At 46.5% G+C, this 144179-nt stretch overlaps 2 protein-coding genes across 2 annotated transcripts; both read left to right on the top strand.

Annotated features, from left to right (window-relative positions):
• Positions 1 to 66317: 66317 nt before the first annotated feature.
• Positions 66318 to 129060, top strand: Clic (chloride intracellular channel protein 5). The gene is made up of 5 exons (XM_077685594.1): positions 66318 to 66568; positions 98375 to 98476; positions 102015 to 102218; positions 108105 to 108279; positions 125032 to 129060. Exons 1-5 carry the CDS (start codon positions 66494 to 66496, stop codon positions 125253 to 125255), a joined length of 780 nt encoding a protein of 259 aa, XP_077541720.1. The 5' UTR covers positions 66318 to 66493; the 3' UTR covers positions 125256 to 129060.
• Positions 129061 to 137266: 8206 nt separating this feature from the next.
• LOC144153861 (zinc finger SWIM domain-containing protein 3-like) lies at positions 137267 to 143756 on the top strand. Its single transcript, XM_077685593.1, has 5 exons — positions 137267 to 138053; positions 138192 to 138300; positions 139847 to 140078; positions 140454 to 142364; positions 143127 to 143756. Exons 1-5 carry the CDS (start codon positions 137821 to 137823, stop codon positions 143432 to 143434), a joined length of 2793 nt encoding a protein of 930 aa, XP_077541719.1. The 5' UTR covers positions 137267 to 137820; the 3' UTR covers positions 143435 to 143756.
• Positions 143757 to 144179: the final 423 nt, after the last annotated feature.

Below are 144179 nucleotides of genomic sequence, written 5' to 3'. Positions count from 1 at the left end.
CACCTTCACCAAGTGCTTTCACTTAAAATTGTGTCCATGTGTCGATCGCTATTAGAAAAATTAGCAGCCATTCACGTGTAGCAGGTGACGCAAATAAGAAGACTGTAAAGTCGATACATGTCAAGGTAAATCTTTCCAGAGAAAAAACTTGCATGGACTCTTCAGGCACGCCTGCAGATTTGTTTACTTATCTTGCGAGAGAGATACGAGATAAAGGGCCCTATCAGGTGCAGCGCTGCAGCCAATTAGGGCAGAACAGCGAGAAAAGACCAGTACTGGGGTCCCCATATCCACCGCTACTAAAACTATGGGGTCTCCCTGAATGAATGGATGCCTATGCCGCGCGGGTGTTGCCCGTGCACGGTTCGATATGCGGGGCAGCTCCATAACAGATGGTCCGTGTCGGCTTCTGACGCAGGGAATTTACAGAAGGGTATGCTTCAATGAATAATGCAGTCTCTCTTTCTCGTGCGAGCGCGCTCGCGGAGCTTCAGATACATTTCTTTTCCGTTACGTTATGTCGCAATTCACGCAAAAAGACAAGCAGCTGCTGCTATACCGCGACTACGCAACGCTGTCATAAGGCTTCTCGGGTTGTCGAGGTCATTCTGGCTTCTTTGGAAAAACTATACTCGAGTACAGCTCACGAACGACAACGGAAGTTGCCCGGGCGCCTCAACACTGCAGCCCGCTGTTTCACCGCGCTGTGTGAAGAGTGCGTCACAGTGAGCGCTTCGAACAGCACACGAGTCGTTTCAGAAAATTTTCGAAATTATTGGGGTTAATCTGCTTATAAACTGCTGCAGCGACGACCGCCCAAATGAGAAAAAGCAGACGTGGTCACGCATTATGCGATATTTCAACTCCGCCGCTTCAGCGGAGTCGTACGATTCACTAGTTTGTGCCTTTCTGAACTTGTACGCGAGCATAGAACAGGTTAGTTGCACTCTGCATAACGCGCACGCTGGCATAAATTGATGGTAAGCGTTCTTAGCAGTACACATTTTGTTTATTACACTATTTCATATGCTTGACTTTACGTAAAACTACTCACGCGCATGCGTACGTACGAAACGACGCATTGCCATATTTAATGTAATGACCTACTCGGTCTTTTCTTTTTCTTTACGTCGCCCATCTAGTTATCGCCAAGCTAGCGCCTATCAATGCTGCCTTGCAAAACACTTCCTTGCGGGCCTTCCTTTTATTCTTTCTCTTCTTTGCTACTCTTCAATTTTTCGGGCCTTCAATAACTACCATTACTTTTTTCCGATGTGTACCGTTTTAATGCGTTATGCATCTATTTTTTCAGGCCTTCAATAATTAGCATTACTGTTTTTCCTATGTGTAACATGCATCTCACTGTGTGTAATACCCTGATTGGTGTAACCATTTTTCTTGAAGGGCTTATTCCTGTTCTGTTGTATGCAGTAGCTCATATGTATACTTTTTTATTATCACTTTTTGTTTACCGATGCATTTTTGTAGACTGGCACTATTTGCATTTTGTATGTTTCAGTATGTGCCTCGTCGTTTGTCTTTTTTGTTAGTCTTTTTTTTTCTCAGCAAAAATATGATTTTCATGTAGCGTTATCATGTTTTTTCGAATACAATATCGTTTCTTTGTTTAGTTGTTAGCGTGCATATATTTTTTTACTTTGCATATTGTTGTTATCGCAATAGAATTGCGCTACTTTGGTGTGTTTTGTGTTTATCACTGTAGAAGCTGTACAGCATGCATATTTGCCGTCTGCTGCTTGACGTTTGAATTGGGCTGACGGGCTTGTGTAGCTGCTTCTATGCAGCTTTTATCGTCAGCCTTGCGATGCAATAACGATAAATTTAAATAAACGATATTTCACCTCAAAAAACCTTCCCTCTTCTAATCAGAGGATGATCTGCTCATCAGCGTTAAGGGTAGGAATAATGAAGAGGGCAATGATCCCACACATAAAGCCAATGGCGGTCATCCCGTTCTTTCAGGTGCAGAGCACTTTCTGGGCTCGCCTTGTCGTCGTAGCTCGCTAACGGTCGATGTCAAGCGACTGCCGCAGTCGGGCGGCGCAGCGAGATAGCAGACCCAAGTAGTCCCTGGGGTACTGTCGTCAGGGGGTCACGCTGAGGCTTCGAAAACCACATGGTTTAAATAGTCATAACCATTCCAACCTCGTGAAGCGCTGGTACATTTCAGGCAAGATCTGTGTATATAACCGGCAGCCCCCGCGTTAATTTAGTTAGGAACGCTCGTTGGGTTGGTTTTTTTACGATAGTAAGCGAAAAAAGCGGCTCCGAAAGAAAAAAAAAATGGCGTGTTCGAAATGCCGCAGAAAGACCCCAGCCGCACAAGAAGAAAATTACGCGTTCGAAACGACGCAAAACAGCTCCATCATACGAAATTAAAGCAAGCGCAAAAAGAACAGAACTTCCGCAGGCGCAGTTTCAGGCAGGGGGCGCGCGAGCACTGCGAAGGCGGGAAATTTGAATTGCATGTTTATCAAGAGAGGAGTGAGACACGGCGGCGAAGAGCGTAATGGGTGGCAGCAGTGACCGGATACCGGTGCCACTCCCCATCATGGCGAATCACTGCTGTTCACTTCCGACAGCTTTCACTTTGAATGGAAAGGCTTTAATTTTTCAACATTATAAGGTGCGAGGGCCAGAAGGGCGATCTCACTCTCCATGAGAGACAGCGATTGCAGGTGAGTATGAATTAGGCAGTAGGGCAAGATCGCCCGGGGACCATCTTGATGTGTGGGACGGTCACTTTTCGCACCCATGTCACTGTATGAGTGCATCGGAGGGGTGGGTTTGTGCGTCTCTCGGGGTTCATAAATATGTCTGTCATCGCATTCCGTGTTTTTTGCCTATTCCTTTGAAAGAAGAATTGACGCAGAAATTCTAAAGAGGGGGGATCGGCTGACGAATGTTGGCTTGAATGGTGCAAGATCAATGTCAAACGAAAGCTTCGTCAGGGTTTCCAGTAATACGCATACGTTTGCAGCAGCAACCATACACGCTGAAGAGAGTTTATTTTGCTCATTTCTTGGGACAGTGACATTACTTTGATTTTTGATCAGTTGTACCATTATCTGGTGAAGAATGTAGGACCATCCTGTAAGTTTCTTAATTTTTTTTAATTAGTCTATGCCGATTACAATGTTTATTGGCTTCTTCACTATGTGTATACGTGCACCTGCTGAGATTTTGTGCCATAAATTAGAAAAATTTTCCAGGCATTTCAATATTCTTTCGCTTGTGCTGCGTACTCTGCCAACTATGTCTGTCTTCCCGGTTTGTTTGTTTTTTCTATAATTGGCACAAAGGGGTCTTCCCTCAACCACACACAGCTTGGGCATCCTTCTGCAGTACTCTTGGAACCGAGGGCGGAGCTGAGGGCGCTCAGACACCTACCTTTGTTGGCTTCCTGATTGAAGCGGTGGTCAGACCAGCGAAGCACCAAAGACTGCCAAGAACACCTGGCCCTCGGCAGGATGTCAAAAAAACTAACAATGACACAAGGTAGGAGTGGTTGCGTACCTACAGGACGGTCCTTCGCTCTGTTGTAAATGTCGAGGATCTGGGCGCTAACGGTGACTGGGAAGATGACAGTGAGGTTTCGAAGGTTTCAATTTGGGATAGTTGGCTCTGCGTTATACGGGGGAAATAACGCTTAAACACAGTGGCCTCGCGTTACTAGGGGCTCGGGGTGGCGGCGTCTCCTGTCGTCGACGTCGTTCGTAGTCGCTGTAGCCACGGTACTAAAGCACCGGGACACTCGTCTACACTTCGCGGTAGAGCGTATGGCGTACTAACAGAAAACACCGGGGCACTCGTTTTCCGACGCCTAGCGTTAGAACGCTTCGTGGTTCAAGCAAGGCTGTATACCTCTACCCCCCCTCCCCCCCCCAATGGTTTCATCTCCGTCGGCAAGAATACTAAGGCGCCAAGAATACACTTATACAGTTCATGCTTCGCCCCTCCCTAGGTTTCACGTTAGTGGAGATGGCCCGGCATTTTCTACTTTATAGTGCCCGTTATATTGCCTTGTGAAATAAGAACGACTTAGTTGTCAGTGAGCGCTCGTGACTTCTCTGTCCTCGCTGAAGCAGTTTTCGCAGCAAAGGTTCTGGACATCCTCGTAATCAGTCATTTAAAATGCGGATAACGTATTTTAGGTGGGCGAGGATCAGGTGTGATCTAAAGCTTGGTCCGTACGTACCTATTTCCCCTGTAATCAGTTTTGACATTTCTCACATTTCTCGACACACATTTGCGCATCATATCGCACTCCAGTTATGATTACAAACGTATACTCATACAAAGAAAATGGGTTTTTAAATGCGTGCACTTTAATTCACAGGTCACCGTTTAATTTTTTCGAGGCTGGCATGCTTCAATGTATTATACTCTTTCCTTTATTGCAAGCTGTGCCAGTGCTTGACCATTTCATTTTATCTTCGAATACTTTCGAAGCCTGCCATTTTTTGGAGCCATGCATATTCCCTAACGTCAGGTGGTATCATAGCCATGGTGTTTACCCCAATATGAATGCTGTGGTGTGGCTGACTTCTGCAGTGTTTCTGATGCTGGTTTATGCAGAAAATGTTTCAATAATAACAATTCCGTGTGGCTGTTAATCGCAACGCCACTCGTCCGTCAAACGCACAAAGAAAGCTACGTGAAGCAGCGCTTCCAGCAGGCAGTAAAGTGTCAGTTAACGGTTTTTCTGTGTAAGCGTAATGTTTTGGGCTTCTGCTCCGAAGCCGTAGGCGAGCAGTCAAATATAAGCGCTGTGCAGAGCCTTCCTGGAGCCGAGTAGGTGTCTACTAGACTTCCTTGCATAAAATATCTGGCCCAGAGCAGAGCTTGTCACTTTGCTCACAATGTCAACTGACAGTCTAGCAGAAGTTGTTTGGTATACCGTCAGCATGGCCTCACCTTCCTACCGCCACACCTGCATCAGAGCACAGTAATACGGGCAACACCGGAGTCCCCCGCAGGCGATGACAGCATAGAGTTTCATACAAATATATACTAGAGGGAAATGTGGCGCTGCAGGCGCGGGCCGTCGTGGGCGCCGCCATTGCAGCTAGCCACGTTCCTCGCGTACTTGGTTTGGCTAGCCACATGGCTTCTTTTTGTCCCGAAGGCAACATCAACAAAAAGGGGTAACATCGTTTTCTTCTTCATCTTCCATGAAGCTTCTAAATAATCCCTGACAAATAAATTGTTCAGTGGTTTCAATTTTATAACAAATTCGATTAATCTTCTGCAGTAATATTTTTGCTTTTTTTAGAAGCCAGAGGCAACTTTCCAGACTGTTCGGGAGCCATGCCAAGTACAAGTGGAACGTGCCTGCCCGGTATATCACGGAACGCTCGCTGATGCGCGGCTCCCCTAGACAGCGGCGCCAGATTTCCCTCTAGTATGTATTAGTATTAAACGCTATGTGTGAGGGGCATCTTCCCGCAATGAGGGCATGAAAAGTAATGAACACAACTTAACTAATACTGTAACAGCAGCAGTTGCGTAACTTTCATAATACTTGCAAGACTGGCTGGGACTCCGGAAAATTACCTGGCGTGCTCTGCATCCGCCACTATGGAACTCAGGTTGGCAGCAAGCGCCGAAAGGACCTCGACCTTAAACCATCGCAGAAGGATCTGCTGCTGACGCCGCTTTGAAGATGAGCGGCCCTTTGACCTGTCAACGCGCTGGCGGACGCCCAACAAGGAATGACTAAAAGGTGGAAATCGAAAGTGTCCCGTCATCCGAGCGCTATGCAGAATCTCCGAGCGCCGCCGGGCGACCCGTTCCCCGCAGAACCCGGTCTGTACGACTTCCTGTGCAATGGCTTCATCGGGGCCGCCGCTTCGGGTATCAATTACTTATGTGTCTGTGTGAAAATTATGATTTAGATTACAAAAGTTGCGTAAGTCGTCTTCGATTCTACTTTTCAATAAAGCGGAGTTTTCTCTGTCCCTTTAATATACCGTAACCCGTGTATACGGAAGGGGAAACTTTTGAAGATAGCCCAGATTATTCCTAAAAAAGCGAAAGGAGCATACATTCCCAAATGTGCGCGCCACAGAAAATGGGTGGATATATTTGAACTGTTCTAGCTATTGTAAAGGCAACTGTGCTTCAACAGTACATGTCGGTACTAGGACTGCAGGTACAGAAGATGTTTTGCTCATTGTGGATCGATTCATGTTGGACTGTTAGCCAGATAAAATAAATAATAACCCAGCAATCCCATCTCACGATGAAACCGCAGCCTTAAAAGCTGGGGGGAATATATGGGTACGGAATTATAGTAAATTTACAAACCGGTAAAAAACCGAGAGCGGTGTCAAGGTTTCGAGTCCTTACAGGACAAAGCCGTTCAGCACACAGCCTAAACAGTGCGACTATGGCCTTTCAGTTCCGAAAAAAAAACGCGTAAGGTGTCCCCATTTTTGGAACGACCTCGTTACACTTGAATCCGAAGCATTCTCGACACTTGTAAAATGAATGGGTGTCAAGTAGTTTAAAAACCTTGCATTCTGGACGGTGGCTTTCTCTTGGCGGAGCATGAATTGAACACCACGTGTGCAACGACAGTGCATTAAGGCAGAGGCCCCAGCTTCCCTAATTCAGCACCATGTCAACCGCTTCTTGTCACACTACTAAACCACGACTGGCAAATATGACAGGCTCCATGGCTACTTATGTGGTCATTTAGCGTCTATTTCATAAAGTACTTCGAATCGTGTGACTCTCCTTCCGTTCAAGACACAGTCAAAGCATCGCGAACTACACTTTCGGATTCATTTCCCAGTAAGTACATTTACGCTGGACGCAAGACACGAATCTGACGTGTCTTGACGTGTCCCGATGGCGTGGGTCATATTACCACGTGCTGTGCGGGTCATGGTTCACAGTGGGTAGTGCAGCTTCTGAAATCAAGTTACGAGCCATCGGCTAGCGGCTGGCTATTGTTCACGCGATGTAGATCTTCAAGCGGGACATCAATGGCGATGGGGAACAAAATTCCGCCCAATTTCAGTGGCAGAGTCCACATGGTAGACACGCGGTCCTCCCAGGCGCCATCTTGCAGGCAAAGCGCAATGCCACCATCGTCTGGTTATTTTTAAATGTAGCATAGCAGACGACACAGCCACCAGCGAAAAGTCAGAGTGATGGCGACTTGCGGTCAGTACGATTATGGGAATATGTAAGCGAGAAAAAAATACCGCCCCTATTTCTGAACGCTGAAGAACACCATACGTTTCGGTATACTCGCGTGAACTGTTGCTATTGGCAGTGACATATTGCGTTTTGTTTGATAAGAGTCTTCCCTTTGCGGCGAAATAATCCAAGTGTGTGAAGGAAAAATACAAAAGGAGAACATGTCTCTCTTGAAAAGTGGCTCATTCCCTCTATTCTTTCAATGTCATGGTATCTGTGCGGCAAGAAATTATGTGCCCAGATTTATTGCATTAGCCGAAAGCTCTGTTGCGAGTGCCGAAACTCGACGGCGCCGCATTCCGCCGCACCCCGCCGCGCCCTTCATATGGGAGTTACTTCGGCGGCTTTGGTCGTTATGTCTGAGGTTAAAAATAGCCCGTCGGCCGTGTCAACTACCACAAGTTCAGACGACAGAGACTGGAGGGCCCGTTAAAAGCAGGTTCTGGTTCCCAGCGGCGACAGGAATTAAAGGCATTGCACATATAGATATCTTCGTCATTGACTTCTGGATGATGGTGATGACGTAACTACGCACTTCACTAAGCACGTGCTTTTGTCGTACGCAGGCATGGTGGCGGCGTCGATGGCATTCCTCTGCGTGCACGTTGGAACGTGGAAGATGGATGGTGGCCTCGTATGTCGACAACAACTCTTTCCTATGGCAGCTGTGGAGCTTGCCGTTGTGTGCGAGCGACGCTGGAATATCCCGAGGAACTCTTGACGCGAGTAAAAATATATGTTCTCCGAATTCACCTGCTTCCCTGCTGAAAAACAATCAATTTCAATGGAGCTTTAACGCAGGGTAGGACACCAGACTTATGCTGCACGTCGTAGTAAATGTTACGGAAAAAGTCAGGATTGCGTACAACCCGCACCGACTTCAAAATAAAGCACGAACATGCCCCAGTATTTACTCTGTCAACAATTATTGTGTACAACTGACGCGAAAGGTCGTGTGCTTTAAGCCTTGAGTTCGGTCCAGCTAGTTGGCGCATATTGTACACCTTTTACCACCCGTTTCGACGGCTACACATCTTCAGTCCATCCTGATTTATGAAAATTGATGTGTGCCTAACCCTCCAAGTAAAGGCACACCTATCTTCTTTTTAGGTTTTATGCCTACTGCGCAGCCGTTTCGGGGCCCCATAGTCTACGAACTGAATTCGTTTATTCACGATGTTCGAAATATGCTCCAGAAGTTCAGATCAGCGTCTCAGGGTACCTAAGTATTATCAAGAAACAGACGTAAAATGGGTGGGACAGCGAAAAGAAGAGACAGGACGAGCGCAGTACCTTCTTTTTTGCTGTCCCGTCCCTGTGCGCAGAATTACGTCAAAGTATGGAGAATCAATTAGCCCAACAACAAGCTTTACTGATCGCCAGGAAGGCTGCTCAAAAGTGTTTCACGGGCTGGAAAAGTGTTCGAAACGTGTTTTGCGGGTTTGAATGAATGAATAAATTTATTGTTAACCAGGAAAGGAAAGACCATCAGCAGGCGTAGCTCGTCTCACCTAAGGGTGGAAACCGGAACGCCTGCTGTTGGTGGGGGTGTGGGGAATGGGGAACACAGGTGTACAAGAAAGGGAGGATATTGAGATGGAGAGGATACGTATATACATATATACAGGTCTAAAAGGACATATATGTACAATATATACTAGTTAAACTCTAAAACACGAAAAAAAGAAAGAAAAGAAGCACACACGCACGCATACATACACACAAAAAAACGGCCGCAGTTCAGTTTAGCTGGAGAGAAAGCGGAGAGCCGGGAGAAGTCCTGAGACGTCCAGGTAGGACCCCAGGGCCTCATGTACTCCATTCTGCTCTCTGGCACTGCCTGGCAGCCATACTAACTCTTAGAGGGGTCGAGTACCTCCCCCGAAGGCGGCCAATAGTTCGGTCCTCCCTACCACAAACTATAACAATGTTTCAGCCCACCTAAATCCTGTAAGGGAGTTATTTTACTAAGCACATAATGGACGCCGTATGCAGAATGCAACCTAATGGACATAAATTTGGTGTTTTGCACAACTCCCGACTTTAGATAAACTTCATATACAGCCACAGGAACTGTTTTGAATAGGACGTATTGTTATCACCCATGGTTATCCAGTCGCAGGATTTCCAAAGTTTTACGCTCTTCCTAAAGGCTTGCCCCACCGGTCGTATTGTTCTCTACTTCTCGACCCACGGCGCTGACAACACCTACGATCACAAATGCACGTGAGTTGTTTACAATGTGCATTGTCCACAGGTGCAATGGCGTGGGCTGCTCGGCTCGCATTCAATCCGAGTGTTGCGCCATCCTGGCGCCGTCTTCCGGGGACACGAAGTACACAAAAGACGGCGGCAGCTAGAGATACGGTACCTGGGTATCTGAATGAATTGTATTAGCATTTCTGCGTCTCTTTGCCTATTTTTTGTCAGTTCTACGGGGTTGGCGTGTCTGGGAGTCTTGCGGGCAATCCCGTTCAACACCGTTCGGCCGCAAAGACAGAAAATGAAACGAATCGTTTGCGCTCGGAGTTCGTCGTGCCGTAATACTTGCTGACAACGTTTGATATGTAGTCGGTTGTAGGGAACAGCATTTTAAAGAGGACATGACACACACGTTTTCACTTTTTTAGGCCTTAACTACTTGTCAATAAATTTTGTACTCTACTTGAATGTGCCAAGAACCAGAAGCAAGGTAGTCAAGGAACCCGGAGCAGGAGGCTTTCACCTTGTGGTGTCTGGTTAGCAGTTTGCAGGGCGAAATAATCTGCCTGTGGATTACCACTATAATGATTCCAAATGCGGAGGTAGTGTCCACAGATATTGCCCCAACATATTGTACACCATAATGGTTTGTGGTGAGCATCAAACGTTGACCCGCATCCCCAACCCAACTTCGTCATCCTGGGAGGCCAGTCTGGCTGACCCCAGTGCAGCGCTGCACCTGAAATCCAGGGGCAAAGGAAGCCTTGGCCGCAGCATCCAAAGAAGGCGTCTTGCACTAACGGCGCGTGGAAAAAATTGCCCGCGTATCTGCTCCTTTCGTTGCAGCTGTGTAACACAATAATACCTGCGCGAAAAACATGTTGAGACGGAGTGAAAAAATTATTATCTTGAACGTGTTTTATAAGGCAAGAATAAATTATGTGTTCCAGTGTCTTGCAATAAAGGGGGGTTAGCAATGCCGGTCTATTGTTATATACTTTATCACGGTCGCGGATTTGTGCAAAGGCGTTATAATGGCTATCTTCCACTCTCGCGCAATTTTCTACACCTTACCGATACATCAAACAACGCAGCTGGAAATAGAGCTATGTTATCAGCACAACTTTTTAGGATGTGGTTTGAAATACCGTCGGGGGACATGCGCACACTGCGTATTCAGCTTATTCAAAATGTTTCTTATACGTTATTCAGTTATTATGATATCATTCAATGCTGGTAGCGACCTGAGTGTCTTAACCGGAGATATTGGGTTTGGTGGAGAAAAAGCGGATTGAAAATACGCAATGAAGCATACTACTCTACTCATATCATCTTTAAGAAGTTCGTCATTGTGCATGATAAAGGGAATTCCACTGGTGTCTTTTTTGTTACTTTTAACGTAACGCCATGCTTCCATTGGATTTGTTTTGATTTTGCTATTAAGGGACGATAAATAATCACGCTTCGCCAGCTTTATCTGCGTCTTCAGGCTAGAGCCTAATGATTTAACCTTTCTAAATAAATCAGCACTTCGCGTGCGACAATAATCTTTGTACACCCTAGCCCTCCGTTTAATTGACGCACGTATATCTTTAGTAATCCAATGTTTATTACCACGACGATTGGCAGTTAAAATTTTCAATGGGACATAAATGTTTACCAAAGACAATAGTTTTTCTTTAAACAACCCCCACAAACCTTCAATTTCATTGGACTGACAGCATTGGATAAACGACGGAAGGTATGTGTCAAACTCAAAATAAATGGCATCAAACCTGCCTCTATCGTATGTGAAAACTTTTCGTGAACGAGGCCTACTGATTTCTATCTTTTTCCACTCTATGGTAGCCGCAATGACATCGTGATCACTTATGCCTGGAGTTAAAACAACCGACTTCATTAAATTATTACGATTCATGAAAAGCAGGTGCAGTGCACTATTACTTGCCCAACTCAGTCGTGTTGGAAAGTTAGCAAACTAAAAAAGGTCATAAACTCTGGTAAGCTCGAAAAAAGCAGAATGAAGTTCTGACCGACTGTTTTCAACTGGACGAAAATTGCATCATTCACCTGCCAGCATAATTAGTCCGGAGGAAAGATGCGAAGGAGTTTTGGACAAACTAAGCAAAGGTAACACGCTAGAGTTACCAGGAGGCCGATAAAAAGACCCCAAAACTAAACTGTTCCCTTGAGAAAATTTTATTCTACAACAAACCGATTCAGAGTTGTCATCTACGCCCTGCATTGGTACGGTTGGTATGCCCTACTCCACGAGTGTTCCAAGTAAAACGTGGAACCTATCTAGTGGAACCCTTCATTAGTGTCTCCGCTTGAATTATTAAAATTCCGCCAGAAGCTATAGCATCGCGGGCAATAGCAGGCGACGGAGTGAATTTTTTTTTCTGTAGTGGATGTAGTATTTCATTTGATATAACAAAAACCAAGCACCCATGAATTTTTTAATCAAAGAGCACTGCAAAAATTACTTATGTATTGATTTTCTCCCTCGTATTTGCGTAATGTTTTATTCTTGTTCAACAATGTTGACAAGTATGAACATTGCCACCTGACTGAGACGTTTAGATTTTGCTGTGGGTATATAAAACTATGGCGCAGTTTCTGTTTCACTTTGGCCGGGTGGTTGAATCGAGTTACAGACAGACAGACAGACATACAGACATGCGGACAAACAGAAATTTCTGCGTTTAAGTAGCCCAAAAAGACTATCGTCTTAAATAGAGTTTATTTCCTTCCTTTTTTTCAGTAGTGCACGTTTTCACACCTCCCTACATCGGTGTGTACGTGAGGCGCGGAATGCAGAAGTGAGCTCTATGTCGCGGCTCGTGTATACCGTTTCTTCCCGGATGACGTGTCGAGAATGTTATTGTGCTATAGTTTAAGCGTTGTGTTCTCGGGCATCGAGGTCGAAGAAAGGCGATTCCTGAGACCAAGATAGTGAGTCGGCCTAGAAATGTGCCGTAGATAATTTTGCTTAAGGTGATTTGTTCTTTTTTCTAGATTTTAAGCGCGCAACGCGCTTGCCAATTTTGATATGATTATTCCTTTCTGAATAAATATCGCCCTTAATGGGCATTTCATCGCTTCGATTCACTTAATCGCAGCAATTTTTTCGGCGCGATTCGCGCCACTTTCTCTGTCAGCCAGCCGAATGGCATAGCTATCGCGCTACTGCGCAGGTGGTAATAAGTGAGTGAGTGAGTGAGTGAGTGAGTGAGTGAGTGAGTGAGTGAGTGAGTGAGTGAGTGAGTGAGTGAGTGAGTGAGTGAGTGAGTGAGTGAGTGAGTGAGTGAGTGAGTGAGTGAGTGAGTGAGTGAGTGAGTGAGTGAGTGAGTGAGTGAGTGAGTGAGTGAGTGAGTGAGTGAGTGAGTGAGTGAGTGAGTGAGTGAGTGAGTGAGTGAGTGAGTGAGTGAGTGAGTGAGTGAGTGAGTGAGTGAGTGAGTGAGTGAGTGAGTGAGTGAGTGAGTGAGTGAGTGAGTGAGTGAGTGAGTGAGTGAGTGAGTGAGTGAGTGAGTGAGTGAGTGAGTGAGTGAGTGAGTGAGTGAGTGAGTGAGTGAGTGAGTGAGTGAGTGAGTGAGTGAGTGAGTGAGTGAGTGAGTGAGTGAGTGAGTGAGTGAGTGAGTGAGTGAGTGAGTGAGTGAGTGAGTGAGTGAGTGAGTGAGTGAGTGAGTGAGTGAGTGAGTGAGTGAGTGAGTGAGTGAGTGAGTGAGTGAGTGAGTGAGTGAGTGAGTGAGTGAGTGAGTGAGTGAGTGAGTGAGTGAGTGAGTGAGTGAGTGAGTGAGTGAGTGAGTGAGTGAGTGAGTGAGTGAGTGAGTGAGTGAGTGAGTGAGTGAGTGAGTGAGTGAGTGAGTGAGTGAGTGAGTGAGTGAGTGAGTGAGTGAGTGAGTGAGTGAGTGAGTGAGTGAGTGAGTGAGTGAGTGAGTGAGTGAGTGAGTGAGTGAGTGAGTGAGTGAGTGAGTGAGTGAGTGAGTGAGTGAGTGAGTGAGTGAGTGAGTGAGTGAGTGAGTGAGTGAGTGAGTGAGTGAGTGAGTGAGTGAGTGAGTGAGTGAGTGAGTGAGTGAGTGAGTGAGTGAGTGAGTGAGTGAGTGAGTGAGTGAGTGAGTGAGTGAGTGAGTGAGTGAGTGAGTGAGTGAGTGAGTGAGTGAGTGAGTGAGTGAGTGAGTGAGTGAGTGAGTGAGTGAGTGAGTGAGTGAGTGAGTGAGTGAGTGAGTGAGTGAGTGAGTGAGTGAGTGAGTGAGTGAGTGAGTGAGTGAGTGAGTGAGTGAGTGAGTGAGTGAGTGAGTGAGTGAGTGAGTGAGTGAGTGAGTGAGTGAGTGAGTGAGTGAGTGAGTGAGTGAGTGAGTGAGTGAGTGAGTGAGTGAGTGAGTGAGTGAGTGAGTGAGTGAGTGAGTGAGTGAGTGAGTGAGTGAGTGAGTGAGTGAGTGAGTGAGTGAGTGAGTGAGTGAGTGAGTGAGTGAGTGAGTGAGTGAGTGAGTGAGTGAGTGAGTGAGTGAGTGAGTGAGTGAGTGAGTGAGTGAGTGAGTGAGTGAGTGAGTGAGTGAGTGAGTGAGTGAGTGAGTGAGTGAGTGAGTGAGTGAGTGAGTGAGTGAGTGAGTGAGTGAGTGAGTGAGTGAGTGAGTGAGTGAGTGAGTGAGTGAGTGAGTGAGTGAGTGAGTGAGTGAGTGAGTGAGTGAGTGAGTGAGTGAGTGAGTGAGTGAGTGAGTGAGTGAGTGAGTGAGTGAGTGAGTGAGTGAGTGAGTGAGTGAGTGAGTGAGTGAGTGAGTGAGTGAGTGAGTGAGTGAGTGAGTGAGTGAGTGAGTGAGTGAGTGAGTGAGTGAGTGAGTGAGTGAGTGAGTGAGTGAGTGACGAAAAACATGTCTCTTCAGTCCAGATAATACGGAGTGCTCACCACGCGGACAGAAGAAATTTTTGCTGCCTCATTTGGGAGAGACTCAATCGTTACTAAAAAAGTCTCGGCGGCCTAAGTTCATGCAACCCTGCACTCCGGCGCGCCTCTTAACCCAGGTGAAGTTTCAGCTCGTGCGAAATCCTATAATTTTTCAAAAGTTTTGCTAATAAAGAGCTTGCGAAAATTGATTTTCGGAGCTGTAATGTTTCGATGCTCAGAAAGATTTTCAGTATGAGCGCGCGCTTTTTATTTATGGCGCATAGTGAACCCGGATTAGATTAGGCTGATTGACAGTTCACCAGTGCAGCATGCGATGTGAATAACTCACGGTCTCCAAAGGACGTAAGTGATGAGCGTGGGGCAGTTACCGTTCTACTCTCTCATTGTGCTGTGGAAACTCCAAGCGAGGTGCTTTTACTCGCAGCGGCGGACTCAATCTGCCGTGTCTGGGATAATCTACATCCAGTTCCTGCCAGTATATCGCCCAAAAATGCTTACGTAAAGCATGACGGCAAACTTGCGTTAAGTGAAGCAGGCTTTCGAGCCGCCAGCGCGTTCTCTCCACAACCGCATATAAACGAGAAGGTTGCACGCTTCAGCGCGTCTACAAATTACACGTCATGCAATGCAGCGTTGTTCCTGAAATAGATGCGCCTCCGCGTGTGGGCGAACTAAGGTCACCACAAGAATGGTCCCCGCTTATATTCCAGGGTTTACGGCAGCATGCTAATGCCGAGATCTAGTGTACCGTGTACTGCAACCAATTAGCCTTATCTGCACCTGCCAGGTGCCCGTGTCGCGTGTGCATCACCCAGAACGCACAACATGTGATTCGTAAACACGGATCAGCGAAGAGACACAGCGTGATACGAGGCAGACCGTAGTAATAAAGATATACTATGTATATTGCAGCACTTAACTATAAATTGTAATAGTTGTCTGCCGGAAATGCAAATGTGTAACAACTTGCCTTTGTCCTATGGTTGTTACGTCAAGTTATTTTATCACTTGTTTATCTGTTGTGCGTTGTTACTTAAGGAATTTTTTCTGACGCAAGCGTACCCCACCTGGTTGCGTTCGCTCGTATAGGGAAATAATCCTAACGTGGGTGGATAAATGGAGGCTTCGAATTCTCCGCAAGTTCCAGATTATTCCACACAACCCGCAGGAGCATTTCTCGGTACTCCTGGCGTCGTAGATAAGGCAGGCAGCGTTGAGGCCGAGAAGGCAGTAAGGAAAATATGCAAATGCTGGAAATTAACAAAGCCGCCCTTCATTTCCCCCCCCCCAACATCAGGTGCGCTTGTCCCCCCTTTCGTTTAATAATGTTTTCACTTACACTACTACTTCGATTCACTTCAATGGCCACGCTCATTTTTATTGCTACCTGTTGTTTGCGAGCTCATCTTTGCAATAGTATATTCCCTTTGTATTGCTCATAAGTTGTGTTTACATATGTTTTATGTATTTATGTTTACATATTGCCCGCCAGCAATATGTAAACATAAATAACTCGACTTCTTTAACAAAGCGGACATACCTTGGCGTACCACAAGGAAGCATATTGGGTCCCTATTTATTCAACATTTTCATAAACGACATTGTGTTAATCAGCTCTTCCGTAAAATTTATAATCTACGGGGATGACACGAGCTTGTTTTTAGCCAATGAAAGCTGCACAGATCTCATTAGCCGAGGCAATGAGATTCTAGCTAAACTGTGTGAATGGGCTTCGTCAAATGGCCTAATAATAAACCGTGAAAAAACCAAAGCTATTATTTTCCGAGCTAAAGGCAAACAAATAAATCCAATAAATAACTTGCATCTCGATGGCCGCCCCATAGAAGTTGTGAAAAGTTTCAAAACTCTTGGCGTGATATTCACAGAGCATATGCTCTGGGATTTGCAAACAGACCGGGTAGCAATGAAGCTTTCTAGAGTAATAGGACTTCTTTATCGAAATCGTGAGTTACTTCCCATTAAAACAAGGTTTATTATATACCATGCACTATTTCAATCATGTATTAGCTATTGTTTTTTAGTATGGGGTGCCACTACAATGTCAAACATCTCTAAACTTTCCCGACTGCAGAATAAAGTAATCAAAATAATAACCAATACTCCAATGGATCACTCGGTTGGTACTTTATTGAAACAATTCGAATTAATTGAGGTACAAAAACTGTTCGACTATCGCCTCTGTAAATCATTAACAAACGAGCGAATCCATAACACAAATACATTACTTAACTTGGCCAACTTGACTCGAAATAATTCTGTGTACAGCGTGAGAAACCCTGAACGCTGGTTTGTACCTACCAGCCGGACTAACTATGGGAATAATATGCTCAGCTCCATAACACCAAGATTACTCAACACTCTATATAAAAATGGTGTCGAAATAGAAAATGTAACCCCAAAGAACTTGTTAGCAGTGTTTCTTTAGTGATGTTCACCTTACTGCATTTTTGTTACTTGCATTGCCCTGCACTGTATTTTATAGAGTACTGTTTTTTCTCTTGTTATATATGCATACCGCCGTGCCATCTTCTTTGTATTGCGATTGTTTCTTTGTGTATTTCACTGCAATATTACGTTTTCTATATCTAGAATATACTACTTACACAAGTTGCAATCAAATAATGAACATGAAAATATTTGCTGCTGTATTTGCGTTGTACAAACTGTTGTCCAGGTCCAGGGGGTTGGAGCTTTGTCAAGCTGCAGTACTGCAGCTTTTCTCCACCCCCTGATGTACTTGTACATGAAATAAACTGAATCTGAATCTGAAAAAAAAAAAAAAAAGTTTGTAGCCGGTATACATCACCACTGAAAGATGCAAGTCCGGCGAAGTCTCTCAGTCACACACTGTAGCTGTCCTAAAAGTACCAGTAACCACGCAACTACGTTCTTCAGCTCCACCTGCTTTTCATAGACAGAGCCGCAACCGCACGTCAGCTTAGTGACACTGTTTAGCGAATCCTTTTTGGAGTCGGTGCATAATATACGGCTAAAGCAACACTAGACATCCTGAAATCAGGAAGGCCTCTCCATGTCCACATGCAGTTAATTTCCTCTATCGGAAAAAAAACAATGCATGACGTCTAAAACGCATAACAATGAAAGACTACATCGGCTGCAGTCTAGTTTAGCTAAATATTGTTCCCATAGTACTATATGAACAACTAAACCAATAAATGACTACGATTAGTGATGTAAGAAGTCGACATACTTCTTAGGGCGAAAGCCTTAGATGTCTTATCAAAAGCGAAAAGTGGACGTAGTTGCCGGCGACTACACGAATGAAATGAAATTTGGGCTGCTGTAAAAATAAGTGCATAAAATATAAAACAAACCTCCTCCAGTTCAAATGGGATTTGAACCCGGGTCGCCACAGCCGCACCCAAGTGTAGTAACTACAGTACTCCTGTACCGTGCCCGGATGGCACAACAATTATCCGGATGCATCTGCGTGACAGGTGAACGTGATGGCACCTCAAACCCGATGCAGCAGTGAGGAAGTATTTGATAATCGCTGCATTTCGCCTTCAAATCCCCTGAGAGACTGAAGTTCCTGATAATTTTTTTCGTTAAAATTGAGAACAGTAAAACTGTTATATGCTGCTTCACATAAGTCCCAGCAGAGCTTCCGGTCTCAAAATCTCCGCAATTATTTCACGTGAAATCATTGATTTCAGAAAGCGTTCCTCTCACTGCAGATTGGTCATATTGTCGCGAAGAGGAGATCCCTTGATGTTTTCTGGTTGTTTTTTAGTTCTGTGCGGCCGCCGGGGCTCTTCCTCCCAAGTGTTTGTGTGAAGGCGCTTCGGACGCGGTTGGGCCCTGGCCCTTTTTTCTAAGAAACGGCTCCGGCACGTGTGTCTTCCCGTCGGCCGACCCGGGAGACGCGGCTCTCGAGAGGGACCATCAACGCATCTTGTATTACCGCGCGCACTGGCGTCTCCGACCCCCGTTGCGCGCCTACGCGGGCCGCTATGTTCTCCGACCCCCGGTCTCGTCCAAACGGCCGCCTGTCTTTTCTCCTTTTCGAGTTTGTATACCTTTACTTTATTCTCCCCAGTAATTCTTCTGCCAGAAACGGACGCCCTCGAGTTTGAACTTTGTGTCTTCTGTGTGTGATCTTTTCCTTTTCACTTTGGCGGGGACATGTCTGATTGGAGCTAAGAAGCGTCTTCCTGATTGGCTGCGGGTGTGCCTTAGCCTTGTTCCCTAGCGTCCGCACACGCTAGGATGCGCTTTTTCCCCCAATGCGTCCCCCCAAAGCAAATATAACGCGGCGCCCCCGGCTATTGAGGGCGAGCAACACCAGGAGAGCCGCTCTCTGCCGCTCGTCGTCGTGCCCTCCCGCCGGGAGCCCTTCGCCCGCCAGCTATGTCCTGCTAAGTACTCTTAATCTTTTCACTGTCTTTTTTATTATGTAATAAGTGTAATTGTTTCAAGTTTGTATGTGCTAAATGTCACCAATGTCATCAGTAAAGTAAACAAGTTAACCTTTAAAACTTCTTCGACACCTCGACTTTTTTCCTCCGAACGGCGTGCTTCCGTAGCGGCAGTATGTAACCAAAATACTACGTTACAATATCCCAACGAATTCCCCCGGAGAAGTTCTGTCCTTTTTTTTTTTTCAATGTTATCCTGGTTGGAAAAAAACAAAAAAAACTGTATTTTTCTGAATGCCTTTGTAGTTTTTGTTCCTCAACCGCTCACATGATTCGAGCAAATTTTTTTGACAAATTTATTCTAAAAAATGATTGATGTCACCAGATACGGCGCACAATATGCCGTACTTGGCGACATCAATTTTTAGAATAAATTTGTAAAAAAAAATCCCGAATCCTAGTGAACAATTTCTACTTTTCCAGATAATTTGAAATTGTTACGCTTCGGAATAGCATGAAACATGCCCGACTTCATCTTGTGCTGATCACCTGTGCAACACCGTCAACGCTCGAGCACCTGCGAAATTAATCTGGAGGTTCTTTTTCGCGCAGCTCTACTCCTTTGGCGAGGCAGCACTGGGCAGACAGGACTTTGCTTCATCGCTTTAGCAACCAGCGCTCGCACGTGGTTTCCCGTTTCGTTTGCGTTTTTTAATGATCACTCTCCCGGTTGCAGTACAGGCCGATGGGAAGCTAACAGGCAGGAGATCGCACCTGTTTGTTTTGTAAGTGAGCTAGGGCTGAAAGGCGACACCGCTCACGTCTGCGCTGTGGCGGCGGCGCACAAGAGATCGTCGAGTACACTTCAGGTGCGGGGAGTCTAGTTTCAAAGTATCGTGCTTCGTGGCGGCGCGATTTCGGCGCTGTTTCATACAGCGGTACGCGTCGGAGTCCGTGTTTTGACGACACATCGAGAGTGCGCAAACACGCCAGCGGTGTTTCACCACTCGATGAAACGTTCTTGCCTTGGTCTCTTGGATTGGCACGTGAAAGGCTTGAGGGCGATGAGATGAAATCAAACTAGAAGTACTTCAGCTGCGTTCAACAACTGTTTTGTTTACGAATGTCGTGCTTTTTTCACCCAGATTGTGTTTCCAATATGGCAGACGTTATTCTTAATCTTGCGGGCAGCTGGACAGTGCTACATTATTATCTTTTAAATAGTTGGCGTTGAGCGACCCTTGGAGATTGTTTATATTGGGCAGAATTCAGATGGCATTTTTCGATTGTTGTGAAGCCAAGTTCGTAACAAGTATACACGCCATTTGTTTGTTTCAACTCAATGAAAAATGAAACGACGTGTTTCCGTTCCATCAAGTGTTCCTGGAGTGAGTGAGTGAATAAACTTTATTTATACGAGCTTCAGGCGCTGATGGTGCCCCCCTCCCCCCCTTGGTGGGGGGCCTCCTCCAGTCCGGGAAGCCCTGGTCCGCGCTGGCTGCCCTAGCCCTCTCCACCAGGCTACGCTGGACTGCGAGGTCGCAGCTGGCCAGCTGGCCCGCGCACTGCTCGTGCGTTGGGTGAGGATTTAGGGTAAGGGATGCGGTTTTCTGACGCTCCCATACCATGTGGTACAGGGTGCCGGGTTGGGGACATAAACTACACGTAGAGTAGTAGAGGGTGGGGTACATTGCATGGAGGATAGTGGGGTGGGGATAGGAGTTTGTTTGAAGTCGGCGAAAGGCAGTTGCCTCTGCTCTGGATAAATTGGGATGTGGTGGCGGGAAGCGTCGTCGTTGGTGGCGGTAATGGGAGAGGATGTCCGTGTATGAATTAAGAGTAGCGGGCTTGAGAGAGCGAAGGGGCTGCGTGACTTCGCCTTCTTGAGAAACAGCCAGGTGTGTATGAAGGCGGGCAGCGGCGTGTGCCGCCTCGTTCTTCTAGAAGGACTCGTGTCCTGGGGTCCAGATGGTGTGCATTTCAAGTGTTCCTGGAGACGAAAATATTCAGTTCACTTAAGCAATTCCCTTTAGGCTTTTGACATGCTCGCCAAAAAACACCATGGAGCAACCGAGAGGTACGCGGATGAAACTGACCAGTTCTGCAACTGTATACGTGTGTTTAATAAGTGCAAAAAATTACTACAGATCGGTGCATCCCAAGGCATTATGCGGGTTCTTTCAACCTTGGCAAGACGAATTCCTCCAATTTTGAAGCCGAACCTGCTCTTATAGCTTTTACATGTGTCGATGATTTTTCAACGCCTCGTGACTGCAGTTACCAGCTACTTGAAATGGAAGCAGCTAACGTACTCACCGCAGTAAAGAAGTGCCTCGAGCAGGGCTGGATTAACAGTGCTGAGGGCCCCGTTGAAAAAAACAAGCCGCCTCCTTTCCCGTCTTACGCTCTCGTCATTCTTGGGACGACGATTTTTATAATTAGCTACAAATAACACATGCCGTATTTACTCAAAGAATCTCCGAATTGTTTATGAATATCGCTTGGGCGTCTATTTTGTCGCGCAGCACGTGGAGAGATTGTGGTCGGAATTGAACTATACCAGGAGACGAAAAGACATAGAACGCATTAAGATCTGTCGGGCTAGTAGGTTTATACCGAAACAAGGGTAAACTTTGTGAGAAGTTAAGACGAGAGGAAGAAATACATACGACACGAAATACATAAGTGCAGTCCATAGGTGTTGCATGTGTTTCTTGCCTTCATCTCAACCTTTAGTGGAGTTTACCCGTGTTTCAATAGAAAACATCCTCCCTCGAAAATCAGGAACCGCATTCGTGAAAAATGGCTTCCTGTATCCGCTTCACTAATTGGGCAGCGCGTGCTTTGGTTGCCTGCGAGTGAGCACTGCCTAAGTATAGGTAGGCCTTTTTTAGAAACTGTTCGCACATACCTGTAATGAATACACAACCAATCGTCTGGCTAACAGAAATTTAAGCTCTCGTAAGGCAGCGTTTCAATATAAACAGGGATATAATATATATTATATATGCCGACTGAACACAGCAAATCATTTAAATAGTTTATCATTCAAACGTTTTCATCGTTCGGAAAGCTAAATCTTCTAGAAGAGGCGGTGCCTAAAGAAAACGAGATAAATCGATACCGAACTGCCACAAAAACTGTTTCAATAACACTCTCGAATAAACAATCATACATATTTTGATTTAGGCACAGTTCGTTGACTTTTGAACAGGTAATACATTTACGTTTCTGCAGGCAATATCCACTTTTATAGCACGGAACACATTCATATCGCACATGCCTTTTCTACTATGAAATTGCGGAATAAATTTACATTTGTACCGAAATTTTCTTCTTCAACACAGTGTAAAAATTAGGTTATGCGTTTCGCAGAAATTCAACATTGCAATGCGGCATGTATACGTATTACGATGTCCTCTCTTTTAGGTGCGGAGCACCTTAGGACCGCACAATGTCCGTCCGCGTCCATGCGCATAGCATTTACAATCGCAAAAAAAGAAAACACGGGCCCCGTCAGGATTCGAGCCTGTGGCTGGTAGACCATACAGAGCTAGTGTCAGCCATCTTACCCGACGTGCTACGACCGTGAGTTAGCAAACCGAGAGTCAAACGGTTTACTCTATCGCCTGTAACGGTGCGTAGTACCTTAGGACCTCGCAAGGTCCGTCCGCGTCCATCCGTGCGCACACCACCATCCAGCGAAGATCAAGCGAAATTCGATTTGAGCCGTCAGTTGCAGTTTCAATAAGGGAATAATCAAGGTGCAACTTACGGCTCAAATCGAATGACGGTCGGGGCCGATGTCGGATGTCCCTCGGGATGCAACTTGGAGGTCATTTCGAGTCCCCGTACTCCGCCACCTCGCCATCATCCACGGAAGGAAGATGCTGCCATTTTCTTATTCATCTTTTAAGAAAAGAAGGAAGGCTATGTACGTTTCTACAAGCGTTTTTATGTCTGTTGCTGGGGCAGTTTCTCGATGAGATCTTCAACATCGACCCTTCAACAATACTATTCCGGCTGCTCCCTGTGTCCATCAGCTGGATCAGCTACGTGATGCATGGTTTGCGCGAGTGAAACGTTTTTACCTCAGACTCAGATTGAAGAACTATTAGCAGACTTCAGGATTATGCACATTATGCAACGAACCGCCTTTTAGAATAATTCATTAGTAAAGTAGATAATCTCGGTTTCAAACAGGAGAAAGCAGCAGGAGGCTTACACTTTTTCGAACCAAACTACCAGGCTTGCCAGTCAAGCCCGGGCGGGCCCGGTTCCTTTGGACCATTTGAGCCATAGATAATGCGCCCCTGCCTCGTACCGCTTGAGTTAACCGATGAACTCCCTGCAAATGGTTCCATTCGTTTTGTAGACGTTTTCTAGACCTCGTTTTCTGCACATATGTTTTGCACCCAAAGAAAAACATTGTCGCGTATCGGCTTGCTCCACTGCAAATGTCGTCGAAGGACGATAGTATTTTTCTGCCCGTGCTACGCAACTGCTTCTCCACTTTCCGTTCCCACCCCGCACGCTCTTCTCTCCCTCGCTTCACTCGTAACGAATTGAATGAAGGTTTGTTCAATGGAATTCGATTTTCCCTCCTTCGCACTGCTCGCGAACCGTTTGTTTGGGCAACCGTTATCTTTTTCTGCATTTTTTGTTTCTTTTTTCGCCTGTAACAACACGGGCGCGCGAGCTATGTGCTCCTTTTTTTTAGTTTCATCTCGAACGAGCTGGAGCATATCTGCACCATTTTTATCGCGTTATTTCTTCGATGCTATTGTAAAAATTAACCCAGCGAGCATTGCTAACTAAAATGCTTCAACTCAGCGTTATGTGCTTATATTTTGTCTCAAGCATGCCTGAGGTTTCGTCTGCTCTAAAAAATAGGTCCATGTGTGACTTAGTCCAGCAATTTGAGTGGTTTGGAACCGTTCTGCCAATATCTACTTCTTTTTGAGGAATTGTTTAAACTTTTGGTTTTCGTCGGAAGGCTGAATCGATGGACGGACGGACGGACGGACACAGACAGACAGACAGACAGACAGACAGACAGACAGACAGACAGACAGACAGACAGACAGACAGACAGAAGTGCCAAAAGTATCGCATCTAATTATCTCAAGGAAGAATATCGTCTCCACAGCTTTTTTGGTGATACTAAGAGCCACGGGCAACGTTCGGCATGTCCGAAGTCGGTGAAGAGGGCTATTCGGAACTCTACTTCAAAAATGCCGTAAATAATACGTTCCATCATTCAACTGAGCCAAGCTTTAAGAAGCAAAGTATCTGCATAACTGAGACGGGCTACACGAGGCACTTGTTAGTGTGGGGCACTGGAATGGTCCTTAGCAGTGAAAAATCTAATAGAAAAGTTGCAATAATGTAACACACGTGAAAATTCAAAAAAGTGGTAATCGCGGCATATCTGCACTCGCCGTCCCGGAATTTGAAGCAGTGGTTGAACGTAAGTGTTGCATTGTCAGCCCGCGACAAACTGAGGAAGTTTTGCTGATAGAACAAACTAAGTTTGGGGGCCAATCGTAGTCGTAACGAAAAAAAAGTTAAGAAATGGGTTTGGAGGATGTGCAGAATACGTTTGCCTTTTAGTATTTCGTGAGACAATATACATATGGCCGAGCAGGCGGTGTCTAATTGCCTAGGTCAAAGAGCATAACAACAATCTAGGAAAGAATCAGGTGAATGGCTGGGGATGCACTCTAGACAGCAGAACACGTAGCTGCAGTCGTCCCTCCAATAAATTCACAGCTTTTGCGAAACGCACAGATTGGGTAACTCACACGCGAGGTAATAAAGGCCCAAATGCTTCGCAAATGCGGAGCGTAGTACTGCCAAGAGCATACCTTGATTTACTGTGCCTGGAATCACTTGATTAAGCTTGCATTTGCACTTGCGTCTATCTATCACGTATGCATCTCGAAGCTCTTGGAATAAATTTCTTGGGAGTTACCGCGTTGTCTGTGTCTTAGTCTCTTCGTCCCGGATGTGCTGTCGCTGCTTCATTTTTACAATCTTATGGCTGGCGGGGAAGAGCTCGCCAGCCTCCGGCCCATTTGCAGCGCAGTCGACAAGTGCATAGGGTGGGAATTGCGCAAGGTGATATTTATTAATTTCAAATCCATTCGGTGGTGTGGATTTTGCAGCAGAGACAGCTGTCACTAGTTTTGGTGGGTACTTCCCTGTGGGTCAAGCGCGTGCAGCATGCCCCAATCACTGGTAGGGGGCCCCACTGAAGTCAGCGGGCTGAACTGGGCGAAGCGCAACGGCCATCGAGTAGCAGCGCAACAGAATCCGGGCAGGGCTTCCGCAGCAACCGACACAGGTGTGAGCCCTTTTTCGGAAGAGAAAACTGAGGTGCGCCTCATACCAGCGTGGTCATTTCACGTCCTTCGTGTGATGAGTTGACTAAACCATGTCCACTAGGTCTCTGCCTGAAGTGAAGGTGGCAATATGGCGCCTTCTAAGAAGGGCATCCCCGGCGAAATTCAAAGGGTGCGCAAGCGCGATCAAGACGTGCAAAGACAACCCCATATAGCACCTAGTAGCTTTCAAGGAACGGACAGACAGCTGTCGCGGTAGGTATTAACTGCAACAGGCTGTCATAATTCTGCAACATCTTTTTTAACGCAGTGTATGTATTTTCTCTGCCATGCCAACATTAAATCGGCACTTCTAAAAAAAGTGTGCTAATATATTTTCGGGGCACTAATTGTCTTAGCATAGGCCATACCTGAGTGGCCTAGCAATGGAGGACGATTTGCTTTCTGAAATACTTGAGGGCCCAAAGACAGCTGGCGTTCTTTCTACGAACAGAAGTGTGCGTCAGAACCTCTTTCTGTCTACTCTAAAGTTTTTTGTCTTCTACCTGACTTGTGTTGGATTTAAAATGGTGGGAAAGAAGGAAGGAGACGCACATGCACAGGCGACACATATTCGTGCGTGTGTGCCTCCCTTTGTGCTCTAAAACAAGTCCAGTGTGCAATACCAGCAAGCACAAACTATCCCCCGTTAACGTAGCCAGAGTTTCCTTTTAGTTTAAATAAATGTCGAATTTTTCCAGCAAGAGAAACGCTGCATGGTCTTATTAGGTTTAAATACCGATGCATATCTATACGGCTCACCATTTACTTTTGCTTTTTCGTGGCCTTGACAGCCTTGGAAATCACCGCAAGGTCGTAAGAAATCTAGAGTACCAGGAAACACTTCAGGCCAAACCGCTCTTGACGCTAGGTGATACGGTAGAGATAAAAATTTCCTTAAGAGGTCTTTTCTAAGCATTTCTAAGTGATTCCACGCTTGTGACGGCTCACTGGCATACAAAGTTTCCGTAGCGAGGAACAGTTTGTTAATCCCTTTTAGAATTATCAGCCTGCGCGTTCAGGTAATCAGCAAGTTCACGCCAGCCGCTTACGCATCACTGCTACTGGTTGTAGGAAGAAAGTAGCAATAATACGAACAAGGAAAGAAGTAGCAGCAGCTCAACAAAATGACCGGCTTCCTCCCGTCTCTGCTCTTCTCTTTTCCCGACCTTTTTGCAGGAGGTTAACAGGCATTTTCACGAGTCCTGGTGCGTGTCAGCTCAAAACTGCACTCACGGATCGTAAATGCAGAAGATGCGCACTTTAAGGGGCCACGAAGACTAAATACAACTTTGTTTAATTTGAAAAAAAAAGAAACTAGGCTTCCGCAAACTTCACTCAACTTCTTCTGGCTCCACAAAATAGGGTTTTTCAACCGAACAAAAGCGAGAAATGTGAGAGATCTTGAAATTTCGCGCTACAGCCACGCGTTATGGGCAGGAGTGACATCATATGGGCAATCACTAAGAACATAATTTTCAGTGTGTTCACTCAACGTTAGCATTTAAGTAATGCGATCAAACGAAACAAGAGGCCTCACTACAATCGCTGAGTCATGTACCTCAGCGATGGGTTAGTTCTCCGGCCGCCAATTGCGCAGACAAGATTCTGTGACATCACAGAAAAGTCGCCGGAACGCAGCGGGGGAGTCGCCACTGCTTAACCAGAGCTTGGAATGGGGCTAGTTGGTTTTTGACTCGGAACATTGCTGGCGATAGGCTGAACGAGGACGAAGAATTACGCACACAAGTGAAGCGCACCACAAACTTATTTTTTAATCACAACAAACACACCTTATAAGGGAAAACTCAGACGGCGTGGCAGGAAGGGTTAATCATTCTTGATGAATATATATACAATATTTGTCATTGCGCATGCGTTGGCCTACGAACTGTAGAGTAGTGCCCTCTCCGTTGTCAATGCAATCGATGGCGTTGGCGTTGATACCATCGCCTCCTGTATTTTACAATGTCAAACGCATCGCCCGCTTCCCAATGGGAGTGAGTGGTACGCCTGCAGTGCCCATATGTCGCAAGGTGGGGCCCCGAATTGAACCGGGATCACCCGACCATAACTGAACTCGAGAGCGGCTTGTGCCTGGTTGCCATGGCAACCTATGTTTGAGATTGCCGAAGCAAGGGCGCTCCTGCCAGCGTTAGAAAACTGCCAACGTTGCCGCTTTCCACCACGCGTCGCCCAAGATGAACCAGTCACGTGACTAAAGCGCTGGGAAGGCTACAGATTGGGGGTGAGTGGCCGAAGTAGAAGGAGAGGACTTGGTTGGCCGGTCCGGGCTGATGCGTTTGGCATTGTGAAAATACAGGAGGCGATGGTTGATGCTGATAGTCTTTTTCCTTTCGACTTTCAAAGGCCTCCCATATCTCGCGGGTGAGCGTGTCAGTAGATCTAAAGAGCACCGTAGTGCGTTCACATTGCGCAGAGCACCCATGTCTGCCGCAGTGGGCAGCCAAGTGTCCTGGTGCTGAAACTTGCTTGCACCGGTTTTTGTGTTCTTTGAGTCTTTCGTTAACGCAGGGTTCCGATTGGCCTATGTAAGCTTTCCCGCACGACATAGGTATCCTGTAAACAATCCCGGAGCAGCAGGCGACAAACCTGCTCGTGTGCTTAACGCCACATTCTGTCTGTTTAGCATGTATGGCTTTCTTGTCATCTTGCACAGCATTTTAGTTGTTTTTTTCGCTTCCCTTGTGTGTGTAATCCTTCGTCCTTTTTCCCGCCTAGCGCCACCAATGTTCCGCGCCGCTTCATCCCATGTTTTTTTTTTTTAATATCTCCATCAATCGTTTGAAGTTCACGATGAAATTGGTATCATTGTTAATGGGACAAAGCAGATTTTTTTAATGAACCGAGCTTGTATTTTTCATTTATGAACCTTATAAGTTTCAATTATAAACAGCGCTATTATGTTTATGCTAACAAAGCACTGCGGTGCAGACCGGTCTCGAAACTTTAAACCATTGCGTTGTAGTAATAATTGTTTTGACCTGAGAGCACTGAGCAAAACAGGAAACGTAAAAAGAAGAAGCTTAGGGACACGAATCAGCACTATTTTCGATTGCTGGATTGATGAATATTTATGGTGCAAATATGTATTCGTCTATGCGCATGCACACTGCGAAGATGCACACACTTCTTTTTCTAGCCCACGTAAGCGGACGTAAGCCAGCAAAACACACATTTATTGAAAAACGCACCTCGCGACGTTAAGCAACACAACAAACACGTCGCCCAGGCAGTCAGTATGCATTTTATTTTGGCGTGTTAGTGAAACAGCTGCTTTGGTTAAATGCGGGCCCGAAAAACATAAGGATCTGAATGGAGTCATTGAGGTTATAGTGCCCCTAAGTGCACTGTCTAATAGAATGAGCAAAAAACTGGACAGAAGTTACGGTGCTGTTAAGTTTGTTTTTATGAAGAGTGTCCACGAGAACAGAATACGCAACTTTAATGATGCATATGCTCTCTTCCCACTGCTTTTGTTCCCTCTTCCCCACCTTTTTACCGCTAGGGCGTCTTGTCTCTGGGACATAACAGCCAATCAAGTAGTCGCTACATGCAAAACAACAGCATCGGTACTCTCGAGTGACACCTCTGTGTTCTTGGTTTAACGACACGAGAGAGAGAGCGAGAAAAGGTAAAGGAAAGGCAGGAATGTTAACCAGGCTACGGCCTGGTGTGCTATCCTGCACGGGGGAAAGGGGAGCAATAAGGAAAAAAAGGAAAATAGAAAAAGAAGGGGAGAGGGACACACATAGCGCAGTGTGGTGAGCCTAGCGGTAGTAGGACACTATAGACAAAAAAGTTCACACAGTTCGTGGAGAGTGGTCTTTTGCGCTACAGTCTTCTGTAGCACACTTATTAGCTAAGCTGGTGGAATGAAAGCTTGCTGACAAGCGTACCGTATTTTCACGGTTCTAACGCGCACATTTAATTCAAGGCTCAAAGTAGCCTTGAAATTCGCTTGCACGTTACAATCGGGATCAGAACCGAAATTTGCTTTCAGTGTTCCCCGCTTTACTTTTACCGCTGGATAAGCAAGTTTATGAAACACAAGGAATTTATGCTACCCCAATTACGTTCGTCAAATCTAATGTAGCTGTCAGGTCCTCCGGGTCATGTCTTTTTCTTCTGCGTGGTAGAATCGGCGTCAAACTATTTCTCCGAATTTTCATAAGTAATCTCATCTGTGCGTCACAATGCCGGGCGCGTTAGAATTGCGTAAGCACGGTACTTCCGTACACAGTCCGCCTGTTTCCTAAATGAACACATCTGATATCCCGTCAACCTTCAATGAAGTGCTTGCAAATAGCGCCCGTCCATGTACCTTTTCTTGTGTTCGTTAGAGGTATTTCCATTCTTGTCACGGCTTCTCACTTGGAGAAGCAATATTGTCGCCGAAGGCCCCAGCCGTAAGAGAGCAACAATAGAGTCCGCTTAAATGGTATACATGGAGGTTCCGCTCGCAAACGATCCCCATTCTTACGTCCGTCATGCCAGGAGGTAACAAACGAGCGTGTCTGCAATAGTCAGTGCTTTGTATTCACGTTGGGGTCGACGCTCTCATCTGACCCGACTTTACCGTGCTTTATCGGCTCCTTTTAAGAATCACCTGTTTTGTGATTCTTGGCCATTTTTGCACGACATATTTATATACTCGTTGTTTATTTCATAGTTTTGGCGCTGCATTGCTTCATTGTTCATATAGGATATCGTTTTGTCGTTTTCTGTCGCACGTGTCTGCACGCGCTCCGCAGATTTAAAACAATCTGGCATTTGAAGCCATTCCGCGCGTGCACGTCTGACCTTTACGTCGTCTTGGTGGATTCGCACTGCTGACCGAAGTGATCAATTGCAAATTACCATCCGAAACGTGCTTTGGAAGTTAAAAAGGCATTGATGTTCTTCGCCACCGCCTGTATACTAGAACCTGCACTCTAAGCAGTCTGACAGATGAGGAACCTGCGCCACAAGGCGAAATGATCTAAAATAAGCAAATGCCCGATGACTGACGTCATTCATATCAGGCTCCCACCTTCGCGGCCGGCGCTTCGACGGCATCGCCGCGATATTAGCAGCCTTGGCTTCTGCAGAGCGCCGTTGCATACTGCGAGCGCGTGCGCATTTAAGACAATGGAGTGTTCGTCACTTCCTCCGTCGTGATAAAATAGACGGCGGAACACGCGCGTCCACGTCTCTCTCCAGCGTGGTCAGCGGCGTCGAGCGCGTGCGAGCCTCGCTCCACGGGTACATACTTGTAAACGAGTCACGACGACCACCTCGACGACAACCATGGCAGAAGTGCGGCCTCCGCCTCTCCCTCTGCTGTGCCTCTTCCATCGCTGTAACTTCTCCCTTCCCACTTCCTCTCTCCATATCTCTTGCTATCTGTCTATCTATTGATCTCTTGAGTAGCGGTAGGACACACCTCCTACTTCAAAGGTCTGCAGCAGCTCCTATATGTCAAGACCCGAGACCCACGTCATCGTGGTAGCCACGACCAACCAAGCCGCACCTCCTTTAGACAGGCAAAACATGTTCAAGATGACACCAACCAGGGTGAAGAGCGAGAGATTAACATAGGGAGAGGGAAAAACACGATCGAGGCGCCGTTTGGCCGACGGTGCTGTACGTGGCAGGCCTGTGGGTGGGGGTCATCTCAGATGCCGACCTCGCCGAGCCAGTGGACAGATAGGCGGCGGCGTCGAGGACGTTTTCTCTGCTGCCTGAGCAGCGCTGCTGCTCTTCTGCCGTAGCCTTCGCTTCCGGCAGCCTTGGCCGACGGCCGCGAACCCTCCCGCTTCCCTTCTCCTTGGTGAAGAAGGCGTCGAGACGCTGGCTGCTGGCTTCGCGTGCTAGGACGGCTGGCGGGCTTGCACTTTGGCCTTTTTCGCTGGCCCGCAAACCTGTGCCGTGTTCTTTGTCGTTCTCCTTGAGACTCGTTCAGGTTTAGAGCACGGATCTTTTTACGTTCTTACTGGGAGCAGCCGTTTTATGAGGGGGCTGCACTGGACGTGGCTGCGCGTGTGCAACGCAACCCAAAACATTTCCTGATCTTATTAATGGATGGAAGGTTCTGTAAGTCAGTTACCAGCGAAGTTGTGCACCCCGAGTTCACTTTCCATAGCGGTGTATATTATAGGACGAAATAGGCTGTAATAAATTCGCAAGTAAAGCATAAAACACGCAGCTTGAATATTAAGCCGATGGTTTACTTTTTAAACGCCTTCTACTCGAGAGGAGAAAGAACGTTCTGAACTCCGACGCAATGTGATCTGCGGCAAAGCACTCACACGGAATTGCCGAGAGTGTAGCCCTGTTCAAAGTAAAGCGACGCAATATGTGCAGCGTCTCAATTGCTCGTGCAAAATTACTTAGGACATGGCAATTAAGAGAACGAGGACACCAACACATCATCAGCACGCCGAGATAATTTATTACCGCAGTATTAAGTAATTTTGTATTCTACAGTTAATGCGACAAAAAAAAATGCATGAAATTTTGGAGGCATTTTATACGAAGAAAAATTTGGGCCGGTTAAGTCGAAGACACGTCCGGGATGTCCGTGACACGTGAGGCAATGGATTGGACGTCGTTATACGAAAAAAAGAACAGAAGAAAGAAAAATACGGCTTCTAACGGGTACTCGCGGAAAGGCCCCAAAAGGACCGGAAAGCCGCGCGCGGCCTTCTCCTCATATTGCCCTGTCAGCGGCCCGCTCCGGAGGCCTTTCGGCGCGCTCGCTTCGGAGGCGTAGACCCCGCCATCCGTCTATTTCGGGTCGGCCCGAAGCTCGGCGAACGCGCGCCGCTCCTGTTTATTCTACCAACAAGCTCGGCTTTGCTTGACCCACTTGGTGTTTGAATTTGCCGCGCATACACGCCGCTCCTCCTCCAGGTCTTTTGACGGGCTCCACCGGTACCGATGGGAGAAACGTCCGTGTATCACTTCCGCCTGAAGCAGCTCGCCCTCTAGGACCTCGTGCAATCAGCCTTTCCTTTTTCTTCATTCCAACCGACGGCACGACCAGAATCCCACCATTTTCTTTTTCGCTTACTCCATGATACGAGCATTTGAACCCCATACCTTATAACATTGGTGGTGATCATTGAGGGGACCTGCTTTGAGCTTCTACTCTGCCTTTTTTTCTTTTTTGTCTTTTTTCTCCCTGGCCTTCTTTTCACGGCGGGCTTCGAATTTTCATTCACCGAGTCCGACCGCTTCTACGCAAACAAACCTGGGCAGTTTCGGCCGCGTTCCGGCATAGTCGTCTGACGGTGGACCGCTCGAGGGCTGTGCGTGCGCTTGCGTGTTCGGCGGCGAGCGATGGTGTTTCCACCTCACACCTGCCGCAGGAGTCTAATTATAGCTTGGGGAGTTCTGCGCGCTGTTTCTATGGGCCGTGTCCACGGGGAGCCAGGGTTCACCAAAGCGGCGCGCGGCCGCTGTGCCAGAAGCCTTACTGTTGTCACGGGACCATGAAACAAGCAAGCAGTCAGGTCCCAGCCCACTTGTGTAAGCTTGCAAAATCAGAAACCGAACTTTGCATGAAGCCAGCACTGCGGCTGGCGTCTTCTGATAAAGAAAGCGTCCGTGCGGTACCCGTAGCATGGCGACGCACCACTTCAAACCGAAATTTGGTGCCTTGGTGCCGAAAGCAGTTCAACGTGAAATTAAAACACAAGGCAAGGCTGTGCATTCAATGCCAAGATCTACAAGAATGCTTTGATAGCCTTGTATTTTCCTGCATGAGCCGTTTGTTTACGGCAGCATTATAGGTCCGCGTATTGAAATATCGCATAATGAGGAGCTGGTTAACTTATCTTCGCGAGTTAAACGGAGTGACCTTTTTTTCGTACAAAGCAAAGGCTCACTTCAAATTCGCATTAGCGTTCCAAAGTTGCACCTGGGGATATTAGCTAATACCTCTTAAACGATACCTAATATAAGACACTTTGTACATTGTTATAATGCACGGTAAAGTTCCGAACGTAGCAGATTTTTCGTGAGGTAGCCGCGCATTTCGAAAGTTCAAGAACATTCCTTAGCTTTCTGCATACATTTCTTCTTAGCATAGGAAATAGCAAACAACTGCGCTGCGCGGACATATGACCTAGTTTGCACCTCGTATTCCGATTGTGTACACTTGGCTCTGAGCACAATTTTTCAAAATTATCATCCATCATCCAGCATGATCCGCACGCAGGTAAGAAGACTGCGTTGCTGGATGGAGACACATGGCGGCGGCTGCTGTCGACTGTAGCCAGGCCAGCGTGCTCAGAAATATTTTCTCAATGTAATCAAAAGAAGGAATCCAATTGTGTTCAGTTGTGACATTTCGCCGCCTAACAATTGCAGCCATTGCCCTTCTCTTTGCTTAACACTTTAACATATATGTGCACCACCGTACGCCTGAAACATAATAGCGAACGGCGCCTGCCGGCTGCTTGGGTGATCTTGAAGGACCGGGAAGCCCATCATCATTGATTTAAGTTGACTTGTGTTCTATCGATACTCGGCACACACTTTACACTACGCTGCTCAATAGAAACCTCAAAAGGAATTCAATAGAAACTTGTATAGAAACTGAATAGAAATCTCCTGGGTGATGATTAGCTCCCTGCGTATGCACAGCAGGTTCGCGCCCGGGTTTGGCACAGTTTTTGTTGTCGAATCAGAGGCTGCACTTTCCCAGTAGCGGCGCAGTGTATTTTTTTTTTTCACTTTTTATTTCTTCAAACATGGGTTTACAGAAGACTGGAGAGATCATCTGGGTACTTAGCAATAACGCTAGTACCGGACCCATGCAGTTAATACATTTATAACATTGCAAGCACTCAGTTACACTACATGTAGAAACGAAAGAATACAAAGAAAACAAGCAGAATATAGCATATGCAAAATGTACGGTTTACAGCAGGACGCATGAAGAAAATATCTCGTCAACAAAATGAAACAATACGCGCATCCTGAGTTCGTCAGATATTAAACACAGGAATTATACCAGAAAACATATAATTGAAAACACGTTATGAAAAATAATATGAAGTAAAGTAATCTTATTTTATGGTGGCGTTTATTTTTCAGGAATACACATGAGTGATTAATGAAACTGCCGCGTTCATTTCTTACCCATTTTCGAGAGTTTCCTCGCTGGCCATAACGTCTTTGCTCAGGCAGCGTAACCCCTGCTGCGAAAAACACAATTCTAAAAGCATTGCCAAGTGGAAACCTGGAAGACGGAATCTGCCAATAGTATGCGCGTGCAGAACGTCAACCTTAATTTTCTGAAACACAGCTTTCTATAACCATTGCAGAATGATAACCTGGAAGACGAAGTATATTAACAGTATGTGGTACACTGCTATAACTAGGGACCGGAACTTCAGGCAGAAAAATAAAGGTTTTAGGTGCCTATAATATACGCTGAAAAGTGCCGTTTAGGCATTTATAGGGACCGAATACTGTCGTTTAGGCACATAAAATCTCAATTATTCTTTACTTCAGCAGCATATTTATAACAAATTTTTGCCTTGCAGTTAAAGCAGCCGACGAGTCTTGTGGTGTGAGAAAATAATGGTATTTCCTTCGTGAAAATTAGTGACACAAGAGTTACTATTTTAACAGATGTACTTGAAATGCAGGGTGATTCGACAACAAAATAAAAGCTTAAAAGCCGTGACAAGGCAAACCTATCTCAATGATTTCTGGCCTGAAGTTGTACCTCATTTCAGTCGATAAGTCTGTGCGGAAAAACAACACTCAACGTTCCCCGAAGTTGGGGGAGCGCACTTGTATTTCGGGACACTCCGTGGCCTGATTCCATCTGGAATAGTATCAGAATACTTGGTGCTCAGAACTTTCGGCAGTTCTTTTACCACAGGAAACTCGGGAGTTTTGTGTCAGACGGAATGACAGATTGTCACACAGGAATGGCTCTATCAGCAACCGGTCCTTCGGGGATGGTGACGGATCTGTCCAGGACCTTCGAAATGAGCTGACCATTCTCACTAAGAGTGGCGCCCCAGACGGCTGCTGCGGAAATGTTTTCTGCTTAAGTGTGAAATAAGCACATGAATGTGCCAAGTCACGTTCAAGTGTAGCGCGGTGTAAATAATTTAGGCTGCGACGCTTTTGTCGTCTGCAATGCAGTTAGTACCGCCGGCGAGTGTTTTTGTGGTAGCTTTCCGCCCTTAGCCGAGTTTTTGAAGGAGTAACAACTTGTTTTGGTAGAAGAGGCACAATTTGGTAGGTCACAACTGGAAACTGAAGAAAGATCTTAACTGCAGGTATTTATTCGAGAACAGATCAGAACGACCTCCGCAGCTCTTCACAGCACCGATGAGTCCCATATATAGTACAGTTGAAGCTCGATTTTACGAAACTCGGTTTTACGAATTTCCTGATTTAACGAAAAAATTCGGATTTCCCCAGCAGTTGTCCATAGGGTTAATGCTTTTACGAACTCGACAAAACAAAACAAATTTCGCTGCCCAACCCGATTTAACGAAGCATTCTGGGAAAAAAAAGATGCGTAGAAAAAGAGGTTTTTGGAAATATATGGCATCTGGAATATCTCGGTAGCACACTGCCCCCACACTTCTAAAGTACCTTCAACACTTCTACGCCGAAGGCTACGTCGGACTCCACAAACCCGCAACACGAGCAGGAAGAGGCATCGCTCAGATGTTGGGAAGAGCTTCGTCGGCGTGAGGATGTGACCGCAGACCAGAACTTCGACGACTTCGTGAACACCGACGCAGACGCGGACACTGACATAGTCTCGACGACGAGGAAATAGTGCAGCTTGTTTCCGGCGCACAAAATGAGTCTAAAGTTGCGAACGATCCGGATACTGTCGAAGCTCCCGTGACCACACTAAGTCAGGTAATGGACGCCGTCGACCTTCTGGGGCGGTCTGCTGGGGCACACGAGGGTGCTGTGGACGCTTTGAATTCACTGGCCAGCTACGAGATGTGTGGGCTCCAGCTCTTCACGAAGCGCGCGCAGACGAAAACCACGAGCTTTTTCAAATCTAGGCGACAAAGTTGTCATTCTCTAGAACGAAATTTGTCTTTCTCTCAATTTTACGAAGATCCCGATTTACCGAAATAATTAGCGGGTCCCAGTGACTTCGTTAAATCGAGGTTCAACTGTATAGGGAAGTGTAATAATTCCGTACAAACTACTGAGCTACTCTGGTTCATGGTGAGAAACAGCGCAAGGAACACGGAGACAAAAAGAAGAGTGGACGACCCACGGCGCTGACTTGCAACTGAAAGTTTATTAGAAAGAAAACACGTATTTATACACAAAAACCATACTATCGTGTGAACCGATAATGAAACTTAATCTGCACCAACTAGCCCAGCTTGCCATCTTACTTGAGCTACTCTGTTCTGCAGAAGCATATGTCTAGAGAAGCTGCGGGACTAACACCATTCAGCAACTATATATGCACTAAATGCTCATTATCAATATTATACGACACGCAACATTCTTTGCCACTAATTACCTCATTGCTAGGTTTACAATGCCCTTGAAGGTATCCCAGCATGGTAAATGACTGCTGTCACAGCTAGAGCACTTGAAAAGTGTCGAGATGATCATTCCTACAAGCTCCGTTTCTCGTTCCTTCTTCGTCCTACACGTGCTGCATCTTGCCGTCCGGCAGTGTTCCCGTGGTCAGCGGATGACTCTGCACGCATGCGTGGCGTCACCTTAAAACTTTGGCGTGTCAGATTTTCACGAGGTTTTCCTTTGGAAGGCTCCTTTGACCTTGAGTGGCATGTTCGTGGCTGCATCCCGTTCATTTTTATTTTTTTGTGTATTTTTCATTGCGTTGTCAATGGATAGGGCATATGGGCAAAAGGTTTCGACGTTGGTCCACGGAGAGAGAGAGAGAGAGAGAGAACTTTATTTGCCCAGAAGTAGAGCTTGGGCTTTCTTTACCGCGTTAGTCAGCAAGGAGATCTTGGTCCTTGGCGGCTTTTTCGGCCATCTGGACAGGCATACATATAGCTGCGTTAGGGGATCGGAGCTGCGCAGCAGGGTTTCCCAGTGCTCTAGGTGTTTGATATCTATGGGAAGCAAGGGGGTCTTGTTTCGTGGTTTTCTTAGGCATTTCCATATAATGTGCGTGAGGTCTGCGGGGTGGCCGCACTGTTTGCACTTACCCGGGAAGATTTCTGGATGGAAGTGACTATAGGTCGATAGGTTCGGGTAGGTATTTGTCTGAAGTTGCCTCCATGCCTTGGCTTGTGCAGCGTTCAGTGTGTGGTGGGCGGCTGGGATTAAGGAGGACATAGGAGAAAACAGCTCGTGTGGACAAAAGGGACGTCGGTGAGTTTGCCTGCGGTGTCACTGCTTACGGGCCCCATGCGCCTTGGTCGACGGGGCGATATCGAGGTGGTGGTGGCTCGTGCACGGTTTGCGTTTCCCGGCTTGTTTCGCACGGCTAGCGGAATTTTTCTTGCAAACGGAGTGCGACAAACACCCCCTTATGGGCCGCTCAAACGAGGATAGTCGAGTGGCTCTGGTCTGTGCTAGTTGTTACATCTTCGGTGGGAATCAGCTTGAATAAAACGAACACAAAAGGAAGAGGGCGATACACTACACACTGCTGATACATGACAGCAGTGTGTCGTGTATCGCCCTCTTCCTTTTGTGTTCGTTTTATTCAAGCTGATTCCCACCGAACGAGGATAGTCCTTGCAGACCATCGACTAGAAAAACCAAAAAGACATATATCCCACAAAGGCGCTAGAAAGCCCACGTAGGCCCATATAGTCAAAATAGACACTTAAAGGCACAATAAACTATTGCTTAAAATGTTCACCTTCCCTTATTTTATGCTTATATGGTAAATAGGCTTGATACGGGTACAAGAGAAGAGAGGCATTTTGCCTTGAGTTCCGGTTTCTAGTTAAAATGTACCAAACACTATGTGCCGAGTTTATCCTATGTGGTTTGCGATAATGCATATCACTGTAACTTTCCCGGCATCTTTACTCAACGCGATATGCATTGTACGTTGTGAGCTGTACTTGTTAGGACTATAGAAGCACACAAAAAATTAACGGAAGCTTGCGCTCACGCACAAGACTTGAATGGCGAAGCTATTGTGGGTGAGCATTGCTGAACGCGTAGCTAAGTTTCAGTTTTATTGTTTGTATGCATAGTTGTGGTGCTAGAAATCGCCGTCATATGCATCGAAGAGGTCATCATCTTCTTCGCAGCGAGTGGAGAATGCGAAGTCATACTCAGCATTGTAGACTTCCACCAGCTCAACTGCCGAAGCTTGCACTAAGTCGCGCAAAATTTGAACCATATAGCGAAGCTGCAGGATTTCTCTATATATGAACACTGAAGGACACATCACCAAACATTTGCACAAGTTAGAAATTGTTTACTTACATGTTCCGTCGTTGCTGTGCTCTGTGCTAGTAGTAGTCATCGTCATATGCATCGATATCGTCGTGTTCCTCAGTTCATCACGCCAAGTATTACATGCGCGGTAGCGCTTAAGGACAGCGCAGGGAACTTTTTTTTTTTTTTGCTAAAGCCGGCACGCACTCACGAGCGCTCTGCATCTATGTGGCACTTTTTCCTTCAACACCGAGCCTACGGCTTTTACAACAGATTCGCTGTTAATTCAGATGGTCAAGGCTCGTGTATATATAACCCAGGGTCTTACCGGGATTTAGTTATGAATATTGTCACGTTGCCAAAGACGACGCAGTTGTCTTCAAGGAAAACACGTTTATTTGAGCGAACTTGTGCTCCCCTAACAACTCAAAGAATACACAGGCGGCGAAGCAGCAATCAGCAAAGTGACGTACGCAAGCGAGCGTCAGTGATCGGAATGCCGCGGCGTCTGCTCTGCAGGTTTTATCTTTCGGCGCGAGTGTTTCTTGAACCGTCGATTTAGATCTAGAACATTGTCGATCAAAGAAAATTATTGGAGGCTAGTGACGTTAGGGCGAAACGCTCTCCGTATCAGAACGAGATAACCCGTGCGGCATGAAGAAATTTTATGCCGTGCGGCATAAAATAAAGAAAGGAACACGTGCTTCGCTTGAGACACAGATAACACAGCCGGGCGCGGCCGGGCACTAAAAACAAAACATAAACAAACAAACCCATTACCTAGTTCGCGGCAATATAATGAATGATGTGAATGATGAATGATAAATTGGTAGGAGCTAGCACATGACCGGGGTAAATGGAGAATAATGGGATAGGCATTTGCCCTGCAGTGGGCGTAGATAGGCTGGTGATGATGATAAGGCCCTAGCCTTCCGTCCTCTTCATGCATGCCCTGCCTCCCCTACACAGGAAGGGCAGTCCTGCATGGCGCTTTCCGTTTGCCGGTATATCCCACCGCCAACAATATTCCGATAAAAGAGAACCGCTGCTTACATCATCCACACTCGAATTCGATACAAACAGGTCCTCAGATACCGTTTATTTTGGTATTCATTTACTTATTTATTTCTAGATACTGCGATCGCGATACAAGATCTTAGCAGGGTGGACGCATCTTTGTAACGAGTGCATAACACGACACGCAATAATATCGATACATAGTTGACGGCAAGTAAAAAAACACACAACAACGGCAATCAAAGCAAGTTCGAGTCGAACAAACATAATGAGCTCCGTTAAACAACATAATTCGCCAGGACATTCTAGTGTACAATGGTACGAGCAAAAAAAGAATATTTAAAGCAGTTATTTCGCGGGAAAAGTGGTGTAATCATCAGGGAGCGCCGTTTTCTGGTAGCGTAACCTGAAAAATAGCATAAAATGGGCGAAGTACCACAGGGTAGTGATCTCTGACTAACTGAAAAACGAAATTTTAAGCGACAGGTGCGATTTCTCTCCGAAACTGATTGGAACCCACTTCTTCTTAGAAGTGGGTTCCCATAAAATGATAAAACAATTTTGTATAAATCATGATTATAAAATCATTTGGTGAACCTTTTGAATTATAATTGATAAAAGCCATCTGCTACAAGCGCCAGTCGTTCATTTATTTATTCATTTATTTGTGATTAAAAGGAGTGAACCAAGGATTATTGTCGAATCCATGCGTGTCCTTTGGACCTACAAGTGACACATCAATGCGTCTCCGTCTCTATGGAACTAGTCAGAAGACCCCCGGCCTGATCGCTTTCGGGCAGAATGTTCCAACCCTCCTCTAGCCTCCAATGAGGTATAATTAATTACAATTGAAATCTTTTTATTTATTTATTTATTTATTTATTTATTTATTTATTTATTTATTTATTTATTTATTTATTTATTTATTTATTTATTGAGCAATCCCTTGGAGGAACTTCTGCCGGTGGGTACAAATGAAAGCTCAACATAGGACACAAGGCAAACAGGTAGAAACTGGCGTTTAACAAAGTAATGAGCAAAATAAACACACACAAAAAACATCTTTTAACCTTAATTTAGGCAACAGAAAACGATGCAAATATTTTTGATTGACTTGATTGTCAATCCTTTACAAAAAAAAAGATATTTGACGCAGTTATTGTGTAGATACGGAAAGGGGCTAGTGTACGATCCTGGCCTCGCTAGGAGCGTAATCTGAACAAAATAAGATTATTTTTCAGTATCAGTTTTGTATTGTCTAGTGAGTTTTCGGTATAAATAATTAAACGTGGCTCGTGCTTTCATTTGGGGGGGGGGGGGGGGGAGGACGGAAGGTAAGTTTACTCTAGCGAAGGTAAGTTTACTCTAGTAATGGTACTGAGGCTCGTCCGTAGCTGTTATAAAACTAATCAGATCTTTTTTGTGTGCTTTCTAGCTTACAAATATCAGCTTTAGTGAATGGATTCCCAATAAGAGCAGGCTATTCAAAGCACAATAAATTTGTATGCCGTAAAGCGAGAAATTTGTGGTAAAATTTTCAAGCTATTCGCAAAAAGACGAGTTTCCGATTGGCCTTAGAGGTTACAATGCTTCGTACAGTCAGGGCTGTTTGTTATCCACAACCCGAGGAATATATAGGAATCTACCTCGGAGAGATAACGTAGATAGCGGAGCATTGAAAACCTGTTTTCCCTCCCTGATGAATATTGAACACGTATGGCCGGTAAAACGCTTGTCTATAACAGCGATTTCAACTTCAACCAGCTACATCCGAAAACTGCCGAAACATACTTGTTCCAAACATGTCGGAGGCAAAAGCGAAGGGCTAAGACTTCAGAATTCCGCAGTAGTTTTATTCAAATCCCGCTCCGGCGGGGCAGGATAGGGCTGAGAGTACGAACGCTGTGTTATAGACAAGCCTTTTACCGGCTGTACACTGTTCTCTTTTTCTAGATGTTGATTAACATGTCTAGAAATTTAGAAGTGTACCTGTTGCAGTCGCGTCATGCAGAGTTGTCGGGGTATTCATCGCAGCGTAGCAACTGCCCGCGCAGCTGTCATTATTATCTGCCATTTCCAGGTGCGCGTAGCCCTGACCACAAGGAAATTCCTCTCGATTTCTTACTTCTATCGGTGGCTGTTCTCTGCTGCTATGGTTCCGGCTCCATAGAACAAGCTCATGCGCGATCCGCTTGCGGTATTCCGCACACACCGTGCTATTCGTGTTTACGGAGTTGCTAGATACATTTTGCGGTGTTTTGGTCACGCTGAACTCAATAATCCCGTCATCTTGCGAGCTCGAACACAGACGTGTTCGAACTCACTCTACTACGTTTCCCTCCAGTGCCTGCGAGACATTATTGCGGTCATGAATTTCGCACGTGGCACGTGCAAACCTTCTTGCTTCCAAAACAATTTAAGGAATGTTACTTCTACTGTGCGAACACCCTGCTATCAGCGATTGAGCGATTTGCGGCACGAGCAACTGCAATCACAAATGAGTACTGCAGACTGCCGAAAGTCTTCATTAGAGTAAGCATGTTTCCGAACAGAGCAATCTCTCAGCGACGTCGCTGCCTGTTCGGATGTGTTCCAACTCACTCTACTACGTTTCCCTCCAGTGCCTGCGAGACATTCTTGCGGTCATGAATTTCGCACGTGGCATGTGCAAACCTTCTTGCTTCCAAAACGATTTAAGGAATAAATCTTCTACTGTGCGAACGCCCTGCTATCGGCATTTGAGAGATTTGCGGCACGAGCAATTGCAATCACAAATGAGTATTGCAGACTACAGAAAGTCTTCATTAGAGTAAGCATGTTTCCGAACAGAGCAATCTCTCAGCGACGTCGCTGCCTGTTGCACTTTTGTTGAAATTTTATGTGTACGGTGTTTTCGCGAGACACAATTGGCGCAAACGTGCCCAGTATTTCCATCTTCGCGGCGTTATCTCGTGTCAACGCGAGAAGCGGCAGACACAATGACCCTTCAGGCACAGCGTATCTGGGGACCGAAGGCGCGCTAGCCGAACAAAAGGAGGAAATGAATAGATTAGCCAATTGGCGATAATGGGCGCAGCTTTGCACCTTTTCGCCCGTCTATAACTGTCACGCGGACCTTTTCTCCGTGCACGCGGTCTGAGGGTTCCGCGGCGGCGCCACGGGAGCACAAGGTCACCAGAAGTCGTTTGGCGCTCAGGCAGGCCGTTAGCTAGAGTTCGTTGTGTACGGTTGATTGGAACTGGAAAAAGGGGCACGAGCGACCCTTATGCCCCTCTTTTTTTATTATTGCTGTGCGCCTGGGCTCGCTTGAGACGTCGTTTTGCCACCATTAGTCGACTGCGTGCTTCCTTATTTATCGCCGGCATGGGCGGTCCCGGGGACTGTAATGAACTCGTCGACTCCGAGGTCTATAGATAAGGATGCTTCGACCGCTCACAAAGGTTTCCGGCTGGGGCACTTCGTGCCTGTTTCCTTTATCCAAATCGTCCCAGGGAATCCGCTATTGTCCTCGCCACGGTTATTTTAAATGCGGTCCGGTCGTCTGCCCGTCAGGAGAACCGCTTCCAGGCCTAATTTCTGTAAAAGCTCAGCAGACGTCTTCGTTCAGTGGCCTCTCCTTAGACGTAATGTTAGCAATAAAGTCATTGCGGAGGGCGTACGTTCTTACCTGTTTTCATGGTACAAATTTTACTGGCACCTCGGCAAGCCTGCACCCCATCGATCGAAAACCTTTAACGGACCTTTAGTAATGGCCAAACGACAAAAATAAATTACTGGAAGATACATTGGTGCATGTTTAATTAAGAATGTGCGAATCCCTATTCCCTCTCTTTCGCGAACATGGTGCTCGGCCCGATGCGCACGTTTTGATACGCCCGGAACACAGCGTTTTTAAAGCGAAAGCTTTCTTGGGGAATTCAATGGAGACCGGTCAAAAAAAAAAAACTAATGTATTTCCCATAGACCGGTTGGTCGACCGAAAAGCTATGTCAAGTTCTCTGGACACACACACACGGCGCGTGTATGAAAGCGGGCTTCCATAGTGCCAAAACGGTTACTCAAAAATTGCGCAAAAAGGAACGTTTATAGCTAAGACAGTACACGAATCGATCATAAAGAAGGAGTGCAATAGTATGCCTATACATCATAAATCATGTATCAGTATACATTTAAATCGCTCGTAGATGCGTTTACGTAGTGCGCGAAAAATTGTCACATGGGTTCGTCCTTCGTTCGCGATTTGGGTCTTTGAATATTTGGCGGTCGATTAAACGCGCTTGCTGCGAAGGTTGGCCGCACTTTTTGCGAAGGATTTTGACGCACTTTTCACACGGCTTGGTGTCACACAGCTTTCACGCTTCTTTCAGTGTTCTTTAGGAATGGATGGTAAAGTTTTTTTGCTCCCGCATTAATAAAAGCCCGAAAGCACCCTGTAAAAGGCCAAGTTCGAGAGGAAGAAATATTATACTGCGAGTCTATGGAACTAACGCCGTCTTATGATTCATATATGTTCCTTACAAACTAGTGAAGTTAAGTTACCCAGAAGCGCAGCCCATTTCCTCGACAAAACATGAGATTCATTACACGGAAGCTGTCCAAAATAGGGTTTGATGGCACTCTCGCTCCGAAGTTTATCACCACAATTGTGCATCCTTAATCCAATTGCGTCGCCGACATAGCACAGCTCTCAACATTCACAATTCCTTAATTCACTCGCATCCTTAATTCACTCACATTCACACACGGTCAAATGCGCCTCAATGCTGCAACATATAATTGGAGTATGTGCTCCTAAAACGGCTCCCACGCTTATTTATTTATTTATTTATTTATTTATATTTTTATTTATTTATTTATTTATTTATTTTTATTTATTTATTTATTTATTTATTTATTTATTTATTTATTTATTTATTTATTTATTTATTTATTTATTTATTTATTTATTTGAAAATACTGCCAATCTCGTGAGAGATCATAGCAGGTGGGCAAAAGAAAAAGTACAGTGAAGTGTAAAAACGTAAAAGTGTAAAAGTACTGACTGTCACATAATGTGATAGTACGAAAAGCATAGCAATACAGCGCACAATAATAACGTATAATAACAGAATGCTTTCAGAAATCATGGTGTGCATATTACACTCTGACGTGACATTTTACTGGCATTAATACACTTTGGCATCACTAAAACAAAGTCACAGCGTTTCATGGCTGAAAAGGTTTGCAATTGGTTGATCCTTAGGGCAATGCATACAAGCATAAAAGTAATCGTACTGTAGAAGACTGATAACTCAAAATAACGCATAGAAACAGGCTTACCTTAAAGGTTCGACACAATACGAAGACAAAGTGGCTACTGTTTTACCCTTCTTGTCTGTGCGCGTACATTTCTAGGAAGGTTTCACGTTGCTTCTTATCTGTTTTTACATTGGCGATTGCAAGAGTGCTTTGTTGCTGATAAACCCGAGTTCCTTGTCTTTGAAAAATAGGGGGAGTATTTTTTTAACGGGGAGCATTTTTTCGGCTAGCCCAATTGCGGAACGTCGTCTGGCATATCTGGCCTCTTAACGAGAAAAAGAACTGAAAACGAGCAAGGCGTGCACGGAGTAGCGGCAGTCCGCAGTTCAGCGATAGTATAAGGTATTTGTAAGCGCAGAGAATTTTAAGGGCTCGCCTTGTCGTCGTAGCTCGCTCGCTGGACCCAAGTCGAGCCCCACGGCGTTCCGTCGTAGCGGCTGTCGTCGTGGCGTAACCCAGAGGCGTCGAAAGCCAAGCGGTTTATATAGTCATCAGTGTTCGAAACTCGTGAACCGCTGGCGGTTGTCATACATATCCCTGTTGTTTAGCGCAAAAAAAAAACTGCAGGTACATTTGAGGCAAAATATACGTAACTAACCGGCAGCGCCCGCATTCATTTAGTTAGGAACACTCTTTGGGGTGGTGTTTACGGCAGCAAACGAAAAAAAGTGGCAGTGCAAAGCCGGCACGTGCGGGAGGAAAAGCAAGCACAAAAAGAACCGAGCTCCTGCCGGCGCAGCTTAAGGCGGGGGGTGCGCGAGCACTGCGAAGGCGGGAAATTTCAATTGCATTGAATGGTAGCAGCGAGCGGATAACTGCGCTACAGCCCATTATGGCGAATCACTTTCTCTGCACTTCCGACAGCTTTCCCATTGAGTGGAACGGCTTTAATTTGTTATTAGATAAGCTATTTATTTATCTCTGTAGAGTACAAAATGCAATACGAGAAGGAACGAAAGCAAAAGAGCTGCTTTTCGCAGCTTGAGCACCCCTTACGCCTCACATAAGACAACAGCAGTGATGTAGTACGCATAGATGGAACGACTACAATAATTGCACATTTTTGCGCAAGAGTAACGGTAATATCAACACAGTACATTAATATAATAAGGAAGCAGCTATACAAAAAGAAAAACCTATACAAAGCAAAATTGGCAAACCGACAAAGCGGTAAGCAAACGTACATGTAAATCCTCAGTAATGAATAGATCCGATAGAACAAAGGCTTTAAAATGTACATCAGCTTCATTATCATTATCTTTGAGATTTTCGTTATAGAAATCTATTTTCTTCCAGTATGTTTACGTCTCGGTAAGGTCAAGGGTTTGACGGACGCCCGTCTGGTCGGGAGGGTACATTTGAGAGAGAAAGAGGGCACCGACCAAGTAATGAAAAAGGAAAACTTAAAACACGTTTTAAGAGATTGTGAACAAGGCTCCCATGCGGGAGCCGAAACGTCTTTTAAGTTTTTTTATTACTTGATCCGTGCTTTCTCCCTCAAGTCTCAGTAAGGTGTACAAAACAGATTGGTAACAATTATTGGTGCGACAGAAAGGCAATTACCGCAAGGCACGATGACGTACACAGAAGCTGGTTTATGACGAACTACCTGAAACCTAGAAAACATTGCAATATCATTGGCGACCACAGCAGTTCTGTACATTGAAAGTAGTCTTAACGCGTAGAGTGAAGTCACTTTAAGAATATTCAACTCGGCAAAGTATTGTTCGGTATGCGCATTCCACTCTACAGTCGCAATAAGCCTTATTGCTCGTTTTTGCGCGACTAGAAGTTTCACTTTATTCTGCTTAGTTGTTTTTTCCCAAATGGTATGGCAGTAGCTAATAACTGGCAGCATAAAGGTATTGTAAATGAATAATTTAACCCGTCTGGGAAGGGTGTATCGGTGCCGACATATCACGCCATTTATCCTGTGCATTTTTTGAATACGTGCGCTGTCAATTTGCGTGCGCCAATTTAGTGTTTCTGAGAATATAAAGCATTTTACTCTACGCGCGATCCAAATCCTGTCCTTAGAGAGCACAAGTTTAACATTGTCACCCGAAATTTTGTTTTTTGTTCGAGATATCACAGCCTTCGTCTTGCTGTTGTTAATCTTAACACAGTGTTTATTGCAGAATTAAGAAAGATATTCTAAAAATTTATTGCTGTATATCGATATTTCGGCCACTGTAGCTCCTGTTACTTGATTGTAATCTCATCAGGATAAGCAATAAGATGAATTGAAAGATGGTTGTAAAATATATCATTTATATATAATAAGAACAAGAGAGGACCCGAAATGCTACCTTGTGGTACTCCAGACAAAATTGACTTTGCATTTGACAATGAGTCATTGTATTCTACAAGCTGCATTCTGTATTTTAAATAATACTCTATGAGGGAGAGGGAGCTTCCTCTAATAACATAGTGACTAAGTTTACAAAGCAACAACTTATGGTTAATGAGGTCGAAGGCTTTTGAGAAATCGATATAAATTCAGAGAGCAAGTAATTTCTTCTTAAAGTAGTTTATAATGATTTCTTTCTGTCGAGGTATTGAAGTATTTTACCTGTAAAATTCAAGTATATTACCTTAAGATTTGCACAACCAGCTGAAAACTTCGACCACGACCTCACAACGTGAAAAATTACAAAAAAGGACCGCGATGAATTCAGCAAATTATTTAAAACAAACTTACCCTAATCCAAACAGGAAATTATCAAACGCAAAGCATCTATTGACATATTAGAAAAGATGGTGAAGGCTATTAACGATAACATTGCGTAACAATTAAGTCACCAAACAAAAATGGCGTCAAGTCTAAACAGGCTCTAGCATAAACGGGTTGCACGACCAAAAATACAGACTTAAAAGAAGTCCATTGCCATTATTCGAATTACAACAAAAAACAAAATTGAAGAAAAAATTCAGATGCGAAAATAATGATCATTCAAGGAACGCTAAACATTTCCGGTATTATATACACATACCTGTTTTCAAACATCAGTCTATGTGCAATGACCTTTTCGCATTACCCGTCGCGGTGGCTCAGTGGCTAAGGCGTTGCGCTGCTGAGCACGAGGTCGCGGGTTCGATTCCCGGCAGCGGCGGCAGCTTTTCTGATGTAGGCGAAGAGCAAAAATGCCCGTGTTTAAGAGATTTCGGCGCACGTTAAAGATGCCCAGGTGGTCAAAATTAATCCGCTGCCCTCCACTACGGCGCGCCTCGTGGCCTGGGTTAAGTCGGCGCGTTAAACCCTACAATCAATCAATCAAACCTTTTCACATTTACCCGTTGATGATGATTGGGTTTTTAAGGAGCAAGGCCGACTAAGGGCAAAGAGCACACACACTTACCCGTTTTACGGTAGCAGGCATTGTTGAGGCTTTTTTTTTTCATTTCGCTGTTGTTTTTTTCTGGCCTCGAAATAAATGACGCCCTCAACATTCGCAGCCCTCTTCGAAAAGGGCAGAGAACACCTCAGCCAAGATTTCTTTACGGGAACTTTTTGGCACCTGGCCAACTTCAGGAACGGCACTTTGCGCAAAAAATACGGTGTTAACTAGTCTTCTTGGCAGCGGACGCGACAGAACGCTGTAAATTCCTGTTCACGTATACTTTGTTTTTGTCTGACTGCGTGTGTGCGTTTCGAGTGCGTTTCTAAGTGCACAGATGTGTGCGTTCTTAGGTTAGCTTTCTATGTCATCTTCGCCCACATATGGCGTAGCAATTCGGGTGGCCGGTCTCACTGCCCTCGCCGGTTCATTAGAGCTCTCTCTCTCTCTCTCTCTCTCTCTCTCTCTCTCTCTCTCTCTCTCTCTCTCTCTCTCTCTCTCTCTCTCTCTCTCTCTCTCTCTCTCTCTCTCTCTCTCTCTCTCTCTCTCTCTATCTATCTATCTATCTATCTATCTATCCATTTCTCTCTCTATATCTGTCTGTCTCTATCTCTATCTCTTTCCCTATCTCTCTCTCTATCTCTATCTCTCTCTATCTATCTATCTCTCTCTCTCCCTCCCTCTCTCAGCAGCGCAACCCGCGACCTCGTGACCTCGTGCTCAACAGCGCAGCACCTTATCCACTGAGCCACCGTGGCGGGTGACGAGCCTAAAATACAAATAATCCCAGATGGGAAAAACGACTCCTCATCGGAGTGCATGTATTCTCGTAAAAATTGAAGTATCTTAGTAACGTCAGCATTATTAGGCATTACGACGAACTGGAATGGCCTCTGAGAAACACTGAAACGATATTGCTTTTACAAACTCTGCGTTTTTTCATAGATAACACAGTCAGTTAAGCGTATTAAGCGTAGTCAACAGGATAATTGCCCTCGCTTCGACGGTGAAGACGAGATATGAGACCAACCCGCCGCGGTGGCTCAGTGGCTAAGGCGTTGTGCTGCTGAGCACGAGGACACGGGTTCGATTCCCGGCCATGGCGGCCACTTTTATAATGGAGGCGAAAAGCAAAAACGCCCGTGTGTACGAGATTTCGGCACACGTTAAAAATCCCCAGGTAGTCAAAATTAATCAGCAGCCCTCCACTGCGGCGTGCCTCATCACCTGCGTTGCGTCGGCGCGTTCAACCTGCAATCAATAAATCAGCTACGAGAACAAGAGTGAGAAATACCTCTTCGATCGATTTAAGGAGCAGCACTGTTGAAATCGAGAGCACCCACTCCCGCACACGCAGGCAGAGTCGGGTTTTTCCTCCCAAATGCTGCCACAAAAAGTTGCGCCCATGAAGACGATTCTTTGAGCCATGCTCCGACTTTCAACTTGCCACCGCACCAAATGAAGGGATGTGTATGGAAGGAGGCACGGACACGTAAGAGTAACTTCAGCGCAAAAAAGAAAGAAAAAAAAAGAAGAAATGATTCAGCCCCTCCATTTGTGAAGATAAAAGACCAGCGAAGTTGTACTAATGGGCAACTATGTATGGTGAAGCCACTATATATAGTTGCCACCATATTGATCTAATGAAGACGCATACACATAACTTCTTTAGAATTAATTCTAAATTAATTGTGAGAGTTACAGCCGTTTTCTGTAACCGTATATTTCCTCCGTATACACGGCCATGTACTCAGAGCAGACGGGAATTCTGTAACCATTTTAACTTCACTGTGAACTAACCAATTAAGAGCAGTGAATGAAACTCGGCGTAACTATGAATTCGTCTTAGCATCCAATTTCAACGTGATTTTCCCCGAGCTACTTATATTAGATTGATTGATTGTGGGGTTTAACGCGCCGACGTAACGCAGGCGATGAGGCGCGCTGTAGTGGAGGGCTCCGGATTAATTTTGACCACCTGGGGATCTTTATCGTGCGCCGAAATCTCGTACACACGGGCGTTTTTGCTTTTCGCCTCCATCAGAAAAGGGGCCGCCGCGGCCGGGAATCGAACAGTTATATTAGATTGAAGGCAACAGAGCATTTTACAATGGTATGGGTAGATCACGTGCGATTCTTTGTCGACGCGACCCGATAAACGCACGCAACTTCGGTCACAACCTAGCGCAAGGCAGTTTCGTTGTCAAAGAAAACGAGAAGTACGTCTTATCTATCAACGACAAAGCACTCTTGAAACTGCTACTGTTGTAGGAAGATAAGGAGCTGCGTAGCACTTTCCAAGAAATGTACGCGCGTAGACAAAGGGCTGCAACTTTGGCCGGTTGGTACTTCGTATGGAAGCGAACCGCGAATCTCGGACCGTAAGGACATGACGCTTTAGAGGTGCAGGTTGCAGACGTTCATTTTCCTTTGGAGGCCTTTTTAACCACGTGGGATATTCCATGACTCCAGATAATTGTGGAGATGTGGACTGTGGAGAGTCGTCCACCTTTACAGAGTGTAATCGCTCATGTTTTCGTATTATATCGTACCCACAACTTCCGAAACAACTTCTTGTAGTTAGTAAGTAGAGTAGACTATGGCGCCATTTTTTCTCCAAATGAAAATTTTGAAGGGATTTAGCTGCAAAACGACGCAGAACAGCGAAAAGGGATAACTAAAAAACTCAATATATATTTTTGCAGCTGCGAGAATACGCACAAAACGCACGAAAACATTGTCCTAAACGCGTGGTTCACAATCATTAGCTTGGTTCAAAACCTCGACGACTTTGAGTTGCCGGGTTACAGGGGACTCTTGTCATCTTGTGTGTAATCTCACAGCTTCAATAACAAAACTTCATTTGTCAGTAAATAGAAAGTCTTGTGAGTATATCGTCTTCGCCATGATGTTGGCGCTTTCTACTGAAAACAATGAACCCTCCCACAAATAACCACTTTCACTAAGGTTTCGAGTGCACAGCCTGAAATTCTCAGCAAATTCTTCCGCGAAGCCATTCGTACGCACACGAAGGTTTTGCTGCGCTCAATCACTGAGACATCTGCGCTCATGCTTCCTGCACGAATAATTGAGGACCAATGGTACTTAATCATTCACTTCTATAAGACAGTCGAAAAATTGAACTCAGTGGGTGATATAGCAGAAGTTTCAATTTTCTTCTTTTTTTGCGTGCTCATTAAAAACTTTCAAGCATTCTTCCCGTTTTAAGGACGTCGAGAATACTGCCCGACCCCAAATGTACCCGCTAATCACCAAACTTTGCGTAAAGCATTGTCAACCCAGTCGAAAATGACGATTAAAAAATTCTGTAGTTTGTCGTATTTTCGCGTGTCGTATTGTCGTCTTGTCGTATTCTTGTCTCGTCGTGATTATGATGCTCTCTCGTGTGTCGTATTTCTTTCCTGATTTTGATGTTCCGTGGTGCCGAATTCCTGTGTTGTCGTGGTCCTGATGTTCCATCAGTAGTTGCACATGGTCTGAATGTTATTGCCCATTGTGAAGAGTAGCGTAAATGGCAGTTCTGTTGTGCCTACAGGAATGTTTGTCGTTGAGAAAATTGACTTTGTCATTACGACAGAAATGTATGTCGTCACAACAGATGGATTTGTCGTAACAACAGGACTTCTGTTGCGACAACGAAGTTTTTTGTCGTGCGGCAGGAATTATTGATGGGTTTTTTGCGGGATTCGTGTTGTGATTTCAGATTGGGTTAGGCCGAATAAATAACGTTTGTCTAAATATTGCTGCTACCCAAGCTCCGCAACAGATGGCTACTCAAATTGTGTACACTGTTATATGGCGGTGAGACATTGAGGTGACCCTTGCTGAAAGTGCAAGAGGAATAAACGCTTGTTGAGGCCAAGGCCAATTTATGGGCGCATGACGATTTGCAGTGTGCAAAATGTCGCTTTCATAAAATACCGTTAAAAACCGAGTTGGCGCTAAATATTGGCGCAAAATGGCGTAAAATAGTTCCAGTCTCTTGCCGTAATGCATGAGAGGTCGTTAAGTATTTTGTACTAGACTGTATTTTTTACTTTTATTGTGGACTGGCTTTGTTTTTGCATTAATGTGGAATTTGTATTAACGTAAAATTTACGCTTGAAGCAAAGTTTTTTATCATACGAGAGGAATTCTTGTTAGGTTTTTGCAGTATTACTGTTGTGATTTTAGACTGGGAATGTTGTTACGTGGCGGCAGGGTACAGGAAATGAACCATGGGAAGATGCGAGCGATGTATTTACACAATTTACACTATGCCCGCCATGAGAGAGCCCGCGCAACTGGCTCTTCTCTTATTCTTCTCTGGAGGTTGGGCCTACAGCTCTTCTTCTTCCGATTCCCGTGACAATATTGTACTTCGCTAAAGCAACAAGGCAAACCTTATCTGCATCATTTAAACCTCCCTTTCCTTTTGGGTTTTCCTTTCAATTTGACAGACTCCTCCGCCACCAAGGCAATTATTCGCACAGGATAACCATGGCACTGATGCATGACACTTAATCATAATCAATCAATCAATCAATCAATCAATCAATCAATCAATCAATCAATCATGTTTATTTACGTGCCCAGGAACAGCCAGAGGCCTGAGTGCTGGCGCACGGGTAGTTTTATGAAATCAAAATACAAGAAACATATAGCAAGAAACAAACAAGCGACAAGACACACAAATTGAAGTAGTGAAAATGACAAATACAGCACAGGCGGAGCCTGGGTACAGGTAAAAAATAAAAAAAAGAAGATGCCTATGTTGCTCTGCCTGTCGTAAAGGCCACACGACAGGCAGAGCAACAAAGTTTGACAGTAATACAACAAAAACAACGGAGTGTAGAGACAAATGATAATATGAACAAATGACAATAAAGTTTCAAAAATAGGCAACTATCAGTTGGATAGACACAACCGCAGAGAAACCAAATTCCAGAAAAAAAATAGCGACAGACATATCATAGGTGTTTAACATACTGTATTCAACAGCGCTGTACGGTAAATTGTAAAGGATTTCTGAAAGATGTCAAGGCGTTCAAAGAAGCGGTTGTAACAATTCTGTATTCTGCGCACAGGAGAATGATTGGAGTTGCGCGCAGCGGTCAAGAACGGGCGATGCGACCTGGTGGGCTTTTGTGGTACACTAAACTCTAAACAGTTAAGCAGGTCTGCGCAAGAAAGGTCACCATGAATAATTTTGTGAAGAAATGTAAGGTCTGCACGCATACGTCTGCAGTTCAAGGAGGGGATGGAAGGGACTATGGGTAATAATAATAATAATAATAATAATAATAATGTTTCATTGTCTGGGTACAAACAGCAAAATATCCAACTCTCATAAGCCCACAGGCTTATGTGCGGAGCTGGGCAGCCTCAGCACTGAACATAGGCGAAACAGATGCCCCAGCGCCGTACAAAAAGCAAACAAACAGACAAAGCATCAACATGGACACTGGAATTAACCGAAACATGATCAATTGTATCTTCTCGACATATAGCATCTCACACACACAAGATGTTATGGGCGCAGAGGCAGTATTCTGTAAAATTCATTGTGATGGAATTAGCATAATAACAGGGTGCGTTTACAGTAGCCCCTGATCAGGAAACGAAGGTATTATAGCGATCCAAGAATATCTTCAAAGTCATGCCCATAATTCTCGACTAATCATCATGGGTGACTTTAACCTTCCCGACATAAATTGAAACAACATGCAGTACACGTCACAGTCATCGGAAACACTTATTGATTTAATTTTAAATTTCAATCTACAACAAATCGTGCTAGACCCAACACGTATAAAAGATCAAACAAAAAGCATACTCGACCTTATATTGATTAGTGGCCAGTTCCCGTTAAATTTAACAGTCGTCCATATCATTCCGGGGATTTCAGATCACTGCATACCAATCTGTCAGCTCCAACTAGGACATGACATAACACCACGTTCATCAGTAACTACTGTACGAAATTTCCCTAAAGGTGATGATGCTAGCATTGTAACCTACTTAGCTCACGAATTTGAAAACTTTTCAAACTTTGCTATCCATCCAACGGCTGATGTAAATCATCTATGGTCGTGCTTCAAGACTATTGTTGTGTTCTGTGTTACCCACTTTGTCCCACTTAAAACAAAAAGGAAAAAAAACATAATCCTTGGATAACCCGCGAAGTTTTACACGCAAAGCGAAAAGTTAAGAGGCTACGTCAAGCAATCAAAAAGAAAGGCAAGAACCCAGCAAGCGCATCTAACCTAGCACGTGCTATTACAGACTTCAAACAAAAAACAAACATCGCCAAAAAGCAATATTTTACTTCAACGCTTCCGGGTTGCATAAAAAACAACCCTCACTTCTGGAAACCCTTTCGCCCTGCCACTAAAACAAAGTCTTGTTTAAGCAATAGCGATAAAACATCCCAGGCCAATATCTTCAACGATTATTTTCAATCTGTCTTTACTGATGACAATGGCACCACTCCTACGGCTATGCCTACAGCCCGAATGCCCATTGAACCATTAGTTATAAGCGACACCGGGATTCTTAACCTTCTTTTGAACCTAGACCCGAAGAAAGCCAGTGGCCACGATGATATTGCAAATGAATTTCTTTTCCGATACGCAGAACTGTGCAGTAAATAACTCGGCATAATTTATCGCACATCTATAGAAACAGGTAAATTGCCATCGGAATTGAAAGTAGCAAAGGTGATACCCATACACAAAACCGGAGATACCGCAGTTCCTTCTAATTTTAGACCTATATCCCTCACCAGTACATCATGCAAGATACTCGAGCATATAATCTTAAAGCATTTAACTATTTTTCTAGAAAACAACGATCTTCTGTCCCCCCATCAACATGGCTTCCGGAAAGGATTATCAACAATAACTCAGCTTACCGAGGTTGTCCACGACCTTGCACTTAGTATAAACAACCGTGGCCAAACTGACATAATTCTGCTTGATCTATCAAAAGCGTTCGATCGAGTGTGTCAGACCAAACTGATTTCGAAATTGCAGAACATTATTGGGGATGGGGAAATTAGAATTGGGTAAAGGACTTTCTCATAAACCGGTCACAGTTCGTAGTTTTCGAAGGGGCATCGTCGTGGACGGCTGCAGTTAAGTCAGGTGTTCCCCAAGGCTCCGTCCCAGGGCCATTATTATTCCTAATTTACATAAATGATATAAAATGACATCACTGATAACATAGACTGCAAAATTAAACTTTTCGCAGATGACTGCATTATTTACAGAGTGATTAACAGTTCGGATGACCATTTAGCTTTAAATCTTTAATTGAGTAAGATTGCTCACTGGTGTGAGCAGTGGCAAATGTCAATTAACCTAACAAAAACAGTTTGCATGACGGTAACACGAAAAAAAGAACCCTCCGAATTTACCTATACAATTAACGGCGCACCTTTACAAATAGTTACGCAGTAGAAATACCTCGGTGTTACCTTGACTTCCGAATTGAGATGGGATGCGCACATTAACAATGTTACAGCATCGGCTTTGCGTAAACTGTTCTTTCTACGAAGGCGTTTACCCTTTGCGCCGACAGATACTAGGCTCCTAACTTACACCACATTCGTGCGACCAATCTTGGAATACGCTAACACTGTGTGGTTCCCGCAATCTGTTACTAATATAGCAAAAGTTGAACGGGTTCAAAGGAAGGGCGTTAGGTTTATACATAACAAGTATAAACGCACCGACTCGCCCACAAACCTTTTAGAAACCTCCGGTCTACCCACGCTTGCAACAAGAGCAAAAATCACGCGTCTCAAATTTCTCCACCACATTCTGCATAACCACAGCCGGATCGGTGCGTCCAGGTACATATCTTTGGTAGAATCACGAACACTACGAAATAAACATGCATACACTATCAAAGAATACGCTTTTAACAACGACTGTTTAAGCATTCTTTTTCCCCCTGTCAATCAGCGAATGGAATAGGTTAGATCCTTCCATTACTAACGCACAATCACTGGCAGAATTCACTTCGAAAATCGAGACTATGCTTAGTATATAACAACGGCTTACTTTAACCATGAACTTCATTATTGTTTTCCAGTTGTATTTATTTGGATGTATAAGTGTACACGACGCCTTCTCTGTATAAAACTGTATTGATTCGTTTTATGCAGCAAAGATTCAGTTCGCTCCTTCCGAAGTGTGTGTATTTGCAGTGTGTATATTTGGGGCGCATAAATACCTATGTCTATTGTTTTTATGTAACTAGCATTGTTATTATCAATTTTAAAATAGCTACAGTCTTGTATGCCGCCTGTCAGAATGTACTTAGTATTCATTGTATTCTGAAACTCATGCCCTCCTGCTTTGGTCTCGTAAAAGACTGGCAGTATTGTAAATAAATAAATAGTCTGATCACAGAACAGCGAGAATTTGCCGGCAAATACATATTGCAATAAAATTCACAGAATGCACGGCTCTTCAGTGAGAGTAGTAATACAAACATCACGCAAGGCATCAATGTCACTCGTGAAGCACATATTCAACACATTTCAAATGGCAGAAAGCGATCTCCAGAAAATGGCGCGTAATTGCTTAATCTACATTTTTCACCCATGACCGAATAAATTCTGAAGCCTGTTTGTACGATATGAAAGAGGAACTGAGCGGAAGCTTATTAAAACAAAATGGCACTTAAAAATGTCGTGCTTTTTTGCCGTAATTTGTGTACACCCTCGGTCCAATCATCTTTTCTGTGGAACGGAGAGGCCGCGGTTTTTTTTTTTTTTTTGTTGATAGGTTTGAATTCAGAGGAAAAGTAATTTTTTGTGGAGAATATCAAAAATGAACTGTTTTTCACGGGTAACATATCAACCAAGTCTATGCTAGCCTGTACTGTAGCACCTGTAGTACTGGCTTTCGCTTAAGCACGCAGCTTCCTTGAGTGGCCGTTCGAAACTAGATATGCAGCTTCCACTCTTAAGGCGGTTTTCGAATTGCCCCCAACGCGATCCCAACAGGCTTCTTTTGATCCTCGTACTATGTATACAGACCTCCAAACTGCTAACACAAACACGGGAACGCAAGCCGGCCCACATGCACAGCTTCACGTAGCAATCGTCCCCGCTGTGATCAACGAGCTAGGCTACTTTTATTTATCTCCACACGTCGCTCCAGTGAAGCACTGGAAGTGAGCTACGTTCAAGGTCCTCTTGACGAAGACAGCGTCATTCACCCGAATCGCGATAGCCGTCAATGCCACCGCTGGGCCAACAAAAGTTAATCACGGTAGACGGAACAGGAAGGACTTTATAGTTGTCAATAGACACGTTGCACAAATGTTTGCCGCCCAAGCAGCGGCGTCGTTTTAGAGATCATAGCGATGGATGGAGTTGCGCGTCATTTGTTACACCGAAGCTGGCAGTGGCTAATATCCAGCAGATAGTTTACGGTGATGGACAGAGCGTAGACCAAGAATTTTCAGCGCATGGAAAAAAAACGATGAAAAAAAAAAGAGTTTCTAGAGACTTGATATTTTGATGTAAGAGGGCTTACTTTGCCCTTGAAAACAAAAATTAGCCCCATCTTCCCGAAGGAAACGCTGAGTAGATGCGGAGCATCTCTGGGGGTTCCGTTGTGTTTCCGTTGTTTTCGTAGTCGAATTTGGGGGACCCGCTAACTGACGGGATTGTTGCTTCCATCACACTTTATCGGAAGAACGGAGTGAAGTGGAGTCAACCGCAGCAAGCGCTGAACTGAACGCGCGCAGCGCGCTACCCGATTTACATTCAAGGTTGAAGGAGAGGAGACGATAGGTGGAGAGACGGGGAAGCGCCGAGCATGCGCCGCGAAAGCAGAAGCGAGAACGCGGGAGAAGCGAAAGCGAAGTGCACGCAGCTGGTACGAGAGAAAAAGTGGCGGGAGTATCGCGCAGCTGTGGAAGAGAGTAAAGTAGGAGAGTTGCGCATGCGCAGTGTGAGTGCGGACGCCGACGCTGGACATGCCCAGACTATAAGATGCTCCGCATCTAAAAAAAATCGGCGCAGCTTTCGGAGTGGGGCAAGACTGATAAAGTAGCATAACTGGCGGCCACCTTCCCTTCGTCGGAGAACCAGCTCTTGCACCTCACACGAATTTCCGAGCTCGCCGCTGAAGGTTCTCCATGACTGGCTGCCCCGGATCGCTTCGTCTGCAGGCTTCCACATCTCTCCCAAAGTGGGCCGCGTTATCACGCGCTAGAACCCGCGGCCAATTCCAAAGCCAACGCCAGCGCTATACGAACCCAAAGGAAATGCAGTGCGCCCGGAATGCGATAGCTCAGTCGATAGACGCCGGTTTCATAGCGCGGTGGACCCAGGGCCGATTCCGACTACTAGAAGCGTTTTTTTCTCTCTTTCCCATTGGATGAACATCACATGTTATTGTTACCCGCCACTTATTGTTACTGCTAACCCGCACATTTCGGGCCTTTGGGTCGGCCCAGTGGTTGGGTCGCCGGCTTGACGGCGTAAAGGTCCCGCGTTCGATTCCAGGGACCTCCCAAACCACATTTGTTTCTTGAGGTTTCGAGGTTTTTTTGGTGCGACGGATGGAAAAAGCGCGGTCTGAATAGCTCTGCTGTTCAGATGCATTCCCAGCCATGCATTTGTTTTTAGAGGTGAAGCCAGCTTTACGGAATCGGTGTAAGGTTGGTCTTTGTTAGGTCGCTTTCCCCAATTATGTGTTGCACAGTGAAACACGGTCATCGGTGGAAGGAGCATGATTACAGCGCCACTTTACACTCATCTTCACCGCCACCGCTTCATTACCAAAAGATGTCTGCTCTTCGCAACGCGCAGCATCTCTCTCCCTAAATCAAGTCTCTCTCCCGTGTGGACTTTTACGTCACCACTCAAAGCTTCATGTTCACTTTTTCTTTCAACCTCTCCTTCACCCCCCCCCTCTCTTCTGCCCTACTTCTTTCTTTTAGGGTCTTTACTCCCTTCTCTCTAACCCGGCAGAGTAGCATGTACGCGGGAACATGCCGCCAAACCCTTCTGCTTTCATATAATCAAGAGCTCTCTCTCTCTCTCTCTCTCTCTCTCTCTCTGACATTGCGCGATGCCGCGCGCTGTTCGGTGGCCACCTGTGCAGCGCACTAGAGCCTGCACTGTGATTGGCGTAGCCGCGCTATAATAAAACTTAATTTTCGCTACCCACCACAAATGTGTGTTTTAAGTCTGTGGCGTAGAGATCGCGCCACTGCCCCTATAATTCAATGTTGCAAATCCCTAATACAGCTAGTCCCCAACACAGAAAATCCTACCTGGGCGGCAGCTTCGCTGGATGAACTTTCCTTTGCTCGGGGAAGGAGGGCTCTCATTTTTTGTTGGAAAGATTCATCGCTGGCCGCTGCCGCTGTTTATGAAATTATAAGTAAGCGCCGCCGCCCTGCTTGACTTACCAGCAGCCACGTTCATTAAATTAGCACGCATCATCCTCCGTCGCCCGCAAAAAAAAAAAAAAGAGGCTTCTCGGGTAACGTGGTGATAACGAAAGCTGGGAGAAGATAATGGTTTGCTGAAAGGGTCCCTGCAACACTTTTGTCAACTTTTTCGGAAATCCTGAATGCTTACAGAATGTAGTCAAGCAACACATTCAGTACTTAGATTAGGGGATCGCAAAGTACTTCATCCAAAGATTACTGCTTTATGCCCATCAGGTAACTTGCTCAAAATATTTTTCTCTCTTTCTTCGTCTTGGCATTCTTTGACCGCTCGAATTACGTCATTACAGCAGTGTAGCGCCTATTGTCCGGCTTCCTTTCAGTTGCAGCAATAAACGCAATCAATAGCCCCTGAAGAAATCGCCCCAAAAGCGAAGCACAAACGGTAGGCGTACTGGCGGCGACGGGCAGATCACGCAGTGCCGCTTTGTGCAGGCGATAACGATAGCTTTCGCAGTGCTTCCAGGCATGAAAGAAAGAGTGAAAGCGGTTATCGGAAATGTTCCACAGCCCCTTTAGAAAGGTACAGGAAGCATGGACGCCCCCTCTGAAACAATTTTCCTCCTCGGCTTGTCTTGGAAAACGAGACTGTATGCGGGCGTCGCGAAACGTTAGCGTGGCGTGTCGAGTACTGGGTGATAAGGGGTCAAGAGATTGTCCCTTGGTTATTGAAGCCCCAGAGCATACTGCAGCATTTCTGGAATGAAAACTGATGCGCGCCCAGCAGCGTGTGAACAGTGTATACCAACTGTATAGAGGGAATACCAGTGCGTTCTTTATTCCAGCAGTAGGCCGTATGCAAGGATGTTTCTTAAAGAGAAGCTTTATATGGCGAGGCGAAAGAAAAATACGGCGGTCCCGCGTACGCAGAAAACTCCTGCGGCGCAATCCCGTGCGCATGCGTGCAAGAAACAAATTGGAGAGGAGTTAGAACTAAGGGAAGAGAGATTGTCTGGGTTTGTAGATGACGGACAGTTGCAAGTTGGGCGAGTTCGTAGGTGTTCATAACTAATCACAGCGCGAAAGACGCGACAGACAGAAGAATAACCACAGGACAGGCGCTGACTCTCAACTGAATTTATTGAAAACCCACCACAAACATTTGTGCCGAAAGCAAACAACACAACACGTGTCAAAGTAGCATTCAAAGTAGCATCTGCTTTTCTTTGTTTTCAATCAATTCAATTGAGAGTAAGCGTCTGTCCTGTGGTTGTTCTTCTGTCTGTCCCGTCTTTCGCGCTGTGATTAGTTATTTATAGATGACGTAGTACGCCGCTGCCACACCAACTAATACTGGAGAGTGGGAACGCTGCATAAGGTGGAGCGAAAAATCCCGGGCTATCTCCACTAACGTGAAACCTGTTGAGGGGCGAAGCATGCAGTGTATAAGTGTATTCTTGGCTCCTTGGAGTTTTTGCCAACGGCGATGAAACCGTTTGGGGGTACAGGTATACAGTTTTGGTGTAAAAGTCTCTTGTCTTCGACGCACGAACATCTCTAGCGCGGGGCGTTAAACGAGTGTCCCGGTATTTTTTGAGCACGCGTTACGAAGCGCTTTAGCGCGAGGCGTAAACGAGTGTCCCGGTGTTTCAGTACCATGACTACATGAGACGAACAACGATTACGACTGTGACGACGACAACGACAGGAGACGCCAACAGCCCCAGCCCCTAAGGGGCTTCACCCCTAAAAAAAAGTCTTCAGAGCAGAGCGCGCGCGCGTGCGCAGCGAACCACTGCGTATAAAGAACAGCGCAAGCGAAAACAGTGCATGGGCTGTACGGGCGAAGGCTGTGCGATCGGAGCTGCGTCAGCGCGGCAATGGCAAACACCGGGTGCAAGTCACAACTTCGCTGGTTCATCATACGTACGGAGCTAATGTTTTAGCTTTTCTTATAGATTGCATTGTGCAGGCAGTGCAGCAAGGTAGCTAGGCGACTCGCGTCTTCACTATTATTATAGGCCACGTTCGGTGCTTCACTTAACAAAAAAAAAAAGAGCCATAAGCAGTTCCTACATTTTGTGGTTTCTTTTTTTTTTTTTTTTTGTTTTAGTGCACGCCGTATCGCGGTTTCTCTATGACTAAAACGTTTCGCTACTGAGAACGAGATTGTTCGTTCGATTTCCAGCCGCAGCGGCTACGTTTGCTGAAAGGGGCGAAAGAACAGATATGGTCGAGTACAAAATTATGGCAAGATTACGAGGGGATAAAAATTCGTTAGTGACGCCCATGTCAAGGTGAGTCGCAAAGCTTGGAGGGAGTTTCGAAGCTTCCCGTACTCAGTCAATGCTGAGATTGGTTGAGGGGAAACAGCGATATTTACGTCACAAAAAAGGGAAATAAAAGAACAAGAAGCAGACACCGGCAGTGGGGCGATCGGCTTGGGTGATCTCACGTCATCGGAAGCGACAGCGAACACAGTACCTGCTGTGAAGAAAGCCCAAAAGCGCCTATCCGTGCTGGCTTGATGCCAGGCCGCAGTCACTGATAGGCTCGCCGCATTCCCGTTCTCTTATCGCGGCAAGCTTCGCCGCAGAATGAAAGCGACAGCGACCGGAAGGTGCCCGGCTTCGTATACCAAAGTGGCATCGACTGCGATTTCATTTGGAACGAACATCGCGCATGTCCCTGAAAAGATGGAAGTACACCCAAGAGCAGAAGTTTACGGACCACGACAGCAGCAATTTTGAGTTATTTCTCTGCAGCACGGCAGCCCGGAGTACTATGTGCGGTAGTTTTCATTAGTTCAATACTTAAACTACTGCTCGCATGCATTCGACACTTTGTCGGGCTGCTATAGAAAGAGAAATAACCTAACATTGCCATTTCCCTGGTCCGTAAACTTTTGATCGTGGCTGTACATGCGTATCTTCAGCTGTTCGTTCGAATGGCTCACGCGCATCGTCACGCCCTTAACGGCTCTAACGACACGGCGCTGGGTGTCCCATAAGAATAATAATATAATTATGATAGTCATCATCATCAACAGTCTATCTACGCCCACTGTAGGGCGAAGAGCTTTCCCATGGATCTCCAATTATCCCTGTCCTGTGCTAACTCAGACAATTTATCCCCGCAAACTTCTTGATCTCATCTACCCATCTAACCTTCTGCCGCCCCCTGCCGCACTTGCCTTCTCTAGGGATCCACCCTGTTACCCTCAATGGCCAACGGTTAGGTTGCCTTCGCGTTACATTCCCTGCCCACGTCCATTTCTTCTTCTTAATTTCTACTAATATGTCATTAACACGCGTTTGTTCCCCGACCCACTCCGCTCTCTTCTTGTCCCTTGATGTTACACCTATCATCTTCCGTTCTATTTCTTTCCAAGTCATCCTGAATTTCAGTTGAACCCTTTTAGTGGGCCTCCAAGTTTCTGCCCCTAGGTGAGTACAATGATAGTATGATGATAAGGAGTTATGATAGTAATAATGCTTCATTTCCCGTCAAATGATGGGCAAGACTGTATTTAAAGGCTGCCGAAAGAAGCAGCTTGACACAAGCCCACAGCGTACATGGAAATCGACGCCGAAGCAACACGCGCAAGAATCAAGACATTACAAAACGCAATAGACTAAAATCAAGTACTATATCACACAGATCATACAGGGCAGAATATGAATATTAACGGAAGGTCAGAGAAAAAAAAACACATATTTCAATAGTGCGTGGCATACTCTTCGACGTTGCCAAATAACGCGCAGCTCTTGCGATGTGAAAACAAAATCAGTAAAACCTCAACAATCGCGAAAACAATATTGTAAATAGAAATGACCCAGGGCAGACAAAGATTTCGTTACCTGTTTAGCGGTTCCATCAGCGCGCGCAAATTGCCCTCGCGTGAACGTGTGGTGTTGGAAATTAAGAGGTCGGTGTGTACAGCGGATGAGATCAGCTTGGGCGGCTATTTCGACATCTGAAACATTTGGAACCACTAACGCGTATACGGGATGTTTTACAGCAATGCAGCTGGGCATATAATTCCAGTATTGCCCTGAGACCGTTATGCGACCACTAAGACAGTCTCGTAGGATGCAGTATCGACGCTTGTGCTCGCACCTGATGTGTTCGAGCAGTTTGGATGCGATGCTGGTTAAGGAACTAGGGCGGTAGTTGACTGGCGAAGCGTGATTGCCTGATTTGAAAATTGGTATTATCTGAGCCTTCTTCCAGTCGTCAGGGGCGTCTCCTGTTTGTAGTGATTGGGTAAAGATCAAGTGCAATATTAGGCTTGAGACTGATGCGGTGTTCTTGAGCAATTTACTATTTATTTTGTCGCAGCCGGCCGAAGATGAAAATTTGAGGTCATTGATCATTTTATAATCATCACAATAATCGCATGCGGCTTCGTAAGTATAAAATACTAACTTGGGCGTCCCGCCGATCTGTTTGTAGCTCTTAATGTGATATTGGTGGGATTCAGTACATGAATATACAAACTACAAAATCATCCCTAAAGGCGGTGTCTTTCAGGAATGCGTGAAGGATTCAGCCAGCGCCGTCATTTAACTTCAGAAATAAAAACACTTGACATTCCATGCCAGTTTCAAAAGGATAATTGCTAGTAGGAATGTGCAAAAAAAGAAAAACCCCAGGCTGAATATCCTCCGGTTCGATTCGGCGAACAAACGCGTATGTAGACGGTAAACACTATTGGAAATTTAGAAATTAAGCACATGGTTTTGAAGACTTCACGAACAATGCCCGAACAGCTTTTGGGGTGCTGACCATGACGCAGCGCGAAGATATTACTGCTCAATTATCTAAAAAAAGAATGGCCCCCTGTCTAACGCCGTGCGACTTACCGCCTCGGTCACTGTGCATAATAAAAAAGGTTGAACGCACCCCAATGCGTTTCATTCTGATAGAGATGGTCCAAGGCTGCAGTCCATACACCCACCTCGACAGCCATGACGTTGCGTTGTCGGTTAATATCGTCTGCCGCCATGGGCCGCTACTGCCTAACGTTCTCCACTTTTACTGCGTGTGATCCCGAACTTGCAGTTTATTGAAAAACTCGCCGCTAATTACTGGACAAACTTTAGCTAACTGTTTGATTCTCTTAGATATTGTAGAATAATTAAAGCCGCCATTATCTCTTTCTTTGTTTTTGTTTCTCTATTTTTATGCTGCGGTCTTTAAGCAAACGTTTCTCCATTTTTCTTTAACGGAACGGTTCGAGAAAGGCCTTGGAGAAAATAAAACCAGCCGTTAATAAAAGAGGGACGAAATGAAAAAGATGCACTGCAGAGCATTTATCTATTGCCTTTATTTATCTACAGGCTTTATCTGTTTCCTCTTAAGCACTGTTGTCATTTCTTCACAACACATTACCAAATGAGCCCAGTCCAGAACATAACGGTCCGAGAAACGACAATGTGCTGACTTGGTCGCCCGCTTTATTTTGAAGTTTGAGATACTAAGACAGTAGCACGGGTGTGTTCAAAAGACAAAGTGGATGGTCACAGCCGAAACGGGTACAATTCAAAGTGTCGTCTGCCTTCTTGTGTGTCCATTATTTGCGCTGGGCCCATGACCAAGTTCCAAGTTGCGGAATGCCCTGGAAAAGTGTTTATGAGACGTAATTTCCAATGCAAGTCTTTTTTTACACATAGCTGTTTTTTTAAGCAGTTCACGCGTGATTACAGTCTTCCCTGAACCCGTGAAATAATGGTTTCAAATATTCCTTCTCTCCTCGCACTGTTGTTGAGTGGAACGATGTTACTAACGATGCAGTTACAGAGCAGTCATTATCTTCTTTCGTAAAGCGCTAGTAGTAGGCGATGTTTTTTTGTTTTTTTTACTGTTATGCATTTTGTATGTTCTATTGTGTGCTTTGCCTTCGTTCGTATGCGATGTATTTAGCTGTGCCCTCCTACAAAGTCCTGTGAGATACTGCAGTATCTACATATAAATAATTATTAATTGATTATTAATTGGGATATTTTATATTTGTCCTCGTTCTTTTTGTATACATAGCTTGGACTGAGTTTACGACAGCTACAATGTTGGTGAACCTTGTAAACTGCGAAAGGCAGTGAACTTATCTGGTGCTCTTATCTCAAGCAGCGCTAGGGAAGCTGCGAGCAGTGCACAAGAGAGGACGGTGGTGACGTCATGTGAAACCTATGTATTCGATTCGGAAGCATTTGTATTCCACCTTGAAAGAGCAATATTTGCACACCTCTAGGCTTGAAAAGACGCATAAATAGGCCATGCATTCGCCAAGTAAATGTCACACATACTACTTAATATTCTGTAAGACGTAGACTTATGCAACACCTCGGTATTTGTGCCGCACCATGCTGTTTCTTTCGATTGTCTTTCATTGTATATTCGTACTTCCCGCCTCTCTCGAGCACGGGTCATGCGATAGGGTGCGCTGGCTGCGCGGCGTCGCCTCAAAGCACAATTGCCCATTTCTCAGCGCCTTGAACCATCCGTATCAATAAAATATGAAGTGGGAATTTTTGTCATGACATCAGATGAGGCGTCGGCAGGTCTGAAGTCGAGAGAAGAAAACAAAACCGTAAGAGAACGCGTGTGCCCCTTATAACATGGCCGCAGTACGGCGAGGTCACGCTTGTGACGCCGCTGTTGTTAAAGCGGCAGGTAAGCGAAGCTAAACGGGGCGCATGCGCAGCTTGCCGTCTGGCGGCGGCAGGCGTCTTTTCCTCTCGCAAGGCGTGTGCGTGCGTGTGTGCGTTTGTCTGCCGTGCCGGACGGACCGACGAAGTGCGTGCGGCTGCGGCGGCGGCGGATTTTGCGGCTCAGCAGCGGTGCTCATTTGTGGTGCCTTTTTTTTTCTTCTCCGTTCCACCCCTCGGATAATACCGATCGTCGAACGTCAAGATGTCGGACGAACACAACAACCACGACGACTCGAACGAAATCCAGGACATACCAGAGATCGAGCTCATCATCAAGGTAACACGCCCGCATCCGCCGTCCCGAAGCGGGCGGCAGCCAGCGAACCGCCGGTTAGGCCTAGCGCCAGCGATAGCTCTTTTTCAAAGCGCTGTGCCGTTAGATCGGGCATACGGCCGCCCTTTACCGTAATTTTTGACCAAAGTACCGTGTTTCTCGTTATAAACACCCGGGGGGTGCTCCCGCACTGACGTTTTCGGCTGACAGGGCCGCCTGCCAGCATTCGGGCGTAATCGAAAGTGCCTCCTGGCGTGAGCGGGCTGTTCTGCTAGCGGCCTACGAGTTCACTTTCCATCGACGTCGCGCAGTTTTTCTGGCCTCTACTAGCGGCACTCGGACCCATATTTCTCGTCCGTGCGTTCGCTTTGCGTTGCACTATCTCTTCCCTTGCAGTTTTTGCTAATTTTTTTCTTTAGAGCTCCATCCGCTGCTATTTCCTGCCAACGCTGGCCGAGCCCCGGTGAAAACACCTGTTCTAGCGCGAACATTGCATGCTGGCCGGAGTTTCGACATTGATGAAGAAAGCACGTGAACAGAGGTCTTCTGCCCGACTGGCGCAATGCGAAAAAAGAAGTTAGAAGTGAGCCAACGGCCTGAAAAACGGCGGTCGCAGATACTGGGTTGAGCAAAGCCAGGGGTGTGCGTGTGTGTGTGTGTGTGTGGGTCTGTGTAATCTCGGCTCGAAGCTGTCGCTAGCCGGCCTGCTACGGCTCGCCTCCGAAACTGGGCAGACGGGCCAGGCGGGCAGTTTAATTCGTGTCGGGAACGGTTTTGCGTTTGTATGTCATGGCACACTTTCTATTTCAGTCTGCCGGAAAATGCCGGAACTTGGGGCGCAGCAGACTGGTTGCTTTCCCTCTCTGAGCAGGTTGTGTCCTTGAGCAATATCGCCGATATTTTTTTTTCTTTCTTTTTCATTCGCTTGCCCGCGCCGTTCGTTCTCTCATCCCTTGGTTAGTAGTAGCTCTTCGCTGCTGTTTTTTTCCGTGCCCTGCTGGTTGTAGAGAGCGCGACGAAGTGTTCGAACGCGGTTTTTTTCGCGCGCGCTTTGTCGTCGTCTCGCGATACTTCAGGTCCGTTCTCACTTGCGACGAAGCGACGCGATTTCTGTCGTTTGGTCTCGACCAATTTTTGTCGCCAAGCGACAGAAATCGCGTCGCCTCGTCGCAAGTGTGAACGGGCCTCTCGCGTACGGTTTTGTTTGATACGAGAGAAACGCGTGGGCGGTAGGGTAGTAGTCCGGCTTCGGTCACGAGACAGCGCTGGACGCGGGCCTTCTCACAATCGCTGCCGGCCGTCTTGTGAAACTCGTCGCCGCCTTGTTTTTGCCGAGGCCTAGCCAGTTTCCAGTCGCTTCTTTCTCCCGGTACGGCGGGAACTTTTTCCTCGAGGCCAGCCTTTTCGCTTTCCCTGTCTTTCTTCCGTGCTTCGTCGTCGTCGTAGCCCGTCCTCTGTGACCCGCGCCGACGACTGTCTCGCTCGCGACGTCTCCCAAGATCTTTTTCTTGCCTCCGAGTGAAGTCGACTTTCCCATGGCCCCCTTTCAGCTTTCGGTTTTTTTTTTTCTTTTTTTTTTCTAACTGCCGCGCTTCGGAGGTCTCTCTTCGTCGGCGTGCCGACTTTGGCGGTTTTCGCAGCGCTCGAAATTGGATTACTACGGTAGGCGTTTTCAGGCATGTTTCTTCTTTGTGGGCGCTTTTTAGGCAGGTAGGGGGTCACACGTCGATGGGCCACTCTTTACCCGACCCGACGCGTCTTTGTGGCAGGGAATTAGGTAGGTTTTGTGTAGACGAAAGCACTGTCGAAATATTCTGCGGCGCCTAACCGTAGCTTTCGACCACGAACGTTTCTCGATTGCTCTCTCAATATTTCGTCGAGAAACTGTCACGCTCGAACGCACTTTCGATTTGTCGGGCATTTTAGACGGCGAACAGGCTGGTGACCCAGATGGCTGAACTGTCCCGAACTTTTTTTTTATTAATAACCTTCGTCGGAGGGCATTGCTTTGTTCGACGTTAATCGAATCCCAACAACGATGACGAGGTCCTGTCGTAATTCCGGCGTGCTAGTCGAGTTAGCGGGGTTGCTACGGCAAATTCGATTATAGACGGCAGAAAAGCGCCCCACATTGGAAGGGCGCACGTTATCACCGTCGCTGCGGCGAAAAGATTGCGAAGTTTAGCGACTTCTCGCGTCCGCGCAACGTCGTCCCACTTCGGTTTATGAGCGACGTCTGAGGCTGTTGGCTTCGAGGAATTCTTTCCGTGCCTTCAAAAAGCGGTCGTTTAGTTTTCTTTTCTTGTTTTTTTCTTTTTTTGAGGGGCGGAGTTCCTTTGGGGCCTGGCTTCTCCTGTCGTCGTAATCGTCGTTTCATGTAGTCACGGTACTAAAACACCGGGACACTCGTTTACGCCTCGCATTAGAGATTCGTGCTTCAAAGACAAGAGACTACAGCAAAGCTGTATACCTCTACCCCAATGGTTTCATCTCCGTTGGCCAAGACGCCACGGCGCCAAGAGTACACTTATCACATCAACGTTGCTTTCATTGGTTTTATACCTCCACTCCTGAAGGCGTCGACGACCGAGCGACCCGTCGCGGTGGCTCGGTGGCTACGCCGTCGCGCTGCTGAGCCCGCGGACGTGGTTTCGATCCCAGCCGCGGTGCCAAAGTGAAAACGCCCGTGTGTCTAATTTCGGCACACGGTAAAGATCCCCAGGTGGTCGAAATTAATGCGGATCTTTCCACTACGGCGCGCCTCATGGCCCAGGCGTAGCTCCGACGCGTAGAACACCCACAATCAAATCAATCAATCAATAGACGACCGAGCGAAAGGTGCCGAACAGATTTGATGAACGGTCTCGTCGTGCGGCCATTTAGGTAGCGGGGGGATCCGTGTTAATGCAAGGGGGTCATAATTTCTTTCTGGCGGTATGCGCCTAAATAGCGCTATTACCCCGAGCGTGGAAGGGTCGTCCGGCGGTCGTAAAAATGCGCCGACCGTGCTCAACCCTCGGAACCACGCCTGCCCACTTTATCTCGTTGCCCGGTAAAAGCGCTGGGCGGGTGCTACGCGTCTCTGGCGGGGCGCTGGGATGGCGTGATGAGAATTTTCGCCTAGTGCGATGACGCTTGTTGGGAGGGGGTCACTCGCGCGGGATGTTGGAACATTGAATGCCTGTTTAAAACCAATGGTGTTCTGTCAAAAAACTAATGCATTTCCCCATAGGCCAGTTGGGCGACCGAAAAGCTCTAATATCTCTGTACATACGGCGTGTGTTTGAAACCTGGCTTCCATTGTGTTGAAAGGGTCACTTGAAAATCGCGAAAAGGGAACGGTTCTAGATGAGACAATACATGCATTGCCCATGAAGGAGTGCATCAGTATATCTTCATCTCATAAACACATTTAGATTGTTCGTAGATGTTTACTTAATGAGGGAAAAATTGGCGCATATGTTCGTTTGTCTTTGAAGTTGTGACGATCTTTTGGATGCACTTTCAAGGTTGGATGCACTTTAAGCTTTCATGTTCTTGTTAACTTTTTAAAGGAGCCGTGAAGAGAAAATATAACTTCGTTTAATTTGAAAGAACTAGGATTCAGTATCTCACTCAGCTCCATTACAGCCACAAAAGATGTTTTTTAATGAAAAAAAAGCAAGAAGTATTCAAAAACTTTCAAATTTTGCGCCACAGTGACGTGTTATGAGCAAAAATGATGCCATACGGGCCAACAATGAAACATAATTTTCAGTGTGTTAACTGCACGTTAGCATTCAAGTGATGCGGTCAAATGGAACTAGAGGCCCCATTACAGATGTACATTCATGTGTCGTTGCGACAGGTCAGTCAGGCGGCCGCCAATCGCACAAACAAGGTTCCGTGACGCCATGGAGAAGTTGCGGGAAATTGGCTGGGGGGTCGCGACTGCTTCACACGTTTTCTTTAATATCTCCGTTATTTGTTCGATGATTGCGATGATATTGGTATCATTGTTATTGGGACTAAGCAGTCTTTCTAATAAACCCAAGTTGTATTTTGTCTTCATGGCTTCTTTAAGCAGGCATGGCAAATTTTTGCTATTTCTTTGTTGCCTCAACATCATTTGATCAACATATGCAGGTGGATATTAAGTGCTCACACCTGCATGATCTTTCTGGGGGTGATGGAGTATGCTGAATGGATTTCTTGCGTCCAGTTCTGGAGCTGAGCCCTGGTTCCTCCTTTTTGCTCGAGTTAACTGGGGAAAACTGGCACAGTTTTATTCATGGCTCAATTCGTGCCTTTGGCATTGTGTGTCCATCTAATGTGAGCAAGTTGGATGGCTAAGAAACCAATTGTCATTGACCTTTCCAGTTGTCAGTCGCTGAAATTTTTCGACAGGTAGCTGAAATGGGGGTTGAAATTGCCTGTGTGATAGGGGCATAAGGGTGGCTAGTGTGTTAAAAATCAGGGGCGAAAACACGAAACGTACTCAACCAGTTACACACTAGCCATATTGTGTTCTACCATAGGGTAATTGTTAGAACAGTGGTTCTTGCGAAGCGCTGAAATAGACCTTGCAGTGGCACCGACATGTTTTCGGAGATGTTTGTTGTGCATGGTGAATGTGAATGTTTCGGGCCCAGTTTTATTGTACTGATTCGAAGTGTTTCGTTGACGTACAGCCCCTTGCACAACATTCAGATTTCTGGGCCAGATCAGCTTTCTGTGGGGAAACCAGGATCAGTCATTTTGTGGATGCTGTGGCGGAGTTAAGCGTAATGGTAATCTAAACCTGGGGATCACAAAGCAAGGGGGCATCGAGACGTGTGACAAGTGTTCCGCACCAAAAACAAAATCTTGCTGGCATTCGGCGCGTGTTCGTCGGCCGCGGTGGCTCAGTGGCTACGGTGTTTGCTGCTGAGCACAAGGACGTGGCTCCAATTCTCTTCGGCGGAAGCTGCTTTTCTGGTAGAGGTGAAAAGCTAAAACGTCAATGTATTGTTTGAGATTTCAGCGCACGTCAAAGATCCCCAAGTGGTTGAAATCAATCCGCAGCCCTCCACTACGGCGCGCCTCATCGCCTGCGTTGCATGGCGCGTTAAACCCTACAATCAGTGAAGGCGACAAAAGCTGTCCTTAAACTAGTAATTTGAGTGTGTTGGTTAATGAGTGTCACATGTGAGCAAAGCAGTTTTTAAGCGACTAATTTGGGCTAGTTGGCTCATGTTTACGAGAATTTACACCGGCACCGATGACGGGGCGAGGACAGTTGCAAGGATTGCAGTGGACAGTTCCCACACTAAGCACGCTAAGTATACGTCTATTTTTATTGCCACTGTCACCCCATGTACATTTTACAGCGAATCTGTATATGGCTAGGGTTCTGTGTTTTTCAAGGCTCATATTACCCACCAGTATATACCCGCCTACTTTCTTCTTGTCCCTTAACGTTACACCTATCATCTTCCATTCCATTGCTCGCTGAGTCGTCCTCAATTTAAAGGAGTACTGACACGAAAATTTTATGGTCCACTTTTATTGCTTCTATTAATGCTTAGTGGCCTGGCGAACCCGACACAGCACTTTAAATACTTCAGTGTGCGATAATTAATTACATTGAACGGCCTGAAAATCATTTGTTTCAAATTCCCGTGCTTTCATCCCGAAAGGTGTATATGACAGAATCCCGGCATGTCCTCACCGCTTTGTGCGAACGTCAAAACACTGCGGAGGCCGGTGGGGCGTTGTTTCGACCGTGCCGCCGCCGGAGCTGAACGCGCTCCCCGCTCGCGGGGCCGCGCGCGTGAAGTGACGTCACGAGTTTTTGACGAGCGCTGTCGCGTCACTTTTTTTGGCTACCAGGGGTGATGTCACGCTGATGTCCATTTGCTGAGCGCCGCTCCGCGCGCTGCTCCGTCGGCGCAATAAATGAGGTCCAATTGAAGTATGTTCTTCGAATCGCAGGCCGCTCATATTTCACCCAGGGTATTCTGTTGAGTAAAGGAAGCGACGTGTACAATAATATTAAAGCCGAAAATTGGTGTCAGTACTTCTTTAATAAGCTGAACCCTTTTAGTGAGCCTGCAAGTTTCTGCCCCGTAGGTGAGTACCGGTAAGATGCAGCTGTCATACTTTCCTCTTCAGAGACAATGGTGCGTCAGGGAACAAACGTATGTTAAGGACATATTAGTAGAAATTAGGAAGAAGAGAAATGGACGTGGGCAAGGCATGCAATGCGAAGGCGAAATAACCGTTGGTCATTAATGGTAAGAGTGGATCCCCAGAGAAGGCAAGCGTGGTAGGGGGCGGTGAAAGTCAGATGGGCAGCTGAGACTCAGAAGTTTGGAAGTTTTCGGGGATAAATTGGTTGCAGCTAGCACAGGACTGGGATAACTGGAGATCTATGGGAGAGGCCTTTGCCCTGCAGTGTCTGTACACAGGCTGATAATGATGATGAACAAGCTGTGCTTCATTGAAGAGTTTAATTTGATTGCATTTATTGTACCGACAGAGCATTTCGGTAAGCAGCACCCTGCAAATGGACATCAACATGGAAATATTATGGTGCAACAGCTTATCTCGAACGTAAGACGTCGTACGTCATGATGCAGCAATTCGGGAAGCCACTTCACCTGCATGCCGGGGTGACACGATGCAAACAGCAATCATGAGCTAAGCAGTTGGCCACGACTACAGGTGGTCGCTGCTTGCCAGAATGAAACTTTGGGCAGAAATGAAGTTCCACAAGTGGCAAGGAGCTCTCATAATGTGGGCGAGAATCCCAACGGAAGTTTCCATCCACACCACAAGTGAAAGTGGTCATACAATTGCACCATTATGGTAGGCCTGAACTGGCTTATACAGCTCATTCAGGGAAATATGGGCTGGTCTGAATGCTTTAAAGCCACTGCAGCAAGTCGAGTGGGACAATCAAAACAAAAGGCGTGGATTGTTTTGATGTCCGTGCCAAAACAGTGCCGTAACGGCATGCTTCTAGCATCCGTGTCTTCTGGGGACAAAAATGACAATTTTTGTCACGTTTATCGTGCAATCATTCACTTAGCGCATTCTTTCGTGATTGCTATGACAATACACATTGACCAATGATGGGGAAATGGGGAAAGATGTCAAAATTTGGTGTTAGTACTTAACGAAAAATCTATGAACTACGTGCAATTAAACTCCCACTCAACCTGAGTAGCCCTGCTGCAGCAGCTCAGTGGCTAAAACGTTGCGCTGCTGAGCACGAGGACGCGGGGTCGATTCCCGCCCGCGGCGGCCACTTTTCTGATGGAGGCAAAAGGCAAAAATGCTCGTGTGTACGAAGTTTAATACGAAGGGCGCACGTTAATATAGTTTAGTACGAAGGGCGCACGTTAATAATCCTCAGGTGGTCTAAATCAATCCGAAGCCCTCCACTACACGCGCACCGCCTGCGTTGTCGGCGCGTTAAACCCTACAATCAATCAGTCAATGACCGAGTGCGTTAACACCTGAGTGTAGCGGTAGAGGGCTGCAAATTCGTGAGATATCTGGTATTTTCACGGTGTCGTAGAACAGCAATTATGGCCCTTTCACAATGGGCGTGTCAGCAGGGTCACGCCCTCTGTCCATTGTCAGTGGATGCTGCTGCACTGTGCGGGGCAATGGCAGGTCCAGGAATGTGCTTTGCTTTGCGCTTGACTGCTGCCACGGTACGTGGATGCACGATGTGCGTTTTGACTGCACCGCTCTGTGGGTTCCTGTTCGTGACTCTCATTTCTACGTGTGCATATTTCCTCCTGCTGACTTTGACCCCCCTGAAAAGGTTAATTTAGATGGAACCCTTCGGACGTGATACTTGGGTTAAATGGTGCATTGACGTCTTTTTTGCATTTAGGTTTAGTGTAGTGACTGTACAATGAAAGCATGCATTCCTCGTGGAATTGGATTGTGTTTTATTGAAAAGTTGGAAATTGAGAATAAGTGGGATTCTCATATTGAAGTTTTTAATAATCTCTGCTGTGATGCAATAAGTAAAAGAAATTCATTTTTTATGGTAGGTGGATCTACCATTGATTTCCGACAATACAGTTTTGGTCTGTTCTTGCTCCGGTGGCTTCGTTTTGTTTGTTGCGGCACATGTGTGCGGAGTGGAGTTGAGAGAGGGAGTTAACATAATTCGAGCTTCGTTTAAAAATTGAAATCTAGGAAGCTGCAATTTTCACTTGCGTGCAACGCTGGTTGCCTGTTACCTCCAACATGAAAGTTTCGCGGCATAAAGCTGGTGTCAAATTTGAGACCCATGTGGTCGCGGATGCCCGCCTTCTTGTTTGCCGAGTCCCCTGTGCAAAAAGTTCGAAGTGGTTAGGTTGTAAGACAGCATCAGGTTGTGGCTGTTGAAAGACTTCAGATAAGAAAGGAAAAAGTGCAGACTTGAAAGGAAGAGACGGGTGCTTTGATTTAGCGAAAGCTTTGTTTTGGAGTAGACTCTGACAGGCGTCTTAGTAGGGATTCTTGTTTTCTGTAGTTGGCCGAGGTCGACAAAGGAGAAATGAGGTACTTTGAACTGTGCTTCTGTTTGTGCTGCCTACACAGTTGTATTTCTGGTTGAGTTTGAAACAAAGCAAGGAAGAATTGCCTAGAGAAAAAGGCTATGTTGAAATTGGGCTTGGGCTGTTTCCGTCCACGGCTCTTCAAACAATTTCTTTTAATTTTCAAGTAAACTTTGTGAAATCTGTCAGTCTTGCTACTTTTTCTCCTCTTATTTCAAATATGCCACTATTTTTTGAGTCAGTCAATTAGTTACCTAGATAATTGGAGATCATTAGTCATCTTTGGAGGAACAATAGACAAAACAGTGTTGGTCATAAAACTGTAATCTTTCATTTTTCCGCTACTATGAACCCTGATGAGCGCAATAAGAGAATAGGTTTTTGATGCACTGCTTGGATCTAATTTTACAGCTCATTAAACTTTGCTGTTAGAATTGGGATTGGAAATGGTTCCTTGCCACTGGTGCCACCAAGGTTTAATGAGCTGTAAAATTAGTTCTAAGCAGCGCATCAAAAAACCGATTCTCTAGTTATTCTCACCAGGGTTCATAGGTTACAATTTTATGACTAACGCTGTTTTGTGTATTGTTCCCCCCAAAATGACTAATTATCTCTTATTATCCTGGTAACTAATTGACTGACTCAAAAATTAAAGGAAGCTGTATAAGAGCAGTGTCCCCCCTTAAACATGTTCTGACGTGTAGATAGGACTAGCGCACTCCTGTCGGATCTCAGTATCGATGAATGTTTTAAAAAGCGAAAAGGGGCGTCAAAGTTGCGCTGCATCTTGGACGTGATCTGTTTGGACCTGATAACCATTTCCAACGTCTTCACTGCGGGTGTGTGGCTTGTTTAAAATCGGTATCTGCTGCTTTGGGTGCCGTAACCGGTCAACAACGATTAACTTTCGTTCAAGCGATTACAAATGTCACATTGTTTTTGCATCGGCAGCGTCAAAACCTAATTTGACAGCCGGCGGCACCTGTGCCGTTGTAGGTGTAAGAAGCGTCTGTGCATCACTGGGACAGGACAGCACACAGAGTGGGCATTAGGCGCGACGCTAGTCAGATCCTTTGTCTTTGTCGCACCTCCCCCACCCCTTGTGACGGAAACACAAAGGGCGGCTTTAGTTGGCAAGGGAAACCTTTTTTTCTTCTGCTCTGGCTTTTTTTGAGTGAAGGGGCTTGTCTCATTAGAGTGCAGTTTTATGTAACGCGTATGGGTTGTCTGTGCCCCACACTGGGCTTTAAGTTCATCGTTGGATTGTGTGTGTTTTGGGATGAAATCTTGGGCGTGTTGCGATGGTTGATTGAGCTGTTTGAGGACCCTTAGTCTGATTGGCGCACGTGGACTTCAGAAATGTCTTCGGTCGGCACGGCAACTTTGACAAATTTTTGTCACTCGGTAGTTAACAAAAGCGAGATGTTGAGCAAACGTCGGATCAGTGATGAGGAAATAGGCTGTGGTCAGTTTTTCTTCTCTGTAAGCAAAGCAAACCGACGTGGCTATCGTTTGCAAGACGACCTTTCGCCGAGGTCTTGTATTACTACGTTTCTGAGGTTTTGTAGTTCAGGGAACTGATGCATTCTGTGCCGTTTTGCCTTTTATTGTCCATGGTCACGGCAGCCTGTTTTGTAACAGTGCGAAAGTTTGAAGCCAAAGCTAAGCTACAGCTACAATTGTCTGTGAAGGTTAGGAAATTGAGGACCAAGGAATGCTTCATTTAAGCGCTTTGTGTTGCAAAACAGCCTTGAATATTTCCGTTATAAGCCATGTAGCTGACTTGCTTTGCGTTCTTTCTTAAATGAGTATTGCAGGTGTTTACATGCAGCCCTCCAATTAGAATGCTAGCTTCAGCTGCAGTTATCACCACAGGCAACAAAGTCGTGTGTGACATGCTTTCCTTTTATGGGCCGTAATTCTAAAGAAACGCAATGGAATACAATGAAAAGCTGCTGGTGAGGGATACTGTGAGGTTTCCTTCGGAAGAGATCAGCCCATGAAATGGTGTTACTGGAGCAAATTTACAAATATCATTGTTGTTTCACATTACTGCCATTCGGTGATGTGAAACACACCTTTGATTTTCAGTGGTGACCTTACTGCACCATGTGCTTAAATGTTCCTGAATCAATTGTTTTGTGTCTTCATGTTTTTACTTTTGCATATACAAGACACACTGTGTGCCTGCCTTTATAATGGCCTTACAATTTGTATTTTATTCTGGATGTTTGTTCAAATTGAAGCGGGCATAACCTCTGCCATGAGCACATGCAACACAGGGGCTGGAGGGCTGAGTAACTTCGCCTAATAGGTGGCACTGTGTGTTCAATTGTAAGTTTTGGCTTTTTGCGAACCTGAAGAACTGTGAAAAGGGAAATGGTGAGGGACATGTGAACAATGAAGTCTTGGTCGATACTTTACCGTTGGGTTCAAGCACTGGTGAATTTTGACACCAAGATCAAACAAGCTAAATTTGCAAAAATTTCTGTGGTGTTAGGTATACTTACTAGTATTAGTGCCGGTTGCTATAATAGTAATCCTTCATGCAGCAGCCATTCTTTATATCACGAATCAGCTTAGACTTGATTTCTAATAGTTGCACCGTGCAAAAACTGGTAGAGGCCGCTATGTTTGTCATTGCTGAAACAAATGCAGTAAAGATAATTGCATTATAATTAGCCTCCTTGAAAATATTTGTGCCGTAAACCTTGTCAGCATGCCTGTCACAGGTGCCAACAAACTTAGGTTTATGATTTACCTGCTCCGATTATGGGAGACCACGTAATAAAATTTGTCGCTTGCAGCGCTCTTGCAACTTGTGCATTTCTGCCTTATGGCCACCAGGTGTTATTCTAGCAATGAAGTGTGGCTTTGCTAATAAAAACGTGTTCGGCTGCGCGCTTCTAAATCCTGTGCGTGTTCATTTAGTAAGCAAGTCACTTATTCCGGCTTGGCTAGAAGCGTCTGTTCAGTTGCAGGATTTTGTATGAGGTATTTTAGTATTGTAACCTGCGTTTGAAGTTCAGCTCCTCTTAACCTTTTTCTGAGTAGTAAATAATTTCCCTCCTACAAGACCTAAGCAGTCGAAGTCTTTCCAGCAAGAAATTCGATACTGCTTTGCAACAAGGTATGTGGTGTGTGCGACAAAAAATATGTGAAATGGCACAAGAGTGCACGCTGCTGAGAGAAACCACACATCGGAGCACCATTTAACGCAAAGCTGATTTTCTTGCTCAATAATGGAAGGCGGGCGGTCGGGAGGAGCTTTCATTTTAAAATGTGGACCATTCTGGCCCAAGAAATAACTTCATTGTGAATGTAAGCCTGACGACGTATAGGCTATGGCGAGGCAGAATTAACATTGTGAAACAATCGAAGGAAGGAAACACGTGACATGCCTTTTTGCTCTAATACAACTATATTGACTCCTAATGTAATGGAGGTTACAGCTATGATACGATACCGCCATATTTTTGTAGCGATAGCTTTGAAGTTGACCACAGCACTAGCAGCAGCAGCGACTGAATGATGAAATGTGAAACTGCAGTGAAAGTGTGCGAAAACGCTTAACAGACGAAATGAGGTCCGCACATGTACTTGATGGGGACTGCTAAAAAGCACTTGGGTGTTAGTTTGGTTTTAAAGGGCCTTGAATACCGTGATTTTGTGCTACACAGCAAAGTCATCAGTTTCTAATCTCTTCATCGATTTCATTTTTTCATACATCTGGTGTAGCAAGCTAGGCGCCTTGGCCAAGCTAACCTCACAGTATCATTAAAGACTATTCTCTCTCTCTCTCGTGATGGCTGCTAACAATAATTGGGCTGGAAGTTTTGTTACATTTTCATTGATTGTATATATTAGTCGCTCTATTAAGCACAGTTTGTCCATTCTGTTTGAGGATTGGGAACAGTAGAACCACTGACCAGTGTGTGGAGGTATTTTTGGTGAGGCCCCGGGTAACTGAAAGTATGGCCAGTTAAATTTTGAAAAAACACCCACCGCAATGGCTCAGTGGTGAAGGCGTTGCGTTGCGCTGCTGAGCACAAGGATGTGGGTTTGATTCCCGGCTGCGGCAGCCACTTTTCTGATGGAGGTGAAAAGCAAAAACGCTCGTGTGCGAGATTTCGGCGCACGTTAAAGATCCCCAGGTGGTCAAAATTAATTCGGAGCCCTCCAGTACGGAGCGCCTCATCGCCTGCGTTGCGTCGGCATGTTAAACCCTACAATCAATGAAATTTTGAAAACAGCTTCGCTTTGGTGTAGCTTGAAACTTTTATTAAGCATTTTTGAGTGAATAATTATGTTGCCTGCAAATCTTTTAAAATAGAAATTTGATATGGCAACTCTATTTGGGAGAAAAGAAAAGGCTTCTTTAATCAGAGCTGTGACAAATGCACTTCTTCACTCAGAATTTCGTTGACTTGGTCGCTTATACACTAATATCTGCTAACTTACGGGTTTTACAAATCTTGTATTTTTCACCAAAGTTGCTCCATACACTTTGAAGCAAGCTATGGATAACTGAAAATATCGCCTGCTACAGCTAGAGACACACAACGAGATACACAAAGAAGGTCCTTCACTTTGGTTTGCATTTGAAACTCTCTATGAGACGGCGGCTTTCTTTGAGGGGCGAATCACTTTGCTTAAAAGTATATTAGGACACCAGTTAAGATTGAAGCCAAAAATGACTGGATGAAGGTGTTCGTTCACAGCAAGTGTGCCCCTAGGTTTATGTACAATTTCATTACCGTCGTTCCCTCTTGCACCTATTTCCACACTGCCATGTCTCACCATCACTACTGCGTTGCTGTTTGCATGACCAAGCTGCTTTCTTTCTTTCCCATTTTCTGGTGTCGTTGTCTTACTTTGACGATGTGGCTTGTTCATAATTAGTTTCAAATGTGTTAGGTTGCAAAATGCCTGAAGTGGCATTGAGACTCTCGGTGTATTCGCATTGTGCGTGTGGCCTGACGTGCGCAGTTTGGCTGCCAAGCCCTCACACATTTAAAGACTGCTTGTGCGTGCGAGGAATAAAGTTGACTCCAAATGTACTACATACCCGCCGTGGTGGCTCAGTGGCTAAGGCGTTGCGCTGCTGAGCACGAGGTCGCGGGTTCGATTCCCGGCCGCGGCGGCCACTTTTCTAATGGAGGCGAAAAGCAAAAGCGCCCGTGTGTACGGGATTTCGGCACACGTTAAAGATCCCCAGGCGGTCCAAATTAATCCGGAGCCCTCCACTACGGCGCGCCTCATCGCCTGCGTTGCGTTGGCGCATTAAACCCTATGTTAGAACTGTGCGCGGACCTTCCGTCCAGTCGTGGAGAGAGACCACAGAGGGACGACAGAACGGCCGGGCGCAGGAAAGGAAAAGCCATTAAGAGGCGCCTCTGGCAGTAACGGGACACCACGACTGGAGGGAGGGGCCGCTCGCGGAATTCGGGGAAGCGAGGGAGCGGCCCGGCTCTTGGTGACCGCGAAAGCGGAAAGGAACAGAACGACTCGGAGGGGCCCACGGACGAGCATCGTTTCGGCGACTGCTCGAATTGGCTCCAACGAGAAGTGAATAAACAGTTTAACGAACGAAATATCGAAGTGCTTCTTCTGGGTTAATTCAAAAACCTGCAACGACAGGAGAAGTATTCTCTTACAACAAAATTTGGTGCCGAAACCCGGGAACGGATTACCACATCGACCGGACCCCACCGACTCCACTTCAAGCACCGACATGGAGATTCAACGAAAGAAACGACGGGCCATCCGATCACAGGTAACCCGCATCGTTAAAGAAATCGACGAATGCCTTGCGGCCAGCGCCGAGCCGACCGTCGACGCATTGAAGGCGATGCTGCAGCGCCTTGAAACAACCAGCCTCAAGCTGTCAGAAGTGGACGCGGCGATCGAGCGGTGCCTGACAGATGAGGACGCTGACGAAGAGTTCGAGCAGGTCTTGGAATATTCGGACAAGATCGCCAATTCCTTGGGCAGGCTCAAGCACAAGATCGAGACGCAGCGTCTTCCTCGTCAGGCACAGGCTCCAAGTACGAGCAGCAACGAGCCTCAACCGCAGAAAACTTCAGCCCCAAAAACGAAGCTGCCAAAATTAGAACTCATTCGGTTTGACGGCAAGCGAAAAAATTGGCAACCGTTTTGGGAACAATTCGAACAATCAGTGCACAAGAATGCGGACTTGACTGCAAGCGACCGATTTCACTACCTGAGGTCCCTGCTCACCGGAGATGCTGCGGCTGCTATTGCAGGACTCCCAGCGACTGCCCAGTGCTACAGCGACGCCGTCGATCTTCTACAGCAGCGTTTCGGCAGCCCAGCGGCGTTGATACAAGAGCACATGCAAGGCCTCATCGACGCGCAGCCGTTGACGTCGTCAAAGAATGTGCCCGCCCTGCGGCGTCTTTACGACAGGCTACAGGTGCACATGCGAGGACTCAAGTCGTTAGGTGTGGCGGACGAGTCGTACAGCGCAATGCTCTACCCCGTGCTGCTACGTGTGCTTCCAGCGGACATGATTTTGGATTATCACCGCCGGCAAGCCGAGGATAGTGACGGGACAAGCAGTGCAGCATCAGCGAACGGCGACTCTGCATCAACCGGCTCATCAGCATCATCTCAAGAGTCTCCACTCCGATCTCTCCTCCACTTCTACCGACGAGAGCTGGAGAGCCGTGAGAGGGCAGCGGAAAGCCGACCCGACGACAACCACGGTAAGCCCCCGCCTCCTTTTCGCAAGCATCACGCGGCATCCGACAAGGGCCCCCCTAGAACCCCAACGGTAGCGGCCTTGCACGGGACGTCGTCCGACACACAGTGCTTACTTTGTCAATCGAAGGCACATGACACTCCCGACTGCAACGCAAAAATAGACCTGAGGGAAAAGAAGGCCATACTAACATCGAAAGGCAGGTGCTTCCGCTGCACCAAGCGCGGACACCTTGCAAAGCGTTGTAGGGCAAGCATCGAATGCAAAGCTTGCAAACGACGACACGCAACGACGATGTGCGACCCGGAGTTCTTGAGAAAAATGCATGCGCATGGCGAAGAAACGAAGGTGAAGGAGGTGTTTAACGCTCCCATCTCTCTGCATGCATCCGAAAACACAACCGATCGCCCCTCCGTACTCATGCCGACTGTGACAGCGTGGAGCAGTGGACAGAGCACAAAGAGTATCACAAGAATCCTTTTCGACAGCGGCAGCCAACGATCGTTTATTACGGAGGAGCTGTCTAAGAGACTCGGCTGTCGGCCGCTCCGCACGGAGAAACTCTCGATTGGAGTGTTTGGAGGGCAGAGCGACGCACGAACATTCCGGGTGGTTGAGGTTCGCCTCATCAGCAAGCATAATGCAAACACGGAAAGGGTAATTGAGGCGCTGGAAACACCCTCAATCTGCGAGCAACAAATTCCCTGCCCTGACGACGAAATTCGCAAGTCGCTAGAAGAACTTCGCTGCCCACTTGGTGACGACACAACAGTACTAACGAACGCGAGCACCGGAATCCTTGTTGGCTCTGATTATTATTGGGAGTGCATTACGGGCTCTGTAAGAAAGCTGCAAAACAAACTCATGGCAGTGGAGACAATATTCGGTTGGGCAGTTCAGGGTCAGACTTCGACAACATGTCAGCTGGTTAACTGTGCCCACGCGGTCGTCCTACGTACGACAGTAGCCGACCAAGAAACAGCGCCAATTTTGAGGCAGTTTTGGGAGCTAGAGGGCGTCGGTGTGTCGGAAACAACACAAAACCCCTCGAACTGTCAGGTTAAGGACGAATTCAAGAACAACATCGAGACAGTTAACGGCCGCTACCAGGTGAAGCTGCCGTGGAAGAATAACGTAAAGTTGGCAGACAACCGCGCAGTGGCAGAGAAACGATTTCGTTCCCTGACAAAAAGGCTCAACAGAGCCCCGGAACTCATGGAAAGGTACGACACCGAGATGCGGCGACTGATTGACGATGGCGTAGCAGAGGAAGCGCCCACTGATCCACACGACGGCAATCAGCGTACCTATTACATGCCGCACCAACCTGTTCTGCGAGACAACAGCACGACAACCAAGCTCAGAATCGTGTTCGACGCGTCATCGCACGGTACGGACGCAAACTCGCTGAACGACAACTTGGACAGTGGGCCAAATCTAAATCCAGACCTCGTGCGCCTGCTACTAAATTTCCGAAGCCACCCAGTCGCACTCGTCGCTGATGCGGAAAAGGCGTTTCTGCAGATAAGTGTCGCCCCTGAAGACCGCGATGCGCTTAAATTTTTGTGGTTTGCTCGTAAGCCCGAAAATGACAAGCCCTTGCCGGAAATCGCTGCATACAGGATGACTCGAGTGCCGTTCGGGACAACGTCAAGCCCTTTCCTTTTGGCGGCAACGCTGCAGTGCCACCTTGAGAAAATGGAGCAGCAATACCCAGAAACAGCGAAGATGCTGAAAAACTGCATCTACGTCGATGACGTGCTGTGCGGCGCCTCCAGCGAAGAGGAAGCGGTAAAGGTGTACGGCGAGGTTAACCGCATTTTCGCTGCAGCATCGATGCGCCTGCACAAGTGGGGGTCTAACAGTGGCCAAATGAGAGAACTTTTCGCGCAGGACAGCCTCAACGAAGTACCTCTTGGTCAACCCGCCAACCTGCTAAAGGTTCTCGGCCTTACGTGGTTACCTAACGAAGACCTCCTAACCTTTGCTCCAGATCCTGTCATCAAATTTTCTGCGGAGCAAAGAAACACGAAGCGCTTCGTCCTACAGACAAGCGCTCGGCTGTACGACCCACTTGGTTTCCTGTCAGCTTTCACAGTGAGGGCAAAAACACTCTTCCAGGAAATTTGGAAGGCAAACATCGCCTGGGATGACCCTTTACCCGACCATCTACTGAACGAATGGACGAAGTGGTGCCAGGAGCTACCTTTGCTCAGTGAGATGAGCATTCCCCGAACGTACGAGGGAAATATCGGAGGGAACCCTGTGCACCGCACACTACACGTGTTTTGCGACGCCAGCCAGAAGGCGTACGGTGCGGCTGCATACCTGTGCACAGAGAGCAGCACAGGCGAACGAACCTGCACCCTGATCATGGCCAAATGCCGCGTGGCACCAGTGAAGCCCATAACATTGGCAAGGCTGGAGCTGATGGGAGCCTTGATGGCATCTCGACTTTGCCAATTCATCGGGTCAAGCCTCAAGCTTCATATCGACAGCATCCACTTGTGGACGGACTCGATGATCACCCTTCACTGGATCCGAGGTGACGCGGCAAGGTGGAAGGAGTTCGTAAAGAACCGGGTTGCAGAGATCCAACAAAACACGGACGTCGCACAGTGGAGGCATTGCCCAGGCAAAAGTAATCCCGCCGATCTCATGACGAGGGGCATGACCGCGGCTAGCCTAAAATCGAGCGACATGTGGTGGCACGGTCCATCATGGATAAGACAACAGGAGGAAGTATGGCCGTCCGAGGAGCGTCCGTCTGGTTTCACGCCTGAAGAGTTGGAAACGAAAAAGGAAGTGAATGTAGCGACAACGACTTGCGAAGAACAACCCGATCTCCTGAAGTTGACGCGTTTCAGTTCGGCGACAAAGGTGAATCGCGTGACGGGTTGGGTTATGCGCTTTCTGCATAACCTGCGAAGCAAGGAAAAGACGTCCGGTCCATTGACGGCAGCCGAGATTGAACGAGCCGAAGAGTACTGGCTGAAGAAAGCTCAACAAACGGCCTTTTCGGACGAAATACGCCGCACGACACAGCGTATGAAGCTTTCAAACGACTCTTCGTTGAAGGACTTTAACGTGTTTACAGACGAAAAGGGCCTGCTCAGAATACGCGGCCGACTCTGCTCTGCGAACAAGACGAGGGATGAGCGCCACCCGATCGTGATGCCCAAGGAGCACCGATACACAGTCCTGCTGGTAAATCGAGCACATTTGCAACTCCTACACGCGGGCGCCAGAGACACACTCGTGCAGCTGCGCGAACGATACTGGATTGTGCGTGGACGCCAACTCGTGAAAAGTGTGGTGCGATCTTGTGCTGTGTGCCGGCGGTACAGTGCTTCCCACATCGAGGCAGACACCGGACTCCTTCCCCCCGAACGGACCACCAAAGCAGAGCCCTTTGAGGTTGTCGGCATTGACTTTGCCGGCCCCCTTTTTGTGAACGAGAAGGACAAGATGGTGAAAGTGTATATAGTGTTGTTTACCTGTGCCGTGACGCGAGCAGTGCATTTGGAACTCGTTACGGACATGAGCACAGGAACTTTCATCCATGCCTTTCGTCGCTTTGTGTCACGCAGGGGGTTATGCCGAGTAGTTTACTCGGACAATGCTTTGACTTTCAAACGCGCCTCTAAAGACATGGGCAATCTTTGGAAGGCCCTGCGGCACCCCGATTCCCAGAGCTACTTCTCCAACTCGGGCATTGAGTGGAAGTTTATTGCTGAACGAGCGCCGTGGTGGGGAGGGTTCTATGAGAGAATGGTTCGAAGTGTAAAATTGGCCCTAAAGAAGACCATCGGCCGGCAGACCCTTGGCTTTGTCGAGCTGTCAACGGTGCTCGCCGAGGTCGAAGCAGTCATAAATTCTAGGCCCCTCACTTACACTTACGACGACCCTAACGATGGTGCCCCCCTCACACCAGCCTGCTTCTTGGCCGGAAGACGCCTAACCACACTGCCACTGCACGAGGAAAAATTCGTGGAAAGCTCTGCGACCTCGCTCCGACTGCTCTGGTAAAAACGAAAGCAGATCCTGCATCTGTTCTGGAATGTGTGGCGAAAAGAGTACTTGGGGCAGCTTCGTTCGGCCTACGCCTCGAAGAAAACGAAAGGAGGGGTCCCTGGGGTCGGCGACGTGGTGTTAATACGGGAGGACCGCCCGCGGCTGCTCTGGAAGACCGGCATCGTGACAGCAGTGTTTCCCGGCCGAGACGGCAAAATCCGCTCTTGTGAGGTCAGGGTGCCGCAGGGAAAAACAGTAAAGCGACCGGTTCAGCTCCTGTTCCCATTGGAAACAACATAACGTAGAATGAGCCCTGTCTCATTGCGGGGGGGAGTGTTAGAACTGTGCGCGGACCTTCCGTCCAGTCGTGGAGAGAGACCACAGAGGGACGACAGAACGGCCGGGCGCAGGAAAGGAAAAGCCATTAAGAGGCGCCTCTGGCAGTAACGGGACACCACGACTGGAGGGAGGGGCCGCTCGCGGAATTCGGGGAAGCGAGGGAGCGGCCCGGCTCTTGGTGACCGCGAAAGCGGAAAGGAACAGAACGACTCGGAGGGGCCCACGGACGAGCATCGTTTCGGCGACTGCTCGAATTGGCTCCAACGAGAAGTGAATAAACAGTTTAACGAACGAAATATCGAAGTGCTTCTTCTGGGTTAATTCAAAAACCTGCAACGACAGGAGAAGTATTCTCTTACAACACCCTACAATCAAAATCAAATGTACTACATGAGGTGGCTACATTTTGGTCTTACCATGCACCTGTATACAGAGGAAGCTAATACACAGTTGTCTTGGCATTTTGTGTTGGTGCTCCTTTAAAGTACATGTTCCAGTTCAGCGTATTGGCAATAAAGTGGGACAAAAGAAAGTATGGGGAGATGCTGTTTGGAATTCACAGAGGTTATGGGAGTCTGTTCACTTGTCCCATGACAAACATGCTCCAGGCCTTCTTCTAGGAAGTTCTGGGATGTACATAAACTACGCTTGATGTTACCAGGGTCGCACTTTCTAAGGAATACAAATGAACGATGTGGACAGCACGAGGGGAAACTAACAACTGATTTATTAGAAGTGAAAAATTTGCTTAGGCAGCAAAACCTGTAGAAAGGGTTACAAAGTACAAATTAAAAGGTGAGGAGGGGAAAGTGGAAAATGAAAGCACATTTTTTGATAAAGACAGACTCTAAACATCGTAATCAATTCAATGGCTCTTTATCTTTGTTTAGAGATACGAGCTGCAGCGTAATCTGCTCTTGACGCTTTCGGTTGCTAAGCCTTCTTGCAGTGAACTGCTCTTTATAAATTATATTTTAGGTGGAGCCAGCACGATTGAGGATGAGCTCATGCATTCGGTCTGCTGTGTTGATATGTAACATGCTTCCCAGATTTCGCGTGTGGTCTGCCATAAATGTGTTTTCATTTTTCCGTCCCCACGTCTCCAGTTGTACTTTGTAACCCTTTCTACAGGTTTTGATGCCCAAGCAAATTTTTAACTTGTAATAAATAAGTTATTACTTTGCGCTCATGCTGTCCACGTCGTTTGTTTGCATTCCTTAAAAAGTGTGACCCTGGTAACGTCAAGCGCAGTTTACGAACATGCAAAACCAACTAGCCCAATTCCTTACTTTTCTAGGATGTCATGATCGCCTCAATAATTGGCAGCGATCGCCTATGATGAATCGCCGATGACACATACTGGGTTCGGTACAACTAGCTCCCGAAGGATTTTAAATGCCACCGTGGACTATTGGGAAGGGCATGAGCAGGTTGGATAAGCCCTTCCTAAATGTCCTAAAGTTCAGCCCTTGCCTTTCCTAAACTGCATGGAGAATTCGGTTGGACAGAACTGAGCACTGCTGATTAGCTGTGACACAACTACGGTGGTGCGTATGCTGCTGGAGAAGATCTGGATTGAGTAAGAAGGCATTGCACTGAGAAAGAGATTGACATGAAAAAAAAAACATTGCCGGCAATTGCTGAGTTCTCATCTTAAACTGTTGCTTGTATTGAAAAAGTCTAGGCAAGTATGTCACATACATACTCAAGATTGCATAGCTGGAAGGAAACAGGGAAAATGTTAGACTGATAAGCTTCACGGGGTCTACCGACAAACCCAGAAAGGCTGCAAGGGCCTCTGGGTAGTTGCCACACACAATGTTACAAAATGGCTCTTTGCATCTGTTTAGTGCTGTATTTGCAATTCTATCGCGCAACACAAGATTCCTCAAACAACAAATTATCTTTCTGTTTGTGCAATAAGAATGACACTTGCAGTGGTTGACTGTGGGGTTTAAAATAGCTGTTGAATGTATCATGGAATACATCGAAAATGCAATACTCAAAATGCAATACCTGCAACAATGAGATGCATTGCTGAAGTGAAATGAGACCTGACATTTTGCTCTGTGGGGATTTAAATTAGAGTGCAGGCCTTTTCTGAATGGCATGACGCTCCCTATTGTCACATGCAACGCTACTGAGTGAATCAAGATCAAATCGAGGATGCATTTGAAAGTGAAACGTGAAAATGCAACCAGTAGTGTTTAAGTTAGCTTGGCATTCACAGCCAACATTTTAAAAATTTGAAAAATATCAAGACATGTCAGTTTCCTTCAGCTGCGGTTGGAGCGTCGAAGAGGATAAAATTGGTATCATCTAAACCCTGAGCACTCTGTTGGGCGAAACTTGTAATCAACTCAGAGTATAGTTTTGCGAAGCTTGGGCTCAATTTTCTGATTTTGCAGTTGTGTTAGGTTTTCACTAATCCTGGTTTTGCTTGCTCAGACTTTTTGTTCACATGGAGAGGGTCTCACTTAATTCATACATTGGTTGTCAAGCGCTTTTGCGTAGCAGTGAACTAACTCAGGTGCACTCGAGGCGTGCTTGAGCCATAAAGCTTGTGTCAAGATGGCTCGGAGGAACGTTTTTGTCACCGTTGTAGCTATTGTCAGGTAAACTGTTTACTGCAGGGTGGGAAGCATTTATCAGTGATATTAGTCTAGTCCCAGTAATTGTTAGGTGAATCCCTTATATTCCTCAATGTAGTTGTTGAATGCATCCTCCAGAGTTGGTCTGTCTTTGTAAGGGAGCCAGGAACTCTTGTCGGGAAGGGCCATTGAATGTATTCAGCTGGTATATAGAATGGGTGGTACAGAGCGTTTGAGCGGGCGGTACAAATGTGATCCCTGTGCATTTAAAGTTAAATTGAAAAGAATCTTTAGTGACAGCCTTTCGTTTTTAGTAGCAGAGCTGTTTGTGATTTCAGTTCCAGCGTTACCACGGAAAAAATACCAAGAAAAAATACCGAGCGCACATGAGCATGCGCCTCGCGAGGAGTGTTCAGCATTGGCCAGCTCAACCTTCGAGAGCACTCTGCTCAGCATTCGTGGCGTGATTTCTCAACGTGTTGTTCTCCTCGCCGGTTCACGTGCATTCACACCTGAAGTCGGGAGCAGAGATGTTGAGTTCGCATTAGACACATAGTTCATGAAGCCGGTTGCCACGGCTTCTGGCGCATGCTAACTAAAGCGGTCCACTTTGGGAAAGATGTGAAAGCCTGCGTACAAAATGATCTGGACTTGCCAGTCATGGAGAACTTTCAACCGCAAGTTCGGAAATCCGTGTGAAGCACGACAGCTGGTTCTCCGGTGAAGGCAGAGGGGGCTGGCAGCTCTGCTGCTTCTTCAGCCTTGAACCACTAGTGGAAACTGCGCCAATTTTTTGATGATGCTGCCACATTTTTATCGCTCCCAAGGCCAAAGGGTTTTTCATGGCCAGGAATGGTTTTAGCATTTTTTGTCACAGTTCGATGTGAGTTGAAGTTCCTGGCAGTAATGAAAACGCTGTAGTGGAGGGGGAGAGAACTAAGAACAGGAAACAAAGAATGGAAAATAGGCATTCGTGCATTCCTCTTAGCCCTTAACAAGTGGGGCCGCAAGAAAGTCAATAAGGAATAAGGAAGCAAAGTTCTTTTATTGCGCATCACATGGTGGCTCGGTTGTTGAGGCTGCATCTAGAACCACTTGGTTTAGTCACGCTACCGGCACTACTAGGAACAAGTGACAGTAGACCCCTGACTACACCTGTTATGGCAGACTGTGAGGATACTGAAAAAGGAGTCTGCTGGATTACGAGGACACACCGATTTGGTAAATTCAACCATTCTCGTTGTATTTCCTACCAAACTCATTTATTTTCTTCAAATTCGTCTTGAAATTCTTCGCAGCCTTTCATGTAGGTAGATAAAGTATGAAATGAGGATACCGTTTTTTATGCCTTTGCTATGTATTCCTCGATGATATCTGGAAACGTAACGTCTGTAACCTTGTGTTGTTCATGAGTCCAGAAAATGCTTTCGAGCAGTTAGTGGAGGGGCCATGAAGACAAAATGAAATTTTGTTCTGTGCAAGAGAACTAGCGTTAGGTAACTCACCCAGCTCCATTCTAACCACAAAAGCTTTTTAGCGAAAAAACACAGGAAATACTGAAAAACTTGCAAAATATTTCATGCGATGGGGAGTAATATTGGCAGGAGTGAAGTATTATGGTCCAGCGCTGAAAACAGTTACCAGTGCGTTACTTGCACGTCAGCATTCAAGTAGTGTGATCAAGTGGGACTAGAGACTACAGTCGCCCAGTCATGCTTCTTGGCAATGGTCTCAGTCGGTGGTTGCCAATTGCACGAACAAGATTCTGTTCACCGCCACCTTATCATCCATCATATATTTTTGAGGCTTGTTTCGTGGTTTTGTTTTTCTTTACGTGAATACTGAGCTCCATGCCGCACACCTAATTAGCCTGAAACGTGCTCTGGACGTCTTGGGCGAGAACTGCTTGGTCCTGCCTGAGTTTTTTTTTGCTTACCACTCAATTTCCCGACCAACAAGAGGCTAACAGCTTTGCTGTAGAAAGGTTCGCTGGAAATGAAGCTCTCTGCTTGACATCTGTCATTCCTCCAGCTGTATGTGATGTCAAAGTTTTTGCACAAGTCATACTTGTAGTTTGCCTCCTCTGACGTGAACTGTAGGCGTCAGCTATGACATTACTATTTAAACTCGTGGTCGGTTGCTTTAGTCTAGTCGTTTTAGCTCAGACTGAAATTGGAGTCCTCGGGGTAAAAAGGTGGAAGCGTAGAACTGTGCCTGGCGGGCCCATACAGGCTGCGAAATATACAAAGGTTAAAAGAAGTTTCTGAGAAAGCTGTATAGCTTTCCTTTGTAGCCGTATGGCTGCATTTAGGTGGATGTCAAATTTTCCTTATATATATACAAAGGTATATGAGCGCAAATATGATATCCTATCAAATTTCAAGGAAACTTTAAGACTGGCTTTATAATTTACATATGGGTATACTAGTGAAACGTGTTTGCAAAAAGAATAGTACATCTTTTAAAAGCACCCTTGTTATCCACTTTTCTTCCTTTTACAAACTACATGCAACTGGGATTTGTAGACCCTTTCTGGTGTTTGGCAGAGAAACTCGTTTAACAATCGGACAAAAAAAAGCAGTTCAGAGGCACTGCTGCATTCTCGCACCTGTCATTCATATCTTGGGGTTGGTAACGGGTGTCAATGAACAGGGCTGAAATTCATTTCGACAACTTACTGACAAGTTTCGGTTGGTGCTTTGCAACCTCTGAGCTAGCAAAGACTTGCACAGGGGGGAAAAAGCGTGCAAATTTAGTGTCTGTTCCACCTTAGTGCGATAAATGGTGCTGTGATTACGCAATTCTCCAAGCTGATTCCAACTGCAGCCTTGTATATGGCTGCAGTGTAGGTGGACTTGAGCTTCTTCTCCTTTCCCAAGTGGTATTACACGCGAAGCCCTTTGCCAAATCGTGTTATGCATGAAGCCCATGCCGGGAGTTTTTTGGGCGCAGGGTTTTCCTCACTACTGCCACATCATATCGTCCGGTTTGCCACGCCGCAACTGCTATATGGGCTCGCAACAATGGCACTCACGGTTGATGTTGCATAACTCTCCTCAAATACATACTGCGTCACCACTGTTGCAGATGCTGCACAGTGCGGCCAGCATGGCAATCACTGTTCATGCCACCTAAGTTTATTTACTTGCGCAAAGCTTCCTGTATATAAGCACCTCTTTATTTTTTTCCTCGGTACGAAACTACAGCCTGCATAATGGGGAATGGGATGATTCTGAAACGCAACGTTCAGTCGCTTTCTGGCTTTTGCCACTGTCATTGAAGTGTGTTCTGGCAGCAGCGTTACGTGCAGTGGGGGGATGTCATGATACAGGTGCGGATTTATGTGGGCTGTAACCAGCATTTACCATCTTCTGGGGTGGTAGGTTGGCGACAGGAGAATTTTGAGGATGCCTAACCTGGGCCCCTCATGTTGAATTCCTCTTTGTAACTATTGTGATTACTCTCGGCGTTTTTCAGCGGAGACCTCGTCGATCTTTGGACTGCTTGTCCTGTTTCTTTTTATGGAAGTTGTTTCCTTTGTGATACCATTTTCTTTCACAATCATCACCACAATGTTTGCCACACTTCTGGTCAAACTGTTTGTGAGCCATTTTTTCTGCGCTACTCTCATCCTGCACACCACTTCGAAACGGCAGGCCTGCCGGCTCAAGCCTTATTAAGAATAACTACTCAAGAGGATTGTAATGCTTTGCAAATTTTGTGGGTGATGACTGTGCCTTTGACGTGTTCTATATGCTTAGTATGCACCATTTTGACAGTGAAGCTGTTTCGCGATTTGTTGATTCTGGCGTTTCACAAAACTCAGTGTAACAGTATAAGGAAAAGAAATTACGGCACCGGCAGGATTCAAACCTGTCTCTGGTAGAAACCTGTGTCTGGCAGATCAACGGAGCTAGGGTCAGTCGTCTTACCCACTCAACTACGACCGTGAGTTAGTACACGAGAGTCAGACGGCTTACGCACTCGGCTGTGGCTGTGGGGAAAGGAACCACACCACCTGCTCGACACAGAACACGTGATAGGGTACACGTTGCACCTGCGGGCATACCTCGGCAAAGTTGGCGCGGCTCACTCAAACTCACTCACAATTTTTTTTTCGAATCACCACTCACTCAAACTCAGACTCAATGCTGAGCAGCACATCTGCGCTCACTCAAACTCAAACTCACATTGAGCTCAAAACTCAGAACTCACTCGGACTCAAAACTCAAAATGTACTCAGAACTCAAAATGTACTCAAACTCAAAATGTAATCAAAACTCAAAATGTACTCAGAACTCAAAATGTACTCAAACTCAAAATGTAATCAAAACTCAAAATGTACTCAAACTCAAAATGTACTCAAACTCAATTTGGACTCAAAACTCAAAATGTACTCAAAACTCAAAATGTACTCAAACTCAAAGTGTACTCAAACTCAAAATGGACTCAAAACTCAAAATGTACTCAAACTCAAAATGAACTCAAAACTCAAAATGGACTCAAAACTCAAAATGTACTCAAACTCAAAATGGACTCAAAACTCAAAATGGACTCAAAACTCAAAATGTACTCAAACTCAAAATGAACTCAAAACTCAAAATGGACTCAAAACTCAAAATGTACTCAAACTCAAAGTGAACTCAATACTCATCAAAATGTACTCAAACCTCAAAATGTACTCAAACTCAAAATGTACTCAAAACTCAAAATGTACTCAAACTCAAAATGTACTCAAAACTCAAAATGTACTCAAAACTCAAAATGAACTCAGAACTCAAAATGGGCTGAGAACTCAAAATGAATTCAGTACTCACATGGCCTCACAGAGATTGAGAGTCAGAGAGTGAGAGTTTGAGAGTGTGAGATTGAGAGTGTGAGAGTGAGAGTGAGAGTGTGAGTGTGAGTGAGAGTGTGAGTGAGAGTGAGAGTGTGAGTGTGACTGAGTGAGAGTGAGAGTGTGAGTGTGAGAGTGGGAGTGAGAGTGAGAGTGGGAGTGAGAGTGAGAGTGTGAGTGTGAGTGGGAGTGGGAGTGGGAGTGTGAGTGGGAGTGGGAGTGGGAGTGAGTACCTTTTGCGATATCCTCATAATTATAACCAGAAAGCATTTTCATATTTGTCCCACGTGACCCCCTCGACGAGACCTTTAATTTGATACCCCACACACCCTAGCAGGGTCATATGGAATTCATACCAGCCAAACTAACCATGACTCATGACTGTAACCAGGACGCATTATTTAGGTGTCCGACATGATTCCCCTAACTGGAACCTTCAGTTTGACGCCCCACATGCTTCAGCGGCCTCACCTTGAATTTAACCCCATTTATGACTCATAATGACCATCTCATGATTCGAACTACGAAGCCTTTTTTTTATTTGTACCACGTGATTCCCCTCTTCAAGACCGTAAATTTGATACCCTACACTCCCTAGCGGGGTCACTTCGAATTTTACCCCAATATAAGACTCACCATGACAATCTCATGGTTATAACCAGGAAGCATTTTTGTATTTCTCCCACGTGATTCGGCTGATCAAGACCATTGATTTGATACCCATCACATCCTAGCGGAATCAATTTGAACGTTAAACCAATCAATGACTAACCATGACTATCTCATGATATAGCCCTACCACATTTTTGCCCCACGTGATTTTCCTTATCGGAACCTTCAATTTGATACCCCGGACACCCAGTGGCATCATTGTGAATTTTAACCTAATTTATGACCCATTTTGACTATGTCATGATAATAATCAGGAAGCACGTGATTACCCTCATCGAGACCTTTAATTTGATACGCCCTAGCGTCATGAACCTGAATTTTAACCGAATCTTTGATTTACCATGACTACATCATGATATATCCATATCTCATGTTCGTCCCGAATGAATCCCCACATGGAGACCTTGAATTTGATTCCCCACATGCCCTCGCAGCGTCATTTTGAATTTTAACCCAATCTATGACTCATTATGACTGCCTGATGACTACAATCAGGAAGCATTTTTTTTATTTACCCCGCGTGATTCCGTTACTCCAGACCTTTCATTTGATACCTTACACGCCTTAGCCTCATCAGTTTCACTTTTCACCCAATCTAATGTGGTCATTATTCTGTCTTAAGGGGCGCTGCCCAGTCAATTCAGCTAATTCATTTGAAACAGTAGAAAGGACAGCCCCCGCCCCCATTTCCCCCCGGCTCTCACCTCTTCCTTTGTGACCCCTAGTATATCAAGCCGTTAACAGTAGCAGGCGAACAACCAGCACGCCAGCGCCGCCGTGTGCTTTCCCACCACCCTTTCCCACGCTCTTAGTGGATCCGTCAGGCGGAAAAGTTAAGACAACCCTTTTTTATGACCTCACCAGTCAATTATCACTCACGCGCCCAGCCGCGAAAATTAGGTATACAGCAAGTGCTTATGGCCATAAAAATTCAACAAGAAACTAAAAAAAATCACCTCCCTCCCAACCGATCATGCAGATCGCGATTGGTGCCATACCCGCAGGTAACTTGAATTCCGAGCCCACAGTGACGCATGAAACTTAACAGCCAACCATAGCTGCCTGCTAGGCTACTCATATGTACTCAAACTCCAAATGGACTTAAAACTCCTATTTACTCAGAACTCAAAATGTACTCAAAACTCAATATGTAATCAAACTCAAAATGTGCTCAAACTCAAAATGTACTCAGAACTCAAAATGAACTCAAACTCAAAATGTACTCAGAACTCAAAATGGACTCAAACTCAAATTGTACTCAGAACTCAAAATGGACTCAAACTCAAAATGTACTCAGAACTCAAAATGGACTCAAACTCAAAATGTACTCAGAACTCAAAATGGACTCAAACTCAAAATGTGCTCAGAACTCAAAATGTACTCAGAACTCAAAATGTACTCAGAACTCAAAATGTACTCAGAACTCAAAATGGACTCAAACTCAATCGGACTCAAACTCAGTCGTGATCACTCGGCTCAAACTCACTCAAGCTCAAACTCACCATGCCACACTAGCCTCGCGCTCACTCAAACTCAAACTCACGCGTGAGTTTGTGTCCAAATGAGTCTGAGTGAGTGGACTCATGAGTGAGTTTGCCGACCTCTGCCTGCGGGTGCCTAGTTGAAGTGTGCGCGTTTCGTTCGCTCGTTCTGGTTCCTTGATTTGCTTCTTCTTCGCCATTGTAGTAACAAAGATTAAGTAAAGGTGGTTGCAGCAGCGAAGAAGAATCAAATTGGCTGCAATCGTGGACTTATACCGTCATAATGGTAGTGGGGGTTGCGTTCAGCTTCGTTGCCTTTGTCTTGCACGTTTGTGTGAGCTTCCTCCATTTTTTTTTATTTTGGTCATTTCCATGCATGCCATGTGCGAGCCTGCCAGTTGTAGCAACGGACACAAGGCACATTCTCGGCTTCTAGGTGTACATTGTTGTTTTGTTAGTTCATTGAGCTAGCATCGATCTCCGAATGAAAGTCGCCATTGCAATGCAGCGTAGAATGTTCATGCTAAGGGCCGCTGCATGCAACGTATTCTGTGTGCTCTGAAACACTACAGTGGCTCCTTGGTATGTTTCACATTCATGGCTGCACAGCTGCTTAGGAAATTTTTATTCGAGAGATTAACCCTTTGGGATTTGTTGCCTTCAGTTTTCTTCATTGGTGAAATTCCTAGCAGCTGGCTGCGTTCCTGTGTAGTTGTTTTTCAGGGTGTAGTTTGCAATGCCGCTGAACCTCCTCCAGACAATTCCGAGGCATTGCTCTTGTTCGGGTGGCGTGTTGGAGCTGCATTTATCATCCGGGCTGGGAAGCAGTCGCGTTGCGCCCTCCCCTGCTGTCTAAAGGCGGGCTGTGCTGTCGCTGTGGCTTTTGCAGGCTCGCCTCGTGTGCGAGCTGGAAGTCGCACAGCTGTGCAGAGAGACACACCGGCAATGGCATGTGTTGTTCGCTCTCTGCCCGGCACAATGGCGGGGCAAAAAAGGAAAAAAGTGGCATTGAAAGCGGGGCTGCTCTGTTGCTGGAATTGGAACACGGCTGTTTTAGAATCTCTATTACTGGGTGGGACATTTTGGCTGCTTGTGGTCGCTGTAAATGAGGTGATCGCTTGTTGGCTGAAGGAGGGGGCATCTTTGGACTGCTTTGATTGAGACAGGTGGCTGAACTACAGTGCATGGTGGTTTGTGCGCAAGACATGGCTGCCGGGCGTGTCGGGAAACGTGCAGTCGGCTTGCACTTGCTGCAGCCACTGGGGGGGCCGTTTTGCAGAGAAGGAAAGTGCAGATCTAAACAGAATTGAAAATTGGGGAATTCTTCTGAGTTTAAAATTAGAAAGGGGGGTAGAGTTCTTGTTCTGTATTGCACCCCAATTTGGAGTGGGGTAGATATTATAATCGTAAAAAGAATTTTGGGTCAAGGACATTTAAGGTTAAAAGTCGGCCAGGCAGGTGGCGATGTTAAAACAAAAACAAGGAAACGCGTCCGCAAGGGCAGGATTTCGAAGCCTTTCTGGACATATGAAATAAAATACTAATTTTTCATTATAGTATAGAATATAAAAAAGCATAGTGCAAGAAAAGTGCTGATCAAAAGGACGTATAGCACACCAAATCGCATTTTATCTGGAGGCTTGGTTTCTCGGAAACCTGAAAGGTCGACTGCGTTGTTTCGGTGATTGTGCTGTTTTGTTTGGTTTTCATCAAGTACTTGGCCCACGAGTTGGCAATGTTAATATTATTGATTTGTAGGAATCGGCTGTGGGCACGATGCTCTGGCCCCCTGTGTTTAATATGGCTGCAGAAGCCCATTGGGAACTCAAAGGGATACAGGCAGCTCTCCAGGCGCAGAGCTATGCTTGCTCTCTCCTGTTAGAAGTGTTGTTACACTGTATATTAGTGGTATTATTGAAAAGCAATGGACCACGCACAGAGCCTTGGGGGATACCATATGCTACTGGGAGTGGACGACTTGTGTATTTGCCATCTGTGTATGTGTGTGAGGGCTTATTCCATTTTTTTTGCTATCTTAGAGGTTTATTCATTACAGGAAAGCTACTGGTTTATTCCATGCAACTTGGGAAATGCATGGAAAAAAGTCCGCAAAGACTTGCTTAATTACAATACAAATTTTGAGAGGGAGTAAAAATTTTATGTGGCAAGTAAGTTTTCTAAAAATTTTGAGTAAAACGTGCTTGTATCCCAAAGGAAGAAAAAGAAATGGAAAGGAATCTTTGAAGGATGTTAAATGTTTTCTTTTTATTCAGTTGCAGATAGGTCTGCACAGAGACAAGTTCTGGGGCAAGATATTTCTGAGCTGGTAAAAAATTATATTCGGTTAGTAAAGCTATCATGCCATTGAGCATTTAATGGGTTTTTACCGTACGCTGCGTGTGTTCTGGGTTTGAAACGTGTTCTATGCTTCTTGCCGTAAGGCAGACTGCCGGGCAGTTGGTTCATTCTGGAACAAATTTGGCGCTAGTTGGTCTAGTTCATTGTTGTTCGGGCAGTTGGTTCATTCTGGAACAAAGCCAGAGAAGTGTTGTCAGTTGTTGGTTGGTGGGTGGCGGTGTTGCTGACCGGGCCTCTCTTCTTTCTTCTGCCCTCCTCCCCTGCACCACAGGCATCCACAATCGATGGGCGGCGAAAAGGGGCCTGCCTGTTCTGTCAGGAGTACTTCATGGACCTGTACCTGCTGGCCGAGCTCAAGACCATCTCACTCAAGGTAATGCGCTTGGGAAGGACGGGCGTGGGAAGGGTTGGGGGAGGAAATGGGCGTTTCTCGCTGCTTGGGGGAGGCAGCAGGAGAGGTGTTTCGTTGACTTTTTTGTTTGGCAGTGGCAATTTGGTTACCTAAATTCTCGAATGACAGCACGTGGGGCCCTACTTTGATTTTGGTGTGGGGCAGCTGTGCGAAACATCCTACAAGGTGTACCCCGTGGTGTCCTGTTACATTTTAACTCTTTCATCCCTTCATGTCCTGTGCAGGTTGAGGTCATCATTCTGTAACTGCACATCAAAAGATGTGCTTTTCTTCGATTTTGGTTCACTTATCTTGCAACCTGGCAAATGGGCTCATATTTTTAGTTCTTTGCAAAGTTTTACGCAACGCGGCTTGGTGGTTCATCTGCCGGCAGCAAGCAGCACCTGTCTCAAAAACACTTTTTCACATTTTTTGCAACCATGACACCTGTCACCTTGCCCATTTGAACTTCTTGCATTCCATCCTTGATAATAGTGCACGTGCGCTAGCCACACACCGTATAGATAACTTTGCATATAGAGAACAGCCAACTGCAGTAAAACTTTCCCCTTCATTTTGAGTGCAGTCTCTCTGCAGTACTGATCATGGTGTGTGTCAATTTTTTTGGTGGTGTCTTTGGGCTAGTTGGGCTTGTTCATTGTTGTTCGGGCAGTTGGTTCATTCTGGAACAAATTTAGCGCTAGTTGGTCTAGTTCATTGTTGTTCGGGCAGTTGGTTCATTCTGGAACAAATTTAGCGCTAGTTGGTCTAGTTCATTGTTGTTCGGGCAGTTGGTTCATTCTGGAACAAATTTAGTGCTGTTTTGTCCATTTCTCAACTTATTTTCTCTCTCAATCTAGACAAGGCAGTCGTAAAATTATTCCAAGCATGTGAAAGGGCGAGCTTAAAGAAAAGAAAAAAGGTCGAAGACTTGCTCTTCCACATTTATACCACTTTTACGTAAAGAAAAGCACATTCGTTATGGGAATAAATACATTTTGTTCATTGTGCATGTCTAGCAAAGCAGTGTCCGCCTTGCATTACCTTTCGTTCGTTAACAATAGGCATAGGCATCTGAGGGGTCAGAATCACTCAAAGTGCTTTAACTTACCCTGTGATGTTTGCTGGAAATGTCTGGAAGCCACAGTTATGTGTCTTGTATGTGTGTTGGTAGCATTCTTATCAGGCACACTTTGACTTCACATCGCTGAGTGCAGTTTATCTGTTGTAATACGCAATTTTAAAGTTAGATATGTCACAGACCAGCTTTCTGAGCTGCAGCCACCTTAAAGCTGTGTTTGGACACATTTTTCAAGCTTAGAGTTCACAATTGCAACCTGCTTCTCCTATCTTATGACACAAAACGTCGAAAACATTGAGGTCGTGTTCTTTACATTTGCACAGAGTTTGGCAAAGCCATGTGGTACCTTGTGCAAAGCGCAAGGTGGGGCAAAACACACGGCAGTCTAACCACCTTCGAGCAGGCAAAGGTATTGTGGTGTTAAGGTAAGGGCAGCTGAACCTGAAAGCAGGTGCATTTGTCCCAGTTACCCAGAAATTAGCGCCACAAAAGGGTGTCCACGGCAAGCCCCCTGGCAGTGGAAATTGGTCACAGGGGCTTGTTAACGAACGGCTGTTGTGCGTTTATCTGATGGAGGCGAAAAGCAAAAACGCCCGTGCGTCCAAGATTTCAGCACACGTCAAAGATCCCCTGGTGGTCAAAAAATTAATCCGGAGCCCCTCCACTATGGTGCGCCTCATCGCCTGTGCACCGTCGGTGCGTTAAATGCCCAGATCAATCAATCGAACTGCTGTTGTGGGTGGAATAGCCGTATTCCCCATAGCAGCCAAGCTATTTCAAAGGGTGTACCTCACCCTGGACCTGAGCTGATCTAAAAGAAAAACGGAAAAGAAAAGAACGTCAAGTGACATTTAATTTGTCTTATTTTTAAACGCATAAATTCAGCCCAAGTTATTGTGTGAAGCCCTAAAATCGGTGATGGGATATCGGGTACCACATATTTTCTTTACTCCAGCGATTGCGCTTCTGTGCTGCCGCTGAGAAGCAGGGCTACAGAGCAATCATGCTGGTATTCCCAAAAGAAACTCTAAAAAGTGAACTAGTTGAGAGAAAAAGAATTATTCCACTCTACAATTTGCGAAACCCTTACTGGGAAGGGATTTTTGGTATGGTTTATTAGTTGGCCTGGTCATGTGTATCCTCTTTCTTTGTCAGTGCTTCGCCTTTGGGTTGCTGCAGACCCACTTCTTTGTTGCTGCCTTTCACCCGAGCAATGTTTGTTGTCTCTTCATAAACCGCTTCGTGCCCACGTTAGTCCCAAAGTACACGTTTCCAGTCAAAATGCCTCTCCGGATGTTTCTTGCCGTCTTGCTTACACAAAGCAAGCTGTGCTTGTAGTCAGTGTAGTGTCAGTTCGGCTGCTGGACAGGGACTGCAGCTGAGGGCAAGGAAAGGGTAGTAGACAGTGGCATAGACAAGGGGAAATGCGTGCAAGGGAAATGGTGACATTAGAGAGTTTAGCATATCGTTACCGTGTTTGCATTACCGTTTAACGTGTTACCAGACGCCGGCGTTTCCGTTTACCGCTAACAACGGTAGGACATGTTTTAGCACACCGTTTGCGGTTTGCTTGTACCGGCCGCTGTTGGGCAGGTAGTGACGTCTGATCAATTAGTCTCAAAGCAGATCACGCATAATTTTGTTGCTCATATATTTGCTTTCGTTTAAAGTGACTTGAATGTTTCACTTTTTGGATGAAGCGTTCACAATAACACTAGTTGTTTTTAGACTACTGTAGCCATCATCTCTACAGCTTTAAATAAGAAAACATGTTGGTGGCGCCATCTAATGAGTAGAATTGAAATCAAGGTAAACTAGAATTTGCACCCGCACTAAATATTTCGGTAAGAAATTAGAAAAACGTATTGTAGTAATTACTCAATAACCTACATACTTTGCCCAGCACAATTTTGGAAGCCTAAAAGCACTTTCTGAGCTCAGAAACTTATCTGAACTATTTGAGACGCGCGAGGCTTAGCCCGAGTAGGGGTGCCCATGTTGCTTGCCTATCTGAGAAAAATAGTCATTTGTCGTGCTGGTAAGCATCATTTAGTAAGAAAAACGTAATAACATCAACTGCGAATACTTTCATCGGCTGTACCAAGCATCAAGCGCCGAGCACACTGCATTTGCTGTAGTCAATACGCGATGGTACACTTCATCTGCTCAGGAAGCCCGCTGCAATGGTAAGCCTTTGCCGCTAAGTTACGGTTTGCGGTAACTCTCGGGTGTGCGCAGTTGACTCCCACAAACACGGTATACGGTAACGTAAACATGGTAGCACTATGCTAAAACTGTCTATTGTAAATCTGTGGCTGCGCAAAGTTAAAAACAAGGGCAGTCTTTGTCTCTAAGAAAAAGAATGAAAAGTGGAGCACGTAATGTGGAGTTTCTTACTATCCAGTGGCAATGATAAATGGAGGTCTCCTCGGGACGCAGGTGACGACGGTGGACATGCTGAAGCCTCCGCCGGACTTCCGCTCCAACTTTGACTCGACGCCGCCGCCCATCCTGATCGACCGGGGGGAGGCGGTGCTGGAGAACGAGAAGATCGAGCGCTACATCATGAAGAACGTGCCGGGGGGCCACAACCTCTTCGTGCAGGACAAGGACACCGCCACTGTCATCGAGAACCTCTACAGCGTGAGTGCTCATCGCCAACTGCTAAAGGCGTCCCAGTGGCTGTGTACCGTTATTACGGTGGTCCCAGTGGTTATGTGCCGTATTTCCCCGCGTATAACCCGCACCAAAAATGCGAAAATTTCAATGGCAAAGTGGGGGTGCACATATTACGCGGCGTTTTTCCTTTAGCGCAGCTTCACGGCAATGCATGTTGTGCCGTGAAGCTCCTACGCAGTTACTGACTAAACCTTCCATGGAAGTGACTGGGCAAAACATACAAGGACAAGGAAGAAAAAACAAGGACGAGCGCACTCAAACAGCTGAATTTTATTAGTGAATTGTCACTTCCGTCTTGCAGTCAGTGTATTCTACTTGCTAAATTTATGCTTTATTCTGTTTACGTATTATGTGATGTGTTGCTTGAGCAGTAGCTATAGTGCAGCCTTTCCTGTATCAAATGTGCGGACAGTGCGTGAGGATATATATACAGTCGAACACAGTTATATCGAACTCCAAGGGGATCGCGAAATAGTTCGATATATAAAAAATTTGATATAAAAAATATGGGCTCTGAGACCTCACCTATGGCGGACGAGCACTTACCGATCGTCGCATTCAAGAATGACAACTAATTCCGCACTCACGACGCAACAGGACGCTTTATTTCCGTGTAAAAAAATTCGCTGACCTTGGCCTGCTTCTTCGTCCTGGAAATTAAATTAAAGAAGCTGGTCTCAATCTTCTCGAGGCTGCGCAACTACAAAATTCCAGCAGTACGCTGCGCCTTCGCACACCATGCACAACACGCACGCAAAAGAAGAACAGCGTGCACGCACCACAAGAACTTTTAAGGTAACAATTCCAAGGCTCTCTTAACGGACTCCAACAAAGCGCTCGCGACGGTCATCTTCGAGAGAAACAGTGATCTCCGAAAGGTGCGGGACAACTCGCCAAACAGCAGCAACAGCAGCAAAATGCAAAAGAAGGAGGCCGCCAGCGCCTTCGTTCCCTCTTCCCTTTCCCGAGACGACATCGGGGGAAGACAGACCCAGAGAGACAGAAAAAAAACCCTTTTTCGGCAAGCCGGGGAACGTACGCAGCCGCAAAACAAAACAAAGGACGTGCGCAGTCGGGGCATCCCTACCTCGCATTGTCACATTTTCCGAGCGTTCAGGCTTGTGTGCCTAGAGAGATTCAGCATACCGGGCTCCGTTCGCTAACGCTATGGCGGCCGGTAGCGGGGCCTGACTGGGCAAGCGCAAATTCGTTCCGGTAGGGGGGATTAGTTCGGCGAGCCAGTCTTCGCCATACCCGCGCATTCCTCCACATTCTCCTCAACCTCTATCAGGGGTGCCGCGACCGCCGAAGAGTACCTTCCAGCTCGCGCGGCGTTCGATATACGCAATGTCGGGAAAAATACGGTTCGATATAAACGTACGAATTCCTATACTTTTACATAGAATTTTCAAGGGGATAATTTATGAGTTCGATATAGACAGTAATTCGATATAGCCGTGTTCGATATATCCGTGTTCGACTGTATATATATTTTTCCGGGCGGGGCGGGCTATACGCACGAAAATACGGTACTGGGCCGTTTGCCTCGCCGTTTGCCTCAACAGCAGTTGCCTCCCCACCTTTCTGTCTCAAGCACCTTCTCACACCTGGACAGCAGTGAAGTAACTGCTCTTTTACAGCCGTATATTCTAAACTTATAAACAAAAACACTGCTAAGGAGTCTTGTGATCTGCAGGGCTCCTTAGCAGTGGTCCCAGGAAATGTACTTAAGCTGCTGATGATGTTTTGCCCACAACCTCTGAAGGGATTGGTGGTGCACTCATACTAGTTCAATGTTTCTTCGCAAATGTGAGATTGCGGGTTCAGCTGCTCAGACCCTTTAGACAGTGTGGAGGAGTGCATACCGTCTCGGGCAGCGAGATTGGTCAAGCAGAAGATACAGGACTATTTCATGCGAAAGAAGGCAGCTTCACCAATAAAGTGTTTCTATAAATGCTATGTGCTTTTATGACGTCCAATTCCTTAGCTTGCTTGTATCGAATTATCCCCTATACTGAATGGATAGGGGTTTTTTGCGACTTCGATATAATCGGGTTTGACGGTACTTCGACTTTCTACCGACAGATGGCAGACTAGTCAACTTGCCCAGTGCTTGCCCCTGTTTGCACCCAGTGTAGGGGGCCAAGCAACCGCAGGCTGGTTTTTGATACATGGGGCCCATGGGGAGTTTCACAACTGGTGTATATCGTGTAGCTCTGGTTGTACTCGGGTACGGCTTCAGAACGACAACGGAAGTTGCTCTTTAGCCTTGTCATTGCGCAGCAGGCTGTTCTTCCGTGTGGCATAGTGTGTGCTACTGCGAATACTTTTAGCGTGGCATGAGTTGTTTCTGTTATTTTGTTCCTGTGTGTCCTTAATTTGGTTATAAATTACTACAGTGACGACAAACAAACTGTGGCAGTATAGGGAGACGTTGCCATGCATTTAGCGCAATCTCCCTTCACACGCACGCGCTTTCACGGCTGGGTCCATCGCTTCGGTAGAGTGACACGCTACATGAACTATTGCTGTTAACTAGTACCCAAGTGTAGTCAAGCAAGCGGCCCAACAAAATGAAACAACCAGAGGATTCAGATTATGGGTTGTAACGCTTTCAAGACTGCAATTTAAGCGCACAAAAAACGAGGACAGAACGAAAGACGCAAAGACATGAAAGACACCAACTAGCCCGCGGTGCGCTGGTCTTCGGGTCTCGTTCAGTCTTCGTTTTTTGTGCGCTCAGGTTGCAGTCATGAATTGTCACCAACTGGCCCGCGTTTCAGTGTTAACGCTTTCAAGATGTACACTTTGGTTACAAGATGCGCCATAGTGTAGTGCTCCGGATTAATTACAACCACATGGGGATCTTTAACGTCTGCGGAAATCTCGACACACAGGCGCTTTCACTTTTTGTATTCATCTGAAAAGTGGCCAGCGTGGTTGAAGTCGAACCCCGCATCCTTAGGCTCAGCAGCACAATGCCTTAGCCACTGAGCCACCACGGAAGGTGACACAACAGGAGTCGTCATTAATATTGCACAATCGTGTTTACTAGTGGAGGCTTTGTTTACGGGGCGGATGTGTGTGTGTGTGTTTGGGGTGCAGGTTGTTATTGTGACAGGAGAGGACCAAACTTGGTTTGTGCCAGGCAGAACGGCGGGTGGTGAATGGGAAGTGGGCAGAAGCTGGCTGCGGGGAAATGTTGTAAACGGGCCCCAACGAGCGCTAGCTATTTTTCCTTGCGATGCGCGTGGTAGCAGCTGTGCAGCCTACTTCCTGTGTGATGCCACGTGCAGAGCAGGCATTGTTCTTCTCGCCCGGGCTTGGGTCGGCTGGCATTTGGCCCGCGGCCTATTGTTGTTGGTCGAGGCAGCGACAGATTGCTGGAATTCCTCGATGAGTGGGGGAGTCGGGCTATAGCATTTCTTTACACCTGAAGGCAGTTTTGGTAAGGGTAGGTTGTTGTCAATATGCATAATGCGCCGTACATTGACAGCAGGAATCAGCAGAACTACCACAACAAATCTTTGAGTCTGGTAATGTTCTAAAATGTATTGAAAATTATTATGAAGTTTGATTTTGATTTTGTGTCTTACTGTATTGGATATATGTATTATTTTTTCACCTCTGGATTGTTACCGATTTGGTCGTGTGTATATATGCCTTGGGATACCCCCGCTCCTGCTTGGGCCTTTTTGTGGCCTGCAGTATTTTCTAAATAAATAAATAAATAAATAAATAAATAAATAAATAAATGTAGCCGTACCATACCAGTCTTTTTTTTTTTATGTGCAGCACACTTTAAAAGCTCGCCTTGACATTGTAGCTCGCTGTAGCGTTCGATGTCAAGCGACTGCCGGCATCAGGCGGCGCAGCGAGATAATGGACCCAAGTAGAGCCCGGTGTTCCGTCGTGTCCCATGGAGGCTTCTAAAACCAAGTGGTTTACATAGTCATAAGCACTCAAAACTCACGAACCGCTGGCGCTTGTCATACATCTCCCTGTTGTTTAGTGCAAAGAAAACTGCAGGTACATTTGAGGAAAAATATACGTAATTAACCGTCAGCGCCCACGTTCATTTAGTTAGGAATGCTCGTTGTGTTGGTTTTTACGATAGTAAGCGAAAAAAAGTGGCAGTGCAATGCCGGGACGTGCGAGAGGAAAACCATGCACAAAAAGAACAGAAGTTCCGTTGGCACAGTTTTAGGCACAGGGTGCGCGAGGCGAGTACTGCGGAGGCGGGAAATTTGAATTGCCCTGGGTGGCAGAGTGAGTGGATAACGGTGCTGCAGTTCATTATGGCGAATCACTGCTCTGCACTTCCATCAGCTTCCATTTTGAGTGGAATGGGTTTAATTTTTCAACGAAAGCGCACCTTTTTTCTTTTTTTCTGTCTGGAGCAATGTTGTCAGTTGCTATGGCGTACCTATTTGAGAATTCCTGATTCAGGCAAATTATGGAGATGTTGATGTTTGAGGGTTTGGCACATGCTAAAAGGGCACTAAATGCTGATTATGAATTACGCAAGTTCTTGCTTGCAGTGGAAAAGCAAGCCTTCTGTGTCTGTAGCTTGTTTACGTATTTTGCTAGAAAAAAATTGAAGCACAGCTGCACAGTGGTGTTACAGATTTCAACCGAAACTGAACTAATTGATAGATGGAAATCAGTTGATTGATTGTTATCGATTGAATGAAATTGTTATCTCGTGACAGTAACACTAGGCCTTGTGCTGTGGTGCTGTAGCCGATTGACTCTTGATTCAAGCTGATGAATCGACCCACTCATGAATGCAATCGCTTGTGGCAGACCCTAACCTGTTGTTCAGATGTAGATAACATGTCCATTTCCCACATCAACCAAATGGTACTCTTCGATGCCCTTTTCGTATAATGCAGTTTAAGTTAGTTTAATACCCCTGACACACGGGCACCTAAAAGGCCTTTGCAGAGAAGGACTGCTACCGAAACGGCGTTCGCCTAGGTGACACACGACAAAGGAGAATCTCCTTCACCGAAACGGGCATTTCCCGTAAGGGGTGTTCGCCTATCTCCTTTCCCGGACGAAAAGGAGCAGCTAGCGGCGCAGCCTCGTAAGCAGGCGCTAGCAAATCATAAGCTTCTCACAACTTCGTGCGACCAAATGCGATTTCATAACTTTCATAATTTTTTTAAACTGCAATGAAATTAAATTGCACTAAACAAGCCCAATCGTAATGTACTTTTGTAAACATCTGCCCACTGTTGCCAGATTAGGCACAGAACATAGGCTAAAAAAGCACTCCGTCGTTGCTGTTTAATACAAATACGTGAAATTACCCATTTATTTTTCTAAACAACAATAAAATGCATGGTTCCTCTCTAAAATAATGAAGAAAACCTATTAGCCGCACTTTATTTTTGTTGTTGTGCGTGCTTTTTCCACAGAACTGCTAGCGCCACTTTAATTGTGTGTCAGTTACGGGAACTACATAAAGGAGATCGGGAGTTGCTGTGTGTCAGGAGCGCCACTCCTTTCCACAAAATGTCTTTTGCCGTGGCAAAAGGGGTTTAGTTTAAAGGAGATCTAGCGTTGCAGTGTGTCACAGGTATAAGACTTGCACTTTTGATATCCCCACCCTGTAGTGAGAGTATTTCCATTAAAAAAAAATGATTAAAGGGACATAGTGCATGACCTAGCACCACCAGCTAAATTGCACAAAGGCACCCTCACAAGTGCAAATGTGAAAGGAATGCAGGGGTGCCGATGCCGTTTTAAAAACCCTGTTCTGTTTTTTGCTGTTTCCTATAAAGAGTCCCCCGATTTCACCTCCTTCGGGGCTCCGCCCGTCTCCTTTCTCCTTCCCTCGTGCAGAAGTTCAAGCTGATGCTGACCCGGCGGGACGAGGCGTCCAAGAAGTCCCTGCTGAACCAGCTGAGCAACATCGACGCCCACCTGCGCCGGGGGGGCCAGCGCTTCCTCACGGGCGACACCATGTGCTGCTTCGACTGCGAGCTCATGCCCCGCCTGCAGCACATCCGCGTCGCCGGTAACTCTCTCTCCTTCCCCTGCTTCACTCAGACGGTAGTTGCTGGGCTAGCAGTTTGACAAGTAGGGACGTTTCACAACGGCCATGAAACCGAAAGTGTGGCGGACTTGCTAAAAAAAAAAAAAAATCGTAAGCGGTTTCACTCTGTGAATGGGGACCACTGAAAGTTTTCAGCACAGTATGTAGAGCTGAAGTGAAATTCAGGTGTAATTTTGCTGAAGTTGGACGCAGTTAAGGTGGGACGCAGGTCATAGAATCCCCGAAATTTGCCCCCAAAAAATCGATTTTTCAAAATCGCCGTTGTCGGGAAGTAAAGCTTTTTTTTTTTAAGTGCGAATGCACTTTATAAGTGACCCCAAACCATCCACCGCCGCCGGCGGCGGCGGCGTCCGCAGTGCTCCTCTATATTTAAAAAAGAAACAGCATCCGGCGCCAGGTTTCGATCCGAGGACTTTGCGGCCGCAGCGCGACGCTCTACCGACCAAGCCACGGACGCGACGCTGATATCAGTGTTAGTGACGCGCCTTATATCTTTAACGCATTCAAACTACGTCGTCAGCGGCGTGCGTTGGCGACTCAGCGGCGTTATAGCGGCTTGATAACTGCGTGGTGTACACGTGATACTACAAACCCGATGGAAGAGATGGAAGAGAAGGCGGCGAGGCGGTGGGCTGCGGGGGCCGAGCGCAAGCGCCGCAAGCGGGCCGACAACCGTGCATTCGCACTTTCACATTCTCCCCCTCGGGGAAATGCGGGGGAATTTTTCTGGTTAGCCAGGAGTACGTATTTTAGCCTTAATATCAATTTATAGGGCAGATGACTGCTAAAGCAGCCAATATTCGACGTGAAAATAGCATTTTTTCGACGACCTGCCGCTCGGGTTCTATCTTGGTCTTATTCGAAAGTACATCTTTTCATGTTCAATTCCCCGCCTGAGCCGCTTCGTTTGGGTCATTGGTTCCGAGTAAAATTGGGGCAGAAGAAAGACTGAATGGGGTGACTGCACATGACCGCAGGGCGCAGTCTGATTGGCCGGCTGTCATAAGTCGTCTGCTCAGCGCTCTCATCACAGTGCAATGGCTCATGTACTTGTTCATGCAAGGACCAGCAGAAGTCTCATACGGCATAATAATAAAGTAAATATATCGAAAACGGGGTTATCTCTCCTAGCCAAGCGCAGGCACGCCACAGAACAGTGTGGGGGCATTCCGTTACCAGCCCTTTCATTGCAACTCATTTTGCGCATTGCAAATCGCCCTGGCTCCGATTTGATTGCAACATAAACAGCATTGCAACATAAGCTGTAACATAACAAAACAAGCGTTTTCAACTGTGGTGCACGATCGGCACCCTCAGCCATGGTCGCCAAAGAAGTGTCGGTGCGCTGCCAGCCGCATAAAAATTGAAGCAACGTTCTGGCTTTGCTTTTGTTCAGTTATCTGTAGACAAAGGATTTCATAATTTTCCCATCAACTGATTTCAGCAAACTTCGTATGCTCGTGTTGAGCATACATTCTAGCTGCATTCTAGCGAGCTACATTCTCAAGCGTTTCATTTTTTTCACGTGCTCAATAGATAAAACTGTCACTTGCAGTCAAACTTCAACTGCGATTTTTTTAGCTTACCTTTTTTTTGCTGATGTGCCTAGCCTTCCAGACGTTTTCAGTTTTTTTTTTTTTTTTTCAAAGGATTTCTATAAACGTTACACCGTTGGATTCAGGATAAAATGAACTGCATTCTGATGCTACTTTAACTGGCTCAGTGTTTATCAAATAAATGTTATGAGCAATAATATGTGCTGGGTAAGTTTTCTGAAAACTGTACTTGGCATAATTAGACTGATTTTCTCCAGTCAACCACCTTTACAGGAATATAAATAGCATCAGTATGCAAGGGTGGAAACAAGTTGTCCTGTATCAATAGATTACGGTGCTGAGAACCTAAATATACCATTCTCGCAACTAGCAGTTCTTTAATAAGACAGAAAATGCCAGAAACGGGAAAAGAGGGGTCGACGCCTCGTACGTTTTAGGGTACCACGGTTTGTGACATCACCAAAGTGGTGAACGGCGAGAGCTCATTGGTGAAGCATCTATGGATGGTTTCCTGAAATAAACAGTTCTTCAAGCGATTGAGCATGGGAAATAGATGTAAATCAAAGCTTTCCGTGAGCTCATTGTATCTAAAAAACTTGGGCTATAGCTTTTATACACTGCAAGGCAGGCTGCTTCTCTCACTATTCCATCAGCTGTCACGGTTTGTTTCGTTTTGGGGCAGGATTGGTACTCAACTAGCAAAGTCAATAACCCCTGATAGTGAGGGCTTGAGCTTCTGCAAGCAATATAGCCGGCAGGACGCAGCTGAAGTCCCTTGATTAGAATCGACAAAAGGAACACAATGCACGGCAGGTGGCTAAGTGAGGTGCACGAGCTTGCAACCTCCCGTTCTTCGAGCATGGTAGAGGAGGAGTAGAAGTAGTAACACTTTATTTAAAATGTTGCTACCGGTGTAGTGCCCCCGGTTTGGACATAATCGTCCATGAAATGAACTTACTGCAAGTGGTTAGCTGACCGATCCGCCTGTTCACCTCGAGCCGCCATTGACAATCCGTAAAGCAAACGTCGCTCACGGCTGCTGTGAAGAGGGTTTACTTCGTGCTAGATTTGCGTTGCGCGAGAGAAGATAATATGAGGTGGCTGTGATCACCAGAAGAGGTGATGTAAAGGCTGGCGCCATCCGGGAGCCCAGGACGCTGTGCTTGACATTCAAAACGGCGCTTGTTGCTTCAAAAGCGACTTGATGGGGTCTGGGATGCTGGAGTATGCTGGCATATGGGCCGCCCAAGCATTTAAACACATTTCTCATTTTGTCGGTGAAAAATCAGTCCAAGCCAGCCTCCTTGGCCAGAGAAACGTTGCCGTAGTAAAACTGTGCGCTGCCACGCCGCGTCGCGCCCTGCTCTGTGCCACCACCCAAGTCCTCGGAGACAGCACGCCGCCGCCGGGGATTAACTTCTATTTTGTGAGGGAAAAAAAATGGTAGGGAAATGGGTGAGAGAAACGGCAGCTTTACCTATTTCTCGGAACAAATAACGCATTGTTGCTTGTCGAACAAAAGCCGAGAGAGCTATGAAACATGCGATCTTTCAGTTAAAATGAAATTTTATTCAGCCGTTAGTGTCCCTTAAAGGAGCCATGAAGAGAAAATGCAAGTTGGTTTTATTCGAAAGATTTCGTGTTTTATAGTGCCCCCAGCGCTTGTCCGGATACAAACGGTGCTTTATTCACTGAGAAATTAAACAATTCAGGTTAAAATTTTGATTTTCCCGCTCAATCGTGCGTTTTCGTGGTCCCAAGTGACATCACTGAAACCGACCGCTCTGCAGCCTAGAGTACCTTCATTCACGCATCCGCCGTACAGGGTAGAGACATGTATACGCTGGCGCCGCCATTTTTGGTTGCTCGCTTGCCGCCGAAGCAAGTCATTGTGTCAAAACCGCGCTAAAATTATCGCCGCAACGCGGTTTACTGAAGAAGTTTGAATCATATTGTCTGTTTCGCGTTGCTAGGTCTTGTGGGAAACGAAAAGAATAACGCGCTGAGCCCGTTGGCCCAATTGCGGCGGCACGGGACCGTTCGAAGGTTGTCTCCACCCTGTACAGCGGTGTTATTGGTTTGTTCCCGCGTTTCTTTACGTTCCGTAACCTAGATGGCGCCACCATACCGTGGCAAGCGTTTGGTTTGTTTTTGCCCGCATTTAAACCTGGCTTGTTTTTGTTCTGGGAGAAAATATTCGTTCCCTGAAACAGTGCTCGCTCGACAAATGGGGTCACGTAAGACACCGTTGCTTGCGTCAATCGGCCAGTGTCGTCTGAGACAACCCCAAGCCCCGTAGTGCTGTGCAGCGAAACCAAGCATGCTGTGCGCAGTACGAACAGCAGAACGCGTCAGTACTTCTATGTTTACATGTGCTTTCGTATCTTCCACTGTTTGTCCCATCATTTTTATTGCTTTGTAAAGAATGTGCCCTAAATTTAAGCGCAAATCGCTCGTTCGTCTAGTTCGTAAGTTCTACCTAATTTGCGTCTGCTTCTGCCAGCCTCCGCCAATCGCAGAGCTTAGCCCATGTGACGACATAGGTTCTGTTGTGGGAAATGAGCTGGTGGGTCGCATGACCATTCCCGTTTTTCCTAATTATGTAGCTTATTTGAGCGAAGTTTACGTTAAAAGTGGTGTCAGTATGATTAAAACGAGACAATCTTTTGAATGAACCAAACTTGTGCTTTCTCTTCATGGCTCCTTTAAAAACTTTTGTGACCTTGGGAAAACTGTGTTTTGGGTAATCCAAGAAATATATCTTTCCCGCCACAGAAAATGACTGATGCTAAAGAGTATGATATGAAATGATAGAGGAAGGATAGGGCTTTCCAACAGTATTAATTTTAAACAACAGATTTATTGCGAATACCATCAAAAAATTATCAACGTGGCTTGGCATTACATTTTGAACCCTAAGTGAGGGATTGAATGTCGTCTTGGGACTTACTCTAATGCCCTGATCACAAAGATTCAATGCTGATGTAGTGTAACTTAGACCGGTACGTTATATTCTCGGAAGTAGCGCTTTATTGCAAGAAACTCTAAATTTCACCTGTATCTTCACGAATCAGTAGCTCGAGATTTGTGTCAAATATTACTGCTAGACTGTGTAACTGAAAATAAAGCCAATTCGAAAGTTCGACTGTTCTTAAATTTTGTCCTTCAGTAGACTTAAACTCGTTCATTTGTATTCTGTTAGCGATAGTTTGTGGGAATTTTTGCTGCAAGGAAGATGTTATTTAATGAACTCTGTGAGCTTTGTCACTGTGTAGCGGCTGGTATTACTGAAAGAAAGATTTTGCTAAATCTGAGTTAGAAAAATTCTGACTTGCGTGCGGCAGCAATCTTTCCATTTCAAAAGCTGTAGGAATTAGGTCCATTGGCTGAGACCCACCAACACACACAACGACTTGATTCTGTTGCTGCCTGGTGAGGCGAAAAACAAAAACTCCCGTGTCAAGGTTTTAGCACACGTTAAAGAATCTTAGGTGGTCGAAATTTATTGGTATCGCTTCACTATGGTGTGCCTCATAGTCGAGTTGTAGTTTCCGCACGGTAAATCTCTAAAATTTGAAGTTCGATTTGAACTTAGGTGTACAGCATTACCACAACCAGAACCATTTATTTTAACAGTACTCGATAAACTTGCCATAGTTTCGAGATTTTAAGCACCCACCCCTTCCCTAATTAAAAAAAAAAAAAGCTAGAGAGAATAGTATTCACTCGCATAATGAACCCACTCGCGTACTGAACCCTCCCCCCACTTTTCTCGTTGAGAATTTACTTTTTTGTCACTGAATAAAAAAATGCAGCGGGAATACGTTTTTATTTTAAGCATGGTTGCTGATGCTGTAGGCGACCGCAGTAACTTGGTATCGCGCTACAGTACGCGCAGAAATGCTAAAAATGCATTCCAAGAAAAACAAATCTCATCAGCAGCCGGAGACGTGAGCGCGAATGCTGTGGCTTACAATTTAAAAATTGCGCGTTTGCGGTGTGCCACAAAAACGTCGCGGCGCGCGAACAAAGCACCAAACGTACTCCGCACTCCTTGCCTGCTCTTTGGTGTTTAGGCTGGTTCCGCCGGCGTGCGAACAAACCACTAAACGTACTCCGCACTCCTCTGCTCTTGCTGTTACGCGATTTCGCCATTACGCGATTACGCTCCGTGGTTTTGTTGTTCAGCTGTGTTCCAACCTTTTTTTTTTTGTGTGGTCCTGCTGCGCGGCGTTTTAAACTAGGGTGGTGGAGCATGCGTTGCACATGGAAGTGGCGCAGCTGTGTGGCACTTCAATGTTGACCGAGTGCGTGTAGGCTACGGGCGAAAACGAGAGAGAGGTTTTGGAGCGATGAACAGGGGTCGCCATGTGTTTCATGGTCCCAAAGGAAGTTTGCCGGTGTTGGAAAAGAAATTTTGGAGTGCCTTGACGGCGCGGAAGACGGTGCCGACAACGAAAGTGCGGCCGCAAGCGACTTCAGTTAGGAGAGAAGCTCCCTGGCGAAGGCGGACGATGGCGAGTTGCGAATGAAATATAAATTCTATTACAGAATTTCCTACGCGTTTTTACGGAAATGGTAAGGCTGTGACAGCGCTTCTCTTAGCAACTTTATTGTATGAAATTTCAACTTTTAAAAAATCTCTTGCACTTTTTTTCCCGCATAATGAACCCTCCCCCCCCCCCCCCCCCCCCCCCCCCTCCCCAAATTCATGCCGAATTTTCCGGAAAAAAAGTGGGTTCATTACGCGAGTAAATACGGTAGATGAAAAATTTCCATCCGAATCTAAGCACCCCTGTTTCTGCGAGAAAACGTATATTGCCAAGGCTGCCAAGCGCGCTTGCTTGCTTTGTCACCTAGCCGAGCTGTTGGAGTGGCATGATCTCCAACGCCCCATGCCCGATGGGGCTAGAGCGGAGGTGCATGCTCTCTCGGGCAGAGTTTAGCTCAGCTGTGCATAGAAAATGCCAAAAAGTGGCTGGAAGCGACCTCGGCTCCATATCACCGTAAGTGGCGCACAAAGATGTTTCATGGGCACCGTAGGTGCGTGTTGCTGTGTTCTTTGCCAGCTGTTTGACAGCCCTAAGGCAAGTTGCAGTGAGTGTGAAGAGGGCTACCTACAGCTTGAAGTTCGAGCAAACTGTAGTTGCGTTTGCCAAAGATAATCGCAACCAGAGTGTAACAGCCGAATTCGGCATAGACCCTGCCTGCATGATTGGGTGGAAGAACCTACAGGATCAGGTTATCAAAGGTGCCATGCCGTGCAAGGCGTTTATGCATGGAGTAAAGAATACTCAGGAGAGGCCCCTAGCATCCCAATGTGTTGCAAGAGGTGTTCAGGAAGTGACGCCATGTTTAATGGGCCCATAGACAGTGTTGCCTAGTTTTTTGCGGCTGCCGCGGGGGCTAAATCTGGCTAAATGCCACGGACAATTTTTTACACCGCTTTGACTGAGGCTGCCTCGCTATGCCAGCAACACCCCCGCACGGGGCACCTTGAGTAATCTTGGTGACGGTACTGGCGATACCGCGGACCCCGAGCCCCCAAACATAAGCTGGATCCAACCGTGGCGATGTGTTTATAGGTGGAGGGTTAGAAACCACGAACGGTGGCCGTCGGAGCCCAGGTCAAGCTCCGGCGGATGGGCTCCCTGTCTGTTCACCAGGCAGGGAGCTCCGGGACCTCTTTGACTACCAGGGTACGGTCAAAGAAGAAAGTACCCCCGTCTCCCTGCTTTTTCCTATGCCATATGGATAAATCAAAACCCCCCCCAGACGCGATCGGCCCCCTAAAAGGGGCCGCACCGAAGCATCTTTTCCTTCTTTGCCTTCTATCTCGCTCCCAAAGCCAGATAACTACCCTCGTTTTTTGATCATTGGATCTGTAGACAAATCGAAGCCGGTTTCCTCTCAATCTGTATTTCTTGTTTCTAAATACCTTGAAGGTATCATCGGCAAAACATATGATGCCAAAAAGCTCAGAACTGGTGAAAGCAGCAATCCACAATCCTCCTGAAACAAACCCGCATGGCAGATCTGGAGATCAGGGTCACACCCCACCGCAGCCTCAACAGCTGTCAAGGTGTGATCTCTGAGCCAGATCTCATGTCCGAGACCGAGGCCGACCTTTTGGAAGGCTTAAGGGATCAGGGCGTCACGGCTGTAAAGCGCATATCAATACGCCGCGATGACAAACAGGTAGCAACTAGACACATTATCTTGACCTTCGATCGATGCACCCTTCCAGAATTCATAAATGCCGGTTACATACATTGTTCTGTCCGCCCATACATCCCGAACCCACGGCGCTGCTTCAAGTGCCAACGGTTCGGGCATGGCACAAACTCTTGCCGCGGCCGCCTTACCTGTGCAAAATGCGGCCAACATGACCACCCATCCGAAAACTGTAACACCCAGAGTTTCACCTGTGCCAACTGCCAGGGGCCCCACGCAGCGTGGTCCCGCACTTGCGAGAAATTCCAACAAGAAAAGAAAATAATCAATGTCAAAGTAACAGAGAACATCACCTTCCCAGAGGCGCGAAAGAGGTTCGCCTCTTTCCCCCTGGGGAGGTACGCCGACGCAGCTCGCCGGGGGGCGGAGCGGCGTCTGGTTTCGGCGGGGACCCAGTACCGCGAGCCGGATTTGGTCCCGCCCCCCCCTGGGTTGCCTCTGGCAGCCCGACCCGCCTCCGCACCGCTCGCTGAGCCAGCAGTGGTTGTGGTGGCAACCTCTTCCGTCGGGACCGGTGCCGCTCCCGTCCCTGCCTTCCCGTCCTCCAGTGCGTTGGAGGGTGCCATGGACACCACGGGCCCCGCACCGGCTCCCACCGCCACCGCACCGCCCGTACCACTTCTGGTGCCCCCGACACTTGCGGCGGTGGCGGTTCAAACGAAGGGCCCCCGAAGGGGGTCCAAGTCCGGGGGGCCCGGTTCGACGGGCACACCCAGGACATCGGACGATGAGATGGACGTCGGGCCGTTCTTGCCTGCGGTGCACCGCAAGGAACGCGTCCCGACGCCAAAGCCTCCCGACAAGCCAAGAAAGGCGAGAGTCACAGCCCCGAAAGACGACACATAAACAAACACACACACTCCAGTAGCTCTAACACTAAATAATGGGAAGAGAAAACATAATTCAATGGAACTGTAGAGGCCTTCTTAAAAATCTTGACGATGTATACGAAATACTGCATGCTAATCAGCCAAGTGTAATGTGTGTTCAGGAAACACATTTGAATTCCAAGCACACAAATTTCTTGAATAGTTACATGGTCTTCAGAAAGGACAGGGATGGCTGCACACACTCTTCTGGCAGTGTGGCCATAATTGCCCGGAAATCCTTAGCCTGCCACCCTGTCACTCTGAATAGTATCCTTGAGGCTGTAGCAATACGCTTGATAATATTTAATAGGTTGTTAACGGTATGCTCCATATACATTCCTCCTGATGTTTCACTTTTAAGCTCTGACTTCGAGGCACTGGTTGACCAGCTGCCCGAACCATACATCCTGACAGGCGACCTTAATGCTCACAACACTCTTTGGGGCTCTTCTCGCACGGATGCCCGAGGTCGCCTTATTGAGAAATTCCTTACATCTTCAGGAGCATGCCTTTTCAACAATAAACAGCCTACATACCATAACATAGGACACAACACATACTCATGTCTTGACTTGGCGATTGGCTCCGCAGTTCTCTTTCCTCTCCTCGAGTGGGGTGTGGGCACGGACCCATACGGTAGTGACCACTTCCCCACCTCACTCACATACATAGGTAAAGGCCCATGCAGTCCATCTTCCCATAATAGGTTCAATGAAGCATGAGCTAACTGGAATACATTTACAGAGACATCCAAACTACACCACACATCCATAGGACACCTACACGTCGAAGAAGCTACCCAACTCCTCACTGCGCACATCCTTGACGCCGCCGAAAAGTCCATTCCCCACGCCTCTGGTGCCCCGCGCAACCAGCGGAGGCCGTGGTGGAATGAGGACTGTAGGCGGGCGCGAGAGGCCCAGAACAAGGCGTGGGGTATCCTTCGTCGGTACCCCACGTTGGGAAACCTCCTCTTGTTCAAACGGGCCAAGGCATTAGGAAAACGTGTGCGCCGTGAGGCAAAACGAGAGAGTTGGCGTACATTCATAACATCAATAAACTCCTACACAGACACACGGAAAGTATGGACACGTATACGCAAACTCAAAGGACAACAGACACACAGCCTGCCCCTGGTCAGTACAACTGGGGACACTCTGGAAGACCAGGCTGACACACTCGCACAACACTTCCAACACGTGTCCAGTTCAGCACACTACACGAACACTTTCCTGAAACATAAAGCCTGTTGTGAAAAGAAGTCCCTACACGACAACAACAAATCACAGACTTCTTACAACTCCCTGTTTTCACTACATGAACTGAGGGCTGCTCTGAGCACGTGTAAACCCTCAGCTCCAGGCCCAGACAACATTACATACACAATGATACAACACCTACACGCAGACACACTTGAAGCACTTCTACATCTATATAATAAAATATGGCTTTCGGGGCACATTCCACACTCTTGGAGGGAGGCCATTGTAGTGGCGTTCTTGAAGGAGGGAAAGGACCCGTCGTCCCCCTCAAGTTACCGTCCAATAGCCCTGACGAGCTGCCTGTGCAAGCTCTTCGAGAAGATGATCAATCACAGGCTCGTGTACTTCCTCGAGTACAATGGTCTTCTCGAAAGCTGCCAGGCAGGCTTTAGGGTGGGGCGATCGACAAACGATCAACTGGTTGCACTTGATTCATACATCAAAGATGCCTTCGTGCATAAGCAGTATTGCGTAACTGTCTTTTTCGATCTCGAGAAGGCCTACGACACCGCTTGGCGTTATGGGATCCTTAGTGACCTCAGGTCATTCGGTCTTTCGGGTAATATGTTGAACACCCTTGTAAGTTATTTGTCGGAGAGAACGTTCAGAGTAAGAGTTGGTTGTGCATTCTCAAAGGTTCACGTCCAAGAAAACGGCGTGCCGCAAGGTGGCGTGTTGAGTTGCACTCTCTTCATAGTAAAGATGAACTCTCTTGGAAAGGCACTGCCACCAACAATCTCTTATTCTATGTATGTAGACGACGTGCAAATATCTTTTAAATCATGTAATATGTCAATATGCGAACGTCAAGTTCAGCTTGGTGTCAAGAAGCTTGCCGGCTGGGCAGACAAAAATGGGTTTAAATTGAATCCTGCAAAAAGCTCCTGCGTTGTGTTCTCCAGGAAGCGCGGGGTCCATCCGGACCCGGACATTACTCTCAATGGCGTGTCGCTTCCTGTGAACAAGGAGCACAAGTTCTTAGGTGTTGTGTTTGACCAGAAACTGACATTCATTCCACACATCAAGGAACTTAAACACAAATGTCTGAAAACAATGAATATACTTAAGGTTCTCTCCCATCAATCATATGGATCCAACAAAGAACTACTACTACGGCTTTATACTGCTTTGGTTGGGTCTCGTTTAGACTATGGCAGTGTGGTATATGGGTCGGCGACTAAAACAGCGTTGCGAATGCTTGACCCAGTGCTACACTTGGGGCTACGGCTTGCGTCGGGTGCTTTTCGCACTAGCCCTGTTGAGAGTCTGTATGCCGAGTGTAATAAGTGGAGCCTTGAGAACCAACGGACGTACATGGACTTACTTTATGCTTTTAAAATTTCATCGCTGAATAACCATCCTTTTTATCCTGTCTTTAACGACACATCCACATCTGTGCTTTTTGTAAATCGCCCATCCGTTCCTCTGCCCTTTTCACTTCGAGTGAGAGAGCGAGCCTCGGATCTGAGCGCTTCGTTTTTAGACGTGTACAGGTCATCCTCTTTAAACATTTTACCGCCTTGGCAAGTTCGCCCTGTGTCCTGCGACCTTTCTTTTATAAAGCTTGACAAAAATCGGGTACCGCGAGCTGCAATACTTCAGCACTTTCTTTCTTTGCAGTTCAAATACCCACGTGCTGAATTCTACAGTGACGCTTCTAAAACCTCCACTATGGTGTCGTGCGCTGCTCATGGTCCAAATTTCAATGCATCCAGAACCATGAGCGTGCACACAACAATTTTTTCAGCAGAAGCGTACGGAATTTTACTGATTGTACGACATATCCTTGAAAATCAAATTCCCAATTCTATCATCTACACAGATTCCTTGAGTGTTGTTCGCGCACTGTCATCGCAAACACCCCCAAAAACCACATAGTTAATCTTGTATTTAAATTTATCATGTCTGTGTATGCGCAGAAGCATCAGCTGCTCCTCTGCTGGGTCCCAGGACACGCTGGGATCGCTGGAAACGAGTTGGCAGACGAGAGGGCAGCTGCTGCTGCACTCAGGAACACTGTAGACATAACAACCGTACCATATACAGACCTCAAGCCACACATAAGACAACACTTGCGTAGAACATGGCAAACACACTGGAGTGAACAGACAGATAACAAGTTACACTCTATAAAACCACGCTTGGGACCATACACCACTGACACACGCAACAGACACACAGAAGTCGCCTTGGGTAGGCTGCGGATAGGGCACACCCATGCAACTCACTCGTATCTGCTGACGGGATCTTCTAGACCCCAGTGCAGCAGGTGCGGAGAGGCCCTATCCGTAGTGCACATACTAATCACATGCGAGGCACTTCACACAACACGACACAAACACTTCAGAGAACTCTACAGACAACATATTCCCCTACATCCATCGTTTTTCCTAGGTGATGATGCCATTGTTTCCGTGAAACGTGTGTTTGAGTATTTGTCCGACGTCAAGTTTTTAAACCTCATTTCCTATCACGCATCATGAAATCTGGCCCTATACACCAGCCATGCTCATTGTAGTTTTGTGACTTTTGTTTTTGCTGATTTTACTTAGTGTTTAAGGTTTCACCCCTATTATCGACTATTGTTTTGGCGCTCTTTGCCCCAGTTGGCCTTGCGCCATAAACATCCAACGATCAATCAATTATGCCAGCAACACAGCGCAGCCGCTGCAGCGTCGTCGTCGTCTGCAATCTGTGCACTACAGCTGATTTCTCTGCATTTTTCTACTGCCATTTTCTTTGTGCTCTAATGTTCCTTCGAAGGCAACATCCGATGGTTAATAATTGGCATCGTCAGTGAGCATTGTTGCTGTTCTCTTGTGGTGATATCTCGTCGATTCCGCACAATGGTTTTCCATCCTTATCGGTCTGCCGGCGAGAAGGCGCGTTGGCAGCTTCGACAAGTTTTGTAAACCCGGCAACCCGGCACGCAACAGTGAGGCATCTTGGAAACCACTGCATCTCACTTGTTCACGTGAAGTGAAATTCATCGCAGCCGAGACGTAGTGTGCAAAGACCGCCGTGCTCTACGGACCCAATCGCTGATCCCGTCATCTGCTTTCGCTTTCGCAAGCCGCCCGTACCGTGAAGCATTATCAAACCGGACACAGCAGAGGAGAACGGGAAAAGGTGCTGGGCTCAGTGGGCTCATCCTCTATCAGGGTTCACACAGGTCCTTGAAAACCTTGAAAACCCTTGAATTTAGAAGTGTAAATTTCAATGCCTGGAAAGTCCTGGAATTTTTGAAGGGTCCTTGAAAACCCTTGATTTTTCTGGAGAGAACCAACGGCCCTGTCTTTTCACAAGAATTTAAAGTGTTTGTCATAAATTTTAGGTGTTAAAAATGTAAAGAAACATTGTAACAATCAAGTTTCAGTGTGTGGCGTGAAACTACGAGTTGTGGATTCTCATTATTACGAGGCAACATTGGGAGCAGCACTCCTCGATAGAATTCATGTCACCATTCAATCCCATGAAAGCCGGCTTTTGTTCTCTATCTTGCATGTTTTATCTAGTCTGTGGGCGGCCTTTCATTGCATGTTTGCTGTGCCTCATACGCTCCATCTGCGTTTGCTTTTACGTGCAAATGGTGGACGTGTACATAGTTCATCCTGCCTTGCAGCAACACTTGCCGAGTTAATTTCAGCTGATACTCTTGCTGACAAAGCACGAGGTGCAGGCAACATTAATGAAGGAAGTTTTGAAATCAGAAAGCCTCAGCAAAATACCACGAAAAAAACAAAAACCTCTAAATACCAACTCTTAAATAAAAAATAAAGCTGGGGGAGCATTCATGAACCCATAGCGCCTATCTAAGTGTGCATTGATGTTCTTAGATATTGGGCAATAACAAAATTTTGCACTGTGTTGGAAAAGTTATAATCCCAGATAAAACATAAGATCGGGACCTTGAAAATGTGTTTTGTGGTCCTTGAAAGTCCTTGAAAACCCTTGAATACTTTCTTTTGAAGCCCGTACAAATCCTGTCTATGGTCTCATCAACATGGCAGGTGCGGCTTCACAAATGTGACGTCAGGGCCTCTCCTAACCTTTTTTTTTTTCCTCCGTGAGTTTATGGGACCATGGAAGGGGCTGACTTCTGCAACTTGAAGAAGTCTGAGGGGCTTCGCTGACACTGTCTACACTACCTACATGAAAGTGATGGTGATTGCAACAGGAATGCAGATTCCGCCACAGTGTTTGTGCAAACCAGGGCTGGGTTGGAGCGCGGGATACAAGAAATGGATTGCCAGATATCAATCTACCAGGAGTGGCCGGGTGATTTCTAAGAAAAATTTGACGCTTTTCAGCGTTACATGATGAAGCCCCGCAGGGGACACGGTTCTGAGCACGGCCAGCGTGGCAACACCGACGGGACTTGCGTTTCTTTAGAGATGCCGAGTGGACATGCAGTCAATAAAGCAGAAGCTCGAAAGACAATGGGGAAGACGTCGGGGTACAAGGAGCACCTTATTGCACTGGTGCTGTGCATAGCAGCTGATGCCCAAAAGCTTCCGTCGTATATCATCCTCAAAAGAGAGAAGAAAAAAAAAACGTCCAAAAATGAACACTTTTCTGAAGATGTCATCGTAAGAGTCCAGGAAAAAAAAATCCCGGGCCATCTCCAGTAACGTGAAACTTCTGAAGGGCGAAGCATGCAGTGTATGAGTATTCTTAGTGCCTTGGCGTTTTTGCCAACTGAAATAAACCAGTTGGGGGTAGAGGCTCTTATCCTTGTCTCCCTCATCCTGTGTTTTCTTTACCGCGCTTAATGGAGTTATAATGAGGTATACACCTCTGCTGTAAAAGTCTCTTGTTGTTGAAGCACGAAACTTCTGTAGCGCAAGGCGTAAACGAGTGTTCCGGTATTTTTAGTATGCGTTGCATTCTAGCACGGGGCCAAGTGAGTTTCCCGGTGTTTTAGTACCGCAACTACATGAGACGAACGGCGATTACGACAACAGCGACAGGAGACGCCAACAGCCTCAGCCCCTAGAGGGCTTCGCCCCTGAAAGGGTATGCGACAATGGAGCTGATGTCACACTGGGTTCAAGTTGTGTGGCCGCAGCAGCGCCCGGGGGAGCATTGCTCAGCAGATCTGTAGTCACGTGGTCAATGCTTTTGTTGAACGGATGTCACGGCCATCTTACCCCCTGGCGATAAAAGTCCAAACTTAGAGCAGCAATAATTGCGAGCTTGTTGGGATTTTATGCGGAATGATACCGGTGCTCCAACACCTCGACGTGTCAGTCAACAAACCTTAGGCTAATCTTCGACAGGATTGCAGAGAATGGGTGCGGAAACCTAACTGGAAGAAAACTTTGACAGGAAGACTGCAGAAAGCGTTCCCGTCAACTGTTGCAAGATGGATTTCAGACGTGTGGAAGCGGGTCGAAGTCGATGTTGTGGCCAAGCCATTTACGAAGTGTTCAATTACAAACCTGTTCAATGGATCAGAGGACAAGCTGTTGTGGGATGCTGACAGCAGTGTTGCAAGCTATGTGATGAACTCGAGCGGCAGTGGGAGGGACCGAGTATGGGATGGGAGCAGTGTATTCACTGTCTGGACCTATTTTTTGTTTGAAATGTTTGGGAAGTGAAACGTTATTCCATGCGCCCGTCTCGTCGAGATGTCTAAGCCATAGAGTTTCACACAGTAACTAGAGAGGAACCTGGTGCTGCAGTCGTCCACTGCGATGGGTGTGATGGGTAGTTCTGGATTCGGATTGGCACCCAATGGCTTGCTAAAGTTCCTATGGATTGGATCGTGCAGCCAGTTTCGTTTTAAATGCGGAGCATTTCTTAGTCGCACGATGTCGCGCTTCGGTGTCGGCGCCGTCCACACGCTCACTGCGCATGCGCGTGAGCGTGAGCTTGCAGGCCTACAACATGCACCAGCATGAGATACGGGCAACAGCTCTCGCATTTGCCTGCTTAAGCCTTTTAGCAGTACTTGTAGTTTAGGGCTATAGATTTAACTAAAATTGAAGTGAAACAAAACCTATTGCTGGGAGTAGCGTATCAACCTGTTTTATGGTGCGTAAAGTTGGTGACTTTTAAACACTTGCTCTGCAGAAGTAGTCAGATCCATTAATTTTGCAAATGTGTCATTTTCCCTGTTAATTTTTTTCTTTGTAACAAGCTTCCGCTATCAGTGACATATTCGTAATAAATGCACTGTGATCCACCAAAATAATAGCCCAACTTGGTTTAGCAATTCAGTGTTCAGGGTTGTAGGCAAAATTCTTAGTGTTTGTTGAGATACATGAAATATGCATCTGTTTGTTTCATCCTGCTGGATTTCTTTGGTTTTATCTGTTTGCTTTTATCCTGCTGTGACACAACCAGGCTGACGATAAGGATGATGTTGGTGATTACCTCCAGTAACAACCTAAGCACTGCAATTATTCAGCGTTTGATTGAAGGGCGGCACAATTTCTAAGGCTGGAAGGGATGAGTTGCACAACAATTATCCATGAACAATTAAATTTAATATGACCAGGAAGACCAATTATATATAAATCACAATAATAGCGGCCCGAGTACCAACCCTTGAGGCACTCCCGAGCTTATTCCAGCAGTAAGGCTTCGTCTGTAGTTGTGAGCTAGCTGCTGTGTTTTGCGTTCGTCTTTTTTTCCGGAGATATATTTGATGCTCAAATTTAACTTCTTGCTTTGGAGTAGGTTTGCAGATGTTTCTTGACTAGCCAACCATGTGCGGAGTGCTTGAAGTCGGAAGGCTAATCACCTAACCCTCTTGCCTCAACCTTCCCCACCTCATTGTCTGTGCAGGCAAGTACTTTGCGGACTTTGAGATCCCGCGGACACTGGCGGCCATCTGGGGCTACATGGGCCACATGTACCAGCTGGACGCGTTCACCCAGTCGTGCCCGGCCGACCAGGACATCATCAACCACTACAAGCTGCAGCAGAACACCAAGGTGAACAAGCACGAGGAGCTTGAGACGCCCACCTTCACCACCTCTCTGCCGGCCGAGCTCAACAACCACCACTGAGGACTCCCGCTGCCCCCCTTCCTCCCACTCCTCCTCGGACTGCGTTTAGCGGTGGTGTAGTAACATAGCCCGTTTTGGCCCCACCTTCCTCCTCTTCTAGAGCTTTTGTAGAAAAGTGTACGAAATTTTCCGTATAGCTGTGGGTTGTTGGTGCACGTCTGTCGATCAAACAGCAGCGTAACCGTTAAAACAAGACGGGTGTCCGCTAAAACAGGACAAGTGTTCGTTAAAACAGGACAGGTGGGAGCAAAGATGTGTCGACACGGCTCGAAGCAAGTATTGTTGCCCTGGAAGGTTCGGTGGCGTATTCCGTTGCGTTGGCTCCCTTGCCCTCTGTTCGCAGGAGCAGAATTGTTGAGGGCTTCCCGGGCAAGTCTTGTTGAATCTTGATGCAGTTTTACCTTGAGTGCCAATCTCGTAGGGCACGCGCTTTTTCTTTTTTCACAGCACGAAAGCAGTAGTGTGCTGGTGGCGCGATGCAAGTGTGTGGGTGATGTTTATGCTCCCCGCCGTACCACGCCATCCAAGTTTTCGGTATTTAGCAGCGTCTGGCACGTGAGCGTACTTAGTCGTTCGAAAACGGTGCCGAGTACTTCTGTCCAAAGCGCGCCTGTCCGCTACTTGGGGGTCGTGCTTGAACTGACCAACGTCTTCCGTTGTGGGGCCCCAGTGTAAAGTAAATACCCTCTCACTGGAAGAGTTGAAATTTCTGCTTCCGTTCCACTTGGCCCAAAGTTAGCCCGGCTGTAGAGCATCACGATGCATCCTGGTGGAAGTTTATCGTCATGTCGGGAAGACTGAGCCTTGTCATGTCCGGCTGACTTAGCCTTAACAAGTCGTTGATCCAGCCGCGTATTGCATATGCTAGAGAGGGTGGAAGTGCCCTTTTGGTGTCCACGTGTTTCCAATCCGGTTGTTCTGTTCGAAAGGGTTGTACCCCAACCACGCGCTGTTTCCGGTCGAAACGTACCGTCTTGTTCCTCTTCTGTCTCCCGGTATCAAAGCATCTGTAGCAAGAGGAAAATGTGTATTCGTGGAGGAAGGTTGCCTAAAGTTGTTGGGGAGGAATATGCGTCACTGTTCGCACAGTCGTGAATGTAGAGTGAGCATTTTTTTTTTCTCTCACGTTCCATCGCGCGGTCGTCGATTGAAGGTTCATTCTTTTGTTGACTTTTATTTTGTTAGGTTCTTGAGTACTTTATTCTCGCGTGGGGTGTCAGGTGAACCCCAGACCTCCCCCTCCCATCGTTTTGTGTTACTGTCTTGGTAGGAAGCTTGGCTGGCACTGTAGGAGCTGTCGGGAAGCACAATCTGGTCGATTTGTGAAGCGACGCGAAGCCCGGAAGGGGAAATCTTGTTCCAGAGGAAAGTAGCTTTACCCGCTGGCTTTCGACATCTTCTTCCGTCTGAGGCGCAAAAACCTTAAAGCTAGTTAATATATTTTGTTTTCCTATGCGAGTTGTCCGATGTCCTCTCTTTGTGTAGTCCATGGTGGGTTCCCAGGCTGCTTCCAGGGATCCGTACTGTGCCCTACGCTGTTCTTTAAGGGCGTGAGTGAAAGAGGGGTATTAGCATGCCGTGTTGGTTGCATGCAACTGCCGTTTATTCATACAGCATGCGTAGCGAGAGCTGTGCTCCTTTAGTCTTCCTCTTATTGGCAGTGCTCTGCCTGCCTTGCTTTACTTCTGGTGTCTACAGCAGTGTCCTGATTTGAACTAATTTAGCCAGACAAAGAAATTTTGAGGTACTAGAAAGTGCTTAGTCTTGCGTGACTTGAAAACTAAGCATTCGAGGCCCTCCTTACCAGTGGTAAAACTGTTCCCACTCACCGCTGTGCGATGGCTTCTTGCTGTTTCATGATAAGCCTGGAATTTTTGAGAATCGCCTACCCATTCCTTTTCGAAATGCGCACGTTGTGCCCAGTGAACAACCACGTGCCATGTCAGTGCACTGAGCCGACAATGGCGATGTCTAAAAAAAAAAAGCGGGCTCTCCCTCCTTTGACGCACACCCTGGGGAACCTGTTTCCCTACATTTCCTTGATCCTTCAAGTGCCACGTTCAATATCGCATGCCGCGTACTGAAACCAGTGCCTTGCACCGTCAACCGCTTTCGTGCATCTCAGATGCAAAAGTTGACGTTAGTTCTCTCGCACTCTCCAGGCCTTTTTGCCTCTTATGGATCTTCTTGTTGCGCGAATCACTGCGTGCCTATATGTGCGATTCTCTTTTTTTACGAAAGTCGGCAGAAATACTAGTTGTAGATACACCGATGTACATAGGACTGCTGTACCGCGCCTTCCTTGTTGTCTGGGCGGTGCGTCCGTGTTTTTGTTACTCTAGAAAATGTTGCTGCGCTGGAAAGTAAAGAGAGGCGAGCGGTGTTGTGAGCTGCGCGACGAACTGGGCGTGGTGCGCACACCAGTTTTCCGGTCGTATGCCACTTCGATCGCGCTTCACCCGTTTGCGCTGTTTTTCGTTCGTTCTTTCTGAGCAGATTGCAGTCTGTCGGAGCTAATCTTGGAAGCCTTAAATGCGATCCTGGGTCGTTGCTAAAACGAATAAAATCGGCCCGTGTTTGTTCCTGGGATGTGCGCTTGTGCGCATCACCTTTTGGAGGAGCCTGTTGTTTTTTAATTGATTTTGGACAGACTTCGAAAACTTTAAAGCATGTTACAACTGTGCCTGGGTAAGAGTTGTTGGGCGTGTTTTGCTGTGGCTCATTGGAAGGGAAGCTGAAGCGTTTTTAAAAGTCTCCCACGAGGTTGCTTCGCAGCCCTCCCTCCGTTGCGCTTAGAACGCCTAGCGACAGCTGAACGAACATAGCATTGTTGAATAGCCTTGGAAGGGGTTTGAGAGATACAAAGCTTTCTGTGTTTTGTTCCACCTGTGCCTACTCAAGGGGGAGGCAGGATGACGTAACACTTCAAAAGCGGACAATCGAGAGCAAATAGATGCAGTTGTCTCGAAGGTGAATTGGAATGGTAATGTGCCCGCTAGCTATCGCATGCGTGGTGGTAGGTGAAAACCGTGTACTAAGTTGCTAAATTGGAGCCATAATGCACTGTCAACTTATGAACAGGCACCTTCCGATCGTCCGAAATCTTTTAAAACTGCTTCAGCTTCCCCTGTTGAGAGATTCGAGTGAGTTAGCAGTGTGCGTTTGGTTTCTGCGCTGCATTTTTGTCGATCCGCAATGGAAAATCGAAGGAGGCTGCTGGATGATGGGGGCGTAAAGATGCTGTAGCTAGGTCACTGCCTGAAAACAGTGTTTCAGCCCTAGCTTGTTTACCAACGATGCTGGAACTGTTTACCCAACAACAGTGCTGTTTTCAAACGTAGTTTTGTCTTGTTCTGCGGTTGTTGGGAGGGGAGGCCAGTGGCTTTGTAGGGCTGTACCTACAGCTGCCTGAAAGCATTTACTTGCTGGGTAGGGTGGTTAGATGCAGTGGGAGTGGCTCTCCCAGAGCTAGGTCTTCCCGGTGGAGTGATAAGAAAGACTATCATTGCGAGGCAGGGTTTTGCATGTGAAGTACAGTGATCAGTTAAATGGTTGGCAAGGAACGGGGTCGTCATCCAGTCAGTTGGATGCGGTTGTATGGGGGAGGCACTCTAGTAAAAACAAAAATTGGGTGGGATCGTTCGAAACGACTTGGAATGCTGTTCGGGAACGTCTTGTATAGAAGCGTGTATTTTTTTTTTTGCGTGTGTGTATGTGTGTGTGCGTGGAAAAACTAGAAAATTTTTTGCACACCGAGCGGTTTTTGTAATGCTTGTATGCAACAATAAACTCCACGTGAAAAACATTTGGCTTGTCCCTTCTTTCGTTTTTGTCATGAACCCTTTCAATGGTGCTCACTGCAAGAATAAAAAAAATCAGTGCCGTTCCACTCTCTGAAGAAGGATGACCGGCGAAGCTGGGCAAAGTCCAAGGAGTGCATAAAACAAAACACATTTGTTTGCAATTTGCGACTGAGTATACTTCCTGTCTACCAGGTAAGTTGGAATATAGGTCTAACTGGCATATAGGTTGACCTCCCTATCTGCGAGCTCTTTAACTTGCACTTCAAAGACCCTGTCATCAGGATGCGAATACCAGGACACAACTCTATTAGACGTGCTGCGTGGGACATTAATGTCGTGAAAGGTGATCTGGACCAAGACAGCGGCAGCTGTCTTGGAGTTGTTGCTAGCCATTCATTCAGAGACTTTGCACGATGCTCGTGGACAAAAGCCACCACCTTGTCCAGTTCCAAGTCTGCTGCACGGCACCCATGAAACAAGGTGCGAGAGTTGCCCCTTCAGCTTACTGAAATTCACTTCCGGTGTGCAACGAACCGCCCCTATTGCGCCAAACTCGTTTATCAGCGCCCTCCTGCGCCGCAGAGACCCAAATCAGCCACGCTCTGGGTTCCCCAGACAGCTTGGGATGCCGGCACCCCAAAGCTGGCCGCAAGAGGAGCTTGCGTTTCTTGCGTTGCTCTCGCAGCTAGCGATACGCTGCGTGCCCACGGCTGAAGCGAAACCTGCTGCTCATTTCCCGATCCACCCGATCAACTACGACGATTGCTGAGCTAAATTTGTAGAATCTGCGCTTCGTCTGAATGATATGGATAAATCAGGCAATCGTGAAGCGTTTTCTGCCCTCAGAAACGGTCCGCACACACGCCGGTGGCGCCAACCCGCACGGCCCACGATGCGGTACGAACCGCGCGCAGACAACGGTAGCCACGGCTTGTCGCCACCCTTAAATCAGCCTGATCGCGAAAAAGAAGTTTCACATGCGAGAAAGCAGATGTTAGTGGCAGGAAAAATTGTGGTAGGGATTGTTATGAGCGCCGATTTCAAAAGCGGCGATCAGATATCTGCCGGTCTGCCGCGGTGCTAAGCCTACGCGGGAAGCACTTGATCCTGCTGCGCAGTTAATGGGCGGAGCCGCAAAGACCCGTGATGTCATAAATAAAAGATCAAATCAGCTTTTTAAAGGGGCACTGACACAAAAATTTTGCATCTTGTTTTTTTTGTTGCGATAAGTAGCTAGTGACCTACTTATAACCTGTAGAAACCTCATTTGCTTCAGCGTGCGACGGTTGTTTAATTAGAGGCATTTTCAATGCGGCCAGTCGCAGTTTCGGTTTCAGCGAGTGCCGCGAAACGATGGATTTTGTGGATTTTGTGTGAACAAAGCTGACCACGTGACCGTCGGAGGGATACAGTGAAACCTCGATATATCGAACAGCATGGTCCCCGCGAAATAGTTCGATATAACCAGAATTCGATATATAAAATCGCGTAAAAAAACGCGCCCTAAATTGGTACAAATCAATAAATGAACGAATTGTGCAGTAAATACTAACTTGGTGCTTCAAAGTATTTATTCTTTTCGCTTAAAGTACTGCAGCAGGGTAGCCTGGCGTGTTATACACGACTTCCTCAACGTAGTCCGAACGTTCCACATGCGACCGACAGGCCGGTGCCTTCAGTAGGGGTGCGGTAGGGCCAAAACAGCTGAAGCCTCAGTCGAAGACGGGAGCGGGGCACTATCAGCGCTTGCGGGTACAACCTCGGCAGCGTCTTCGTTTGTGCGCTCAGTAGTAACCTATAGGATCTACACATCCGTCAACTCCACCGTCGTTCCGGTGCTGTCGTCACCGCCAACAAAGTCATCAATGCACATGCTTCGTGGCTCAGCACCAACAAAGAGTTCCAGCTGGCCCCAGGTTTCTTCAAGTTCGCATTCTTCTTTTGCACCTGCTTCGGTGCAACCGATGCGCAGCAGTCGGGAACGCCCATCGCGCCACCGCTATCCTCGAGGGTACTGCGGGATAGCTCGCCGCCTGTCAACAGAGCGCGAGCGGTCTGGGCAGTCTGGGGTGGCGGAGTTCGATATACCCATTTCATGTCCGTCCCAGTTCGAAATAAAAAATTAAAAATGCATGTGATTTTACGCGTGATATAGAAAGTGTTCGATATAGGCAATAATTTGATATAGCCGTGTTCGATATATCGAGGTTTGACTGTATCACAGTTATAGAACAGAGCCGCCGTAGCACTGTCGAATTCGCATCGACGGCAGTTTCTGCGAATGCCCCCCGTACTGATCTCGTGAGGCGCCTAATTAAAAAGCGACCGTGGATGTGACGCAGGCGCTGCGAGTGCAAATGCTACCGCGGCTAACGAACGACGCGCGACGCTCGACACGATGGGTGGCAAGACGCGCGCTGGGAGCAGCCGGCCGGTCTGCCTACAGGTCCGCCTACAGATGTGTTCGGCTTAGCACTGCGGCGGATATTCGAGTGCCGCTCTCGTAAGCGGTGCAGATGACAATTTTTAATGCAACCCGCCATGGCATCATTAACTCCTTTCTCATGTAAGCCACCATGGTCGGGACTTGGGGACAATTTCGTGCAGCGGTAACAAGCTATCACTCGAGCTACCTGCGCCGGCGTGGGCCACTTCGCGGTCGTGGCCGCCGCCTGCACAGCGACCGTGCGGCTTGCTCAGTGGGCTTTTCGTGCCTCCGGCGCGTTTCCGCATCCAATGGTAATAAACAGTAATAGAAACAGAGTGCCTGGAATCGCTGTAGAACTTTTGTCGCGGCCAGCTGCCCGATGAGCTGACGAAATCACGGCGCCTCCGCCGCCAACGATCGGGTCGTTCGTTCTCGAGAGCAGAAGCTCCGCCCTCCGGCCCTCCGATTGGAGCGGCGAGCCGGCAGTGCGGAAGCGGCAAACACAAACTCGTGACGCGTTTGGATGTTGTTTATTTACACTTGCGCGTGGTCCTCTGCTGTCCGCTCGGTTGCGTTTCGCACACTTCAAAATTGATTTTAGATATGTTCTAGGCTGTATTCACCGCTGATATTTTGCAGATGTATATGTGTTCCCACCAATCAATCTCCGAAGTTATCTCGCCTTCAAAATTTTGTGTCAGTGCCCCTTTAATGACCAAAGCCCTTGAGAAGACGCGCCGGCGAACGGGGCAGGGATGGCATCGTCGTCTTGTCTGGTCGCGGCTTCTCATGTCTCGGCTGATTTCGGCTCGTCATAGGCTGGGGCACGGGCTGGGGAACAGATGCCGTGATGGCTCACCGGGGCTGGGGCATGCCGACGTGTTCCAAGAGCCTGGAGAAGATCGCTTCAGGAGTCAAGACGGCGAGATGCTGTGGGCCAGGATGAAGGTGATTACCCCGCACACTCCACCAAATATGTTACGTGGTGGCAGGACAAAGGACGTGAACCATGAGATGGGTGAACAATGTATTCTCACTAGTTACAAGACGTCAGCCATGAGACCGAACCGGCGCTGGCTGCGCGCCTGCCCTCCTTCTTCTTCCGTGTTCTCATCCTCGTCGCCGTCTTGTAACAATATTCTACATCTACTGCAGAAAACTGCCGCCTCCTGGCTGCACATGAAAAATCACGCGGCAACAGCAACGAAAGGTTCCACTAGCTAGGTTCCACGTTCTGCATGGAACGCACGTGGAGCACGGCCACGCCGTTCGATAAACCTTGTAGTCGGCCGCCGCCATTCATGCGCGTCTCCGCCGTACTGCAGCGCTGGCATCGAGGAACCCGGCCTGTAGCTGTGGAACGCGGTAAATTCAAATCGCCTTCCGCAAACCTGTAGTGTGTTTACTTTGTGATGAGCGCGACGGTACAGGAACAGCAAGAGAGGTGAGCGAGAAAGCAAAGGGGGGCATTTCCTTGGCAAATGTCTACAAAGACTATCGTCTTTTGACGACATTAGCAACGAAAGAAGCAGATACGCGGCCAATTTTTTTTCTGTGGAAGTTCTGTGCCGCAGCTATGACGTGTGTTTCTACGCCTGCCCCGTTTCAGCTCATCAAATTGGTGCTTTCAAACTGGGTGATGCGCTAAGGCACCGCTTCAATTTTTTAAACTCCCTTGCAAGGTGATGCGAAGCTTGCTTCAGCAGTGCGCAATTATGTACTACCCTTTGTTCCATGAAGGAATACGTACGTGCGCTGTTGGTTTGATAAAAACTGTACACCGTGGTTTGTTTACGTACAATATGGTCAGTAGACTGAAGGAAAAGACAAAATCGTTACACTAGAGTTTCCTTTGTACCCGCTGTTAGCAACCGGCGAGAATACGACTATGTTGAAACAATATGCCAAAAGGAAACACTCCCTTATGACCTAGCACTAGTTCGATCTACAACTTTAGGTTCATTTGGTGTAGTAATGACATTGTTCAGAAATGCATACCCGAGAGGAAATGTGGGCTAGCACTAGCTACTTTATGGTTAAATTCACGGTGTTCGCTGGCAACAGCAGCGAATTTAACCATCAACGAGATCGTACCAGCTGATATTCACTCTTGGGTACAGATCACAATTCAAATCCGTCATATCCACTTCACTTAAACGTGGAACATCGAAGTGAAATAAGTACAATTGCATAGCCCTTTGTTGGCATGCTGCTCATAATGTCTTGATTTCTGAAGCAACCAATAGCGACACCCCCACATCTATCTCAGCTAATAGTATACCCCTACAACTGCCACTCTTGTACCACCTCGTGTAGGAATACCCGACGTTACTGGGAATGCCCATACCACCCCCCCCCCCCCCCCCTTCCCCATTCGCGAAGCAATGTGAGTGCGAGCTGATCAGCTCGCGGCCTGAAATTCAAGAAAATGTGGCTGCACGAGCCGAGCAGCTACAACTCACGGCTTTCTGAAAAGGGAAAATGCCACACACGTTTTTTTTTATTTTATTTGGCTCAACTACGTTTTTTTTCTCACTCACTCAAGTACACTACCTAATAATCATGGATCCCGATGTGGATAACGATCCACAGGAGACTAAATTCACAAGATTTTATGAAAGATGGCGATAACTTAATTTCTAGCTTTCGATAAGAATCTCCAGGAGTTGTTCAAGACTGGAGAGTGCACAAAGTTTGATACCGAGTTGTGAAAAAATCACAAATCTGGACAACTTTACCAAACACCACAGCACTAATTATTTATACAACAGAAATGAAATCACGCGAAATTAAATTCTGACCACAGCCATTTATCAGGTGGAGTGCATAAGCATTCAAGAATTCTGAAGTGGACGGCTTGAGAACACACCACACACCAGTATGTTGTGTGCCTCAATTTCGGAAGTTCTCGACTAAACTCCGTCATTACTTTTGACGCACGGGTCCCTAAATTTTTTCCTGCTAATAAATAAAATAAATGGACAAACCAAATTAAATCAAGACTATTTTCCATGAAGAATACCAAATACTAAAACCAGCTCCATGCCTCAAAGGCGACTGATATGTTACACATTGCCGCTTCTTTTGTGCATTGTGAACACGTCACTTGGATACTTGACCTTTGGTGCTTTTGTCACAGTTCGAGACAAGAACCTGCGAACTAAAGCCCTTAAAGTGTTCGGGAAATGTAATACTGACTTCTGTGCTGAGTATTCGATGGTGACTACAGTCAAGCTGAAACAAATGCTTTGAACAAGCGCTTTCCGGAACGCAAAGTTGTCCTATGCGACTTCCACCGGGAGCAAGCTTCGCACCAATGGCTTAAAAAGACAGACTGCTATGTGCAGTTAAAGGATGCTGTACTTATTTGTCTGAGAACTGAAATCGCAAATTTATCTTTCGGATGCCTTCAATGATTGCAACATTGCTGGAACAGCAAGCTGAGGTCGTACATAGAATGCCAATGGCTGGCCGTCAAAGACATGTAGGTAAGAGCATATATACAGGCTTGGCTTAAATGTAGTCATTACCACAAATAATGGTACAGAGGGCCAAAACAAAGTTTTGAAGAATGAATATCAGAACACCAACCAGGGGAAACAGAAATTGTTGACTACTTTTATCTCTGCTCGTGCAAAGAAATTACCAGACAGGCCATGAGATTACAGCAGGTATGTAATGCGGTCACCATCCCCTTAGAGGGCGTATAGTGGCAATACCCTAGTCTACTTGTATGACAGGTTAGCTGACGATGCGGAGAACGAACACTGCACTGCAGTACGAGGAGGGTGATGTGTATGCTGCAGGTACAGCTAGACAGTCCCAATTGTGCTTACAACCACCTGGCTGGCACACAGTGGACATGTTGCCGCAAGAATGCACCAGCACGGACTCCAATGTAATAAAAATTCCCTGTAAACATTTCTGCACTGTCTTTTAGGCACGGTGACACTTCATTCCTACAGCGTCCTGTAAGATTAGCTCAATGGACCTTTTGCATCTATGACGTGTGCGCCCGACACTTATGCAGGAGAAATTAGACTAGAGCCCACTGAGGCACAGCCAGAACCTCACGATGTCACAACTACACTGAGCATATCTCAAAGCTCATCAGTTTTAACCGTAGCCCCACAGAAAAATTTTAGTTTTGTCTACTACTGCACAGTCCCTTTGGCTCTGGATTACGCTATCAAGAGGCTTGAGGCCTGTGTCATTTTAAGTGAGCTGATTACTTTGTGCAGTAGATTGCCGCTAAGAAATTCCATTACAACAGCTGCTCAAGCCAATGGCCCTGGCCTTTGCTAAGAAAAGCCGTCAGGTCATCAGGAAACACCTTGCTTCTGACTGTGAACAAACAGCACTGCATTTTGAACAGTGCTCAGAAGATGAAGCACAGGAAGAGGCACAATACAGGCACGTCTTTCTGCTGCTCAAGATGCAACCTGACCGATTAGTGCAGCTTCCTTTACAAAGGAGCACTGGTGTACTGGAAGGCATGCTGGGAAAATTTCGGAGGACATGCACAAATGTTAACACCTCTTTGTCAAGCCACATGACGAATGAGATTGCAGAAACTGCGACAATGCACTTGAAAGATATAAGCGCGGACATCACGGTTGGCACGAGTGGTGATCCAAGAATAATGAGATTTTTTTCATTTTACTTCACAACAAATGCTGTGTTCATTAGCCAACTTCCTTGTTTTGTTCAAAGCCTGCATATAAACATCCACACTGTCTGTGTACACGTACCCCTCCCCCATTTTCTGCTGAAATGTTTCAGAACTGCCTGTAGTTCCTTTCAATGTCAAGAGCCATATGGCACTTTAAATGTCACACACTAATTTGCCAACTCACTTTTGTTAAAGTATGCCTAGCTAGGCTCACGGTATTCCTCATAACATGGTGATTCTGTCATGAAATAAATGGCTCATCCCGTCCACTTTCATCCCATCATAGTAACACACAATGCTATTCAATACGGAGTTAAATGAACCCTTGTTTCAAATGCTTCGCGCGTTTTTAAGTTAACCTCCCGACATCGTGACGATTTCAGGCATGGTACACATGTTAGACATTGCTGAAAGTGACACTTCTAAAATGCACATAATTTGTTTCCGTTAACGTGTAGAACGGGTCAGTTTAAGTGCTATGCATATCCACATGAATGTAGCGTTCACATTGCTACTTTCCCTTAACGCTGTGTCTAAAGGTACGGCGGACGTACCCCGACTCCAGCGGCTAAAGATACGTCGGACGTATCCCGACGCCAGCGGCTAAAGATACGTCGGACGTACGCCAATCCCAAAATCTAAAGGTACGTCGGACGTACGCCAATCCCAGAAACTAGTGATACGTCGGACGTAGCCGGTGAAGGCCAGTACAGGCCCGTCGGTTGCACCCGTTGGTGTATTCAATCGATTCAGTGACGCTACCAATTTTTGCACGTTGGCCGCGACCATGCACGACTGCTTCGTAGTGACGAGGTACCACATCGGACTGTGAAACCTAAATCTTATTCAGTCCTATTCCCCGGTTCCAATTTTTTTTTACCTTTTTTTGGTCGAGACTACTTTACCTGTTCTATTACTAGGCACTTTCGCATCATCTTTAGATCATGAACTGTCCGCGGTGCGAGCCGTTCGCTCGCGGCGCGAAACTTCAGCAAGCGGTTGCTCCTGTGCCTCCATGCTCCTGTGTCGGCACTCCGGCCCGCAACTCTATGCGGCCCGCCCGGCCCACCCCAACCAGCGCTAATAAAAAAAAAAAAATCGTCGTCGTTTTGTTTCCATGGGTGATGATGACACGCACTTATTTCATGTACAAAGCATACACGAATTGTGGTGTCTAGGGGAGAGGGATTATAGTAGGTAATAAACCAATGGGATGCGAAACTAACCGTTTCTTGCGACCATAGACTTTCATACGACACCTTCTTGTATCGGCAGTATCGGGCCACACGGAGGGGAAAAAATGTTGAAGCGCAGGGCAAACTCGGGACGATACCACTGACACGGTCAGGCAGGCACGCTTCTCAGTCATAAAAAAAAAAAAAAAACCGTGACGCAAGACACCCGTCAGAACTGAAATAATTACAAAAGGAAGCGTCAGTCCAGCCGTTTCTTGCGTCGTCTGCTGCTACCTTCTTACAGGGAATTCCCTAGGAGGCGACGCGCGAGTCCACAACAATCCTGTTCGCTGCAGCAACAAATTCCCTAAATGTCCCCAACTGGCAGTGGTTTTAGGAGCCAATCAAAAGGTGGAATTAGCCGCATGCCTAGGATGCTAGTCAGTGTCCATCTTGTCTTGTCGTTCCCCACGTGGTGACTGTCAACATGAAAGTTCGGGACAAGTTTTCCACGTTTCGAGAACTGGAAGCTGCAGTTAAGCAGTACAGCGAAGAGAAGCTGGTGCAGTTTTACATTCGCGACTGTCGCAGCATCACTGCAGCTAAGGCTAAAGTGAAGCGCTTCTTGAATGATCGCCTCGAGAAGTACCAAGTTCATTACTGCTGCATACAAGGAGGCAAGTCCTTCAAGAGCCGCAGCAAGGGGGAAAGAGAATGCAGGTGAGACTGGCTCTGGGCTTTCTTTTTCTTTCGTTCTGTGGTGCCGGCCAGTCAACAGCATGGTTCTTTTGTTGCACCGCGAATTCGAGTCATGTGTTTCTTCAGATGCCCTTACGCGTGGAATCTGATCAATTTCAGCACCTTCCAAGTTGGATGCCCGGCGTTCATCAAGTGCAGGGCCTCTGATGATGGCAACTTTCTGGAAGTGATTGAAGTGAACGAGACTCACAACCATGAGATATCTAAGGTATGGATCTAATGAGCGTGTTCTAAGTGTCGGATGCAGTGATAGACTTCGGCCTGGTTTTTCTATCATTTCGTTAAATCTAGTGACTGCTTTTTTTAGGAAGCATTTTAGAGCCAAGACAATTCCGTGCAGTGCGCCTCACAGCTGCCGTACTCGGGCGCTGACGCCTCGTGTCTCGCGTGAGTCCCAGGGTTGCCAGGACTGGCGATTTGTCGCCACACCTAGCAACCCTGGGGGCAGCGGTAGTGTTTAAACATGTTCTGTAGCAAACGCCCATTTCAAGTCATTCTTATCAAAGCAAAGCTTTAAGGTTTTCACAGATGGCGTCTGTAACGTGAAAACGCCCTGCAGGAGAGCCAATTTTCTCAGACGATGATTGTGAATGATCATGGGTGAAGTGAAAGGAAAAAAACGCTTCAGTGGCCGAAATCGAACCTGGGCCCCTCCCGTTATGAAGCCGGCATCTATCCGATAGCTAAACTTTGACATGGTCGAAACTAAGTCCAAACTCGGACGACAACCAAAGAACCTGTCACGAGAGAGCTTTGCGTTCAACCATCGTCGTCGTTAGACAGACCATCGTCGTCATTAGACAGAGGGTGATTTTTCTTTGAAGGCTTCACCTAAACCTGCATATTTTAGCTTTTTGTGTAAAGAGTAGACTACCGCTATTGCTTTCCCGTACCACAGAAAACGGATAAAATCTGTAACAGGGTTTTCTGTCTTGAAATTTCTGCATTTTTTCCACAAAGGTAATCAAAAAGCACTTACTAGCATCGAAAATAGTGCCTTTTCTGGCACCTTCACACATTCACTTTAAGGTGGTGACTTTTTTGGCTACTTTGGGCAATTTCCAGGCGACTTTTCCTCCTGAGATCCTGCATTGACCGGCCCCGTCACGAAGGTAACAGACGTCATGAAATGATGCCGTTCTCACTCGTTGGTAGTCTTGCGTCCATGGGCCCCTGCACAGATGTCGCTACTTGCGAGTGAGTTCGGCGTCATTTCCCGTGCTTATCTTCGTGGCAAGGCTGGTCAATGCGAGATGCAGGACAAGCTGTGCGGCGTACAGCATGGAATTGTTTCAGCTCTAAAACGCTTCCTAAAAAAAGCAGTCGCTACATTTTGCAAAATGTGCGAAAAACTGATTGGCGAGATTTGACAGTGCTAGCAAGGACACTGTCATGAGGTACCGTGATGGTAGCTACAACTTTTCCAGCTCAATTTCTATTTATACCGCTTTGAACTGCAGTAATAATATATGCAACACGGACTAACAATCGCAATGACAATAAAGTGAGGTTGGAGTGAACTTGTTGGATGTCATGCATGCTGATTGTTCTGTCTCTGCTTGCTTGCTTTTTTAAAGTTATAAATGTGCACCTGCTGGAAGGTTTTATCCCAATAACATGAAAGGTGCCATTCAGTCTGCAACCAGCCCATAATTATACCTTCTCACTGAACTGCTGATCGAACTGTTTGAAGAGTCATTGAATTGCATATGTAGTTAGGATTACAAAGTGTTCAATAAATTATTTTGCTGCAGCCACTCTACAGCCACCTGCCACAAACTAGGGCATTAAGAGACCCAGCGGCGAAGGAGGAAGCCACGGAGCTCTTGGCTTTGCACGCGAACAAGAAGTTAGTGAAGAAGAGACTTGAAGAAAAAACGGGAAAACTTGTCCTGCTCAAGGACTTGAGCAACGCTGCCGCTTCCCTGAGACCACAGGCAAGAAACGACCTCATGAAGACAGCAGCTCTTCTTCACAATGAGCATGGTAAGTGCCTATTCTTATGGTGTGAGTTCTCTGACGAGTATATGGGAAACCTGTATGAACCTGAGCTGAATTGACTAGTGCAGACCACATTATAGGAAGAATGTCCAGTTTATTGCCATGCCACAAATTTGCTAGCTGTATGTTGCCACGGCTGGCCATACGTCTCGATGCATCACTGTGTCATGGTGCTGGGCTTCCCCCTGAGATCTAATATTCTTTGATGGTTCGAACTCGTACAGGGAAAGCTTCTGAGCTTTAGGCAATTTAAGCAGTGCCTAACCTTGCACTGGTGCCTCACTGTATGCTGTGCCCCGGGTACATAGCTTGCATGTAAAACACACTGCACAGGCTTAGAACATGAAATTTGTTTTACAGGTACAGACTACCACATCCTTTCGGATGGAGAAAATTTCCAAGGGATATTGCTGTCCAACCAGTCTATGCGATCGAACATGGATGCCTTTCCTGAATTCTTGGCAATCGATGCAACATACAAACTCCTTGAAATTCGTACACCAGTGTACGTGATGCACGTGGAAGACTCAAACGGAGACACAGAGACTGTGTGTGTGGCTGTACTAGTCAGTGAGTGTGCACAGAGCCTACAATGGATGCTTGACAAGTTCAAGGAGCTGCACCCGTCCTGGACAAAAGTAAAAACCATAATGGCGGACAAGGACCTTTTGGAGCGGGACCTTTTAAAGGAGAGCTTCCCAGATGCGAAAGTCCTCATTTGTGTGTTTCACACTTTGAAGACGTTCCGCCGGGAAATAGCCTGCAACAAGATGGACATAACTCCACAAGAAAGAGACGAAGCCTTGACACTGCTTCAAAAAATGGTGTTCTCACGTTCAAATGAAGCATTTGAAAAGCTGCAAGAGGAATTTGACCAGACTGTTTGCCAGGAGATTCGCTCCTATTATGACAAAAACTGGCGCCCAATCAAGGACGAATGGTATACTGGACCGCAGTTTATGTCAGAAAATTTTAACAACACGACAAACAACAGAATCGAAAGCCTGAACTCAAAATTGAAAAGTGTGATAAAAAAGAACAGCTCTCTTGAAGAGTTTGTGTGTTCACTTTTCACAATTCTCAATGCCCTGAGTGATGAGCGTGACCACAGGGCACTGACAAGCATAGCCAAGCGACCTTGCAAACCACTTTCTAGCCCAGAAGAAACCATGTACCAGCAGTCATTGACTCCCTATGCCTTCAAGCTTGTAAGGGGACAGATGCACCTGTCAACCAAGCAGGTTGCAATCGGCCACCAAGTAGACGTGTTCACTTTCACGTCGTCCTCCGGCAACACGACAACGACAACGACCGACTGCACTTGTTCCTTCTGGAACGCCATGCGACTGCCATGTCGGCATGTTTTTGCAGTTCGGCAGACGCTGAGCATGTCCCTCTTTGATGCTACACTTTTTCTAAAAAGGTGGTCAAAGGAATACTACTATGCGCATCAAAGAGCCTTCCTTTGTCAAGAGAGCAGCACAACTGAGCACTCAATTTCAGTGCAAGCAGCAAGACCTAGGAGGCCAATGTCTGAGCATGAAAAATACAAGGAGGTGTTTCCTACATGCAAGTACCTAGCACAACTTGCTGCAGAAGAAACAGGTGAGAGGTACCAGACACGTGTAGCGGTTTTGCTGGCACTGTCAAAGGCATGGGAGGAGGGACGCGATGTTGAAGTTGTGGAGCTGTTGCACCAAGGGGCCACCTCCCCTTCATCACTGGAGCAAGGTCAACACCCTGCACAAGAGAATCCAGAACTGCCCACGAGTTTGTCGGATGAGGACGAGCAGTACGAGGTGTTTCAAAGAGCACCAGAGAAGCCGCAGTCAGATGGAAGGAACGAAATTCTTCAACTTGCCTCCGACCCTGCTGAACCACTTGAGACCATGCCTGCGAACAGGGAGGCGCACAGGGCCCACGATGCAGGTGCTTGCGGGACTCTCGACAAAACGGCGGGAGAAGTGCAGCTACTGCAAAATACATTGCCCTCTACGAGCAGCGCTGAGCCCTCAGACAATGTGTTTGAACGGCTTGGAAAACTAAAAGTGCCAACCAAGGTGAAGCCACGCGGTCGACCCAAAGGAGCCGAGAAGACGGTTATTGGGCTTCCACGACGACGGCAGGGACCCCGTCAGGGTGGCAGGGAACATGCAACGAAACTACAGCCATTCCGTGACCTGCCTCCGGAGGAAAAGGAAAGCAGGATCCTTCGTTGCCTGATCCCTCAAGGCCTGCTAGGGGATGTTCTACAGGGGAAAATGCTTGTTGGTGAGTTTGTTAATTATCTTTGTCTAACAACGTTTACCCTATCTTTTTATTTTTGTTTCCAGGCACTACATAGGTTTCTAATATTGCCTATTTATGGCTGCAACTCTAGCTGTATGTGTTAAGCACAGCAAAATTTGAAAATTACAATCGTGCAGCCTACTACACTGTTAAAAAAAGGTTCTGTGTCACCTTTCAATATTTATCTAATAATGGTTACTGTCTACTCTCTGCTCAGTGCCTACTCTCATCTGTCAGGTATAAAAACTGGAAAACCCTTAGATTTGCAAATTAAGATGTTTGCGATTTTTTTTCTCTTTTGTAGGGTTTCAACGCGCTGCTGCTACACAGGTGATGAGGTGCGCTGTAGTGGAGGGCTCCGGAGTAATTTTGATTTTTAACATGCGCCAAAATCTCGAACACACAGGCGTTTCTGCTTTTCGCCACCATCATGAAAAGTGGCTGTCACGGCAGGGAGCCGAACCCGCGTCCTCGTGCTCAGCAGCACAACACCTTAGCCACTGAGCTACCACTGCGGGTTTGCGAAATTTTGGTCGTATAAGGTGTTTTTGTCAAGATGAAAATAAACTTGTTGAAACTGCTATAACATGCATAATTCACGAAAGGAAAAATTAACCCCCAAAGTGCAAGGATTCATAGTGAAGCTCTTGGGCCTCTAACTGCCTCCATCCATATTCATAGCATTGTGTTGTTTATGTACAATTTTGTTGCAGGTTCAGTACACTTATTCTGCATACTTTACAGATGAGGACCAGGTAGAAACGATACCATCAAGGATCGCAGAAACAATCCTTGATGACGACGTGGACCTGAGCACCGTGCAAAAGTACTTCACTGAAGACGGTTGGACTGCTGTACTGGCAACGGCAGAAGTAAAGAGAAAGAACATAAAATGGAGATGCAACGAGTGCAGGGACTTATTGGAAGAAGACCCATCTGTAGCGTGTGAGCTGTGTCTGTGCTGGTTCCACCAGATCTGTGTTGCTTTGCCGAGCCGAAACAGGGAAAGTCCCTGGTTCTGCCACAAGTGCGTTGCAGCGGCACAACTGTAAAAAATGTGGTAAATTCTCTTTGAGTGCATTGGAATAAACTTTTGTTCTCTTTGGTGACTAGATGAAGTGCCTGTCGCAGTGCTTCATATGTTGGGAGCAGCGTAATACATACCGCTGCAGTGTACCGAGAATGATGCAAAAATGCCTAGCAATGTAATAGATGAAGCAGTTGTCTCCACAAGAATCGACATTTATTGAACTGCATGAATTCCGTTGTGGGAGGCCTTCGTAGTCCAGGAAGGCTTGTTCCTTCGCAGCCCGGAGTGCCCTGTCCACCAGTCGTTGCTGGTCTTGAGGGCATGAACTGGTTGGCTGGTCCTCCCACTGTTCCAGGGTAGGGTTTGGTAGGGGGTTTAGGAGATGGTGAGTGCCGGCACTCCCACATTGAATGTTAAAGAGTGTTGGGTGTGGGGCAGCATTGACAATCCCATGTGTATGTTGTTGAGTAGGTGGCATGGAGCAGTGTTCCGTGGGAGTAATTGATTGATTGTTGGGATTTAACGCGCCGACGCAACGCAGGCGATGAGGCGCGCCGTAGTGGAGGGCTCCAGATTAATTTTGACCACCTGGGGATCTTTAACGTGCGCCGGAATCTCGAACACACGGGTGTTTTTGCTTTTCGCCTCCATCAGAAAAGCGGCCGCCGCGGCCGGGAATCGAACCCGCGACCTCGTGCTCAGCAGCGCAACGCCTTAGCCACTGAGCCACCGCGGCGGGTCATTCCGTGGGAGTAGGGGTTCGCAGC

Source organism: Haemaphysalis longicornis, unplaced genomic scaffold (assembly GCF_048455015.1).
Source record: "Haemaphysalis longicornis isolate Haplotype H1 unplaced genomic scaffold, Haemaphysalis longicornis Haplotype H1 scaffold_9, whole genome shotgun sequence".
NCBI lineage: Eukaryota > Metazoa > Arthropoda > Arachnida > Ixodida > Ixodidae > Haemaphysalis > Haemaphysalis longicornis.
The sequence above is the reverse complement of the archived record's forward strand: the minus strand, read 5'-3'. Positions and strand labels throughout refer to the sequence as shown.

Bases quoted from the DNA above. Each gene is read 5' to 3' on its own strand.
- Clic (XM_077685594.1), top strand. From the start codon at position 66,494: ATGTCGGACGAACACAACAACCACGACGACTCGAACGAAATCCAGGAC. The intron at 66,569-98,374 runs GTAACACGCCCG...CCTGCACCACAG, and splicing joins AGATCGAGCTCATCATCAAG to GCATCCACAATCGATGGGCG. The intron at 102,219-108,104 runs GTGAGTGCTCAT...TCCCTCGTGCAG, and splicing joins TCATCGAGAACCTCTACAGC to AAGTTCAAGCTGATGCTGAC.
- LOC144153861 (XM_077685593.1), top strand. From the start codon at position 137,821: ATGAAAGTTCGGGACAAGTTTTCCACGTTTCGAGAACTGGAAGCTGCA. The intron at 140,079-140,453 runs GTAAGTGCCTAT...TTTGTTTTACAG, and splicing joins TCTTCTTCACAATGAGCATG to GTACAGACTACCACATCCTT. The intron at 142,365-143,126 runs GTGAGTTTGTTA...CATACTTTACAG, and splicing joins ACAGGGGAAAATGCTTGTTG to ATGAGGACCAGGTAGAAACG.